The sequence below is a fragment of the Micromys minutus genome (assembly GCF_963924665.1).
Source record: "Micromys minutus genome assembly, chromosome: 13".
NCBI classification, from domain to species: Eukaryota; Metazoa; Chordata; class Mammalia; order Rodentia; family Muridae; genus Micromys; species Micromys minutus.
The window spans coordinates 10,730,562-10,874,394 of NC_137982.1; the positions used below are offsets into that span (position 1 = coordinate 10,730,562).

At 45.0% G+C, this 143,833-nt stretch overlaps 3 protein-coding genes and 1 pseudogene across 7 annotated transcripts in view; all 4 read right to left on the reverse strand.

Annotated features, from left to right (window-relative positions):
* Positions 1–13,627: 13,627 nt before the first annotated feature.
* TRAF1 (TNF receptor associated factor 1) lies at positions 13,628–31,992 on the reverse strand. 4 transcript variants are annotated; one of them, XM_080927416.1, is made up of 10 exons: positions 31,815–31,992; positions 29,931–30,072; positions 28,968–29,053; positions 28,404–28,551; positions 26,649–26,733; positions 19,111–19,176; positions 18,249–18,659; positions 16,884–17,061; positions 15,481–15,629; positions 13,628–14,438 (listed from the first exon to the last, which is right to left on the reverse strand). In XM_080927416.1, exons 4-10 carry the CDS (start codon positions 28,523–28,525, stop codon positions 14,220–14,222), a joined length of 1,230 nt encoding a protein of 409 aa, XP_080783542.1. In that variant the 5' UTR covers positions 28,526–28,551; positions 28,968–29,053; positions 29,931–30,072; positions 31,815–31,992; the 3' UTR covers positions 13,628–14,219. The 4 variants fall into 4 exon arrangements, with proteins under 4 accessions (XP_080783542.1, XP_080783541.1, XP_080783540.1 ...); XM_080927415.1 differs by adding an exon at positions 30,583–30,672 and having other exon boundaries at positions 28,968–30,072; XM_080927414.1 differs by having other exon boundaries at positions 28,968–30,072.
* Positions 31,993–49,054: 17,062 nt separating this feature from the next.
* On the reverse strand, positions 49,055–118,707 carry C5 (complement C5; the record flags this gene model as incomplete). Its single annotated transcript, XM_080927142.1, has 41 exons — positions 49,055–49,193; positions 50,180–50,318; positions 51,666–51,749; positions 54,330–54,419; positions 55,046–55,129; positions 56,192–56,297; positions 56,394–56,468; positions 56,780–56,882; positions 61,377–61,434; positions 62,350–62,431; positions 63,935–63,997; positions 65,556–65,708; positions 67,963–68,168; positions 69,149–69,320; positions 70,481–70,576; positions 72,042–72,201; positions 74,917–74,992; positions 75,319–75,531; positions 77,249–77,338; positions 80,573–80,633; positions 81,898–82,125; positions 86,603–86,742; positions 87,314–87,387; positions 89,028–89,118; positions 90,464–90,661; positions 91,922–91,993; positions 92,809–92,938; positions 93,919–94,068; positions 94,189–94,398; positions 95,733–95,936; positions 97,149–97,334; positions 97,440–97,555; positions 99,662–99,788; positions 100,066–100,180; positions 100,512–100,602; positions 102,543–102,625; positions 104,560–104,651; positions 105,182–105,252; positions 108,503–108,665; positions 114,499–114,691; positions 118,643–118,707. 41 exons carry the CDS (start codon positions 118,705–118,707, stop codon positions 49,055–49,057), a joined length of 5,049 nt encoding a protein of 1,682 aa, XP_080783268.1.
* An 18,278-nt stretch (positions 118,708–136,985) lies between these two features.
* On the reverse strand, positions 136,986–137,536 carry LOC308429397 (proline-rich nuclear receptor coactivator 2-like; annotated as a pseudogene). The gene has a single exon. The product of its transcript is annotated as a proline-rich nuclear receptor coactivator 2-like (transcript).
* A 2,128-nt stretch (positions 137,537–139,664) lies between these two features.
* Positions 139,665–143,833, reverse strand: part of LOC308428818 (complement C5-like) — a gene marked incomplete at both ends in the record, with an annotated part of 12,849 nt that continues 8,680 nt past the window's right edge. The window contains 6 exons of the mRNA XM_080927386.1: positions 139,665–139,906; positions 140,264–140,326; positions 140,655–140,717; positions 140,975–141,057; positions 143,332–143,423; positions 143,748–143,818. Of these exons, the coding sequence (XP_080783512.1) occupies positions 139,665–139,906; positions 140,264–140,326; positions 140,655–140,717; positions 140,975–141,057; positions 143,332–143,423; positions 143,748–143,818 (614 nt within the window). The remainder of the gene's footprint in view (positions 139,907–140,263; positions 140,327–140,654; positions 140,718–140,974; positions 141,058–143,331; positions 143,424–143,747; positions 143,819–143,833) is intronic.

Consider the following 143,833-nt stretch of genomic DNA (forward strand, 5'->3'; position numbering starts at 1 on the left):
TCTCTCCCTGATCGTCACAGCAGGTCTCAGGCAGTCCCCTGGAGTCCCTTTTTAAATTTTTTTTTTTTAAAAATATTTTTAATTAAAACATAATTATCTCCCTTCTCCCTTCCCTTCCCAACTTCCCTCCTTTCTACTCCTCCCATATTCTCCCCACTTTTTTTTACAACTTTGTTTAAAAAAAAAACAGAGATACATATACAGATTATTAAAAACATTTTAGCGTAAATATATATGAATATGTTTTTCACAGTACTTGATTTTTTTTAAAGGTTTGATAATATGCATTGATATCTTAGTATTTACAAAGATCATAAAGTATATGTAAAACAAAACATAACATGGAAATAGTCAAACTTTTTGGTATGTAAAGATTAAACATAATGATTTTTAACTACCAAAAATTGCCACAAGGCTATCTTCTTAGGTCTTGAGTTATTAATGGTTTAAGATCTAGATTTACCCCACTCTGAGAGGGTGCTATACACTTATTATTATTATTATTTTTTCTAATAAGGACTGAGATTTTCACTTTTTGGCCTTTGGGTTTTTTTTTTTTTTTTTGAGCTTCATATGGTCTGAGTTGTTTTCTTCATTATTCAGAGCTTTCTGAGGTTAGTATCCAATTATCAATGATTGCATATTGTGTCTGTTCTTTTGTGACTGGGTTACCTCACTCAGGATGATATTCTCTAGATACATCCATTTTCCTAGGAATTTCATAAAGTCATTGTTTCATTGTAGCTGAGTAGTACTCCACTGTGTATATATACCACAATTTTTGTATTCATTCATCTGCTGAAGGACATCTGGGTTCTTTCCAGCTTCTGGCTATTATAAATAAAGGTGCTATGAATATAGTGGGTTCCCCCCACTCTTAAGGCAATACCTTCTTCTCTAATCATTGTTAAATGTGTGTGTAAATACACATATAAGTATAACCCGCTGAGTGTGTTTCTGTTGTTTGTGTGAGGACCTGAAATCACCACCACCATGCTCACCCAGCCTTCCAAGCCAATCAAGCCCTGGGCACACAGCTCCTGGCTGCCTTTGACCATCACGGGAGATGTAATCTCTGTTGGTTGTTCCCAGCTTCGGTGTCAGTTTGGCTAGACTGCGGGGCCCTGGTCTGGGTTTTGTTGTGAAGATAACCCTAAGTCAGATCATACCAGTTAAGCTCAAGGAAGGGACCCTCCCGGTGTGAGTGGGACCTGGTTAATCAGTCGATGGCCTGCAAAGTAAAAATGAGGCTTCCAGAGAAAAAATTCCTCTCAAGTGCAGCATGCCTGAGTCACAAGCCTGTTAGTCCGCCCTACAGATTCCAAGCTTGCTGGCCTGACACAGCCTTACCAGCTTATTCCACAAACAGATTCTTTATAAGTATTACCTACGGATGTGAATCTGTCTCATACTGGCTCTGTTTCTCTCTAAACGGACTGAAACACACTCATTCGGAGTCTGTGAGGGCAGAGCCTGCTCAGCCCCCTCGAGCCTCATCTGCACCCAGCAACAGGTGGGGCTCCTTCCCTGACTGCCAGCCTCATCTTCTGGTCAAAACCCCTCCACCTTTCTTCTTTAGCTCACCACACTCATGGTTTTCCTGTATCCACCTTCTGCACACTTGTGACCATTCTAACGCCAGGAGGGTTCATGTGGGAACAGAAGTACTTTAGAAAGACCTGGAAACTCATAGATACAGGTGAGAAACTCTGCCTGGTCTTTTAAGACATTGGTAGACTCAGACTTGTTAGGACTGTCTTATGGGCACACCTGTTGGGCCTGTCTTATGGGCACACCTGTTGGGCCTGTCTTACGGTATTCCCGAGATCTTGGCAAGAGAGGTCACACCAGCATTTTTTGCAGCGTCCAGAGGTATCCACGACACTACAGGAAATGGTCATTTCCTTCAGCTCTGTAACAGGACAGAGCGCTGTGAGCAGAGTTCTAGCCATGGAGACTCTTGCCTGCCAGCAACCAGGCTAAACTTTTGGTTTTAGGCAAAGTGGAGGCTAGTGAGGGCCTGAAGGACCAGCAAGAGAGCAGAGAATCATCCTAGGCCACAGTCAGGAAGCTGCAGGAACTCTACCCAAGGTAAGGCTGCAGGCTCCAGCTGACCCAGCTTCCTCTCCAAGGGTCATCCTGAGAATGCGATCTGATGTCATTCCAAGCTGTGTTTCAAGCATCCTGTCTACTCTCCCAGGAGGGAGAAAGGTAGTTCTGTCCATTTATCATGATGCTGGCCTTCCTCAAAATGGGGAATTCTCCCTAAAAGAGTATTAACGTGGAACTAGATGCTTGGAAGATTCCAAGTGACAGCTAAACCTCCTGGAGCAGTAGCCCACCTTAAGCCAGCAACACAGAACCTAGACTTAGATCCAGCTTAACTCAAGGTCAAGTTTTGCCATCTACTAGATCAAAACTTTGGTTAAGATAGCTGATCTCGAAGGACCATAATTCCCTCCTCTGAGGAATGAGAGGATCAAACCCACACACACTGTAGATGGAAAACTGTGAACCCGAGGGTAATGGGTATAGGGCTGATGGCCAACGTAGCTTCTTGTGTTCCACTCAAGCTGTTCAGTTTGATGAGTAACTTGATAAACAAGCAATCTTCCTTGTCCCAATTTGACCGCTGTGTTTGCAAAATCAAACAAGTAATAGCACAACAAAACTCAAGAAAGTTTTGTAGCTCCTGGGACTGTAGCTCAATCACTTGCCTAGCATGCAGGAAATCCTGGGCTCCAGCTTTAGCAGTTCACAGCGCTGGGCATGGAGTTGCACCTCTGTAATCTTGCAGGAAGTCAAGACATGAAGAGTAGAAGTTCAAGGTCCCCTTCATCTACAAAGTTTTGAGGCCAGCCTGGGTTACGTGAGACCCTATCCTAAACAAACAAACACTGAGCAAGCAAACAATCCAGCACTGTCACCAGCTAACACAGTGGGCAGATGCCTCTGTACCACATTTGTGAGCTACAGCCTCATAAACGAGCCCACAACGTTGTCTTTTTAGCAGCCCTTTTGACATTTCCATTTTAATCTGCGAAACCTGGCTACTTGTCTCTGGGAGAGTTTATGGAAAAAGTGCTTCCAGCTGGCTTTGGGGCAGCCCATAAAAATGTCCTGAAAACTTTGCCCAGTTAGAAATGAGAAACGGCTGGCAGCCGAGCCAGTGACGCCACAGGCCGTGCTGAGGCCCACTGCGCTCATTATCAAGAGGGTTCTACTTCATTCCTTCTTGGTGCCTGGTCAAAGGATGGGACCCAGGAGCTGTTAAAGAGAAACCGCAGTCTTCAAATAGCAGATAACTACAGCCTTTATACAAGGTCTCTGATTCGCATGTTTAAGAAGGTGTGGATGGAAGAGGGAATGTTTCCATAGCTTTAGCTAGGGAGGATGATGAAGCCCTTTGTTTTCTGATTCTATCTCTTCCTGATCTCAGGCTTGAGTCCTATCTGGAAGTCTTCTTTGGTAACTTTGCCTCAGCAAATACCCGTGTGTCTATGGAACTTAAAGCCCTCCATTGGAACCTTCTAGAATCAGAGTCAAGTTTAACCTTAGCTGGCTTCAGATTCACAACCCTGCCTTCATCGCTCCAGTGTTGTGAGTATAGGTATGTGCTAGGATACCCAGCCACAAGGCTTTATGGAACACATACCAGCCCTGGTCTGCACCTTCTCTATTCCAACCTGGTCTTCTGATACACACAGCCTCCTAAGACTGGCTGCAGACTGTATCCTGCAGTTTCCACTCAGAATCTTAGACTATTACCCACCTGGGCTGGGTTCCTCATGGCTGGATATTTACTTCTAACACAGTCCCTGCCTCTCCCATGGGGGAGTGGTTAGGAGCCCACAGGCAGGGTACCATACAGGGTACTCCACTTCTCTGCTCATCATGGGTTTTTTTTTTTTTTTTTTTTTTTTTGGGGGGGGGTGCCTGGTACAAGGTACAGCAGCACAGGTTTCTGCTGAGCTGGTCAAGGGTTGGAGAATGTGGGTGGAAGAGCTTTTTCTATATGGTTCTCTGACACAGTCATTCATCGGAGACACCCACTTGCTAGGGAGCAAGATCTTCGCCTCATAACCTCTGAAGCCCAATGATATGTTGAAAGAACATTTGTCTGGGTGGGCAGTGCTATGTGGCTGTAGAGCACCTCTCATGGCCAGCCACAGGAAAGCCTGTGTACCCTCTTCCTGCTTCAGTCTCAGGTGCCTGCCCTGGGACACTGGGTGACCTGGCATTCTGATACACAAACCGTCCTAAGACTGGCTGCAGACTCCAGGTTGGGGAGGGGCATTAGAGGCCAATAGGACATTCACAGAACCATAGAGGGATGGAAAAGGAAGCTATAACCAATTTTTGCCCTTTGAGAATATGGACTCCTTGTCCAATTTCTTTTCTTTTAAAAGAGATTGGCAAAAATCTGGGTTTGCGTATGTATGAGTGTGAAAAATTCTAATTTTCTTTTGAGACAGGGTTTCTCTGTAGGTCAGAGCTGGCTTTGAACTCATAGAGCTCCTTCAGATTCTGCCTCCTGGGTGTGGGGATTAAAGGCACACTGCTCCTCACCACCACCAGGCCAAATTCTAGCTTCTGAAAGCTGACAATTCAAACAATTTAAAAGAAAGCTCAGGTGCTTTCAGCCCCCAGGAGAGAGTAGCTTTTGCTACAGGGGTGTGCTCTGACCTTCATGGATTAAACTAGAAGGAAACAGGCCTGTTCTAGCCTCTTTTCCTCTGCAGGTGGTAGGTCGGCATGGAGCAAGGCTCAGGAATCAGCCCAGCAGAAGGCTGTTTGGGGACCTCACTCAGGAGCAGCAGTGTTCTCTTAGACTCCTGGTCTGAGGGCCTTGGAGAGTTTTATTTGCCTCGGTAACCATGTGTGGGAAGTTGACACCAGGAGCTGTGTTGTGTGGGACCGAGCTTTGTCAGTTAGAAAGCTCTGAGAACAGTTTGGGACCTCCGTCCAGAGAATGTAGGACTTCAGGCCTGTCTTTTGTGTCTGTGTCTCAGGTTAGGCTTTTTTTGATCCTTCCACATGGTCATAGCTGTGACTGTAAAAATATGTTCTTTCACCCCTCCCCCAAAGACATGAAGTGTTTTCTGGAATGAGGCATGCTCTAAACAATGAAGCCCGAGTAAACAGCAAGTGCTCCAGAAGAGAAAAGATGACCGATAAGCAATGCTCCACAATGAGTCACCACTAGAGCGAACCATCCAGGACTTCACACTGGGCAGGTGTTCTGGACAGAGCGGGGTGGGGGTGGGGTGGGGCGGGGGCGGGGCTTACAGATGGGAGACAAGAGCCTGCTTGGTTTCCTCAGCTATGCAATGGTGATAACCCCAGAACCTACCTTATGGCCCTGAGCTGAGTTCCCTGGCGTCATTTTTTTTTTAAAGTTACTTCTTAAATATTCATTTTACTTTTAGTTACATGTCTCTGTATGGTTATGTATGCATTCATGCCGATGAACCAGATACCAGAGATGTCAGATCCCCTTGAAGCTGGAGTTATAGGCGCTGTGAGCTGTTCTCCAGGTTGGGGGGAGGTGCTTAGAACCAAATGGGGCCTCTCCAAGAACAACAACACTCTTCATAGTTGACCATCTCCCCAGCTCCCATCTTTATTTTTATGTAGATGTGTGCATGCATATTTGTGAGTGTTTATGTTGTATGCATGCAGGTATATGATGTGTGTGCGTAGACATGGAGGTCAGAGGCCAATCCCGGATGTCATCCTCAGAATGCTATTAGTCTCTCACTGAACCTGGAGTTCCCTAAGTAGCTAGGCTGGCTGGCCAGTGAGCCTCAGAAGTTCTCCTGTCTCCAGGTCCCCAGGGCTGAGATTACAATCACACACAGCATAGCAGTCCGAGGGGACTAAGGATTGAACTCAGACTGTCATGTATGAGAGGCAAATATTTTCCAGTTCCCCCCTGGTCCCTCCAGTGTCATCATGGTCAGTAACTTGGCTTTCCAGCTTCACAGATGTGCATGTGTCACATGGTATCCTGGAGGGGTCTTGGACATGATGAAGTGCAGTCCCTGAGGGTAGGATGGTTAGAAAATCCAACTCCTCAGCACTGCTAAGTGGCCTGTGGTGAACTCAGGGTCTAAGTGTCATCTACAGAGAAGCAGTGTTGTGTAGGCCATTCCTGGTTAAGAGCATCTGCACCAACCTGGAGCCTGCCTCAAACCACTGAAGGGAGGGCCTGTACTCTGTGGGAGAGCAGGTTCCCAGCCAGTTTTGTGACCTTTGGACATATCAGTGGATTTCAGTTGGTACAGCAGCAGTCTCTAGAAATCTGGTGAAGCTCTCATGAACCCTGCCTGGCAGATGGTGGGTGCTAAGCATTGCCTTCCTCAGACTGGCTTCCACCGGTACTGTCATGTGAGAGCCCCATCCCAACCCCACGATAAGACCTCAGCTACAGGGAAGAGGACAGAGGGCCCCTGTCCCACGAGCTTCTGAGTGTCAGCCTGTAGTAATATTGCTCTTCTACGTCCATCCCACTTCCGGAGACAGGCTACCATCTTCATACAATGTTCTTCAATATTGGAATTGGGAATCATTTTAACATAGTTCACGCCTTTAAATTTTAGGTTTGCGCCTGTCCTGGATACCATCTTATAATTGGAAGTATAAATCTGGAAGCCACGAGTTTCCTTACAGAATTTCAGGTACTAAGCGGGGAAGATGGAGGAGTAGAAAACCACCCATAGAACTGCAGGCTTCTCTGTCCAGCTGGCCTCCAGCAGAGGCTCAGGTTACAGTCCTTCAACAAAGCCACAGATCCTTGGGATTTGCTGTCTCTGGGGCCACCTGGCCCCTTGTGTCCAGATCATCTCCCAAGAGGTGGCCTGACCTAGAGGCAAGCTGGGCCCTGGCCTGGCTGGGTGGGGGAAGGTGCAGACCACCAGAATCAATCAGTGCCCCACCCCAGGGGGCCTTGCAGGAGCCTGGGGTTCAGAGTTCATTTGAAACTGCTTTTCCTATTGTAGGGGGCAGGGGCACTGGCCAATGTCTGTGGACTAAGGTCTCCTACCCCTTAGCTACTGGCACACCTCTGGCTGCCAGAAAGGCCCCCCTGAGCACTGCACCCAAGCACTGGCATTAGCCTTGAGCAGGGCTCAGAGAAGGCATGGAAATAAAGTCTTAAGGCTCCATGAGGAGGGAGGAAGTACTCCCACTCCTTCCCCTGACCTTCTGAATGACTTTCCTCCCGGGAACCCTCATAGTAACAAAGATTGATAAGGTTAGGGACTGGCCCCTTTAAGGAAACAAAGCACAGAAGCCAGCATTAAGCCTTCCCCTGCTGCCAGCATCCAGGGCTTTAGGGAACACGATTGCTGCACCTGTTTATGTAATGGCTAAATGGCAACTTAGTATAATTATTCCAATGGCTTTTTGACGGCTTATTTACTTAAAGTAAGACGCATCCTTACTTTAAGCTATGATTTATTCTGTACACCTAAAAAACAAACTCACATTTAGAGATCATATTCTGTGGAGATAAAATAGGTCTTCTAGACTAAATTATTTGGGTTGGCTTCATTGTGGGATCCGCTGAGGCCAGTAGACACCCCCTCAACCTGTCCCAGGGCAGGCAATGGGCAAGACTAGCTGCCCTTCCTGTACACGAAAGGTGACTGGTCTTCAGACAAGCCCCAGTTTGGTTCCAAGCACCTGCTAACAGATCCGGCTGGGATACTCCTTTCATTAAAACTGACCAATTATAAATGGTAACCACGCCCACAAAATTCCTTTCCAGTCACACCTAGGTGATTCCTGAACAATTAGAGGCCATAAAGAAGCCGGGGCATTGACGAAATTGCTACCTCCTCAGGCTACTGCCATACAGAGAGGAGGCAGTCCAAGGACATCCGTGGAAGTTGAGGCTTAAAGTAGGAGCCAGCAGGACTATGCAGAGGGAGGCACTGAGTGAGCCTGGCCTGGGCAGAGAAAGGTGCAGTAGCAATGGGAGTCTGTTTAATAGCTTCCGGATACAATAACTTACTCCTGTGCGTGTTTCATAAGCATCCTGGGTTTCAGTCTGCAAGTTATGAAAGCAGGTACCACATGCTTACAGAGAGCCTCGGGATGTATGTAGTTCAGCGGTGGAGCATGTATTTAGCACACACGAGATTCTGGATTCAATCCCCAGCATAAAACCATACCTGAATTTTCTGCATGGGTTCTGTTCTACACACTGGTGTTGGAGAAGGTCCAGTGCGGGTATTGATCAGCATCGGTTATAATGAATTGTTTCCTGAACCTGGCTTGGGGTAAAAGTTTAGGCAGATTACTTTCTTCATTTCACATTGAGCCTCTACAGGAGTACATTTCTGGTGCCATTTTACCGGAAAAGGAACACTCACAAGCACTCTTGCCCCTGGGCCCACCGGTGGAATGGCTCAACAAGAAAAAAGTTTGCATGCCAGCCTCTTTCTTGGTGCTGGCTAGCTCTTGTCTTAATTAGAACACTTTCCTAGGGCTTAGTACACCAGTGTGGCTTTGGGGTTAAGCCCATCACTGGAAAAAAAAAAAAATCAAAGCAAGAAGTCTTTTCGAGGTACAAAGTGCCACTCCTTTGCTCCAGAGAAGCTTGTGTGAGGCCCCAAAGCAGCTGGCACTGGCTGGACAGACTCACAGCTCCAGCCTTGCCAAGCACCGTAGTGCCAGAGGACGGTTTCCTCCTAAGAGTCAGTGCGGCCACCTCTAAGTCTTGCGGGAACCTCAGTTTTATTTTCCAGACAACTTGGACTATGCTTATCCTTTCCAGGGAGGTTGGGAGCTTGCTCACAGGCCCGGAAAGGCCCCAGAAACATTGAACTGACCTCTCCTGAGACCCTCCTTGGCAAGGAGGTGGCAGTTGGGGCTGGCTTACACCCAGCAAGGTTTCAGAACCAGCTGTGCTGAGCCAGCAAGAGCTAAAAATAACCAGCAGGACTTACAGGGACCCTAGGGGCGGGGTAGGGAGTGGGGGAGGTGGTGGCGGACACTCACCCCCCCCACCAGTCCTCCCCACCTGAAGGAATGTGTGGGTAGAGGGATCCCCATCTCCAGCTCTGCAGAGTTGGCCACAGGGTAGGGCCTGTTTCTTCTGGCCGAGGCATTGGAAAGAGTCCTCTCCTGTGGTTGGATGTCAAGCTCACGTGGCCCTATGGCTGTGTTTCTAAGTTTCCTAGAAATCTAATATCCAGAATGTTGAAATCACTTTAGCATGTCAGCCACATGAAACGCTAGTGAGACAGGCAGAATTCTCTCTTGCCTATCAAGTCTGTGTTGTAGGTTTCAGCACGTCTCAACTGGGTACAGCTTCAATCCAAGGGCTGTGCTCACTTCCTGTGACTGCTGGAACACATTACCACAAACTCAGTGGCCCTGGAGGTTAGTAGCTTGAATAGAGGTTTCCAGGGTCAGATCAAGTTGTCAGACTCTGGTAAAGGTGCCCCTTGGGCCGCACACGGGCCTCAAGGTCCGCCCCATACTGAAGTTTCTGTTGCTATCTCTTGTCTCTTTATTTTTGCTTCTCTGCCTTGGGCTCTTATGATTCTTTCTATAATCTCTCTGGTGACGACCTTGTCCCCCAACCCCGGCCCCAGGAATCCAAGATGCTCTCTCAAATAAAAATATGTAACTTAATCGGAACACATTTCCCATGTCCAAGTGGGCGCAAATGAGGGGCTGTCCTGAGCCTACCTTACTGCCGATCGCTCACGTGCATTAGTGATCTCTAAGCTGGATAGCGGACTCCAAGGGGCAAAGAGAGTACAGTCAGGCTCCTGCTGAAGCCAAAGCTCAGTGACAAGTAACATATGATATGTTACTTCATATCCCAAGATAAGGCCACACTTGCCTTACCTGTGAGAGTGATAACGCTTGAAGATTAGGACAACATAATTAGAAGGTGAAGTGCTTGTTATCCATAAAGGGAGCTTGTCCAGCAGAAATGTGTGTGTGTGTGTGTGTGTGTGTTGTGTATGTGTGTGTGTGTGTTGTGTATGTGTTTGTGTGTGTGTGTGTAGTGTTTTGTTTGTGTTGTATGTGTGTGGTGTGTATGTGTATGGTGTGTGGTATATGTGTGTATATGTGTGTATGTGATATGGTGTGTGTGTGGTATGTGCTGTGTAGTGTGGTGTGTGTATGTGTGTGGGGTGTATAGTGTGTGTGTGTGATATAGTGTGTGTGTGATATAGTGTTGTATGTATGTATGTTTATATATGTGTGTGTGGTGTGTAGTGGTGTGTGGGGGAGTGTTTAGTGTGTGATATAGTGTGTGTATATGTATGTTTATATATGTGTGTGTGGTGTGTAGTGGTGTGGGGGGTGTTTAGTGTGTGATATAGTGTGTGTGTGTGTGTTTGTATATGTGTGTGTGGTGTGTAGTGGTGTGTGTGTGTGTGTGTGTGTTTGTGGTATATGGTCCCATGCAGTAGGAGGCCTGAGTTCTGGCCGTGTGTAGTGGTGTGCTGAGAGGGTTTAGTGGCCTCATTTGATAGATAGGAAGACTGAGGCCGGGTGAAATTGGGCCTATGTCTATCACCACCCTCCTGCCCCTGGTGCGAACTTAGACAGCAATGCTCTGAGGGCCTTGGGGTACCCTCATCACCCCACAGTGCAAATTATATATGGGACATCAATGTCCCAGGGAAGACAGACGCAGCAGGGAGGAGCTGTGTCTCAAATGGGCTCCGTCCCTATGGGGATGGGCACTACGGCATAGATGGGTCTGTGCTTGGGGTGAAAGGATGGAATGAGATCAGTTTTGTGTACAAGGGGATCTTCCACAGAGTGACCCAGCAGACTCCTGGCTGGACCAGTAAGGCAGGCTATGAGCCATGGTCTTAGGACTTAGGCCCACGGTGGCTTGGCTCTTCTGAAGGAGTTGATCCCCCGGATGCCCCCCTCTAAGCTCTTTCCCTAAAAGCTCTACAGAGGGGTCTGTCTGGGGAGATGGCTCCGTCTGTAAAACTCCTGCTGCACAAGAGTGCCGACCTGCGTTCAGCCCCCAGCAGCTACACAAAAAGTCACCTACAAACACCTTCACACATATACATGTGTGTACACACACTCACATTGAGAGGAGGCGTGGGGGAGGGAGAACCGTTGCTAAGTCTGAAAAGGAGTGCAGTCCCTGTTGCTGGGGCTGGGGTGGGGAATGGATCCAACTTCTCCACTGGCTTGTGGGAGGCTGACAGGTTAGGTATTGGGGAAGGGGGAGCTCCCAGCTTGGTAGATGGCCGGCCTGGTGGATCTGCCCTACTCTGGATCTTCCTGTTGTTCTTCAGTGGTTCCTGTTAGCACTGTGCCTCTCGGGCTTTTCCAGGAGGAAGTCACGTGAGACAGGTAGGGCTAGAGGAAAGGTCCTAGCAGAGCCAAGGGTCCAGGTGACTATAATACCCAGCTCCCTCTGGTATGCTCCCTAAATCCCATCTGCACCACATGCATGCACTCTGCTTAAACATATGCATGTGTGTGCATGCACGCCCCAGATGCAGGGGCAAATGAAATCCAGCTTCTGCCACAGGGTCATTCGGGGATCCCACCCAAGAAGCGTCCCCGCCAAGGCAAGTGCTTCGAGCAAAAGGCGCCTCTGTTGGACAGGGAGCCTGAAGGGCTAGCAGCTGTTCCCCAGGACATGCCACTTCTCATGTGACATTCCACCACTCACCCAAGTCCCTGGGGAGGATACCACTGTGAGTAGTAAGCCTCAGACTCTGGAGGCAGAGATTTGCCTATAGCCTGTTTACCCTTAAGGAAACTGCCTGACCTCTCTGAGCTGGTTTCTTTTCTTTTTTTTCTTTTTAATAAAATTTTTTAATTAATTAAATATAAGTATATTTTTTATTAATTAAATATAATTAGCTGTCTTCAGACACACCAGAAGAGGGCATCAGATCCCATTACAGATGGTTGAGAGCCACCATGTGGTTGCTGGGAATTGAACTCAGGACCTCTGGAAGTGCTCTTAACCGCTGAGCCATCTCTCCAGTCCCTGAGCTGGTTTCTTTACCCATAAAGTACTGTTTTCAAAAGACAGGAGAAGCTACTAAAACATCCCCAGCAGTGCTCTCTATGGGATCATGGTGACTTTTCTTCCTGTCCGGTGCTTCTTTTATGGCCTTTCTACACGGGCTTCTCATCTACAGAGAACCTCACAGTTAAAGGCACAAATCAGTTCTTCCCACTTTTTTATCATTGTCTGTGGGTCACCCGTGGACTTGACAATGTGGCCTCTGAGCAAAGGCAGGGTTGTCAAAATCTAGCAGAGTTGGCCTTCAGGCTGGGTGAAGGACCCCTTGCCTTCCAGCCCTGCCATGGCTGGAGGCATCACTGGAGGAAAACCTAGAGGAAGGGAGGGAAAGGGACACCGAGGATGGGGCTTGCAATGCCAATGTCCCTGCCATGGTTGCTCTGGCCTTAGCTTTCCCATCTGAGAATGGGTGCAAGCCTGTGCACCTCAGTGGGTGACTGGGAGGATGCAGGGGAATGAGGTTGGTCAGCAGCTTGCCTCCCTGACCCCCCCACCCCCCGCTCACCCGAAGAGAACAGTGCAGGGCTTCCTTGGGAGATAAATCATCTGTCTGTTTAGACTACCATCTCACCCTTCTGTTAGCAGGCCGAGGGTCCTGCAGGTGTGCAAAGCTCATATATGATGATTTGTGTGTTCTGGCCAGTTGGCCTATCTACATTTTGGCTGGTTCAGCCTTCCTCTCCAGCCTTTGGTCACTCAACCCCTGCTTGCAGCCAAGACACGTCCCATCCCTCCCAAGGCTGTTTTCTCCCCTGCACCCAGATCTGCATTTCAACGTATCTCAGGCTGGTTTGAGGTTTACTTCTTCCATGCAGCCTTCCCTCATTGTCCAATGAACTCTGTGCTTTCCCAACATTCTGCTTTCAGTGATAATGATCATGCTGGCTTCCCGATGAACTAGAAGATTCAGGAGAGTGGGTTGCCTCTCTCCCTATTTCCCCTGCAGTGTCTAGGCATAGACAGCACACATGGCTGTACATGACGCTTCACTCAAAGCACACACAGTGCCTCTCACACTGTGTGAAGACAGCATTCTTCTCCCAGCAGAAGGGCACCATTACAGCTGTGGGGATGTAGCTAAGCGGAGAACTTGCCCACCATGCAGGAAGCCCTGGGCTTGATTCCCCAGAACCTCAGGTAACAGGCAGGGTGACACACACCTATGATCCCAGCACTTGGGAACTAGGGGCAGGAGAATCAGGAATTCAGCGTCATCCTTGACTATAGACTGAGTTTGAAACCTGTCTGGGCTACATGAAACTTTTTCTAGAAGATGTGGGGAAGGAGGGAGAGAAAAGAGGAGGAGGAAGAGAGAGGAAGGGAAGTGTGGGAGGGAGGAAGGAAGATTCATGACTGGAGAAATGGCTGACCCTAATAGTGTATGTAGTCTCCCTTTGGTTGGGTGCTCTGTGAGCAGTCATGAAGGTGCTGTGTGTTGGACACCAGCCTCACACTTGCTGGTAAGATGCTGGGTGTGCGTCTGTCTGTTGGGTAACCGAGCTGCTAGGTTCAGAGGTTTAGGTGAATGAGGAGCTGCAGGGGGGTGAGGGATCCTGGGTATTTCTCCAGGATCCTCTGTGAGTGTAGACTCGCCAGCAACAGGAAGCTTGAAATTCAAGGCTTTCCTTGTTGTTTGTCTTATCTGTAAAAACATCAAAGGTTTTCAAATCCAGCGGGCAAACATTTCCCAGGACAGCTTCTGGGTTTATCTGTTTGCATGCCTGTTAACGTAGGAACTCAGTCCAGGACGGGTTAAATTCACATGAATGTCTGACCCATCTGCCCTGTGGTCCTGGTTTTGAGTCTGAACAGAAAAATGGGGTATTTTCCCAGTTACACCCTGACCTCCAGAGAACGTCCTAGTAGCAGCGCCCCTCCACTTAGGCTCCTCAGCCTTGGCTCAGTGTCCATGACTCAGGTCCTGACCTAAGCAGGTCTCAGCCTTCAGGGCTTGCTGGCCTCCTGGTGTGTGGTCTGTGCTCTCCCCCTCCACACCGTCTCTGTACACACAGCTCAAGTCCCTTCAGTCTCACAGCAGCCACAGCCAACATGCTGTGGCACTCAAGTCCTGCCAGCCTCGCCCCATCCTTGTCCTGGACTGTGGGCTCCAAGGGCAGGGCCTGCCCGTCTAGCTAAGTCCTCCAGTCTAAGCTGGTTCCCTCCGGGAGACACTCCCCCGCGCCTAAGCACTGGTGTCCACGATGCATTTGAGGAACATTGTGTCATCTTTTACGTAGGCATGCTTGGGTGACTGCAGCTTGCTGAGGGGGAAGAAGAGCGGGCAGCCGCTGGCCACGTTCGTCTCACTCTGCGGCCGCTGGAAGGAGGCCGAGCTCAGGTCAGGCCGGAAGGCATCAATGGCGTGCTCGCGGTTGTTCTGGTCGAGTAGCATAAAGGTGACCTGTAGAGTAGGGGCAGGTGGAGGAGCAGGCTTCAGAAGACTATTCCTCATGGAAGCCCAGTGTTTGGGGTCAGAGGGGCGGCTGCGTGCTCCCGGCCCGGCTGTGCCTCTGACCCTTAGTTCACACCGAGTGGAGGGCTCCACATCTGTGCTAGGAAACATCTGGTACTGTGGCAGTTTCAGGCTTTGTCCTTCACTGGCCCACACAGCAAGTGGCAATGGAAATTCTGTGTGTGTGTTTGTGTGTGTGTGTGTAAATCAGAGGATCACCATCAGGCGTCTTCCTTAATTGCTTTTCACCTTTATTTGTTTGTTTGTTTTTCAGACTTAGAGATAACTGGGTAAGGTATCTCTGGCTGGCCAGTAAGCCCCAGGGCTCCTCATGTCCCCTCCTTCTCAGTTCTGGGATGACAGGTGCCTGTGCCTAGCTGTGGGTTCTGGGGAATTGGATTCACCATCTGAGCCCTCTTCCTAGGCCAACAGCAGTGGGGATTCTGATGTCGTAGTTACAGTGGCGGCTGAGACTCAGATGTCCTGGCAAGAAGGCTGGACACAGGCACCTAGCCTTGGCTCCTGACTCAGAAAACTCTAGCTTGGACCTCCCTCGATCGGGCAGAGAAGCAGACTTCCTTTGGGGGCGGGGCTTGAGACTTCCGTGGAACAGAGCATCTGCCGTACCCATAGCTGTAACCTCCTGAGAAGTGGGTCACCTAAGCATGATGCAAACTCTGCCCAGGCACAAGCCCTTGAATTTACCCCCAGGAAAACTGCTTCTCGTTACCCACTGAAACTGTTCTTAAACTTGTTGGCACCGGAATTCCTGGGTCCTCGCGCTCCGCAGGGTGCTCTGATACAAACACTACAGCTCCTGCGGAGGGCTGGGGGAGACTTAGCTGTGAGATTTGCATTGGGCTTCATTTTACGAAAGGAAACTGATTATAGCAACCCCAGGAGGCTTGCCCAGGTCTCAGGTCAATGGCTAAAGTCAGCAGGACCCAGGTTACCATGGCCACCCACAAGCCACCCTCTCTGGGGCCCATACCTTGTTCCGGAAAGGCCAGGGCAATAGAGCATCATATTCTCCTCTCATGATCACGATGAACAGGGACAGGTGGGTCTTCTTGCCTGAACCATCCCCATTCAGGTACAAGCGCAGGCACAACTTGTAACCGTACTTGGCAGTATAGAAAGCTGCAAGATGAAGCCACTGTCAGTAGAGGGCAGCACTGGGCAGTGTGGATGAGGGCTTGGGGTCCAGCAGGCACGGATCTGAGGTAACTGGGGTTTGGGGCCCAGCTCTTTTCTCTAGGAGTGTGTTGAGGAAGGCCATGTTCTTGTTGCCTCGCCCTGGGGCTGGCACCTGGCCTTCTGATTACAGGGAAGGCCCCATACTTGACAGTGCTGACTCAGCAGTGGGTTGAGCTAGCATTCCTGTTTTTAATACTGCCCTGGGGTCCCTTGCTGTTTGCCTCCCAGTTACACATGGGAGCTACCATTTTAACCAACCATCAAATAACTAGAGACTAAGCCCAGGAAGGAGTGGCTGGGCATTGTTTTATGTCCTGAACAGAATTAGGGTTGAGGCCCAAGTCTCCCAAATCTTGGCATTGAGTTTTCTCTGTTGCTCAAAGGTTGGGCCCTCCCTGGAGGCTGGTGTGAGAAGTGCACTTCTTGCTTCAGCTAATAACCCCTGGGAATGACCCCCAAGAGGCAAGTCATCATCAGTGAGCAAGCATGGGGCCCTATGGGGGCTCTCCCTGGTGGCACATCCTTGGGCAGAGCTCTGCACAACTCTAAGCAACCCCTGCTAGGGACCCTACCTCCTTGGCTTCAGTTTATTTTTCTGTAAAACAAGGGTGTGAGGACAAGCACTTGACAAGGCTCTCAAATGTCACATCCAGGAATAGCCTGATCCTGGCAAGATGGGTATGACTTAAATAGACCCAGAGCTGTGTGTAAATATTATATGTATGCCATTCATAGGCAAACACACACACACACACACACACACACACAGGAGCATTTTATTATCTGTGAATAACAGAAGCTACCAAGTCACTTCTCTGTTAAATCATTGTTCTGAGCAAGGGACCCAGAAACAAAGAGTCACTGACTTACTAATGCCATGGTCTTCCCCTTGTGCACACAGCTCCCAGTGCCTCCTACTGCCCAGAGAGTTCTTCTGTCTGCTCCACTCTCAACATTAAATTTAGGCTCCCAGAACCTGACTTTTCTTCCTCTTTACAGAGTGCAGGTGAGACTCAGGAGGAGAGAGAGCTGCTGCCATGCTCCTAAGAGCCATGGGTCAGAGCACCGTCTCTGTCTCCCTCAAATCACTGGCAGGGACCCTAGCCTGACCCAGCATGGCTGTTCTTACTCCATGCCTCCCAGGTCCCCTAGGGCCTGTCTCCTCTACCAGTCTCTGTGCCCACAAGGAGGAGTCACCTGGAGAGAAGAGGCTGACAGTCCTGCCACACACTGACTCGCGGCATCGCTTGGTGACATTGGTGATCTTCCATAGGAAAGTGCCATCAAAGGACGCCTCCTCCATGAGCCGCAGACTGTGCTCAAGCTTGCCCAGGACCTGGTCTTTTTGAGCCAGGGTCTGCTGTAACTCCATTACCTGCGGGGAAGACTGGTCAGCCAGAGGTACCAGCACCAAGCTTGGGGGACTGTTGGGGGTAGTGGGTCATGGGAATACAGTCACCCCAAAGAGGTTTTCCTGACCAAGCATCATCCAGAGTCCCTTTCTTTTCTTATTCTCCTGTGCACCAACTTCTGGTCATCCAGCAGGAGCCTAGCCTACATATCCCTTCCGGTAAAGCCTCCAGCCATTGCCCTAGCTGGCTGGCCCCCCTCACTGTGTCTTACAGCTCCTCCTGTCCAGGTTGACACCCTCGCCCCCTGGTGGGCTCCCTTCCTCTCTGTCCATATCTTGCATAGTACCCAGCTGCTGGAGTGGAGCCGGAGGTCTGGTGAGATGGAAACCCTCTTTGCCCTCAGGGATGTACTTTTCAACTGGGCAGAGGGTATTAATGCTATAGAAGGAGGCTTTGCCTGCCTATTTGGGTCCAATGCCTGGACCTTGTAATAGGTTACTCAAAGAAATTTGAAAGAATAAGCTTCAGTCCTGGGAGAGAAGGTGAAGGGGGTAGAACTTAAAGGCAGGCACTGATAAGTGGGAGACAATGATACAATGTTGCTGTTTGTTTGTTTTAGATAACAGGAGCCCGGTGGCCGCTAAATTGCAGGAAATATAGTCTCTGGAATATAGGAGGGGAACTGAAAACTACGGGCTCAAGTCAGTCTGGGACTACCATCTGCATGTGGAACATTCTATAGTCTGAAGCAGAGTGTAAGAGAACATCACAGCCCATCATGCTCTGAAGAGCAGGCGAAGGCACAGAAGGAAACAGTCGGCTAGGAGGTGAGCATCGACTGTCTAGAGCAGCTGTGGGGAAGAGGATGCAGGTTGTTCCTTGGGCCCTGAAGAGTACAACCAGGAACAAATACTGGGAAGACACGGCTTAGTGGAAAGAATTACGTAGCAGTGACAACTAGTCAACAATGGAACAAGCAGCCTGGGAGGGGGGCCGTGGAGGCAGAGTTCCCAGTGAATTCTAAGCAGAAGACCAGATTCGCCTTGAATAGTGGGGCTTTTGTTTTTAACACAGGGTCTTAAGAGTAGGTCCCGGTACACAGGGGGATTCTCTTGGATGGCCACAACTGCTTTGAGAGGGATGAGTGGCGAGAAGGCTGAATGGCACAGGGGCTTCCTGAGCTGACTGAAAATGTGCCCATCCCACTTACCTTCTGCTCCAAGCTCAGGATGTGCTCTCGGTCCAACTGACTCTGGTGGATGGAGGCGGCCAGGGCCAGGTGGGATGCCTCCACTTCCTTGTTGAGGACCGAAACGATGTTTGCAAACACACGTAGCTTCTCCTCCAGCTGTGCCAGCAGCTTCTCTGTCAGGACGTGCTGCAGGGCCAGTTCTTCCTGGCTCTCACAGCACGGTGCCCGGTAGCAGTCAACCTCCAGGTCCCCCGTCACTTCCACAGCTGCCTGAAGCTGCAGCGCTGACAGGTTCCGCTCCAGTGCCATGGGCGCAGAGCCCAGGTAGGAGCCTGGGGAGGATTTCCACTCCTTTAGGACCCCTAGCAACAGGTACAGGTGGGAGGACTGTGAGGTGGCCTCATGCTCCTGCACGGATTGTGGGCTCCCCTGACAAGAGAGTGAGGGTCTTTATGAAACAGTGGAGTAAGAAAGAGACCCTGGGTACCAGCAAGAAAACATGGCACTAAAAGCCACCAAGCAAAGCCAGATCCAGCAAAGGGGAATTAGATGTCTGTATATGGTAGAGGTGGAGTGGAGCCATGTGCAGGAATGTAGCCCTTAGATATGCCTACAGGGAGCATCATGCATCCCAGTCTCTAGTGGGACCATTCTGCCCTACCCTTGATATAATGACAATTCAGGACCATGGAGAGGGGTGCGAGTGAGTGAGTGATGCTTCAACTTTCCTAGAGCAATAGTGACATAATGGTGGAATTTGTTGCTTGGTAGCTCATTAGCATAGGAGCCACCCAGAGGAGTAGCTTGTGTTTTGGGAAGCGTTGGAGAGTGAGAAACACAGGGTCTGGGACTATGGACAGATTTGACACTGTCACCTTACCTTGAAGGAACAGCCAACACCTGCAAAGGGACACATGATTCCAGCCTCAGCTACAGCAGGGTGGACCTGGAAATGATAACTGTGTCACTGGAGGTTGGGAGGCATCCCCAGGGATCACTCAAAAGCAACAGAAACTGACAAGGCCAGAGCTGGCAGGCACATGACTTGACCCACCCACTCTGTTCCTTCTGCCTAGCCTACTTTGTTCTACTTTAGGCGTCTCAGCCCTTCTATAATTGTCCTGCAGAAAAAGGACCAGCGTGCTACTGTACACAGACACACAGAAAAGTGGAGCTAAGCCTCACTCTCCAGTCTCAGAATGCTGAGTAGATACATCACAAAAAGAGGTAGGTGAGATTGGACTGTGCTGCGGGTGGTCCTTTGGCTACTTTGTGGCTTCTTCTTTCTCCCACCCTTCCAACCCCCTAACACTAGATAGGAGAGAAGAAAGGAATAGAGAGAACAGGAAAGAGATCCCTGAATAAAGTCGGGGGCCGGAGGTGACGATGCTATCATTCGACTACTTCCTGCTGATTACGGAGGGTTGAGTTCTTTGAGGCAAGTTTTATCTTTGCCACCAGGATATCTAATTCCTTCTTGTTTCTTCTTTGCACATGAGTACTTAAATCATGACCATTAGCAACTGCCAACCAATCAAACAACAACCCACCATGTCTCTCAGGGCCCTAGCATTTGTATACTGTCTAAAGAGTCCCCAGATTTCCCAATGTCACACAGAAATTATTCACAGCTGGCAAAATCACACCCCCATGAGAGCATTAGGCAAACCACAGATAACTTCTGGCAACAATCTTAAGCGGCCCCATATCTCACATATAGGATTATAATGAAAACACATTCTTATAGTATTTCTGTGTTTTTCAAAGAAACAAAAACTCCAAAATTGTCACTGCAATGTGGTGCTGTATGTAACCACAATGATAACACTCTACAATTGTCAGGATGGCCGAGAAAAAAAGACAGCAATGTTGGTCCTGCAAAGATGGGGGTGGGGTAACAAAACAGGACAAACATCTTGGAAAACTCATGGAAGTAATTCATCATCATCATCATCATCATCATCATCATCATCATCATCATCATCATCCAGGGCCTTACTATTTAACCCTTGCTGGCCTAGAACCCACTATGTAGCCCGAGACTCACAGAAATCTTCATGTCTCTGTAATCAAATCCTCTCCCAAGTGCTGGGACTAAGCCATGCGCCATCATACTCAGCCAGCTTTGAACTTCTGATTGTCCAGCCTCCACTTGCTGCATGCTGAGTGTAAGCCTGTCCCACAGTCTTGGTGAATGAGATTAGGGGATTGAACCCAGGGTCTTGGGTGCCACAGTAGCCTTCTACTAACTGGGCTATGTTTCCAGCCCTATGGAAGTATTTTACAAAAAGCCAAATCCTACTTACTTAAATCACTTGCTGACAAGTCATAATTGACCATACTTCACTCCCAGGAATTTACTCAGGAGAAACAGAAACTCTCGTCTATACAAAGGTGTGTGTGAATGCATGTAGCAACTTAATTCACAACAGTCCTAATGTCCTGACAATGTTGGCATTTTTATTTTTTTTAAAACAAAAGGAATATTATAAGAGTATGTTTTCATTTTAATCCCAGGTGTGGGGATACATCTACACAGATTGTCAGATTGTCTACGCAGCTGACTATAATTTGCCTCATGCTCTAGCAGAGGTGTGATTTTGCCATCTTCAGATAGTTTCTGATATTGTGGGACATTTGGAATTCTGGGGACTTTTCAGAGGGTATATAAGTGCTAGGGCCCTGAGAGGTGAGGTGGGTTGTTGGTTGGTTGCTGTTGGTTATAGTTTGTTAAGTAGTCATGCACAGAAAAGATAAAAGGAGAAAAAGAAATTAGATATCCTGCTGGCAAGATCAAACTTGCTCTAAAGAACTCAACACTCCTAATAAGCAGGAGGTAGTCTAACAATAATGGCTCCCCTTTCTGACCTCTGACCTTGTTAGGAATCTCCTTCGTTTCCTCTCTATCCTTTTTTTCCTCTCCTATCTAGTGTTAGGGGGTTGGAAGGATTGAAGAAAGGGAGTAGAGAAGGGTGGGAGAAAGTAGTAAAAGACAGGTGTACCCCAACTTGAAAACCACCTTGAAACAGCTAGAGGGTCACAAAATGGATCACAAAAAGTATCTTCTCCCTCCAGAACTCTATCCAGACATCAAACAGAGTTGACACTAACATTGGGTATAACATGGAGGAACTCTGAAGCTACGGCATTAAACGAAAAAAGTCAGATGTTAAAAGGCCTGCTCCAGAATATCCTTCTGAAAAAGTCTAGAGAATCAAGGTGACCCTGACTGACATCAGACAGGCTGCCTGATGCTAGGCTAGAGGGACTGTGTGTGCTGGGAGTGACCGGTTCTGTGTAGGATAGAGGCCTTTGTCATTTTGGCAGTGGGGTCTCACCTGATTTTGTACATTAACCAGGACATCATCAAAATGTACCCTTAAAATGAGCACATTTTTCTACATGTAAGTAATAGCTTGAGTCTCTAAGAACATGCTTTGTCAGAATGACCAAAGGGGATTAGGATGAAAGGAGGAGAGCCAGAGAGCTTCAGGACTGAGCCACAGGACTTACTTTTCTCACAGCTGGTTCATGCAGTTGGTTTGAGATGCAGAGCCTAGCCTAAGCAAAGCCCCACCCACCTGCCCCACTGCCCTCTGTTTGCAGGGACAAGCTGTTCCCAAGCAAGAATAAGAAACAGTTGTACAATAGGAGCAAGCAGAGCGTGGCCACGTCAGGGAGACACACTGGCTCTGTGAATCCATCTCAATGAAGCCTCTCCGACAGATCACTGCTGTTGATGTGTGGCTCAGGGACACCAGGTGCAGGCATTTCTGACCTAGGGCTCTCTAGACAAAGGTCTGTGACTCCTTCATGTCCACAGTTGCCGCCCTTTGTGGCCTGAAGTTGACAGTCCTCAGAAGGATAAGGAGAAAAGTGGTTCAGCTAACACTGGAGTTTGGATAGTGTCTATGCAGTGGGATATACCCACAGGTAAGCAGGGCTTGTGGGCAAGACAGCCTGCTGTGGGCCTTGTGGATGTCTGGCTCATCCTAACGATGAGGAATTCACAGGAGTTTACTGTGACTAGCTGAAACGATGGCCAGGGTTGACTCAAAAGATCTTCTAAGGCTCTAGGATCAGCCAGGCTGCCGGCTTTGGACATCAATCACCCATTCCTTATGGGTGTGTGAGCTCCAGAGGCAACTTGTATATATGTGAGTGTGTATGTGCATATGTATTTATGTATGAGTGTGTGCTTGTGTGTGTGCACACATGTGTATATATGCATGCGTATGTGCTCATGTGTGTTCGCGAATGTGTATCTGTATATATGTATGAGTGTATGCTGTGTTGCTGTCATATTACTTCTTAGTGTCATGGCATTGGGAGAGTTACTAAGTTGCCATGAGATGACCCTAATCCTTCTTACAGTTATCATATATACGTGAGTGAGAGGCAATATACGTGAGTGCTCATATGGTTGCTTCTCGGTGTGAAAACACACCTCACATGTAATGGTTTAACACAATGCATACGTCCAGTCTTGTGGTTGTGAAGGCTAGAAACCTACCAGGACACACTGGCAGTAGTACACTCCTCTGGAGGCTGCCTGCAGCCCTGGCCTGTGGGCCCTCTCTTTATCTTAAAAGTCAGCACCGCCTTCCTATGTCCTGAGGATGCTTGTCTCCTTCCCACAAGGCCCCTGTGGTTATACTGTGTGTGCCCAGGTAGTCTAGGACACTCTCTCCACCTTGTGTCTTCAGAGTCTTTGTCTCCCATGATGGTTCCTGCCAGGTTTGGGGCTGATTATTTTCTATTTGAAGTTGAAATGAAGAAAATGCCACCAGTCTATGAAGCAGAGCATTGGAGAACAGCTTTGACATATAATTTAGGTTCAGATACCAGCAGCTTCGTTGCCTTGGGCCTTAATATAATGCCTACCAATAAATCAACAGGACTATCAGGATGCCACTTGATTGCCTACACTATAGATGTGAACTGCCCGGTTTAGGAGTGTAAGGATGGGGAGTTCACACTGGTTATCACACTTCAGAGAACACAGATGCAGAGACAGGGAGAGATGCAGGAGACACATGATTAGAGTCTACCCACACAGAGTGACCCTGGGAACAGAAGGCTGACTGGCCTTCCTCAAACGAAGCCTGCTTCAGCTCAGTACAAATGAAAGAGAAGTCGGTGCTGTGGCCAGAGCCCAATATATGAGTGTGTGTGTGTGTGGGGGGGGGTCACTTTATAGTGCCACACATGTCCTAGATATAACCCCATCTGGCAGGAGCCCACTATATAGACACACTGGAAGTTAGACTCGACTGCTTAAACTCCTGTCATTTGGGGCTCGAGAAAAAGCCACGGCATTATTGTGGTCCACCCATCAATCTTGCCTGAGCCTCAGAGGGAAGAAAGTGAGGAAAACAGTTTTCTGTTTGGGGGTGGTGAGGGGTGAGGGATGGGGGTCTCAGCAAACAGAATCAAATGTTATTTTCTAGTTGTTGATGTGTGTGTGTGTGTGTGTGTGTGTGTGTGTGCGCGTGCGCGCACGCACGCGCATTCACTCACATGCGTGCACCCAAGGGCACATGGGGAGCAGAAGAGGACATCAGATACCCACACTATCACTCTCCACCTTGAGACTCCGTCCCTTGAGACAGGGTCTCTCACTGAACCTAGAGCTATGCTCTTAGACAAGTCCCAGTGAGCCTCCTGCCCCCACCCTTTACAGTGCTGGTGTGGCAGGTATTCATGGATGAGCCCAGCTTTTTTTTTTTTTTTTAAGCACAGGTGCTGCGGTCTGAACATGGGTTCACAGAGCACACTCACAGAGCAGGCACCCTCATCTGTCCCGCCCTTCCCCAGCCCCAAGCTCTTGGTTTCTCTTCTACCCTACTCTTGATCGTTCGGGATCCTTCCAGGCAAGAATGGCCCCTCTTCACTAAGTTATCCTTGACCTTCTAATCTTTGCTTGCTGTGTTGGTAACTGGGCCCTTAGTAAGGACACGCTGACCTATCATGGATTCTGGATGATGGTGACAGGCGGGGAGGGCACGCAAGATGGACACCTGGGACTGAACTCATCTGTTCTCCAGCCTGGCCTCTCTGCCCAGTTTCTATCCCCTACGTACTCTCAGTCACACAGACAAATGTGGGAGTGACCACATGCAAAGGACTGGCTTAGTATTAGTCATTTTCCTTAGGTCAAAAGTCCCCCAAAGTTCCCATCATGGAAAAGGGCAGTCATCCCTGCTGTAACTCTCCTGTGGTCCATGAAGCCTAACCACTGAGCCATCTCTCCAGCCTTTGACTTTGTCCTAAGGCAGCAAATTTCAACCTGTGCTCTTGCAGATTCCTGGATGTCCCTCAAGTCTCTCAGAGACGGGGGCAGGAGAAAAAAATGGGTTAAGTAAGAGACCTGGCTCCGGGTGCTTCTTCCATCCAAACCTCCTGCGTGTATTGAGTTTTATCTTGATGAAAATAATTAAAGCGGCCAGATTAAATGACATTAAAGTATCTCTGGCCAGTGTTACCTAACATTTATATAAGTGGTGTGTTTTAATTTTCCTGAGAGGAAAAGACAAAACAAGCCTTGGAAAATACACAGCCTATCCCCAAGCTGTACACATGAGACACAGAGGCCCACGGTAAGGCATCTGTATTTGTTCCCATGTGTAGCTAGGACAGCCAAACAGGGAGGCTCAGAAACTCTTCCGTGGAAATGAACTCGATCCTTATTATTGTCTGAGAGTTCGCCAGAGGTGTGAGGGGGATGCCGAGAAATAGAAGAAAAAGCCCCTCAGCCAGCTTTGGGCAGGGAAGTCCCTGCACTCTCTGAATGACCTGTGCAAAGGAGGGGGGATAGGTGTGGAGCCCCCACTACATCTGGACCAATGGGCAGGAGGAAGGGGAGCCCTCGCAGCTGTTGGCCTATGACTCAGATATCATAGATCCTGGGAAGAACCTTCTAGAACCAATTTAGCATCTCCAAGCATTTTACAAAGAGAGAAACTTTGTCTCTAGCCACACACTGGGGGACATAAAACCATCCTTGCATGCCAAGGTCACAGTAGAGAAGCTTTGGCTGAAAGCAGCCTGTATTTTCTCTCTGTGGGGACAGAAAGGGTGACCAAGCAGAAGTTCTGGCCACTGAAGAGTTCTGGCATTGAAAGTTGCTGTGTGTCTTCCTCACATGTTAACCAAGAGGCTGGGTTTTATGCAGTGGCTTCTGTGTGGTTGGACTTTTGGGATTTGAGTTGTGAACACAAAGATTGCCATCCTTTTTCTGTACCTAGTAAAAGATTTGCTGCAAGCTCCCAGCTACCTTTACGTCATTTCCGCAAAAAAAAAAAAAAAAAAAAAAAAAAAAAAAAGAAGGAAGGAAACATTCAGAGTAAAGATTGACTCTCTAAACGGAGATAATTGAACTTCACAAAACTGAACATGTTTCTATACTTTTGTCATTTGGTCATGAGCTGGTGAGATCTGAAAACCTCTGTGCTACATGGGCCCCCCATGAAGGACCTTTCAGCTTGGGGGAGGAGCAGATTTCAAGGCTGTGTTGAGTAAGTCTGTCTCTCTGGCCCCTTCCAAAGGTCCTTTTACTCCAGGACTCACAGCTTGGCTCACACAAGAGGTGGTCTGAAAATGACTTTTCTCTGTAATCAGGAACTGGCTGACTTTCTCAAGTCAAGGGCCAGAGATATTTTGAGGTTTTGAAGTTCCTACTGTAAGTGCTCATCTCTGCCGCTGTAGGGAGGAAGCAGCCACAGATAACAGGTCAGTGAAGATGGCTAGATACCAACAAAACTTTATTTGTGGCCATGGACTTTGCATCTTACAGAGGTTTCATGAGTTCCTAAACATGATTTCTTCCATCAATTAGAAGCATATAAACCATTCTTATCCTGTGGGCTGAATATAAAGCCAGGAGATGGGCTGGATTTGGTCCAGGAGCCAGTTTACAGACCCCTGCTCTAGTCTATTTAGTCTGTAACTGGTGGTTCCAATTGCAAATGGATCAGAACCTGCCAGGTGGCTTAGGACGATGGGCTGCTGTCGCTGTGAGCCCCTTACCTTGTTCATAAAGCAGATTCACTGTAGGGTCCGGACAAAGGAGAGATGCACCTGCCAGGGGCCACATGGGCATTGCCTGCTTTGCGTCTACCTGGCTGAGTCTCCCCCCAACCCACCCATCCCTTACTTTCTCAGGAGTTGATCCTCAGGGCCTGCCACCCCACTATTTCTTTTTCATTTTCTTTAGAGAGGAGGTTCTGCTTAGCTTAGAAGTTACAATGTAGGGTAGACCAGCTGGCCAGTGGGCTCCAGGGATCCAAGTGTCTCCTCACACACACACAGCTTTTATAACATGGGTTCTAGTGTGTAAACTTAGGCCCACACAGATGGAAACAACTCATCAGTCTCCAAAAGATGGACAGACCTTCTTCCTTGTCTATGCTAACCTACCTTCTCCTGAGTCTGAAGGCTTCCTGGGCTCACAGGTTGGAGGTTGTCTGCTCCGCATTTAGGACAGATCCGCTCCTCCTCATCTCTGGGGAAACACGAACAAGTCTCTCAAATAAGACATCGCACCTTGTTGCCTTCTGACATCCGTCACTTGCACCTTCTGACAGACTTAAAGCCCGGGCCTTGACTCCTGCAATAATCCCACCATCCTAGAGAGGCCCATGCCAAGGCCTTTGAGACCCTGGGCACTCACTGTTTCCTGATGTTTTCTGTGAACTGTTTTTAGTTAGCTCCACATGCCTTCACCTGATAGTCTTGTCCTCATCCATGTGGTGTGGTTATGGTTGGCCCACTATAGAGATACCCGTGCAAGCGCCTGCTTACAGAGTCTCTTCTGAAAGTATTATCTCATGCACTGACTTGCCTTTTCCAAATTAGTGAAAATTTTGAATTCCCCCTAATATGTCTAATCCCCAGGGATTAAGCAAGGGATTCTGGGCTCGGAATTCCATGTTTTTCTCAGTACCCTGTATGTGATTCTGGCCTCTCCTTTTTTGGCCATGGCAGGAGATCTTGGCCTATTAGAACAAGAAAAGACCTCAGAGTCTGTCTACTGGGAATAGGCATCAGATTCAGACCGGGGTGCTACGTGGGACACCTGTGTCCGTAGCTCTGACTGACAGTGAGTATCCAAACTGCTCTCTAGGGGAAACTGAGGCCATAGGAGAGTGAGGCAAATCCAGAGCAGGGCACCTCAGGCTGGGTCCTGCCTGCATTTTTCATTCAGCTTCTGTTCACTCTTCTGCCAGGTTTTCAGTGGGATGGGGACTGGGGGGAGCCCCCCTCCCCGGATACGAGCTCAGAGCATCAGCTGGCCAGGAAACCCATCACTTGTGGCTTCCACCCCTGCCTGGCCTTTCCACAGCCACAACCTCTGGCCGTGTTCCTGCAGCCTCCTCCCCTTAGTCACCCGAATGTGGACTTCTCATTTGACTGACTCAGTTTCCCTACATCCTTACGCTGTAACGTCCCAAAGAAAAGATTGTGCTCATGGTCCAAGGCCTTTTAGGAGTGGCTTCACCTGGAAACTCACAGGAGTCAAGGCGACTTGATCTTTCTGGAGACTTTGCAGTTCTCATCTATGCCATAGGGCATTGATTATACTAATTTCTGCTGGTCTGAGGGCACACACAGGGGACGTGGCACACAAAGGATGCATAGCAATTGCTCAAGGCAATTAATGCTGCTATTGGTACATTTATTTACTCTTTAAACATAAATGGATACACGCCTGTATCTTTGCCCCCCTTTAACTGTGTCTAATAAAACAAAATTGTATCTCTTATTACAATTTGATATTTGCAGGGGGGGTGGTAAGGGGAGGCAAACATGATTTTAAGAAGTTCTGGGAATGTTATTGATAGAGTCTCATAACAATTCTGGGAGGCAGATGACAGCTCCACAGACAAGGAACTGGGGCTTGGAAACATCCAGGTCATACAGTAAGAGATGGTTGAGTGATGCTTAAGGTTCTACCTTAAAAGTAGTTGGACTGACTGACGGCTTTCTGTGGCTACTGACCCATCCACCCACAGCCGGGGGAGGGGCAGTATTCAGAAAAAAAAGGTGTGTGGAAATTTAGGCCCAGAGAGGTGAAGTTACCTGCTCACAGTTACCAGTTCCCTCAGTCCCACATCCCATTGGGTTCCTCCCTAGCAGTCTTTCTCACAGGCCCTTGGCTCTTTGACCCCTCACCTCAGGTTCGCAGAGAGACAGGCTGTGCAGCAGAGAGCTCTGGGCTCCGATGGGTCCTGGCAGGGAGCAGGGTGGCAACCAAATTGAAACTCATTTTCATCAGGGGCTGAGCTGGAGGCCATCTTGGGCTTTCAGGTGGCCAGAAGGTCTGTCAAGTAGAGCAGAGGACCAGACTTGTGGAGTCTGTAGAGAGAGGTGGGTTCTGGCCCTGGGCCACCCTTTCTGGTGACTTTATCTTCTCCTCTCTGGCTTGTGTGGTACTACGACATAGCTGAGTCACAGCAGGGGTGGAGTAGGAATTACCCTTTGTGGTTAGAAAAATCCCCAGGACAGATGCTAAAACTTTAACGAGTGTTCAGATATTTTTCAGAGTGAGAAAGAGCAAGGGACAGAGTCAGAGGAAGAGAGAACTGGCTTGGCTCTCCAGAGTCACGGTTCCTCTGCCTGAGAACCACAGGCTGCCGCTGGCTTCCTCTATCTCCTCTCAGGGCCCTCGGTGGAGAGGCCAAGGTTAGCCACTTGTCTACTCCCCTCCCCTGGTACCTCTGGGACAATGGAGCTCACCTTTATGATGGGAATCCCCAGGGTCCAAAATTCAAGTTCTGGGTTCTCCAGGGTATCTGGGTGTCCTCAGGTAAACGTCACTTGGTCTGAAAAAAGGGGGGATTGTAGCAGATGGTCTTTAGGGTTTATTACTGAGGCAACCAGAGGCAGCAGAAAGGCCTCCGATGACCCCACTGTGCCTGTGGCATTGTGCATGAGTCATGATGGTGACAAATGAGCAGGGTCCTCTCTCACTTAAGCCCAAGACCGCCACACCTCAGACTCAGCAGTGCTTTCCTCCCAAGTCCCACTCAGGAAGTCATAGGTGGCTGTGGATCTGGTCAGGAGCCACCACTTCCCTGTTGAGAACAAGCACTTGGTCCAGGTGCATGGGGATCTTCTCTCAGCAGCCTGGAGGTCCGTGTGTGCATGGAACCAGAACATGGAGAAAACACAATCGACTGTGTGTTGGACAGACGGACTTTCTCCTGAGATCCTTACAAACCTTAGACGTGTACAGCTCAATAGAGCAAGCGGGGAGGCTCAAAGAGGCACAGCCGGTGGTGGGGCGGTGGGAGCCGAACTAGGGCTGTGCTGTTCCAACATGGAAGAGATAAGGAGGCAGTATGGTGAGGTTTCAGAGCCTGGGATGTGCGTCAGAGCATTGGGGTGTCTCAGGCTGTCAAATGACAAAATGACCCCTGGAAATCTTTCTGTCTAACCAAAGTGCCATAGAACTTATAGACAGACATACACACTGCTTCCAAACCATGGGCTGTGAGCCCAGACAGGTCTAGAATGGGATCGTGGATTTCTTTATTTTGAGATAGGGTCTCACTATGCAGTCCTGGCTGGCTTAGAACTTGCTGTGAACAAGGCTGGCCTTAAACTCACAGAGATCTGCCTGCCTCTGTTCCCAAGTGCTGGGAATAAAGTTGAGCACCACCATGTGCTACCAGGCCAGACTCACCACCCCCAACTTACCACACAGTCTTCAGTGTGTCTGAGCTTCACTTTCTGTATCTGTAAAATGGGGGCTTAAAACGTCAGTTTTTTTTACCCAGTTGCTGAGATGATCAAATGAGGCGGTGTTATAGCTTCATTTCTTCTGCTGTGGTAGAACACCCTGACAAAAAGCAGCGTGAGAGAAAATTTATTTGACTTACGATTCCAGGTAAAGTCTGTCATAGATAGGGTGGGTTGGGGAGTCAAGGTAAGACTCTAAACAGCTAGTCAAACCACATCCACAGTCAGGGACAGAGGGAAACCAATGCATGAATGCTTCCTCCTTTGCCTTCAGCTCATCAGTTTCCCCACTCTTACACAGTTTAAAATGCCCTGCCTAGAGCATGATGCCACCCACAGTGGGCTGGATGTTCCTACATCAGTTAAGTCAATTATGATAATCTCCCACGTTGTGCTCAAAGACCAACCCAATGTAGATAATCTCTCATTGAGACTCTCTTCCCAGGTCATATCAAGTTGACATAGCTAGCTGGCACAGTGGGTGAAGGTGTGGGAGGGGCCTTGGCCCAAGTGCTAAGGCTCCAACAACTTTGGTAATTTACTCAGGTGATGGCCACACCTTTCTTGTTTCTCACAGTGAAAGAGGTTTCAAATGGCAGATTACACTTACACAGTGTTCTTGCATCTGTCAGTTTCCTAGGTAGTCAGGTCAAGTTAGAACTCTGATATGACTCTCGATAAACTCAATGGTCCACCAACCCTGGAATGATGCCAGGACATCTAGTGGCTGTTGGCAAAGATGTTACTCCATCCTATGGACTTCATTCTCAACTGAACCCCGCCCAGCCTGCTCAGCGAATGACCTCCATTCTCCTTCCCTACTCTCAGGAAGGCATTCCCTTAACTCCTGTCCTCAGTCTGAGCAACCCCTGCACCCCAACGTGTCTTTTTCTTCTCCATTTGAAAGGGAGAAGAAAAAGAGGAGGCACCCAGCCTCCTGCTCCATCTAGCTTCTGGGTCTTTTTCTCTTGTCCTAGTCGCCCCCCCTTCACTGTCTCCACATCTCCCAGCTCCTGCGATCAGCATTAGAATACTCCCACAGGTTGTGAGGTAAGACACTGCTGTTTACTGCAGCCAGCTAAGTAGTTTGTTTTTCTCCGTACTGGGATCAAACCCAAGGCGGTGGTGCCCAAGCTTACTTACCGAGCCACATTTTCAGCCTCGTTTTAAGTACTTTTACAAACATCTCATCAATATTTCCCTCCAATCTTTGGAGACCCCCTGCTCTATCGCCGAGGGGTCCAAGGTCCAGGTAAGTTGAGTGCCTTGCTCAAGACCTTACCGCTAGCGAGGCAGGAAGGACTGAGCCCAGACCTGCGCTTTACAATGAGCTTGGCTCTTATCCCAAATTCCTCTTTCATATCTACTCCTTCCTCTCACGCTGCAGTAAAAAGTTTAAAGATTGTCCACACAGCTGCTGAAACTCCCGGGAATCTACTCGACCCTGTTAAAGGCCCACACGCTTTCAAATGCTCTGGGCTTGTTCTAGTTTCAGTCCTATCAGAAGCAGGCCAGTGGGCGTCTAGCCTTTCCTTTTATGACAGCACCTTCCTTTGCATCCTTCAGAGTTACGTTTTACACCTCTGTGGCTCTTTGTGGGTCTCTTTCACCTCCTTCCCAGCTCCATCTCCTTTGGTCCCATCTCCATGGCTCCCAGAATGAGGAATCTACCTGCTGAGCAGAGGTGAACCAGCCGCCTTCTAGTCTTTGAGGGCGCACCTGGGTCACACTCCACACGTAGGAACGTCTCTGTGACAGTGCCCAGATTGGGATCCCATGGCGCACATGCTGCCCCTAGCCTGATTATGCTGTCCAGTCGCCTGCCTATGACCCCCTACTTACCCGCCCCTTTTCCTTCAGCAAGTGATGTCTCCTGCCATATCAGGACGAGCTCAGAGCTGAGGGCCAGAGCAACGCTCCAAAAGGGCGAGGGGCCGAGTACCCTGTCCAGTTCCACAGCGCGAACTCGCATCCAGATGCATGTGGGGACCTGCGGGTGCCTGGCAACCAACTTGCGCGCTTCCTCTTGCTCGCACCGGGTGGGAGCGTCCTTGGGGTAGAGAACCGTGCTGGAGGAAACGGAGGAAAGCAGGGCCTGGGCAGGCGGATGGGACTGGGCTGGGCTGGCTTTGGAGGCTGGCCGGGGGCGGGCTGAGCGATCCTCCCTCAAGGAAACTGAGAGCCAGATTGCATGTGCTGGGGTCCTGGCACTAGCTGAGTCCTAACACTCCTTCAGTGGCTGCACACGTGAGAAACTCAGCACACACACACACACACACACACACACACACACACACACACACCCTGAAATCCCGCAGAGCATGAGTGGAAAAGCAGCAAGCCTTACTACAGTGAATTCTTGTAAAGAGCCCAGCATCCTGCAAGCTGCTTATCTCTGTGAGCGGTGCGGACGGCGGTGAGATAGTGCAGTTCTCTTGGCATTGGGCGCTAAAAAGTAACTGGGTGAAGCAGGGAAGTGGTTGTGCTTTTTAAACTAAACACACACAGCATTTCATAACACACACACACACACACACACACACACACACACACACACACACACGATCCTAACTAAAGAGTTAGGGAATTTAGTGTCAAGATACAAGACAAAAACAAACAGAACTGTGTAGTTTTTGCCAACCAGCAAGCTCACAAGGGCACCTGCACGCACATGCCCACCAGCTCCTGGTCTGACAGTCGGTGGTTCCTTATCTGGTTCATTTGGTTTGGGCCCTCACTTGATTTCTAACTGGATTTGTTTGTTTGTTTGTTTGTTTGTTTTGAGACAAGGTCTTCCGGTGTAGTCCTGCAGACTCTAAACGTTAAGCCATGCTCCTGCCTCAGCTTCCCAAGAGCTGATATCACAGGCTGGGCTTTTGTTTTGGACACGAGAGGTGCGTACACTCTTTGCCCATAGCAGGTGATGCTAAGCAGCATCTGTCTGTCCGTCTGTCTGTCTGTCTGGTGGAATAAAGACTTTTGGGGGTTTGGCTTGGAAGGGGATGTCTGCCTGAAGACAGGTATTATGTCTCAGGAACCCCCAAACACAACCTCTGTGATTTGTGCAAGCATGGTCAGAGGTGAGCTCTAAGGGTCTTCCATCCGTCTGCTTTTATTTTATTTTTTTAATTTTTAAAAATTTTTTAGGCAGAATCTTGCTGTGTAGTCATGGCTGCCTTAGAATTTGTGATCCTCCTGCCTCAGTTTCCCAAGTGCTGGGATCACTGGCATATGCCACTTAGCCCACTGTGGGCCTTTGAATTCTAACAGTTTAAAGGGTTCTATGAGCTCCCTGTGTCCTTGACATTAAAAACCACTGGTGTTCTCATTGTTTTGGTTGTGACCTTAGCCTTCAACAGCTGATCTACCTCCTGCACACAAAAGTCACTGATTCTCAAAAGCAATTGGTAAAGTGACATTTCTCAAGTGTGGGCGCTGTAAGATCCCCTCTCTGGTCCTACCTCTCTCCCACCCCTCCTTCTTCTCTGCCCTAGGGTAAAGAAAAAAAGAGCAGGCAGTCTGATCTCACACTTTGTGTGCCACATCCTGTTTTCAGATGAGTGAGTTCATATACTGGAAATTTACCAAGGGAAATAGTTTAATTTCGGAAAGTACCAAAAACTCATCTGTATCACCCGGCTTAATTTTGGGGGCTCTTGAAACAGAGGGGGCATCACTGGAGGACTACTAAGTGCTCAGGGATATCAGCCAGGCAGCAGAAATCGAAAGCTGAGCATAAGTAAAGCTTTCGAATCAGAAAGAAAATAAACCTTTTGGAGACCGTTCACCTCTACCCAGGGCACTTGCTTTACTTTTCTAAAAAAAGAAGTTTCAAAAGAGAAATTGTCTCCCCGGCTAAGGCCTCGTATCTGGTAGCCTAAGACTGGGGCTGCAGTGGAGGGTCAGGAAAGCAGGCATTGGCTGAGGGGCATAGCTTAGCTGATCAAGTATTTGCTTGGTACTTTTAAGAATCTGGGTTCGCTCCCCAGCATCGTGTGAAGCTGAGCGTGGAGTTAAACACCTGTAATTCTAGCGCCTCAAGACAGGCGAAGGGGTGTCAGGAGCTCAAGGTCAGCCATGATGATACAGAGAAGCATGTGATCATGTGATCATGTATGCCTCTGCCCATTTCCTTCTCACCCAAACCTGTTCCTTTGGATCTCGGAGGCCCTGACCACAGAGGTTTCAGTCCCAAGTTCTGTCTCAGTTCCTCAGCGTTCAGACTTTTGATGTTGAAGGGGACTGCCTGGCTTTCTACGGTTTCTCTAGAATTCCATAGCAGTTGGGGGCTGCACGACAAGGGGATGCTGGGTCGTTAACAGGTTGTGAGTCTCTCCGCACTAAAGAGCACCGTAGGACACAGATGAGCGCCCTAGAACTGCTTCCGAGTGTCTGGCCCTGTTTCCTGGAGGAACATGTACCGTCCAATTCTAGGACACCGAGCAGAAAACTGACAAAAACTGAGGTGGTTCTGATGGCTCAAGGCTGGGTTGGATGGCTTTGTGCCCCATCCCTATAGAGACTCCAGAGTGAGCCCTGGGTGAGAGCTAAGTAAACGTCTCTTTTGTTTTATATTTCTCAGTCACACAAACAGTTGTAAATGAACTAAGTAGAAAATGCAAGACATAATGTTTTATAGATATTTTTGGTCTCTCCCTCTCTCCCTCTGTGTATGTGTGTGTGGAGGTCAGAGGTCAGCCTTGGGTTTCCTACCTCCCCCAGCACCCCACTCCCCTGGAGCTATTTATTTTGCTTTATAGAGACAGGATTTCTTACTGGGAGCTGGGACTGGAAGATTAACCCAGGCCAGCGAGCTCTAGAGGTCAGCAGATCTCTCCATCTCCATCACCATGAGTGCTCAGGACCATGCTGAGTACTATTTTTGTGTGGCTCCAGCATGTGGGCTTAGGTATGTGTGGAAGGTGCATTCCTGAACGAACTGTTCCCAATCCAGTCTAGAGAATTTTGTTTTGTTTCATTTTTTGTTTGTTTATTTTACGAGACAGGGTTTCTCTATGTAGTCCCGGCTGTCTTGGAACTCACTCTGTAGACCAGGCTGGCCTTGAACTCGGGGAATCTGCCTGCCTCTGCTTCCCGAGATCGCAGCCATGTGCCACCACTGTCGGGTTAGATTATTATTTTTAAAGGCAGAAAATGAGCTTAATGATCATAAAACACACTGGGTTTTTCAAACTTTGTCTACAAGATCTTATTTTTATATACTCTCTAAAGGACCCCAAATACACAGAGATGGGAGGAGAGAAGCGGAAATGTAAGCAGGACAGGCGGCCAGGAGCCTGTGCACGGGCTGCTCCCTCTGCTGACGCCCGGATCTTGGGCTCTAGGCCCCCACTGAAACCCAATCTGTAAATAATGCATGGAATTAGATGTTCTCAGGACCCAGATATGGGAAGGGGATTCTCTCTGTGGCTGGCCTGCTTCTGCAGTCCCCACCCATTCGCTCCTCCCCTTTCCCCGACACGCCCACCTTTACTTCCTGAGTTGCTACAGAAGACTACACTGGCCTGGGTCACCAGCCTTCCGCTCCAGCCTGGAACACTGGGGTCTGTGCTCGAGATAAAAGTATAGCATTGAGAGTTAGTGGCTCCCTTTAATTTGATGTCAGTCTTGGCTCTGCACATATCTCGTTCACTTCTTTAGAAAACGGAGGCCTCGAGGTCCATAATTAGGCTCGGGTCAAACAGCCAGTGATTGGCAGCCTTGGGAAAGGGTACATGTGCTTTTCTACCATGATCGAACGCCGAAATCGAATCTGACAGAATTCTCCCGCGAGGCGCCTCAGTTTCCTCCCTTGTTGAGGGGCAAAGCTACAGGATGGAAATTGTGTTTCCTATGACACTTTGCACGCTGACATCGTTAGGGGAATAGTTGGCAGCTGGGGCTACCTGACTCCGTATCCCTGTCTAAAACTCTAGTCTGTTCTTCAGTTTCTTTAACTCTTGGCATTTCCTTATCAGGCTGCAGACCCTGAATCACCGTGATCCACATTTCCACTTTTAAGGGTGCTTTTGAGAGCCCAGCCCCGGGGAAGACACAGCTCCACTGGGTCGAGGATGAAGGCCACACAGGCATGGTCCTGGTGCCCCGGTTGGTGGCTGTCTCCAAGATCAGGACAATGTGCAGGAGGAAGTGAATGAATCCAAAGCAGCCATCTGATGCGGTCCTGCATCCTCCCCAGGTGCCCCAGTCCCTTCCGGCGCATTCTTCTCATTCTTCCCAAGGTCCACGTCAGGAAAGGCACATGCGGGACGGCTTTCCAGTAACTACCAGCTTAACCTCTGCTGCCGTCTGACTCACGAGCCAGATGACTGGGGGGGGGGGGGGGGGGAGTCAGCAACAGCAAGTTAGGAGAGCAAGCTCTGGGTTCTGCCATGCTGGGGCAGGATCTCAGGAGTTTACACAACTTCGTAGCAGATCAGAAAAACTCAACAGTCAGAAAAACTGAGAAATCTAGAGCTTATTCTCTCTCTCTCTCTCTCTCTCTCTCTCTCTCTCTCTCTCTCTCTCTCTCTGTGTGTGTGTGTGTGTGTGTGTGTGTGTGTGTGTGTGTTTGCTTAAGTGGTAGCTAAGGGCATTCTTGCTCTATATCACTAGCTTTTTTTAAAAAAAATTCCATTTTGCATTTTTTCCCCTTCTCTGTCTCAGCAGAATCTAAGGGCATATCAGATAAGAAACAAGGCTAATGGTTACTGACTGGGCAGTAAGCAAAGTTCGGCCTGGCAGGGAAGCTGCATTGCTTTAATGCTGTTTCTCAGTTTGCCCAGCTTAGCTTCCTGTGGGCTTAGCTTCCATCAGTGAGTACTAACAAGGCCGCTTGTACAAAGTTTATGTTAGGACCGGTGAGACGGCTTTCTGGGCGAAGGTGCTTGCCACCAAGTCTGAAAAACTGAGTTAGATCCCTGGGATCTCCATAGTGGAAGAAGAGAACCAGTTTGAATAGGATGTTTTCTGGCCTCACATGTTCGCTACTGTGATTGTGTGTGTATGCATGCGAGTACCATAGCTCACACAGACACAAGTGAATAAATGTTTTACTTTGGAGGGGAAAAATAGTTAAGGATGATGTAATCATCAGAAAACATTGTCTTTGACATTACCCTTTGGGTATTGGAGAGTTAGAAATGATGTGCTAAAAAAAAAAAAAGAAAAAAAAAAAAAGAAGTCTGGGAAAGTAGAGACTATCTATGTCTGGTGGTTTTTTTCCTATCTCAATAGATCCAGATTCTAAATTAAAAATGCCTAAGCCCTGTGGAAGTTCTCTGCACTCTAAGCGCTGCCTCCCTAAGGTTTCTCAGATAACTGTTGACCAGGCACTTTGCAGGTGATATAGATATCATAGAAAGACCAGGACCCTCAGGAGCAGGTTGTAAAGAGACTCTTTTGTGTAATGTGTGGAAGATTCACCTGTCAATAAAATGTTGTTGACCTATTAGCTTAGCCAGGAAATAGGGAGGCGGGAGTTCCAGTACACAGAGAGGATTCTGGGAGAGTTGGAGGCGCGGGAAATTCACCAGAACTCAAATGGAGAGAGACACATGAAACTGAAGGAGGGATTATTGGGGTAGGAGCTAATTGGGAAACAGAGCCAAAGCTATTGGCCTAGGCACTTATTCATAAAAATTCAGTCTCGGGGCTGGAGAGATGGCCCAGTGGTTAAGAGCACTGACTGCTCTTCCAGAGGTCCTGAGTTCAAATCCCAGCAACCACATGGTGGCTTACAACCATCTCTAATGGGTTCCGATGCTCCCTTCTGGTGTGTCTGAAAACAGCTATAAATATGTAAATACTCACATATATAAAATAAATAAGACAATTAAAAGAATTCAGTCTCAGAGTTGGTACTTTGGGGAACTTAGGTATAGGTAGCAAAGCCGGAGGTTACAGCAGGTGGCAAGGTTCAGGGGAAGAGCTTGACAGATGAAAACAACCCTGAGATGTCCACACCTGGGAAGGCCTTAACCCTAACCTGCTCCTCTTTGTCTTTTCGGGCTAAGGCCCCATGTTCTGTGACGGTTTTTGCCATGTATCAACTCCTGTCATGGACTTTTCCCTAGCCATGGGAACATCAGCAGGGCCTCCAAATTCCTACTCCACACAGTGTGAGTCATGTTTTTGCTGGCTGTTGGCTAGTGCAGAAGAATGGGGCCCGTGTTCTAAAGCAGGGGCATTTGGTGTCTGGTGGTCCTCCGACACACCATCCTGCAGACTCAGACTCAGGGAGAAAAACAAGCTGTATTGGTCAGGGTTCTCAACCTCTGGGTTGCCACCACTTTGGGGTTGAACAACCCTCTTACAATAGTTGTCTAAGACCTTCAGAAAACACAGATATTTACAATTCACAACAGTGACAAAATTATATTTATGAAGGTGCAATGGAAATAATTTTATGGTCAGGGGTCACTACAAAACGAGGAACTGTATTAAAGGGCTGCAGCGTTAGGAGGGGTGAGAACCTCTGTTCCAGAGGAACAGACCTTATAGAACACATCTCTGTAAAGAGAAGGTGTTTATTAGAGTAGCTCACAGGCTGCGGACCAGCTAGTCCACCAGTCGCTTCCACCGATAGTAAGTCCATGAAGCTGGTTGTCTCAGCTGCTCTTCAGTGCACACCAGACTCCTGAAAACGTGGGCTCTGATGCTGGTGAACGAATGGATTTACTAGCTAAGGGGAGAATGAGCACACACACACACACACACACACACACATACACACACACACACCACTAACACATACACACCAACTAACACTCACACACACACCAAACTAACACACACATACACACACACACACACCACTAACACATACACACCACTAACATATACACACCAACTAACACACACATACACCACTAACCCACACACACCAAACTAACACACACACACACCAACTAACACACACATACACCAACTAACACACACACACACACATACACCAACTAACACACACACACACACACACACATACACACACACACAGAATGCCGAGTGAGTTTCCTTCTTCCACGTCCTTTATGTAGGCTGCCACTAGAAGGTGTGGTCCAGATGAAAAGTGTGTTTTCTAACCTCAAGAGATAATGAATTTAAGAAGAGTCTTTCAGCTTCAAATATCCTCTAAACTAAAAATTCCTCCCGGGTGTGCCTACCAGCCTAGGGTTTTAGCTAACTCTAGATGTGGTCTACTTGACGACCAAGAATAGCCACCACACGAGGTGTGAAAGGCGCTCTCTTGGAAACCCTGCTTCTGCGCCCCTTGAGCAGCGGGGAAATGCTCTCCAGTCCTCATTCTTGTATCATATGTCCCCCTAAAGAGTGTGAGAAGTTTCTCATTGTATCCTTTGTTATTCAAACCCTGACACTGGGGAAGGGATACAGCCCACCTGCTGTAGGGGTTGCTTTTCATATTTGGGTTTACAGTGATACCAGGAACCATGGTAAGAAAATGCTGGGAGGTCCTACTAGAGGCCTAGCCCTTTTGAACTATGGGCTTAATTTTTTTTTTAAGGGAAACTATGTGCAACCACTCCTCTTAAACCTCAAGCTAGATGAATTCCCAGCACAAGCCAGGACTTGGGAGCAGGAATGCAGGTTGGGAGTAAAAGACTAAGAATCAGGGCCTTTGCTCCTCAAAGAATTCAAAACTGGGAGCCAGGTGGGCTTCAAAGTGAGGTTATTGCTTGTGTATCATGTCTGACCTCTTCCTTACACAGGGGGTGGTGAACCAGAGAGAGAACCCAGCTTGCACAGTCTGTCCAAGGGCTGGACACATCTTCTGCCCTGCCTTTTGTTCTAGAACAGCTCAGTAATACCTTCTATTTTTGGTGCTGCATTCATTTTTGCTCAGATGGTGATCTCTCTTCAAGATAAGATCCTGAGGGTCAAGGAGGCAGGACAGAGATGTCTCTGAAGGCCCCTGTTCACCCAGGCCTATCTTTTGCATGTAGTGGGAGCCCAGTTAATATTTGTTAGAATAGATTTGTCATCCTAAGAGGACCCAACAACACCAGGAACCCATCCTTCCTGGGCTTCCCATCTGTGGGTTTCCAAAAAAATGTATTTAATGACTCATTTTTTAAAAAGACCTCTAAATATTTTCTGGGGAGGCCATTGTTTACTGTGTTTCAGACATATTCTTGCAATATCTGTGTGTGCGTGCATACTCACTTGGATATGCATACATGTGCATATGTGTGTGGGACTGTGTAACAGGCCTGAGGCTGGTCCTGGGGTGAGGCCGTCATCACCCTCTGCCTCATTTATTTTGAGACAAGTCTTTCACTGAACTTGTCACCAATTTGGCTTCGTGGCCAGTGCACCCCAGGGATCTCCCTGGTGCCAGCATTACAGGTGCATGCCGCTGTGCTCAACTCATTATTCAGGTCCTAGGGATCCAAAGGTCCTCAGGCAACCATGGCAAGTATTTTACCAACTGTTTTCTGTTTGGCTCACAGCTACCGATTTCCACAGAGGGCAGACAAGCACTCTCTGTCCTCCGAGGAGCCCAGAGTGGATTGGGCAGGCCAGCTCTCCAGCATCATCTCCTGGCCCTGTCCTCCTCCTTCCCAGAGAACATGTCTCTGCACATAAGCACCCCTGAGCTGCCTTGGAGCCCCTCCAAACACTGTCCTGGAAACCAACCAGCAAGAGAAGCTAGGCTGCCCCTGGGAAGGACATGTCTATTGAGAGCAACAGCTGAGACTTGCAAACACACATGCTCACGGTGCAGAAGCCTCCAAATGAATGTGGAAATCTGAACTTTTTTTTCCTGTGATAGCGTGATTTTTAAGAGCACACCACGAACAAAAGTCAAAACCAACCAACCAATCAACTGCCACCAAAATCCCCTCAAACCACATGAGATTCCTCACACTTGCTGTCTGTGGGCCATTGCCCTCTGGTCAAACCTGGCATTTCATAAACACCGTGGGTGAAGGTGTGAACGAGATGCTACTCACCCAGGCTACACACGTTCTAAGTGTTTATCCAGATGTGGATTTATGATCGGGGCCATCACTGAAAATGGACACAAGCATGCTCTCTCCCAGGACATGATCTTAATACATTTCTCATCTAAGAAGAGCTAATGGTGAGGAAGTTGCCAAGTGTCGCGCAGCTTGTGGGTGGCCGGATTGGAACGTCAGTTGTCTGATTACAAATCTAATGTCTGTCAGTATAAATCAAGCTGCCTCTTAGAGGCCCAAAATGAAATTGCCTGTTAGTTTGCTAAGACCCATGAGTTTAGCGATTGTACCTTTTAAAATCACGGTTGTAAAAAGAGCAGTAGAAATCACGCAATAAATAACCAGTGAGATTATACTTCCTGTTCCACACAAATATGCATCCAGACATGGTACACATACATAACGCATCATGCCCAAGAGTGCCCGCATAGCCACGCTCCTTATCTCTCGTTTCCTAGGGCATCAAAGTCCAAGTTGGGCTACCCCAGATTCTCTCTGCAGGCTCTGTGCCAGCCTCACCCAGTCTTCACCAAGAGTTTCCTGGAAATCTGACTGCGGCTCTGACGTTCTTTTCTCCCTAACCCAGGTGACAAATCAGCAGTTTTGGTTCCCAAAGTCTGGGTTTCGTAAACCTGGAATCCTTCCTTTATTTTTCCACTAGAAATTTCCTTGGCCTATTGCTTTTCTCCTGGACCTTGGCCAGGAGGTTATACTTGGAGCGCCCTCTGCTGGGCATCGTTCTTTCAACCTAGTGGGCACTTGCAGAGGGGAAGTGGTTGTTTCTTATGTCATCAAATGGGGAAACCAAGGGTGGCTAAGAGGGGGTGATGCTGGGATGTGTGTGTTCATCCTAAGTATGTGCTAATGTGTGTGTTACTAGTGGGTGGACTTATGTGTGTGTTTTCATTATTGAAAATAAAAGAAAAACTAATTCTGAGTTCTAACAAAGTTCACCCAATGACAGGAATTTGAGGACATCGCCTAGCTCAGTCTTGTTCCTCAATGCCCATCACATTTAACAGGTGAGGCTCTTGGATTTTCCCTCATTGGGCCCAGAGCGGAGACAAGACACAGAGCATCCCCCAGCTCAGAGATGAAGGTTCTTTCCTGTGACTCTTCCTAGGGTGCTGTTCCCAGTCCCGAAGGGGGTCCCCCACATCAGCTTTCGGAGTCGTGGGCTTCAGCAGGGATTAGGGTCCTAGAGACAGAGCAGTAATGTCAGGACTATATCTAGACTACATCTTCTCCAGATGCTCAGTTCCACTTTGCAGCTATCCTGAAAAGAAAGCAGGTCCTGGAAGGTGGTGGGTTTACTTTTCATTTGAAGGGGTCCTGGTTAATAGTGGAAAGAAATGCAGAACACACATTTCTGCAGGAGACTCTTCTCTTGGCTCTTGGTCCCACCTGGCTTTCTTTCCCACTAGTCTCATTTACATAAAAGACAGCCTGTCCTCATCTCCTTTTATGACCCTTGTCCGAAATCCAAATCCTGGCCATTATTTTTAATCGGCTGACTAATTAATTGTTTTCCTTCCTGTCTGTTCAGGTCAGATGTCAGCCTTTTGTTCCTCAGCAGCCGTGCACCTTGTGTTTTGGGACTAGGCTAGCTGGCCAGCTAGCTCCAGGGATCCAGTCTCCTACCTCTGCCTTGCTAGAGCTGGGATTGCAAACACATACCAGCACGCTCAGCTCTAGAGCATGAGTGCTGGGATTGGACTCAGTTTCTCAACCTTACATGACAAGCATCTTCACCAACAGAGCCATCTCCTCAGCCCAATCCTGGTCAGTCTATAAAACCTCCCTCAGAGGCCACCTCTGTGGAGCCTCTGCTCTCCAGACCTCAGCCAGAACTACCCTGCCCTGTCCTTTTCTCACAGGCCCTGTCGTGAATGGAATATCTTGAGAAACTAGCGGGTTCACCTTTGATTCCCCCCACCCCCAGCCAGACCTTAGCCACAGGCAGGTGCCCTCTCTGAGAAACAGGGTCCTCAGCAGACAAGTCCCAGACAGTAAACCATATTAGTTTGGGAGAAGATGGAGGTAGAAAGGGATGACAGTAAGCCGGCTGAGGGGGTGCCGGGATGGGATGACTCCAAAGGCAAAGCCCACGACAAGCAGGAAGAACCGAGGGCTTCAGGGGAAGGCTAGGGGAGCACAGTGGGGCCCCTGCTTGGTCCATTTCAGGGTCCACATGGCACCGGCTAAGCCTCGGCAAAGGAGAGAAAGCTGCAGAGAGCCACAGTGTGTGGGGAACAGGAGACAGAGGCCCTGTCCCGGCCCCTGGGCAGCTTCACTTCTAGACACCAAGCCCTTTGGTTGAGGTCCCTACTCAGGGTAGAATGTTGTCCCCAGGGAGAGGAGAGGGTGCTTCTCTAGAGTCAGGGACCACAGGCTACCCCTGGAGCCCTACAGGAGGTTACAGTCAGGCCCTAGGCAAGGGCTCACCTCCTGAAGGATCTGGCTGATGGCTTTGTTCTGATCCATCTGCTGCCATGACAGAATCTGCTGGAACCGCTTGTCCATTTCAGCCATGCTGCCAGAAAAACAGCACAGTTACTCACTGCGGATTTCCTGAGCACCTACTGTGTGCTGGGCACCTTGGAAGAGAAAGAAGCGTGCAGGGTCTCATGGACGTCAAGGAGGGTGGCAGAACTTCCATTTGGCAGAGTCACCGGGCCTTGGGTCCAACCTCTCAGGCACCTTGTTTGCCTGTATGCTGCCATGTTTCCCGCCTTCATGATAAACCTTTGAACTGTGAGTCGGCCCCATTAACTACTTCCCTTTATAAGAGTTGCTGTGGTCATGGTATCTCTGCATGGCAGTTAAAAACCCTAACGAAGATGCTATTTCTCTAGCCCTATAAAGTGTTAAAAGCACAGTACAAAGCCTCTGCAATATCTCAGCACAAAGATACAGTGGCTGTTAGTTAGTACTGCCCATCGTGGTTTGAATGTGAAGAGTCCCTCACAGGCTCAGGTCTCTGAGTCTCTGTGGTTCCCAGGCAGTGCTGTTTGGGAAGTTTGTGGGATCTCTAAGAAGTAGAGTCTTATAGGGAGAAGTATATGACTGGGGGTGGGCCTTGAGGTTTGGTAGCTCAGTCCTACTTCCTGTTCTCTCTCCGCTTCCTTACTGCACACACAGTGTGACTATCGCACCTCACATGCCTGCTCTCCCCACACTGATGGACAGTAAGCCATTGGAACTGTAAGCCAGGATACACCCCTCCTCCCTTAAGTTGCTTTGATCAGATTATTTTGCTGTAGCAATGAGCAAAGAAACTAGGAGTGTAAGACTGGCCATTTTTGTTCTATACTTGTTCTTTACTCTTTCCTTTTTTAAAAAAAGATTTATTTATTCTGTGTTTAAGTGTTTCTTTGGCATGTATGTGTGTGTTCTATGTGCATGCCTGTTGCCCATGGAGACTAGAGAGGGCATCAGATCCCTAGGAACTGGAGTTACAGATGGTTGTGAATCACCATGTAGGTGCTGGAATCAAACAAAGGGCCTTTGAAGAGCAGGCAGTACTTGCTGACCCGTCCCTTTGATCTGTTCTTGCAGCACATCTGTAAGCTGTGCCTGGGGAGAGCTGTCACCTCTTTGTCGAGAGAAGGGAGGCACAGAGAGGAGGTGAATCCCCACAGCCAGCAGTGACCATCGCCGGCTGGTTCATAGCAGTATCAAATCTTTGCAGCCCTCAGGGTTAAGAATGTCACTTTCACTTTATGGGCGAGGTTAGTTCCCCACATATAAGCAGAAGTTACACAGCAGTAGAGCTGGGTTTCCTTTGTACCGGGCTTTTAGGGACAGCTCTCTGACTCTTGGTTCAGTATCTCACTTCTTCTATCATTTCTGCAGAGGGACACCTCCTTTCTCTGGTGCTATTTCTGTCCCGGAGCTGGGGGGAGTGGCTCAGGCCACCAACAGAGGCCTGTAGAACCCGGAGCTGTGATTCTAACTCTGTTGTGGAATCCTGGGCTCCTTGTTCTACCTGTGAAAGGAGGAAATCATCGGGGAAAAGCTGGAATGTTAATGATTTCTAATTTTAACTAGAATGTTCACTAGGAAGGGGTTTTTTCTTTTTCTTATTTATTTATTTATTTTTTATTTTTTAAAGATTTATTTATTATATATAAGTACACTGTAAGTATCATCAGACACACCAGAAGAGAGCATCAGATCTCATTACAGATGGTTGTGAGTCACCATGTGGTTGCTGGGATTTGAACTCAGGACCTCTGGAAGAGCAGTCAGCGCTCTTAACCACTGAGCCATCTTTCCAGCCCTCTTTCTTTCTTTCTTTCTTTCTTTTTTTTTTAAATGAATGTTACCACCTGTTACGGTATACCAGAAAATGTGTTACTAGTGAGTTTTGTGTGCACCGGTTACCTTTTTACTGCTGTGAAAACCTACTTGACAGAAGTCATATAAGGAAGGGACATAGCCCAACTCATGTCAGCACCCAGGTAGATGGATGATTAGCTTACCTTTTCCTTTGCATTCAGTTCAGGATCCTATAGGATGGTCCCACCTACATTTAAGGTGACTCTTCCCTCTTCAATGAACCCAATAGAGGAGATCCTTCAAGGCATGTTCAGAGGTGTGTAGGTGATTCCAGATGTCTATCGAGTTGACATGCAATACTAATCCTAACACTGACTGTGCCTGTCATTTTGTGAGTTATCTGTGGTCTCATTCAAGCCTTACAAAAGTTCTCCGACTCGGGGAATTATTAGCACTTCTGGTAGTCAGATGTGAGGCCTGAGACCTAAGGAGGTAAAATGTTCTTTATTATTGTTCTGCCTCAAAGGACAAGGACACTGGGCCATCCCCAAGGCCTGCTTCTGCCTGCCCATGCAAGATTCCCCGGATGTGATGTCTGGACTTTGCTTGGCTGTTCCCAGTGCTGGAAGCTCAGTTCCTCCTACATGTTGCGGTGTTATCTTTGAACAGTGCTGGCCAGAAGGATATACTTTTCCCCGGGGAGGATTGATTGCTCCATACTTTCTGGTCATCTTTGTTGTAGAAAGAACTGTGGGTCCAGTCAGAAGCCTTGAACTTGTGTCCTGGCCCAGTGAATATCCAGTCATGGTTCAGTGGTTAAGAGCGCTGACTGCTCTTCCAGAGGTCCTGAGTTCAAATCTCAGCAACCACATGGTGGCTCACAGCCATCTGTAATGAGATCAGATGCCCTCTTCTGGTGTGTCTGAAGACAGCTACAGTGTACTCACATAAATAAATCTTTAAACAACAACAAAACCCAACCGTTTCAATTCCCTTCCTCCTCTACCTCCTCCTTCAACATGGTCCAAGACTCATCGAAACAAGGATGGTTGGCCAGAGAGCTCTTTAACCCACCAGTGCCCACCTGCCCAGCACTAGGGTTACAAGCGTATGGCACCACGCCTGGCTCTTTACAGAGTCTGGGAATTACGTTTTCCTCACTCAGCCATCTGCCCAGCCTAAGGCGAACTTCCCACATTTCAATTCTGTATGCGTCAAGTTGGCTTTTCCTTAAGAAAAATCTAGACTTTTACCCAACACTCTTCCTCAGAGTTACTTTTGCACACACTGTAAACGAAGATTTTTAACCAGGACTTGGACGAGCTGCCTCTGTGTTTCTCAGCATATGTGATCACTGAGCTCTTCTGTGGAAACTGCTGATAGTCTGGCAACTTCTGGGGTGACTTGCTTATTGCTCCCCTCTGCTTTGAAGACCCCCGTGCCTCCTTACCTCCCTTGTTCCCCACATCCGTCTCTCAGAAGCTATGCCTTCAGCTCTTAGGGACAGAAATACATTTCCCAGCATGCACACCTTTGCTTTTGTTTCCTGTTTCTCACCATAAGATTATTAGATGATTTTAGCTCTCAGTCTATTGGAGAGATTAAACAAGTTAGGGACAAAGCTAAAGTCTAGAAGGTGGATCCTCACATTCTTCAACATTTGTCAGTAGGACAGGCTACACGCAAGGGCTTCCTGGAGCCCTGTCAGGTTCTTGGCATTGTGCCAGACACTGGAATACGGTGAAGAGAGAACTCTCGGACCTTGCCTATTTCGAGCTGTTCTGCCACTTTTCTGAAGCAGAGGAAAAAGACAGAAAACGTCTGTGTGCCGGGCAGAGTCAAGGCAGGTCAGGACTGTTGGCAGATTTCCCGGCTGGCTGAGACATAAAGTGATAAGAGAGGTGCACTTGGGACTCCAGGCTAGGGGCTGAAGATCCTCTTCACCTTGGTGGAAAGAAAGGGCAGAGGCCTTTGGGATGGGGACGAATATCCTGTCTACATTTAAGCAAATTGTTCCTGTCAGCTTGTGGATTTGTTTCCCCGGATGCTGTAAAGTCTGTAAAGCCTAAGAGAATTAAACTCGAGGTGGCCTCAGTACTGACTGAACAGTCCTCCTGATCTCTAACGTTGGTCTCTGAGTCTTCTTTTCCATCTTTGCTATACTCATCCTCACTCCCCGCTCAGAGGACTGTTCAACTTCCTACTGACCAGACGGGTACACTCGCCCATGCGTCACTCATAGTGGATTCAGGGTGGCACATGCCACACAATTCTATATGATTTAATCACGATCACTGTGCAAGAGCCTTGGAGGGGAAGTGCAGGCTGAGTCAGGATTTGGCTCAGTCTGGAGTGTCACAAAAATGTGACTAAAGGAAGTGTGCTCAGAAGGCGTATGGGTAGAGGAGGAACTGACACACGCTGCCAACAGTTCAACTGCATTTATGACTTCATCTGGTGACTGTGGTCTGGCCTATTTGCCACCACACTTGGGGACAGAAGCCAAACACACTTGGAGGCCTGTGCCCTGGAAGCAGGGCTTTTCTACTCTCAGCGAGTAGAGTCAGGAGCCACGAGAAGGCATGCTGCTTGGCACCGTGGTCATATGCCGTGCAGTGTGGGCTGTGACACCAAAAGTTCCCGGAAGTAGAAAAGTCTCTGCCAATTAATGAGACATACTGTGAATCCTGGCCAGTTTCACAGATGTGGCAATGAAAGGCAGATTCCTTTTGTCCTTGTCACCCAGTCAGCTGACCTAGATACACATTTCTATGTTAATTCAGTGGGACTAGCTAGCCTGTGCTTAAGACAGTCTGGTTGTATTTGCTTTCATCTTTGAAGATCAAGCAGTGCAAGCAGCCGGCTGTGCGGGAGGGTGGGCCTGGGATACCCCGAGGTTTTGATCTGTTTATGCCTCTCAGGGAGGCTGGGGAATTGCTTTATGTTTTGCAGCCTCCATTTTGGCAACTCTAGAATGGTGATTACGAGCATCCCTGTACTTTGTGAGACTCCCAAGCCACTGAATGGGGAAATCTATTCTAACTCCTGGGACCTGAAGTGCTGCACACAATGTCACTTGAAATCTAACCTCTGTATAAGTCATTTATACACAGCACAGACTGAGGATCCAAGAGAGACTAGGTCCGGGCCAGAAGGACAGTCTCGGGAGTCTTGGTTTCCTTTCACTGGGCTTTTGCAGTGGGGTCTGCCTTTTGGTAGAGCAATTACTGGCAAGAGTAAGTTCCAGGGGAAATGGATACTGAGAGGGAGAGGCAGCTGGGAGGCAGAAAGCTTTCCTGTCAGGGGAACAACTCCTCTGCCTGCTCAGGAGGTCAGGGCACTGGAGGTGGCTTAACAGGGTCAAGGTTCTCGACTGACAGGTCCCTCCCAGCCCTCGGGTGTGCCTGAAGCCGAGTCAGCATAAAATAACACCATTTTCAACACAGTTGAGTGCAAAGTCAAGCTTTTATGGCATTTTCTGTCCTTGATATTTTTTCTTTCAAGCAAGGTCATGTTTTTATGAGGGGCTACAATTTCAGTGGGTCTCTTCTTTCGGCCTCAACAAACACCCCTGACTACTAACTTTACAGACTTGTTCCAGTTTATTGGTGTTGATGTCCAATAGCTTTGGGGACCCGTCTTCAATCCCCCACAAGGCTGTATCATTCCACAAAGTCATAACTCTTCAGCTTGTGCTTTACCATAAAGAAAGTATATCAGATTCTAGGATAAGTTTCTAAGCCAGCCTGGCTCCTAGGAGACGGGGGAGGGGGGGCGCACCACCAACAGGAGTACCCTGGAAGGCTTCGCAGTGGAACTTGCTCAGGCATTTTCACAGCCATTTAAAAAGATGTCTTCAGCAAACTGGTCCAAATTAGCTACAAATGCTTGACAGGATGGACACGTTGTGTCTGTGGGCCAATATTCAATCCAGGTGGAGGAATCTAGAGGGTAGATATACCTAGCAAGGCAAAATGGAAACAGTGTTGGTGCAGAAGTGTTCCATACTTAATGGTAACCTGTGTGTGTGTGTGTGTGTGTGTGTGTGTGTGTGTGTGTGTGGTGTGTGTGTGTGGTGTGTGCTCATGTGCACACGCGCACACACACGTGCAAGCCAGAGGTCAACCTTGGGTGCTGTTCCTCATTCACTGTCTACATTTTTTTCTTTTTTGGGACAAAGCCTCTTACTGGCCTAGAACTTGCCAGCAGGTGAGATGGCCTGACATGTAAGCCCCAGGGATCCACCTGTCTGTCTCTTCAGCACTGAGATTACAAGTGTGCACCCCTAAGCCTGTTTGCTTTTAAAAACCAATGACTTACCACTTATTTAATGTGTGTGGCTGTTTTGTCTACCTGGATGTCTGTGCGGCACACATAATGTCTGGTTCCTGTGAAGCCCAGAAGAGAGCATACAATCCCCTGGAATTGGAGTTCCAGGTTATTGTAAGCGAGTCACCGTATGCGGGCTGAGAGTCGAACCTGGAACCTTTAGAACAGCCTGTGCTTTTAATCACAGAGCCATCTCTACAGACTCACATGCCTGCTTTTGTTTTTGTTTTTTGTTTTGATGTAGGTTCTGGCCATTGATGTCAGTCTGTCATGCTTGTGCAGCAAGCACTTTACTGATGAAGCTGTCATCTCGGCTCACAAGGCCAGCTCTCTATAGTTATTAAGGTGCATGTTTAAACATCCTTCTATTTACAGTTAGAACTCTTTGCATATGAAGGAGCAGGCTTGTAGCCAGAGGATGTGGCCGTGTATTCTTAATTCCCCATTGGGCCTTGGATGGTTGATCCCTCAGTCAAAGCTTTAGGTACTGTGATGGTGGCCAATAATCCTTCATCCTAATGATTTGTTGGTTGAAATTAAGGTACCAATATGGAATACAAATGTAGTTAAGAGTAAAGGATGGTCAAGCCAGAGAGGAGATCAACACTGGTGACTTACTTGAAACTGAAATTGTGTTTGATCTGCAAAGCCTCTTTGCCCATGATTAAATACTGCTTGCCTTTCACCAGGCTGGCGTTGGCACAGCTCATCTTTTTAATGAAGATGACTTCAGAGTCCCTCTCAGCAGCGGCTTCCCCTGAGACACACACAAGACAGGTCATCACCATCGCATTAAGGTTAGTTGTTGAAAATTGCTGAAGATGTTCTACTCCTGTGGTTATCTGAGACTCTGGAGGCAGGTTGTCCAGGTTAAAGTCCAGAAATGCCAGTTCCCACTGTGTGGCTCTGGACACTGACTCCCTGTAGTCAGGCCTCAGCCCCTTCTCTGAACGCTGACTCGGAATTACTGCAGAAATGCTATGGAGGTTGAATGGGCATACCACAGTAGAAATGCTATGGAGGCTGAATGGGCATACCACAGGAAAAGTGCCGAGAGCAAAGCAAGAGCCACTGAGTGGTGTTGCTTCTCAGAGACCCGGGACCAGTGTCCAACGGCTATGCTTTACTTATCTCTATGTGTCATGCACCTGATTAACAGAGTATTTGGTAGCTAGCAGTGGTCAGCTCTCTAGAAAGGCATGTAGCGTGAAGGGATCAAGAATTCAAGGGAAGATAACTTTGGGATTCCTAAGGGACTCAGAAGTAGCCATGACTTGATACTTCTGCCCATAATGTAGTTTTCCCCATGAAACCTGTAGAGTTTCACATGTGTTTAAGCCTACCTTCACTTCTCAGAGTATCAGCTAAGCCCTTCCTATTCACTTCAGTTGTAATAGTCACAGAGACTGAATTTGGGATCTTGAACAGGTTAGGTAAGCAATCTAGCACTGAGCTATATCTCAGACCTTCCCCTCTTCTTTTATATCTTTATACCTCAATCTAATCTCCCCTTCCCTTTCCTCCCTTTCCCCTCTGTCTCTGTCCAAGATTAAAGTGTTTTCTGACTTGAAATTCTTAAAAGAATTTGCCAAGAAGATACATGTCAATAAAAATGCATTGCAATTTAGACTTGCAATCCCACCTATTGGAGAATCCATATCCACCGAAATGAGAGATTGGTTGTTTGGGCAATAAACTTAAATTATTTGATAAATCACTTATTCAATTTTAAACGTGTTTTAAGGGCCAGCGAGATGGCTCATCAGGGAAAGGTACTTGGTTCCAAGCATGATGAGCTGAGCTCAATGCCCAGGTGCCACATTGCGGACAGAGAAAGCCAGTGCCTGCACGTTGCCCACCGACCCCCACATGTACCGTAACTACGCGCACATGCACGCACACAGGAATAAATGTGATTTAAAAGGGTGCTTTAAGTAACTTAAAGTAAAATGCTGAAGGCGAAAGTTGGTCATGGCTTTTGCTGACATATGAAACATTTGCTGCTGTCAGTGATAAGAGAATTCAATGAGAAAAAGCGGCTGTTCCCATACAACACCTGGTTCGTATGGCTCACTAAGCGTTCAAAGGAAGGAGGGGTTCTCACCTGCTTTGTAAATATCCAGGAGAGTCGCAGTGTACTTGACAAAGATGTTTTCTTCGGTGGCTGACGTGATTCTGACCTTATAAGCTGGCAAAAACAGACCAGGATGAAAGGGACACAACCAGTGGACACCAGTGGAAGCCCGGGCTTGCCATCGGGTGAGGGATGAGGATGGCAGCTGTCAGGGGTGCCCTGAAGTAGCTCTCATTCGTTCCAAGGATCTTCCCAACCCCCCTCAGCCAAATCGCTAGAAAATGACAAGGACTCAAAGGAAAGATGCACAGAAAGAGTCCCAATTCTATTCTGATGTCAGTAACTATGCTGAGAAGATTCTGTCGAGAGCGATGGCACCAACATCAGGACCAGGGTCACTTAAGTTATTTCATGAATATCTTCCTGTTCCTTATGTCCCTCATGGCCTTGAACAAACAATTAATGTCCTGGATGTGATAAGGTACGTTGATCAAGACAGCTCATAGCAGAAAGAACAGCCTATGGCTTCAGAAAGTTAGAGCTTATGACAGCAGAGCTCCAGATGACAGAACTGCTGAGAGCTTATATCGTGACCCTCCGGGGGGAGGGAGGAAGGGGGGAAGAGGGAGGGAGAGGGAGAGAGTGAGAGGGAGAGGGAGAGGGAGAGGGAGAGGGAGAGGGTGAGCACCGTTGAGTAACTTGGATGTTTGAAACTAAACTTCAAAGCCCACCCCCAGTGACATATCTCCATCCCAAACAGGTCTACCAAGTGTGGATCAAGTGTTTGAATGTATGAACCTATGGAAACCATCCTCATTCAAGACAACACAAGGAATTAATTCTCTCAGGGACTTGAGACTACCTACCACTGTACATGGAAACAGGTCTGAGCTCTGGACAATGGGAAATAAGGAGAGTCTCAAACACAGATAGCAACTCTACACACATCAAAAGTCATTTAGTAGTCTTCTTTGCTTTAGGAAGAAGCTCAAAGTAGTAACCTCCTTTTCCTCCTCTGCTCTATTCACTAAGAATACACAGCTGAAATCTCAAAACTCTGTGGCTTTTTTTTCCCTATCTCTGTCTATCTCATTCTTATTCTTTAAAAAATTATTTTAAATTATCTGTTTGTCTGTGTTGGGTTTGCGTTGGGGTCTACATAAAATATTAAGATCTAGATGGAGTGTTAAGGCCTAGGTAACTGTCACCTGGCTAGCCTGCCATTTTCTGCTGTTACTAATATCATAGGGAAACTTTCTCATGTGCTGTTTCTGCTGTTACTAGGAAACTTTCTCATGCACAAGTTGATTACACATCCTGTTATGTTCTGTGCCCTTGGAAACCAATCACGATAGAAGTCAGTAGAACTCCTTTGTTTAGTTACCCACAATAAGCTTGGATCTGAATCACTGTTGTACTCACTGTACCTGAGTATAAGCTTTCATGGTAGTTACTTTTACAACCTTCCCCTGGGAGAGACCCCAACAAGAGAGACACCTGAACTATTTAGAATAAGACTTCCATATTGAGCAAGGGTCAAGTAAAGTTTAAGTTCCCAGGTCCTAGAAACTGACATCCTACTTGGCAGAAAGTGACATGTATGTGGGTAACTGGCATCCTGGTTGACAAGTTAAGAAATGAATGTTAGACAAGCCTCATCCTGGTGAACAAGACATGAATGTTAGACAAGGTAAGTCCCCTACCACAGTTGGAAACCCCAACCAATGGGAGCAGGATAAGTGTACAACAAAGGATATAACAGACATGTTCCCAATCCCTAAATTGTGATTCGTGGGATAACCTGGCAGATGTTTGTAGAGCTCATGCTTAACTCCAGGTCATGGCCTAGCTTTCGAGTTACAAAGCCCTATAGAAGCTTGACTAGGTCAAGCTTCGGCTCCTGAGCCTGGAACATGGCCCTGATCAATTGATCAGTCTTGGGGTGTGGTGGTCAATAAGCCATCTCTATTAGACTGAGATGGTGTTTGAGCGGTTTGTGCAGTGATTCTCAGACCCGGGAAGTTTGTGCACATGTATGTAGGTGCTCATGGAGGCCAGAGGCCAGATCTCTGAGATGGAGCTACAGGCAGCTGCAAGGCTCAGCATGGGTGCTGGGAACTAAACACTGTAGGGACAATCCCCTGTGTACTATGTGGAAGCATCAACAAAAATCTGACAGCCTATAAGCACAAGGTAGGAAGCAGAAGGTGGGAGTTCCTGCAGAGAGATTGGAACCCTGGGAGATAGTCAGAGGTGGGAGATTCATCACAGACTCTGAGGAAATTGGACCAATGAAGAAGGAGAGGTAACTAGCCATGTGGAAGACATATAACCATGGTTTAGAAGTTTCTAGCTGGTCAGGGAACGAGCCAAAGATTATGGTCTAGGCATTTCTTCATAAACCTCTAAATTGTTATTCGGGAACTGGGGGTGCGTGGGAACCTTGAGGTTATAAAACTCAGCTCCCAGGGAAGAGCCTAACACATGCCTAACCACTGAGCAATCCCTTCAGTCCCAACTTCTGTGGTTTTTCCAAAGCTTTCTTGGGATAAGTGCAGAAACTCTATTCAAACAAGGGACCAGAGGAAGGTGACATTCACAGTGCCACCAGTGTGCAATGTCTCATCTCTTTAACTGAGCACACACTGGTGACATTTCATGTTTGAGAGAGCTCTGTTGAACGTCAGCACTCACCATAGGCAATCTCTGGCTGACATGCCGTTTCTCTCCTGGTGTCTGCAGAGACGGCCAGGTCCAGTTCTGCCTGCAGTTGCCCACAGTCAGCTGGATCATGTGGAGAAGGGTGACAGTTAGGTTAGTCTACAGAGGCAGCCATTCTCTGTGGGAGTGAACAGTCTCTAATGAGCCCTGAGACTCTCTGGGATCATTTATACAAATGTCACGTTCCTAAGACCTGTCCATTGTTCCCTCTTGGATGAAATGAAACATTGTAAAATGAAACTTAAACTGGCTGACCAAAGTCTTGAACTTATTATTACAGGACTATTTGTTCCACAGCCAGCTCTTCAGAAATGCACGTCTTTCCCTGGGGGGAAGGGAGTGGGGAGTTAACTTTCCATTTTCAGAGTCTAATGAAACATAAAACCATCCCCTGGAAATTAAGAGAGGAAAACACTCGGTGGCACCTCTGTTGTCCTTGGCTTAAAAAACAAACAAAACAGTAGGTGAAAAGGAAAGCACATTGTGTCCCCTGGACACCCAACGGTCATCTGAGTGGCCTTTCTCTGTTCTTAAGCAGTGTCCCACGTGGGGGGGGGGGCGTTTGGGAGCTGTAAGGAATTGTTTAGTCAGGAGAGATTATGTATCTACTTCAGAGAAAGGATTGTCTGGCTGAACAGCTTTCCAAGATGACCTTGGGACAGGCAGAGGCAGACGGAGCAGGCACTTACCTTCAACACATTTGCAAGCTGTTCCTTCACAGACTCTCTGAAGCCTGGTGTCTGCAGTGCTGTAAATCATGGTACACTGCTTATCTGTGAGGACAGACATGGTTGCAGGAAGTGGGCCTCAGAGATAGTCTATCTCAGTTTCTTTTAACTTAGGGCTCCAGGCCCAAGGAGGTTAAATTATGAATTAGCTATCCCGAAGAAGACCCCCCCCCCCAACTTTGCTATTTTGGCTCTGTGCTCAGAATTTTACTGTTCAATAGTCATTTCTTAGAATGAAAGTATTTTATGCTCCAAAGAATGAGAAGAAAGTAAGCTATATTACTCCAGGGTCTTTAGAAGGAATTACAATTATTCAGGTTTGTTGCATGTGCATGGGCACGCACGCGTGTACACACACACACACACACACACACACATGAACACATGCACACAGGCACGCATGTGCACACGCACGAGAGAAGGATGTGTGGTATATACACACACATATATGCATATATGTGAAAAGAGGTACTTTACATGTATGATTTCTATGTGATTTCAGAGGATAAAACCAAGGTCAGCATTTGCTCCGCTTAAGGGTTTTCTAATAAACAGAACTGCCCCAAGTGGATAAAAATCTGTGTCTCACCTCCCCAGAGGGAGCTGAATTGAGTTCACATGTACCTGATGCTACACTACAGAGCAGGGGCATGAACTTGAACATGTATCAGGGACTGGTGGGAATGGCACAAAACCATGTAATTTCAGTGCAAGATGTCAACCGTTGATTTGTGCCAACTGTGAGAATGCAGAAAGGGTAGGGGGTCGGTCTTTCTGGGAAGATGAAAAAATTGGAATAGTAATCGCGCTCCTCTACAAAGGAGAGAGTCAAGGGGCACAGGCAGAGACAAAGGAACCTAGGGCAAAGCATTTTAACGCTGAGGGTGACCCTTGTTATGTAAAAGAGGAAGAAGCTGAAATGCAAAGGACTTGATTACAAAGTCCTTTGGATGCAGCACTTAAAAATGAGTGTACAGGTTGGACTTTGTGAATTACGCACTAAGAAATGCAGTCTGTAAGACGCGCAGGCCTCCTCGGATTTCTAAGTTACAGGAAGGCGGCAGCAATGTCTTCTGGGAAACCGCAGAGGCGATCCGAGCCAGTTACCTGGTCTATGGTACTCGTACACCGTGAAGGTAGCAGGATTCAGAAACCCAACTTGGAAAAGTTCAAATATCCGGAACCGGACACAAAGAAAATCTCTGGAGGGGATCTGTTTGACAAAGTCAAGGTTGTAAGGACGGCGTGGGAAGAGGTATTCCCGATGCTTCAGCCTGTGAAGATGCAGGTTCCGGGAGGTGGAGCTTACCGAATTCAGTTGCAGAATAACATGGCCATCTTTGATCTGGTAATCAGTTAGGAGTTGGTCCACTCCTTCCACAAGCTAAGGAAGAAAGGGGAGGGGAGTGTGAATGTACTTTTCTTATATTTGTGTTTCATTTCATTTCCCTGTTGATGGAATATTAAGCCCCACTACTCTGAGCGGAAGGACGAGTCCTTTCTGGCCTGAGCACACCACTGCGCATGCTCGTGCTTCATTTTCATACGTCAAATCACAGTTCCGTATTTGTTTTAAAAAGAAGATTTTGAGTGGTTGTACGAGAGTGAGGCATTGAAGTAAAAGAAATAAAGTTTGCCCATAAAGTAACAGGAAAGAAAGCCAAGCATTCACAACATGTCAAAGAGAACACTTGCGGCACGTAAATCTTCTTGGTTTGCTCCAATTCCCGTCGGCAGCGATATATCCATTACTGCATGGGAGGACCCGGATGCTGACTCCTCTTTGCTGGGCTTGTAGCTAAAATAAATCAGAGATTGAAGGATGGATCAGATAAATGATAAGGTTCTTTAAGAAAAGGCCTGGTTACTTAGCAGCCTTTATTATATTTTCTGAGACAGGTCTCACTGTGTAGCCATTGGCTGTCCTGAAGCTGCTTATGTAGACCAGGCTAGCCTCAAACTCACCGAGATCTTCCTGCCTCTGCCTTCCCAAGTGCTGAGATTAAAGGCGTGCACCTTCCATCGGCTTTAAAAATTGACATTTAAAAATTAACATTTGGCTCTCTGTACCAAAGTGTATGGGTCAGAACCCGAGCGATTTAGATCTCAAGAACAGAGATCTTGAAGCTGTCTAACCTAATGCTTTCCGCGAGGAGCAATCCCAGCACGCTGCTGACCTGGCACATAGAAATCACCCACTCCATGACAAGTGACGAAAAAACTAGAGCCAGGGTTCAACACCTATACCACTGGTGCATGCACAGCAGGTTTCTTGATTTCTTTTTAATTCTAGTTTTTTAAATAAACTACTTCTAAGGTAAAATATGAGTTGTATATCAGAGAGACTTGAAACCCCTTACACTAACCCTAACCCTAGCCCCAACACCATCCCTAACCCTAGCCCCAATGCTAACCCTAACCCTAGCCCCAATGCTAACCCTAACCCTAGCCCCAATGCTAAACCTAACCCTAGCCCCAACACCATCCCTAACCCTAGCCCCAACACCATCCCTAACACTAGCCCCAACACCATCCCTAACCCTAACCCCAACACCATCCCTAACCCTAGCCCCAATGCCAACCCTAACCCTAGCTCCAATGCTAACCCTAACCCCGAGAATAGAGAGGAAGAAAACACACGAACACGTCAGCGGTTTCTTCTTGTGTATGTCAGATTGTGCTTAGTTATATTTCTTCTTTCCTTTACTTTTGTCTGCTTTTATAAGTTCTAGTGCATGGGTACTCCACCAAACAACAAAACAAACAAACAAACAAACAGGCTCCAAAGACTCTTGTCTGGGAATTTGCCTAGTTTGAAGTTAAGAAGCACAGTGGGTGAATCGTAATTCATTCTCTCGCTGTCTCTTTTTCTCTGTCTCTCTCCTTCTGGCTCTCTGTCTCTGACTCTCTGTCTCCCCCCCCCTCTCTCGCCCCCCCCCCCAGAGGATCAGGAAATGTGGGCCTTGTCCAGTCTCACTGAGCAATTTCCACAAACCACTTTCTTATTTTTGAGAAATATGAACACATGTTTTAAACCATCTTTGTGACTCTTGGGCTTGGAGGGCAGACGCTCAGTACTACCAGCAGGCTGAGTCAGAGAACTGAGGAGACAGGGGCTGGGGCGGAGGCAGGGGAAGCAGGGGGAGAGCCTGGCTCCCAGCCTCATCTCAAGAGAGTCAAAAGCATCATCTGCACGCTGGAGCTCAGGCTCCAGATGAAGAGATAGTTCACAACTGATCTCACCCTAAGGTGAAAAACCCTCAGGAAGTGGGTGGTTAGGGAGCAGTAGAGGTTGGAAAGTGCATCTTTTCCTCAGCCTTCCCAAGCAGAGCATGCAAAACAGCTCTTATTAGGAATTAAAAAAAAATCTTACTTATCACCATAAGTAAAAAAAAAATAAAATAAAATCCCTGACTCATAAAAATGTAACTCCAACCCCACCAAAGGAGCCATTTAGAAGGGATGTCTCAGCATCCCCTTAACTGGGGAGAGAGAAGCAGGGATTTCTGGCTCACAGATGCAAACACTACTTCTGCAGGATGCAAAAGGACTCCAGGAGAGTATCTATGAAAAGGTCAGTGGAGCTGGATGACTGGTTGCCATGGGGACTGTTTCAATCACAGAACAGAAATCCTTCCTTCTAGAAGCCGGTTGCCTGCTGCCAAATCCAGCAGTCTTCCCCAGAGGCATTTTGTTGTAGAAATGAAATCCTTCCAGCTCTCTCCGCTTTTCTTATGAGTCTAACAAGAGGTTGAAAAGGAAGAAAGGAAGAAAGGAAGCTACATGGAAGAGGCCTCTGAACACGAGGCTGTGCTGGCATTTTTTAATCAGGAGAGAATATTGAAGGCAAAGAATGTCTTTAATGAATAAGGACTGCTTAGCTACTTTGGAATCTACCCAATCTAACACCAGTGTCACAGAGCCAAAAGCAACTTCTGCTGGCCTTTTTTAGAACCCTCTGTCCCCAATCCATAAAATAAATAAATAAACAAATAATAAAACAAGACCTTTCAAACCAAACAAAGGCAACCCAGGAGAGACATGCTGTGTTGTATCCCTTTATGTTGACCATTGGCATTAGGCATCTTTCGGAGGATGTCACAGAGATGACTTTTGAAAAGTGCTTTTTTTGTATACAGCAGGGTCAGGGACAATCGAAGCTGGCAGAATCTCGGAGGGAAGACAGTCCAATATGCTTTATAGGAAATGTCCAGAGAAGAAACTGCTCTGCTCTGCTGAGGGTTATTTCCGTGTGTTTGTCCTGGGGACTACCCTCAAGTGTATCACCCCTTACCGTAGAGTGCTTCTCCAGTCAGCCCCACAGGTCCCCGTCAGATCCTGTCTATTGATTCTAGTTCTCCCTAGATGTTTGCTCAGACCACACTGTGACTTGTGTTATAGGTTTCAAAGAGCTGAGACATCTCCCCATCTCTGGCACTGAGAGGAGGGGTGGCAGTTAGTGGGAATAAAGCTGCTGGAAGAGGACCTGGGAGGAGGGGCAATGGGGGGAGAAAGGGGTAAGAAACAGAGGGCAAGACTGCCAAGGGAAGAAGTAAAGAAGCTGGAAGGAAGAAAGGGAAGGAGGAAGTTAGGAAAGAAGGAAGGAGGTGGGAAGGAAGAAAGAGAAGGAGGAAATTAGAAAAGAAGGAAGAAGGAAGGAAGATAGGAAGGAAAGGAGGGTGGGAGAAAGGAAGGAAAGAAGTTAAAAAGGAAAGAGGGAGGAAGGAAGGGAGGGTGGGAGGGAGGAAGGCATTAAGGAGGGAAGAAGGGCTTCCTGCCAGGGAATGAAGCCTAGGTGGTAACAAAATTCAGGCAAGTGAGAGAGGCTTGGGTGGTGGGGGGGAGGAGAGGGTATTTCTTGGGACTAATCCTCTTACACATATAGACAGAGAGGTGGATTAGATACCGAATTGAGTGGGCACCAGAGGCCTTCCCTCTGCCTCTAATGGAGGCTGTGTCAGTCACTTCACCTCCTTGGGTGTCAGCTCTTCTGTTTCTAAAATAGGAATTCCTACATCAGCATCAAAGTTCCTTCACTTAGGATCTATCCTGTGGTATGTGCTCTGTGTATGTGTGCATGTATGTGCTTGTGCGTGCGTGCCTATATGCGTGTGTGTGTGTGTGTGTGTGTGTGTGTGTGTGTGCGTGTGTGTTATTTTGAGGCATCCACTGAACTCACAAGGCACTTTATAGAGGTAGGATAAAGGAGAGCAGAGAAGTTGTAGCGACTAAAAGGATCTAATTCAGACTGAGCCGGGAGGCTGCCTAGCAGCCGTAGGAAACTAATGGAGTAACCAGCATAGGGTTTTGTATCTAGTCAGCAGGTGGTTTGACATGAACAGTTCTCAATGCTAGCAGCATCAGATGGGGCCTGAGCTTTGGGTATTTCTCAAGTTTCTGACCTGACTGTGCGGCCTGAGCTGAGAGCAGCTGGCTGTAAGGACCAAGGTTTTGGGGGTGAATGAGATATTCCCCCCACCCCCAGGACATGACCCACATGTGCAAAACCATTTGTATTTTCCTTTCCTAATAATTATATCAGATCTCTACCATTCTGACAGATCGACAAAAGTTATTGTACTATTTGAATGAGAAGAAGAGAAGAAGAAGAAGAAGAAGAAGAAGAAGAAGAAGAAGAAGAAGAAGAAGAAGAAGAAGAAGAAGAAGAAGAAGAAGAAGAAAAAGAAGACAAGAAGAAGAAGAAGAAGACAAGAAGAAGAAGACAAGAAGAAGAAGAAGACAAGAAGAAGAAGAAGAAGAAGAAGAAGAAGAAGAAGAAGAAGAAGAAGAAGAAGAAGAAGAAGAAAAAGAAGAAGAAGAAGAAGAAGAAGAAGAAGAAGAAGAAGAAGAAGAAGAAGAAGAAGAAGAAGAAGAAGAAGAAGAAGAAGAAGAAGATAACCCAGGAGAGATGACATTCAAGCAAACCTGGGGCTGCCTTCTAGAATAAGCACCTATTTAATTCCTGCTGTATTCTACACTTACAAACAAGCACTGGCCAGGCGGTGGTGGCACACAGCTTTAATCCCAACATTTGGGAGGCAGAGGCAGGCAGATCTCTGCATCTGAGGCCGGCCTGGTCTAGAGTGAGTTCCAGGATAGCCAGAGAAACCTTGTCTTGAAAAACCAACAAAACAACAACTCTCCCAAAACCAACCAACCATCCACCACTGCCGCCACCAACGAAAATGGACAATCGAGTATGCTTGGATGTGTTTTTAAAAAAAGCGTTGGGGGTATTGCAGCAAAAGCAAGACCTCAGAACCTCTACTCCACGTGGTAGAACTGGACTCACCTGGCACATGCTATTATACGCTTGTGTCCGGAGTTACCGTAGCTGGAGTAGCTGGATGCTGGTAGACAGAGAAATACACAAACACATTACAAAGTAGGACGCAAATTTTTGTTATTGTTGCTTTGGAGCATACTCTGACAGCATTGTTAACAGGGAAGTCTCTAAATGCACTTAAGCATGATTCGTGATCTGGAAGTTAGCATTTGTGGAGATTTTAAACCTCCTGATCACAGCAGAACCAGTCCATTGCTGAAGAAGTGCTCTACTCTGAAACATCTCCCCGCCCCCAGGAGGTAAGCATGTGTGGGTAATGTTTTTGAGGAATCTGGAAAGAGGAGGGAGTAGAGTATCTGCTGGTGTAGACGTTTCCTGAAGGACCAGGCCTGAGTTACTGACCCCGAGTTGCTAATGAGAAAGGTATCATCTGGCATTGTGACCCTGGAACAAAGGTCGGAGAAGAGGAGGGCAGGAGCCAGTGTTGACTGTGGAAGTGTGGACCGATTAGCAGAGGCACAGAGAGGTCGTATATTTGAAGAAAGCTGGGGGAGGCACATTTTTACAAAGGAACAGAAATACTAGAGAAACTGAAATGAGGTTATAAAGAAACCAGGGGAAGAAGGAGGTTTCTGGAAATAGAGTCCTCACACAAGGTAATAGCAATCCAAAGTAAGAGCAACCAGAGTCTCACAACCTGCTACATTCTTTAAACACACCAATTAAAAACAGTAGCACCAGATACATTCAGTTTAGCTGCTCTATCATTTGATATTCATCTGTAATGATAATTAAAATGGTTTGTAAAATTATTCCATCTGTTGTAATAAATGGCAGTAAGTTTACTTGGATGCCAAGCCTACTTAATAACTAGATGAAGATTTTTTTTTACACAGACACATGTTTCCTAATTCGGGACACTCTCTACTTGACATTTTTAATGCATAGCTAAAACACTGTACACAGCAGGCTGTCTTACCTTCAACATCTTGGGTATCAATTTTCAAGTAAAAGCTGCAAAATTCCTCAGAGACACTAGTTTTGTGAACCACAGTTTTTACCTGTGTTGGGATATGGAAAAAAGAAGGGTCCATGTAAAAATGGGAAAATGGAAAGGCAGTTAACAGGACTATGGTAGAGACAGGAAGGCCGGCAGCTTTGGTGTCTGGCACATGTGTGTGAGTCAGTGACTCCACAGTTCAAACAAACATGAAGAACCAGAAAAACCCAAATGATGACTCTTGGCCAAACACAGTCTAATACTAAGACCCTATTTCACAGGCATACTCCTGGGCTAACTCTCCATTCCTCAGGCTAGCTCCCTGGGGTTAACACACCTCACTCCGTGCAGGTTAGCTCCCCGGGCCTGCAGATTCACTTCTTACTCTAGTCTCAGCCTAAGAAGAACTGGCTCCTTGTTATGGTTTGCATATGCTTGGCCTAGGGAGTGGCACTATTAGAAGGTGTGGCCTTGTTAGAGGTAGTGTGTCACTCTGGGGGTGGGCTTGGAGACACTCCTCCTAGCTGCCTGAGGATGTTCAGTCTGTTCCTGGCTTCCTTTGGATGAAGATGTAGAACTCTCAGCTCCTCCTGCACCATGCCTGCCTGGATGCTGCCATGCTCTCACTTTGATGACAATGGACTGAACATCTGAACCTGTAAGCCAGCCCCAGTTAAATGTTGTCCTTATAAGACTTGCCTTGATCATGGTGTCTGTTCACAGCAATAAAACCCTAACTAAGACACTTCTCTACACACTTTCAAGGCAACAAGTCCCTGTAAATGTTTGGATGGTTAGGAAACTGTCAGAAGTAGATACATTGACAGCAACCAGAAATGAGGGAAAACCAGATGACTCACATCCCTCAGAGCCATCTCATAGACAGTCCTTTAAGCAAAATATGGGAAAGGTGAAACATAATCAGAAACATCGATGTGACTTCTGCTCAGAGAGTGCAACTCTAGGCTGTGTGGACACACACAAAGAACAAAGAACATCAACCCCAAAGACACCCAGTAAGTAAATGAGACAAAGTATGTTACAAACATACAACACACATGCCATACCCCTCATGAACACATACACACACACACACACACACACACAAATTTACAGATCTTATCTTATAATGCCTAACAATGTGGATATTTTCTAAGTTGCCTTATGTATACATACATCTTTGTTAGGCAACTTTTTCATTGTGCAAACATCATAGACTATATTTATGCAGAGTAAGATAGTATGACATCATTAGCTGTTGTAGTTTTATGAGACTATAATATATGTAGCCATTTGTTGGGAGAAATATTATGATGCTGTGCATGATATATGCAAAATATAAAAACTTTCACAAATGCACAGAGGGTATGCATACAAGGACCAGTTATTATCTAAAAGAAAACCATGAGAATGGTCAAGACATTAAAAAAAAAGAATTAGAGGAATGAATCTTACTTTAGTCATGGTGATCTAAGACATATTTCTGCGACCTTGAATAAAGCAAAGTATTTTTTTCCATGTTACCTAGACACACAGTTTTCCTCGGCACCAGTCAAATACTCACATATACGGTAGCCAAGCCACTGCTGTGGCCTGTGGTGACAATGAGGTCATCATTGAGGGGTACCTGGAGGGATGGATAGAGAAACCATGCTTTCATTCTTTGATAGAGCCAAGAGAAGAGTTCCACACACAGCAGGCTCTAAAAGATGCTATGACCTCCCACCCCTGCCTTCCACCTGTAACAGAATGCTCCTCTCCTTAGCAAGACAACTAAAGCAACAAATCAGTTGGATATATATAATATATGTATTCTATGTAAAAACCAGATCTTCATTAACTATAGATGTATATATATATATATATATATATATATATATATATATATATATATATATATATGTATACACACATAGAAATTCACTGTGAAGTGAGATATTTATTTCCTTTCCTAAGGGAACAAATTCCTTTTGAAGCCTAGTTCATGACTCAGCATCTCATGTGCCAGTGGGGGCTGTTTCCATCAGCACTGAGATGCAGGGTACAAGGCTCTGACGTGGCCTCAGTATGTCTGGTCCTCTACTGTCCCCCATCTGCACTTCTTTTCCATATTTTATTATTTTATCTTATTTTATGAATGCGAGTGCACCATAGCTGAGCTCAGTTTCCAGCACCCACATGGCAGCTCACAACTGCCTGTAACTTCAGTTTTAGGGGGTCCGATACCTCCTTCACACAACTATACAGACAGGCAAAATACCAATTCACATGAGATAAAAAAAAATCATTTAAGAGAAGAAAAGGCCATGCCTAATGTTGTCAGAACTGACTTTTTTTTTCCCAAAGGAAGTTGGAAATCAGATCTGTATTTGAAATGTTTGAACCGTTAGTTATTGGCATAGATTTTTGTCTATGGCCACAACCTTATTATTGTTACAATATGATGATATTTATTTTGCTATGAGCCATAAATATGGTTTATGATTTTTGCTTAATTTTGATTTCTCATATCTATTTACTTTGACAAGCATGGATTTGTAGGGCATGTAGTCAGTGAGGACTATTGCTGCTTGCTTACATATGTACTGAATTCGCACATGATAACTAGAAAAGCGTGCCTTAGACTGTTGACTATAGACTGTCAACAATAATCATATAGAATATACTTTGCCCTAATGTATCTTTTTCTTTGGGAAACTTTCATAACCCCACTAGAGTTTTCCCTTTAAAAATAATCTAGCTTTGGGAACAGTCTGTGTGCCAGAGCAAGGGTAGAAGGGACCAGTAGCAGGTGCCTGACGTGTTTCATGTCTCCTCGACGGTACTTTTGTGTGTGCTGTTACATTTGAGAGTTGTTCTTTACCTGACTACCCCTTTCTGATTCTTCCAGATACAGCACAGGATATAGTCAACCCTCCCCTACATAGAGCATGTCAGCCTGGATTGGGAGGTCCCCTCCGCCCTTCCGCAGAGGTGTTTCAGGACTCTTGCTTACTTAAATGACTGTCCCTTCCTAGGACTTGAATTCTTTGTATCCCCAGTGATGATGATCTAATAGGATCCCTGATTAGGAGTCGGGAGGTACTCATTTAAACACAGAATAAAAAGCACACACACAGTAAGGGTGGAAGGGATGACTTAAATGCTCCCATCTGATTGTAAAATATTATGAAAATGTCATTTACCTCCACTGGCCTCCCGAGGAAATTTTTGTCTGTCACCTTGTACTGGTAGAAATCACCTTTGTGTTTGTAGGAGACATTTATGGTCATATCCAAATGCAGTTGTTTAACCAGGAGTGAATATTCTGTCAGGCCCTCGATGGCATTAATCGTATCCTAGCAATAATCCACAAGGCACAAAAGCACATTTAGTTTATTTATTCATGCTCAGTTTACAGATAGACCCATCTTCTTTTTCAGAATGGGATTCTGCTAACATTGTCTTGAAATGTTTTTGCTTCAGCCTCCCAAATGCTTATGTGCACCCAGCTCTCTAACTCCCTTCTCGGGAGGTGGTAGGCAGCACTTTTTGGAGATGAAACTCTAGCTGACCCGGTGAAGCAGATTGAGGGGCTATTGGGGATATATAAGGAAGGACATTGTTTTCAGCAGGAACAGGAAGGAAGTATGGCCTCAGGTCTGGGTTTGCTATATAATCAGCACACATATCTTCAGGCAAGTCACTCTGAAAATTGCCTTTGACTCTTTCTCACCCTGTAGTCTCAGCTTAACCACCCCAACGGTGAGGCCAAAAACTATCCCTTCCTACTGGTTTTAATGTTCATTTCATGCCCCTCATTTAGAATGCTGTCATTTACAGTTATTTGATTGCTGTCTATAATGTAAGATTCATGGAGCACACAGGTATCCATGTCTTCCTTGGTGTGTGCAGTAGATGACTGTGTCCTTCAAAGTCCACATATTGGAAACTTAATGTCCGACGTAGCAATAATGGGAGTGGGGGAGGAGGCAGTATCTAATGGGAGGTGTGCAGGTCATGGTGGCATTACCGCAATAAGTAGGTAAATGTCCTTATCCTTATAAAAGAATGAATCTATCCCCCCTCTCTCCTCTCCCCTCCCATCTCCCCTCTCTCTGTTTCTCTTCCTCCTTCTCTTTGTCCTTCATGGGATGACACAGCAAAGATGGATTTGCCAATTATGGCCCCTCAGTCTTGGTCTTTCCATCCTTGAGAAACATGAGCTAATACACATTTATTAATTATAAAGGACTCAGCTGTGTTATCCCACTACAACCATGACTGAGACAGTGTCCACTGCACTTAGTAGGGACACATGGTTGCTCTTCAAACAGTATCTGAGGAAGGAATACTTGAACAAAGCGTTTCCTTCTGGATCATCTTCCATGATGTAACTGTGACCAGGTATTAAATGTCTGGCCACTCCTGTGTCTATAGCAGCAATTCTGATCAATAGAGAACATTTTCCTGCTAAGTCTGGCTGTCTCCGCAAAAAAAAAAAAAAAAAAAAAAACAAACAAACAAACAAAAAAAAAACCATTAAACAATCACTAGATTCATCTAGAGAAACCCTTGTGCTTCGTACACAGACATACCACCCTTATGTAAACATCTAGAGGGCAAAGATGCTAACATCTGAGCTCAACTTTAAACACACATGCACAGTCATGAACCACTTCAAGACAGAGCATTTCTGGGAAATTTCTTGATTGTGTAAGCATCGCTGAGTGTGCTCACACAAACTTGGACAGTACAAGTCAAACAAACAAACAAGAGACATAGTGAACACGGCACCTGAATGCATTGCTTGGGAAACATGCATGTATTACTAAGGCTCCCTTTCAGAAGCAGAAGGAATGCATTCTCAGCATGACAAGGTATGTGTAGGGATGGGGATGCCATATGGATGTAGAACATGTCCTTAGCTGAGAGCTCCTGTGTTCAGTCCATAGAAACCACAGATAAGCACCAGTAACGTAGTCTGTCATCTTTACAAAGCACTACTGTGCCTAGTTTAGGTGTCACATGTGTATGTGATTGGTAGCACAGTGAGTTTGCTCACAACAGCATCAGCACAAACAGGTAATGTGCTATATATAATATTAGACTAGCCACAAATCTAGTCGTAGGCAATAGAAAGTTTTTAGCTCTGTTATAATTTTATGAGTCATCATATTAGCGCAATAGTGTTATATTTTTGCTATAGTGTTAGTCATGCAGGAGAGGAATCAGTGGTACCTTTGCTTCCATGGCAACCACTACTCATTAAACAGGATATGATGTAATTTCTGATAACCTACTAGCCTTCCATGGTCTTTAAAGACAGTGAAGGACCACATCAGCAAACATCGGTGCTGCTTTGAAGCCTTGAATAAACCTCCTTAGACTCATGTCCTCTTCCGAATAATGAAGTTACTAATATAGATAACCTCCAAGGTCTAGACTTGATCTATATCCACAGCAGCTCATTTGTTAGAAAGAGTCATGGAGGCCAGAAAGAGTGTAAAAGGTGTATGTGGGACACAAGAACATGGGTCAGGCTAAGAACATGTTAAAGACACACTAAGAACACACTAAGTACATACCAAGGACGCACTAGTGACATGTTACCTGGGTGGAATAAAAGCCGCCTCCATACCTCTGCTCCTCAGATAGCCACTTGATGATCGGGTTGGCATAATTCATCTCCTTCAGTTTCAGGCTGGTGAGCAAAGCATAGGCTGTGGTTTCCACCATACCTGCCGTGCCGCTGTTGGGTCCAGAGCTGTCTGGACGTTGGAGAGTGTCTCTCCAGAACCGGTAAATGGGCGGGTCACCTGAGGTCAACACAGGACATTCCTCAGTGGACGAAAAGATGAGAACCTAATGCAATCCTAGTACTTGGTGACTGCTCTCTCACTTCTAGAAGGTTCTCTTCTCTGTAAGAACTTCATCAAGGGGGCCAAGAAAGGTTGAGGTCCCATATTACATGCCCCTCATCCCCATTGTAGAAGATGGCCACAACCAAGGAGGAGTACATCCGCTCTGACCGTGGAGCAGCAAGCCTGATCCGCGGGGACTGAGCAGACCCAGCCAACTGTACTGTGGGAAATGCGGAAGAGAGGAAGATATGGGTACTTTCTGTGGAGAAGAGAGAAGACCAACCTCACACATTCCAGGCTGAGATAATTTTCCTCTAAGGGGGAAGATATTATGTCAAGTTTATTCTACTGGTGTGGATAATGATAATCCTTCATCTACGGATGGTGTTTGCTGGCCTAGAAATTCTTTCCCCTGTGTATTTTTCGTGCCTTTCACCAAATGGAAGTGAATATTACATATGTACGGTATTAGGAGACAGAGTCTCACAGAACTAATGAACTTCTGGGACTGATCCGGTCAGTGAACTGAGTCATCTAGTTAGCCCTGGACGTTTTGTTTCTTTTTGTTTCGTCTGGTCTGGAACTCTTGATCCCCCTGCCTCAGTTTCTCAAGTGCTGGGATTACAGGAGTACACCACCACACCCAGCCAGCTTAGACTTATTCTGCTTTGGTTATGTTTGTTGATTTGTCCCTTGAGTGCACAACGTGCCCAGACACAGGAAAAACCCACAGGATACTTGATACCTCTGTGTTGGATGAACGAGTCAGCATTTTCTGAGTGAATAATGACTCGCGTAACAGGCTTCATCACCCTGTGGCATGATGGTTAGTTTCATGTCGGCAAGAATGGCAGCTTCCTCTGTTTTTACTGTCTACTTCCCAGGAGTGCAGGCCCCCGGGTGCTTGGTCAATGCCTGCTCTGGAGGAGTCCTACCTTTAACCAAAGCCTCCCTCTTCAGGGCTGTCACAATGGAGCGAAACTGTGGGTGGGTTCTGTCTCCTAGGGAGAGAGCATAGGCTACAATGGCCAGTGTGAAGGTGCTCTTGGACGGCAGGGCGTTTTCAAGCAGGAAGGAGTCAGCCTTATCTAGCGCTGTGTGGATTTTCTGGAAGCAAAAGAAGAAGACAATTAACTTCCCTTTCCCAACATCAGCCTATAAATCTTTAAGGTTTCTGGCATAGGACTGGGTGGGGGAGTGGGGAGGTGGGGGAGTGGGGAGGTGTGGGGTATAAAGACCTTGAAGACCTGTGGATACAATCAACAAAGCAACTCCTTTAGAGAGAAGGTATCTCAGAAGAAACCACAGGGGTATCCAGTTTGGCCTGTGCTTTGCCATTGAATTCCCCTTCCCCTTGAGAAGTTTGTCCCTTGAGTTCCTGAGTCATCACTGGCCCAGCCCCTGGGGAGAAGCACCAGAACAAACAGGACAGAATGGATCCAGAGCTGCAGGAGCTCTCTGGCCCTCGACATGCCTAGGAAGAGTTCTTGTCATGTCCTGAGATTTCCAGAGCTGCTGTGGATGAGGGACCTGGGGAAGTTGGCTAGCGTCCTGCCTGGTTCCTTCCCCAGATCAACCTGTGCATCCTGTGGGCATGAGTGTCAACCAGCGTCTATCCGCTGGGACCTGGTTCTCATTGATTAGTTTCTCATAATGCTTATGTATCTTCCCAAATAGGATGCTTTTGTTTCTGTGGCTCCCATTCAGCAAATCCCATGGGGATCTGGGATTTCAGCTCAGTTGTGAGGCCTGATTTACAGGACATGTCTGCTTGTCTTCGACTTTGCAGGAAGGAGTCCTTTGGTTCCTAGCATCCATATCATGTGGCTCACAGCTACCTGCAACTCCAGACCCAGGGGACCTGATGCCCTCTTCTGTCCTCTAAGGTGGATGAACAGGCACACATGCACACACGCATGCATGCACAAAGATAAAATTTAGCATTTAAAAAGAGAGGGGAGCGAGACACATTGACTCATTCTCCCATTCCAGGCCTAGGTAACCATCCCTCGATGACTTAGTGATCAGTAACGAGGACAACGGTGCTCTCCTACTCACGGCGTCAGCACTGTCAACTCATGGTGAGCCTACAGTCGGACTGCGTCCTAGACTCTATCCCAGTTAGGGAGACCCTTTGATTCGGGTCTTAAGGTTATTTCCAATAATGTGCAAAGCAGTGTGAAATGAAGTGTACTCTGGTGAGCCCTACCCGCCCCCAAGTTTGCGGTAGGCTGAGTCAGGCTAGGGGAAAGCAAACTAGTACTTACCGCCAGGGGGCATATGTCAATAGCTTTTCTAATACCAATCACAGAAAAGGCTGTAAGATACAAAGCGCTCTCTTGGGCTTCAACAGGCAGAGTACCCTAGAACAAACAGCGTGTTAAAAGAAATGATCTGGTTCAAATCTCTTTTGGGGCTGACTCTGTTTCTACGTCATGCACTGCAGCTGGATGCTTACTCTTGACCAAGAACCCTGGGGTTCTGTCAAGCCTGCCTTAGTCTGACTCCCCATCGTCACCTGTCAGCTCCATCTTATGATTCTTCACCACATCCACCCCCCCTTCAAGATCCTACTAATATGTCTCATCTGCTCTGAGGCTCTATGTAGGCCTTTCAGGGTGAGCCAATGCCAGGCTTACAGGACCTCCAGCAAAGGTGCGTTACCTCTCCAGACACCAGATGCCTCTCACATTCTATTTCTCTTGGCCATAGTTCTTTGAATAAATTCTACTTTATCTCTTCTCCTTTCTCCCTTCCCTTTCCATTTCTACCCTCTCCTCCACTGTGGAATTTCCAGATATAATAGGTACATGAAGTGTTCCACATTCCTAGTCATCAGAGAAATTCAAACTAGAAGCATCAACTCATGCTGTTGCCATAGATACAACAGACCGCTAAGATGTAAGGTTGTGGAGGAAAGAGAACTGTTGTGTACCATTGTTGGGGAATTAGCACAGCCACCATAAAACACAGGATCGAGGTCTCCAAAAAGTTAAAAATAAAACTACTGGTATACCAGCTCTACTCCAGGAGGGTATATATCCAGGGAGGGAATTAGGATCTCAAAGGCACATTTCACTCCCTTGTTTGCACCGTTCCTGATCACAAGAGTTGGGACACACACACCACACATTTTAAAACAGGTTTTATATCACAGATACAAACAGCTTTGGTCAAAAGGACAAATAAGTTAACTTTGAAGAAAGATTCAGATATGTGGTTGACTCAGGGTCTTGTTTCTGTCCCTCCTATATTTCCCAAGAGTCACATGTGCAACAATGTAGACTTGATTCCCTGCTGTCAACAAAGGGGCCTCCCTTTCACTAAACAAGTGTAACACCCTTGAAAACCCTTCATGTCTGATTTATATGCTAATTGTCATCCTGACCCTGTCTAAAGTCACTTGGAAAGGGAGTGTCAACAATGCATTGTCTAGATCAAGTCTGCCTGTAGGCATCTCTGTGGGTATTTGATGGTGAGAAGATAAGCCCTCTGTGGGCAGCATCATTCCCTAGGTTGGGGTCCTAGACTACAGGAGAGTGGTTACAGTGAGCTGAGCACCTGAGAGCATCCTCTCTTCCTGGTCTGACTAGCCTGGTTCCTGCTGCCATGACTACCTAGGTACAGTGAGCTGTGGCCTACACCTGTGAGCTGAGGTAAGGTCTTCCTCACAGAACTTCCTCTTGTCGGGGCATTTTATCACAGTGACACTAGGACAATTGCATATTTTCCTCTCTTCCTTAACCACCCCCCCTCCATAATAGGATGGGAATAAAATGAGAGACTGGAAATAAAACTAATGTTAATTTATATATTGGATGTCCTCACCTGTAATTTTATTGGTAGATATTGGGAATTTTCCTTGAAAGATCCATTTCCCAGCTGACACTTCTCAATCAGCCATAACAGAGAGTTACAAATTGAGTTTTCATCCTGTTTCACATACTTAGCCACCTGTCCAAGTACTCTCAAAGCAAAAGCTGTCAGCCTTCAAGACAAAACCACACACAGATTTTAGGACACTGAATCTCTTCTGGCTTTCTATGTGGAGACTTTCTTCAGACATATAATTCTAGAGTAAGTCATCATTTTACAGGGTGACAAGGGGAGATATTTGAAAAATCTACAAAACATTCAGTCAACAGATATAAACGGTACACCTTTGCTTATGACACTGTTAGCTAGTACTTGAGCTGAAAGTTGATTTCTGATTTAAAAAAAAATGTCCATGTTACAGTTAAAGGTCACAAAGGGAAGCAGACAGCTTAGAGTCAAAGTACTGATCCATAAAAGTAAGATGTACAAGAGGAAAATCATTGGCATCTGAGCCTCACTGAGGTCCGGCTTCTTTCCACAGCCTGCTTCCCTGTTAAGCTCTGTAGTGGAAGCAGAACCCCCACCTCACAAGGAAGTGCTACCGATCTCACCTACTTGAACAGCAAGTGGCTCCTGCTCACTAACAGCCACACCAGACTAACACTAAGGACAGAATTCACGACCCCTCTAGCTGCCCAAGAACATGCTCTTGGAACCCCTCTCATGTCCTTTGGGATGCTGACTCTTCTCTCTCCTAATTTAAAAACTTTGTTTTAGCCAGGTGTGGTGACACACATCTTTAATCCAGTACATGGGAGTCAGAGGCAGGCAGATCTCTGTGAATTTGAGGCCAGCCTGGTCTACAAAGCATGTTCCAGAACAGCCAGAGTAGTTATAGAGAAATACCCTGTCTCGAAAAAAAAATTGTTATAACTTGTATTTTTAAAATATATTTTAAGGAAAAAAGTTCCAAGAGCAAAACTTTTCAAAAATCTCAAAGCACAAAGGAATAGTTAAACAACAAAACCCTCTCTTCTCTGAGTCTTCTACCATCTTTCAATGGGCATCTACTGCTTCCAAGATCCAGCCAACACGCTGCTCAATCATGACGGCTGCACTGTTAGCTAGCACACAAGCTAAGCACGGTTCCAAATGGCCAACGGACGTCTAGAAGCTTCTTTGTCCACCTGTCAGTTCTACCGAATTAAAACATCAATATAATATTTACATCTTCCTGTCGTTGGGGCTTTTCTTGTTAATATCGTTTTGTGTTTTACTTTGAGGCAGGGTCTTGCTGGGTAGCCCTGGATGCCCTGTAGCTGAGGCTGGACACAGATCTCAAGGGGAGGGTAAAACCAGCTGATGATTCTGACTGACTGAAAGACAGAGGGTTCAGTGAAGGACCGGAAAGTATGAGAAAGAAAGCAATGACTTCGGGATGCATTGTATCTGGTGCTCTCTGTAACTAGACATCCAGAGATGTGGATCTGGGGCCAGAAGAGAAGTCCATTCGAGACGCTGGTCAGAGTGACATTTACACAGAAGTGATGGAGGTCTGGCAAAGACCATTCAAGAGAGATTACAAAAAACAAGAGGCCAAGGATGAAATTTTTGAAAACATCTAAAATTTACTTACTGTACCTTGCTGGGAATGGTGGCACATATACACAATCCTAGCACTCTGAAGGCAGAGGCAGGAGGATAGCTGCAATTCAAGCCCGGTCTAAATAGTAAGTTTCAGATCAGCCAGGGCTGCATGAAAAGCCTGTAAAAATTCTCACCTACTGCAGACGGTCAGCGTATTTGCCTATGGAGTACCGAACACATAGCAAGTCTTGTTTTTTCTCTTGCTGTTTGCGAACATGGTGTTGGGATGCAGCCTAGCTTTGAGCTTATGCTCTTCCTACTTCTTCCTCCCAGCTGCTGGGATTGTAAGTCCCATGCTCAGCTACTGGTTTCAATTTTGTTGGATAAAACTAAGTATCTTCTAAAGGGAGGGAAAAAACCAATAAAATAAAGTAAATAAAATAAAAAAAAAATCTGTCTAAGCACGAGAGCGTGTTTAAAAACAGACTGCTGTATACACCCGCTTATACTGACTTTCCCTAAATTATAAGGATCACAGAAACTATCCCTCGCTGAATGGGATTTATTGAAGACGTGAGTGAGGTTCTAGGAACTCATGGAGCATCCTAATGGGGGCACATAGAAAGAGAGGAAGGAGCGCTGGGTGCTGTGGGGTACGGTTTTTACAAATTGAGACAGCAGAGGCCACCTTAAGAAGGTAACTTTCCATCAGCCCCTGAGGGAAATGAAGCATCTAGTCTTGCTGTGAGAGGAGCATCCGATCCACTCTCCGGTGTGTTAAAGGAGCCGGCTAAGTGGAGCACAGAGCAGCACGCACAGTGAGGGAGAAATAAGGAACCCGTGGTTTTCACCTGAGTGGGTCCGGGCCCTGAGGCCACTGGGGCTTCCGTGCTCAGTGTCAACGGGAGCGGTGGGGAAGGGCAGTCAGATCCAGAATCTACTTGAGGGTGCATCCACACCCCTTACCTAGATCAGATGTGGTTGTAAGAGAGAGAGAGGTGTGTGGAAGGACTGGGGTGTCAGTCTGAACAAACGGAAGGGAGCTTCACGATGGAAGTCATTCATTCATTCATTCCTTCATTCCTTCATTGATTAATCAATTATTTAATGTGTGCATGCACGACAAAAGGACGATTTGTGGAAGTCAGTTCTCTCCTTATGCCGTGTGGGTCTTGGTGATGGAATTCAGGCCTGCCTGGTGCCTTTCCGTCACGGGATCATCTCCACGACCCCGTGGTTGTTATTCTTAACGGGTGGGTCAAACTGCTGCATGGAACAATGAGATAAATCTGTCACTCACCAGGTACTCGCGCTTGCCCCCTGCCACATGCTGTAGGAATAGTCAGCGTTCCTGAATGACATGATGCTCACCATCCCTAAGAGGAACCGGAAGAAGAGAACACAGCCCGTCACCTCCTGGGCCTGCATCAGCCACAGGGAGGTTGAACTCTCTGTGGTGCGAGCAACACTGAACTTCTCACAGGAGCTGTGCGAGTTACTTGGGTTGTCTTCCCTCTCATCCAAGCATTTTAGCAAGTTAAGCCAAAACGCTTCAGAAAGAGAGCATGCCATTTTTTTTTCTTGCTAAATTTTTAGTAAGTAATCATATATGCGTAATCCTCAGCAACTTGCATATTATATTCAATAAGATATTTGCTCAAAATTCTTTAAGATGGTGTACAAAGTAACCGTTGAGTTTTACCTTCTTTCATTTTTCTCTGCAGGCTCTGTTTTCTAGTTAGTGTATCAGGATGAAAAATATTCCAGTGGTTTCCTGCTTCCAGGTAGTGGAACACGTAGAACACCGGAACTATGCTCATGAGTTCCGCCTCAGCACTGCCCCTGGGGAGGTGGGTTAGGATGTCGATGCCTTCCTTACTCAGAACCGTGGACAAGAATTCCCCTATAAGCAGTCCTGAAACAAAAAGAGACTCAGATGGACACAACCATCCGCCGTTCGTTCCCAACGGTGTCTTCTGAAGAGGAAACGACCAATGTCTCTTCCCTTTGTTAATATAAGCAGTTTACCTGTGTCTCAGAAATTAGGGCAGAAAGCTGGATTTTATTAGAAGCATGAGGTCTTGGTGGCAGACAAGGTAATGTGGTAGGCAGATGGCTGCATAATTAGGTGCCAGCGTCATAAGCCACACTGACTAATCCTCAGGTGAAGCAGAGCAAAAGAGCCTGAACAGAGAGGGTGCTGGCCCCTCAATCCAGAGAGACACTGTGCAAAAGGCAAAGCCAACATCAACATCGCATGTGCTCAGAAAGGCCCTTTCTAGGTCTGAAACTCTGATTCTGACATTTGATCTGAGATGAAATGTAGTCAGGACATCTCTCCTGTTGGTGATGTGTTACCTCACTCCAAGGGATGGGTAACGGGTCGGTGACGCCCCTCCTGCAATCACCCTGGAGGGCAGAGAATCCATGCTCAGGTTTGAGTGCCTCTGTCCCTCCATATACTATAACCTAATCCCCACAGGTGATGGTGTTAGAAGGCGAGCTTTTCTGGAGGGCGTTGGAGTCATCTACTCTTTGACTTGCTCTTCTACCTTCAGTTATGCGAGGGTGACCCACCAAGACAGTAGGGACAACCCACACCAGGTACTCCACTACCTTGATCTTGGACTTGGAAAACTCCAGAATATGAGCCTGTTATTTATAAACTTCCCAGACTCTGGTGTTCTATTATAGCTGCACAGATGGGCTAAGCAAGCCCAGGACTGAAGCTCAGAAGCAAAGAGCTGGTGCCTTAAGGCCATTGGCAAGTCTTTAGTGGAGACAGGACTGGCTGCTGGGGCCATGAGGAGTTAACTCTGAAGCAGCTGCATCCATTCTAGAGAAGTCACTGGGCTAACAACAGATACCCTATCCTCACAGGATAGTTTCCAAGGACATTAGGGGAAGGGGGTTGGAAAAGTAATCAAGTATTTGAAGATGAGGAAAATGGAAGACAGAGTTCTGGCAGAAGCCAAACTATGTGTGGGGATGAAGAAAAACAAAGAGTAATCATGAATACATTAGATTTAGGTTTGAAGTGCAGAGTGAAAAAGAATGGGGTTGATTTATCTATTTATTTGTTTTTGAGACAGGGTTACTCACTATGTAGTTATGGATGACTTTCGATTTCTGATCTTCCTGCTTCTATCTCCACAGCTGAAATTATGGGCAGATACCACCGTACCCAGGCTGGGATTACAGACAGATACCACCATACCCAGGGCTGGGATTACAGGCAGGCACCACTGTACCCAGGGCTGGGATTACAGGCAGGCACCACTGTACCCAGGGCTGGGATTACAGGCAGGCACCACTGTACCCAGGGCTGGGATTACAGGCAGGCACCACCGTACCCAGGCTGGGATTACAGGCAGGCACCACTGTACCCAGGGCTGGGATTACAGGCAGGCACCACTGTACCCAGGGCTGGGATTACAGGCAGGCACCACCGTACCCAGGGCTGGGATTACAGGCAGGCACCACTGTACCCAGGGCTGGGATTACAGGCAGGCACCACCGTACCCAGGGCTGGGATTACAGGCAGGCACCACCGTACCCAGGGCTTCATGCTAGTCAGCCACTTTACCAACTGAGCTTTCTTCCTGGCCTATAAATTGGATTTATTAATTTACCTTTTACACTCAAGATCCTTTTGATGTTGGTTTTGGGGACCAAATCTAATGGTACTCGGTAGGGGAACTCCTTCCGTCTGTTAACAATACCTGTAATAATAATACAGATACCATATTTTCCCACAGTTCTTTAAAAATTTAATTTAATTCAATTTACTTTTTTACTTATTTACTTTACATCCTGCTCAGTGCCTCCCTCCCAGTTACCCCCTCCCACAGTCCTTCCCCATTCCCCTCCCCCCCCTTCTTCTGGGCATTCCCCAACTCTGGCATGAGAAAAGTTTTTAACAGAAAAGATTATTTTTAGATCATATATCTACTAACAAATACTTTTTTTTCACAATAAAGCACATTTATAATAACATTGAAGTCTACAAAAAGAGAAAAATAGTCAAGGATTTTAATCAAACCCCAGGCTTGTATCATTTTCTTAAACAAAACACTAAATTTGGTGTAAGATTCCTGTTCTCTATAAGGCATGAGATAAATGACTTATATATCAACGATACCCACTAGGAAGAGGTATCATGTCCCAAATCACTGACATGTAATCTCTGGGTTGTCTGACCATCAGCTCCACAGAGAAGCATGACCAAACATTATTCCTACCTCTCCCCTGCCCTGTCTGACTTAGGCAGTTTTCTCTGTGCACACAGCTCCACAGCCTCAGAAGGCCAGTGTCAGAGAATTTTAAATTATAGCCCACTCCCTATTTTATGTCACAAACAGTACCATTTTAGTGATTAGCACAGTGGTTAGCACAGTGGTTAGCACACAGAGCAACTGGCTGTGAACACTAGAGACTCCTAGGCTCAGGCAACGTCTTAGAAGATGGGGCATAAGAGTGTAAGAACCAGAAGAGGGGGACAGCTCTGTGAACCCCTGTCTTCTGGCTGTGACAGGACTGCTGTGTTCACGAACTCAGCTGGTTTTATGTGCTCAGGGTCAAGCCAGTTAGGTAAAAGGTCCTGAAGCGATGAGGGAGGGGCCCTGAGGCCGGAGGTGTAAGTTTCCCTCTGAAATGGAAACATTCCACCCTACAGGAAGCTCCTTAAGCAGAAAGGCAAACAACTCAAAAGTAGCTCCAGGAAGTTCCAGGAAGACCAGAATTCACTGGGTCCCTCCCTGCCAGACTGAGTGATAAAACCTCCAGCCTCCTAGACAAGCCAAGAAGCAAAGAAAGTCTGCACCTAGAGCAGCTGCCCGGAAGAAGCAGAAACCAGCTGAGCTGCCTGGAAGACGTTTAGATCAACCGAGGTAACTGGAAATCACACCCTCCAGGCTGCTGAGCTGCCTACAGGCTGTGCAGTGTGCTCCAGGTGTGAACTGTCACTTATCCTAAGGTGACCTTTGATGATGCATCTGTCTGTGAATCATGTCTGCTTCTGTAAGTAACCTGTCACCCACATTTTGGTAAGTAATCCCTGTATAATTCGTTGGTTCACCAAGCTGAACTTTCTGACTTTGGTCTGTTGGGGGTTCCCTATGGTGGGCGAGGAGATGTATGCTGAGTCACCCCAGGGAAAGTACTGTCACACAATAGACACTGTCCCTCCCTGAGGGAGGTACTGGCAATTGATAGCTACCAAGGAAGGGAAAGTCAGTTTTCTTTAGGGAGGTAAACGCTAGGAAGTTGCCTATACCCTGCTGGATGACCTCCTATCCATGAATATATGGGCAATACTAATTGGACCCAGTAGGCTAAAAACATTAAAAATAATGAAATTAATTAATTAATTAATTAAAAGAAGGCATGAAATTGGGAGGGAGATAAGCTAAGAGAAGTCGGGGTGGGTAGTGGAGATTAGCTATGATTAAAATTGTATCCATGTATGAAAAAATCTAAAGAATAAACTAAAATATTATTAAAATATCCTACCACCCTCCAAAACATACTATTTGTTGCTGTACTGACAGAGAACCAAGCTTTAACTAAGCTAGCCAAGTCTTATATATAAGGTCTGTTTTTCTTATATATAAAAATGTATATGTATGTATTGTATATGTATATGTTATGATGTATGCGTATATGATATATATGTATATGATGTATATGTATATGTATATGATGTATATGTATATGATGTATGTGTATATAATGTATATGTATATGATATATATGCATATGATGTATATGTATATGATGTATATATATATGGTGTATATGTATATGATGTATATGTATATGATGTGTATGTATATGATATATATGTATATGTATATATGTATATGTATATATATATATATATATATGTATTTTAACAAGATTTTTCTGTGTAGCAAAGTCCTGGACTTGCTTTTTAGACCAGGTTGGCCTCAAACTCACAGATATCTTGCTTCCTCTGCCTCCCGAGGGCTGAGATTAAAGGCGTGCACCACCATGCCTGGCTGTTTTTATTGTTTTAATGTTGTACAGGGTTAGTACAGGTGGTGCCAAGATCCAGGGCTTAACTGTAGGGCTCATCAAAGTCACCGTCACGAAAACCCAGCTATAGTACTTAGCACAGTGCCTGGCAAGAGGAAGATGTTAGCCATAAGTTCTGAGATCTCTGGGTGAGCTAAGTGGCTTTGGCAAAGAAGCAAGAACGTTCCTTTGATAAACCCTGAAGATACTGTGTTAAAATGAGCCAGTGAAAGTGTTTAGGAGGTTTGAACTGAGGATGACAGGGGTTGGAGTTTAAGGAGCTTAGTTGTTGCACGTGGCAAAGCAGGGCACAGCTTCCCTGTTGCATTTACTCCTTAGTTGGTTTTAAAGGATTTTTTGAGGGTAAAAGCATTGCAGACAAAGAACAGTTATAGTGATGTAACTGGCTGAAAACAGTTGGTTAGCTGAGCCCATCCTAGCTTTCAAAATCAGCCTGTACTTAGCCCAGGATTCAGTTCAAACGTGTGAAAAGCTCTTGGGTTGGGAAGATTGGCAGCAGATCAGCTGAAGGAGGGATGGAGCAGTTGAGAGGACTTTCTGTGTGACTCATCTGGCTGTGGTGTCCCTAACTGCTGTTTAGTTGTAGACTTGTTTTCAGGTGCTCTTTATTCAGAGGCTTTTATAATAAAACACCCTGTTTCTGTCGTTTATATCGGGTGCAGGGGAGGAGTTGTATTGCACTGTGTTCTCACTGTAATACCCACTGAGGTCTGTTAATAGAGTTATGTTTGGTCCCGCTCACACAGACCCCAGCTAGTGAGGGGCAGTGCTGTAAGGAACAAATGTTACTGACTTTACTCACTGAGCATTCTGAAAAGTGGCATTTTCTTACATTTTAGTTACATTTTAATTTTGTGGCTGGAAGATGGCACATAAAAATTGAAATCATTTTTTCCTACCATAAATTCCCTTCGGGTCCAGAGTCACACCGGCATAGCTTTCCCTTTTGACCCCTTCCGGCTAAAGAGAAACCAAAAAACATTTCGTTAAGGGCATGAGCACATTCATAAGACATAAACTGCTTTGGATCAAGTTTCTCCAGTCCACTTTGCCAGTTTAAAAAAGAAAACAAAACAAAACCCTCCTTTTCTAAAAAGTCAAACTTGCTATAAATATTTAAATGTATACGTGCAATGAAAAGATTCTGGCTATTTGAATATTGATCAGAGCGATGTTCTTACAGGGCAGGTTATTGAGCTGAATGCTCTGTATATATGAACTCAGTCAGCTTCTGAGAGCCTCTTCGAGGTAGATACTACAATAACAGACAAGGAAGCCAATGTAATTAGTAATTCATCCCATGTAATGCTACTAGGAGGATCGGAGCAAGGACTGAAAGCAAAGCAGCCTGCTCCATGTCCTAGCGTGGGACAGACACACGGGCATGATCACAGCACTGAAGATTCGGCACAGCTTTTTCGGTAAGTTGCCCGCTGTGGCTTCCAACTTGCCTCTGGCTCCTGAGTAGTTAGGATGACAGACATTAGTCACTGTGCTGGCTGATATCCATTTACTGACGTTAATGGCATAACCCAAAATAACCCAAAGAGTGAAGGCTTGGGGCGACCTGAGAGCTCGTTAACTAGCCAAACTAGCCGTTTAACACATGGCAGGAACAATATTTCATTTTAAATTAGAAAGCCATAATTAGGGAATGTTAGTGTCAGGAGAACACTCAGCAAATGGCCAGGCCAACAGTACTTAAAGTATTGTTGCTTTCCCCTTTGGCCTGCTTAGTACCTATTTATAAAGTAGGGAGTCTATACTGCGAGGTCTTGAAATGTTTGTTACTTCTTCATATGCAGTGTTTAGCCTGATGTCTTGCACATAGATTTCAGGATACACTTCCTGAATAGGGCAGCAGGGATGGCCCTTCTAGAAGGTGCATATCAAATAGCAAAACTTGGAACTCTCGGGGTTTGGGCTTTATTGGTGATTTTCTTTTCCTTTGTGGCTTTTGGGTTTTTATTTTCTGCAGTAAGCAGGTATCATTTTTTTTAATTTAATAATTTTATGCATAAATTCAGATTAATGTAAAAGTTGCTAGAAAGCACCACAAATGTGTGTGAGTTTCCGTGGGATTCCTCAACTGTTACCATGTTTTATTTTACACCATCATTTCTCTCCCTTGCTTTCGGCCCCAAACATCATTCTCGACACAAATTGTTGATAGCATTTTCCCCAGAAACAGATTGTTTTTTTTAAGAACCACATTTTTTCTTACCACTACCCGTAATGTCTTTACTAAGATTTCTCTCCCAAATGAAGTCTCTAGCGAGAAGTTTATGGAGTGAAGGCCAATTTCCAGAGGAAGCAGGCTGAAGGTCACCAGGTGACTGGAGGAGCCCTCTACTTTCTGGCGCACACATCTGGAGTATCTGGAGGTCTGGTGACTATCAGCCAAGCTTCCTGAAGTGCAGATCCCCTCCACAGCAGACATCCTTACACAGAACTGAAACACAATAGATAGAGAACTGTGTAAGAACAGCTCATCATGCGAGCCACATTTGATGAAAGAGTGTGTGTGTGTTTGTGTGAGTGTGTGTGTGTGTATGTACCTACATTCACCCTCAATTATGTTGGCATGGACACAAACTCTCCCCTGGTTTGTTAGTGATGTCAAAGAAACCTGTCTGGTTCTAAGGCCTGGTAGAAGGCTCGTTTCTGATTTCCTACAGGTATACAAACTGATGTGGGTCATGGCAATGTCACGGGGTATCTAAAAACTCCATACTTAGCTTAGCAGGGTGCTGCTCATCTGATTATGTTGCAGATACCAGCATTCTCTGATCATGCTATTGAGATGTGGTGGTTTTGTTCTCTCTTCATTCTGAATTTTGGGTAGCAGGAGCCTTCCGTGTCTTACCTGTGCCTTTACCTCAGCCTTTGACTTATAATAAATGGCTGAGCAATAAACGGTTGAAAACTCTGTATCTTGGCTCATTCAAAGGCTTACCTAATATATACCCAAGTGAAGACCCTAACCTTATTAACTTCCCACTTGTGCCCCATTCTATAATAAAACCCATTCTGGAAAGATGTAGATTTAAAGTTGGGCCCTCTTCATTTGAACTGGGCTATGAAAACGGACTGTGTGAGCTCTCTCATTTTCTGTGGTCACTGATTTCTGGCTCAAAGAGTGAATACATTTCCATCTTCAGTGTGATGGACTGACAGAGTCCAGGGCTATGCCCAAGGAATAAAATCCATAAAATCCAGAATAAAGCAGATAAGCCCAAGAGAATGCAGACATTCAATTGCTAATCTTGAGGGATTTCCCCCCAAATGTAAAGTGCTTTCTGCCTCTTGGCCATGTTTTTGGGCCAATGCTAACCATGATGGGTATAGAAGGAGATGGAGGAAACAATGGGCCAAGGATTTCCCAGTGTTGTAGATGTGCAACAGGGGAAGGAAGACACAGAAGAGTCATTTGATAGCATGCGACATAAGTTCATTATAAAAACCCATAACTGCTGGGCATGGTGTCATAAGGTTTTGATGCCAGCACTTGAGAGGCTGGCCCAGAAGACCATAACTTTGAGACCAGTCTAGGCTATGCAGGAAGTTCCAGGCTAACCTCAACTGCATGGTGAGAGCCCATCTCAAACGAAACAACCAAACTAAACCCAAAAGCCCTAATCCAAACAACAACACTTGCAATAAGTCTTTAAAGTAAGTTGCAATTAAGAAACAAGTTTTGAAACTCAGTGACTGCCAAGAGGCCAAGACCACTTGTGAACCATAGACAACACATTTAGCAAACAACAGTCTTTTTTTTTTTTTTTTTTTTTTTTAAGCTGAGGGTGTCTCCATTACTGGTACCCCAGTAGAAACCTCCCAGCCAGCTGGCTTGAGGAACCGAAGGACAGAGCTGGAGGTCACCACAGCTGAAAACTGAAGACCCTCTGAGCACTGAGGATACTCAAACCCTGCTGAACGGTGAACGGCACCCTGTACAGACTCTAAGTATCCTGGCTCAGGCTAAAAGACCTGAACAGAGATTTTGGAGTTTGGGATGATATCTAGCTAATTGCCTGCTAAAATGTGTAAACAAACCTCTACAGAGGAACACAATAGAACCTAGAATCTCTATATAACTTCAGTTAATGAGGTCACTGGGTATGGGACAGCATGATTTATACTTCAAAGGAGAGGGAACTAACAGGGCTGGCCCTGAGCTATTATGATGACTTGTCCTGATGTAATGCAAGTGAGCTTGTGAGCCAAAGGTTAGATTTAACCGGTGACACCATAACCTTCCAGTTTCAACTGAGTCACCCTATATACGGTGGCTGTGGTTGATTACTGTGACAGTACAAACTAGAACCAGGCAGCTAGGATTCAGGGACAGCATATAAAATAAATAAACTGAGTTCAAATTTTAGTGTTTAAAGTAGAAATGATTCTACAAAATATGTTGATATGAGGATTATAAAATCCACCATATTCTAGTTTCCCGATTTCTTGATTTATAAAAACGATTGTGATTTATTTAGAGTGAAATTTCTGCTGAACTTACCTATTATTTCTAAGAATATATATATATACCCATAGTTATTAGACTAACAGAAAATGTTTACTTTTCATGATTTTATTGGTTGTTTGGGAATTTCATACCATGAACTCTAAGTATACTTTTTCTCAGTCCTTTCCAGTCCACATTCCCACCTATTGTGACCCCCACCCCTCAAAAAAAAAAAAAAAAAAAAAGAAAGAAAAAGAGAAAGAGAAAAGGTATAATTTGTGTTGCCTATGTATTCGCTGGAGCAGAGTCAAACTCCTGGTGATCAGCCCCTTAAATAAAACCGAGTCCTTCCCTACCTGCACCCACGTGGGAAGCCATCTCTGTGGAGAGGTCTACTTCAGCATCCTTATCGAAATTTAAAGAATTCTCTTCGGTGGCTTTCTGTTTAGGCTGTTGCTTTTTTTTGGGGGGGGGAATGGGATAGGGCTGTCAATAGAAGTTTTTTTATGTCCCTTTTCCTCAACTGTGAGTCTGCAGTCATCAAGACCATGACAAAAGTCGCTTCCCTGTCCTTTTCAGTCTGTGAGATCATGGATCGTGGATTTGCACATGGTTTCTGGACACGGCACAGACCACAGACCCACACATGGCCCTTGAAGGCAACATGGAACTGGACCTTACCATGGCCTCAGGTGGCAGCACAGGCTACTCGGATCAGTATGTCCCCTGTGGCAGCACGGCCCATGGATGTCAACGTGCTTCAGGTGGTAGCACAGACTATTGACATCTACTTGGCCTTTGGTGGCAACACGGGCCACAGACAGACATAGACCCCAGCTGCAGGAGGACCCCACACCTAGACATGGCCCTCGGTGGCAGAATTGACTTGGATATCACCATGGCCTCAGGCAGCAGACTGGACCAAGGACATCCATATGGCCTTCAGTAGTAGCTTGGGCCAGGGACATAAACATGCTTCCCAAGTACTGTAGGATCATGGGCATAGGGGACCATGGATACCAAAGTGGCTTCCGGGGGTAGCACGGACCATAGAGATCCTTTGAGGAAGTCCAATAGCAAAAATGAACCATTCTTCATCTCGAACATCCTGTCATTGCTCAGAGCCAGGGCGATTGATCACGTGCTTGTGTAGCATGTTTGAGGGCTGAGTCTGGGTGTTAGCTCCAGGCTGCTGCACATCACCCTGTCATCCCTCCTCAGCAGCACGTGTTCCCCGTCCACCGCAGCATCCACTGCAGCCTTCTCTCCCATCTGTCAACAGCGCCTTGTCTCCAGTTCCACCTCTCTCCCACTCACCACTCCACCTCATCTTTCCTCCTCTCCACTGAACATCTGTCCACCGAGAGGTGTAGGAACGGTAAGGTCAACCCCCTTGTCTCTTCTGCAGTCCCCTTAGCAACGGGTTCCCAGAAAATGCCTTTCTTGTTTGCTGCAGTCTGTGCTGGTAGCTTTGGTTTCATCTATAAATGCCGTCTTCTCCAGAAAAGGGTTCCTTTGCTAGTTAGATTTCCACTATACACATTTAGATGATGTACCAGTCTTATTTCAACTACTGATGTAATTTTTAAATATTTAAAAGTGTTTGAAAAGTTACAGATAGGCATCTTAAAAACCTTAAGATGAAAAATTTTAGAAGCTGATTTGAAAGTGTGCCAATGGGATACAGAGTTTCTTAAAAAATATGTATATATATAATATACATACATATTTTTATACATGCTATACATATGTAAAATATGTATATATACAAAATTTGGGTAAGGAACCACTAAAATACTCAGTTCTAAGAATAAAATTAGAAATTTAAAAATATACTTAGATTTGTGAACCATGTTGGGTTTCTGTTTAACATCTTTTGACTGTGATAAAACCTGTATATAATTAGCTGCAGGGATGCTCTATGAACAAAAGAAAAGCGATGAGGTTCTCCATGGTTGGAGTTTATTCCTGTCCAGACCATGGGGTGAGGGAAGTTGATGAGGTTCGATGTAATTTTAAACGGCGTGGTTAAATGATGATCCGTGAACGCTAGTTTGTACAGAGTAAAATGTCAGCAGGATGGAGGATGATGGGAAGGGCTGAGTCAGTGAGCGGCTTGGGGGTTTCTTTGGTGTTCAGACTTGCTCTGGGGGTATTAACAGTGATGAGTGAGGAAAATGGGAAGGAGGCTGTGGCTGAGACTGGGGAGTGGAATTCTGATGGCCGAGGAACTGAAGTGAGGCAGACGAGAGCTCCCCTTTCTCTGAACATTCACAGCAACATCCTTACCTACTGCACATTGACCTTCAGACTGACGTCACATGACCCTTCATGTGCCAAAGTGTACTGCCAGGACAACACTCAATGCATGTGCTTATTAGAGTTGAATTTTGTGCTTGCACGTGTGTGGTTATTCTAACAACATTTTTCTCTTTATCCTACTATATCAAAAAGCATTACTCACTGTTGTCCCAGAGGTCCTATAATTGTAAACGGTTCCTTTCAACTGGATCTGTTCCCCTCGTACGACAGAATATGGTATGTTCATCTCCAGGAAGACATCTTTGAACACCTTTGCCTTGCGTGTATCAGCAACACATATACCTTCGACCCAAAGGGAAAGCAAGGTAGGACCATATTAAGGAATTCTTGTCACATTTTGTTGGTACTAATATGTAACATTTGCTTTCTTAAAAAATATTTTGTGGATTGACAAATATTTGATTCTATTCAAAACACGAGTGCTTGTTAATTAGAATGCCAAATCTTTAAAGATATTTATTGTTGGCTCTATCTAATGAGTATAAAATTTTGATTGTGGTGACCAAGATTTTGTAAACAGCAAACATAGTAAACAAGTGAAAGTAATCCAGAAGTTATTCATAAAGGATCTGCATTCGTCACTTCTCAGGAATGTCAGCCCAAAGGGGAAAACAGTTGTTTCTAACTCTCCGAAGCCTTTCCCACTCACTGCCAAAAGTGAAAGAAAGTACGGATTTGGTTGTAGCTTTATTGTTGGCAGCTAGTAGACGAGCAAAAAAAAAAAAAAAAAAAAAAAAACCTCAGTCTTTTGAAAAGGAAAATTAAATGGGTGAATTAAATGCACAGTGACAGAGAACTACATGTTGCCGAATCAAATCCTGCTGAAGCGAGCATGTGACTTACAGTTTCTTACCATTGTCTGAAATGCCAATGCCTTGAATTTCCCAGGTCGTTAGTGAGTCAGGCAGTGACACCTGCAGCTGTTTTCTGGAAATTCAGACATTGATATTTGTGATGGTTCATATCACCAACTTGATAAGATCGGGACTACCCACAAGAGGTTTCTGGCTGTGCCCGTGGAGGGCTGTCGTGATTAAGTTAGCCTGTGAACTAGTTTCTTGACTGGATCAACTGAGGAGAAAAGATCCCCCTTAAATGTGGGCAGTGCCATTCCCCTATACGTGGGTCCTTGCAAATAGAGAAGAGGCTAGCTGAACAGGAACATTTGTTATATTTACTTCTTAATTGTTGATATCCCAGGTTCCTGCAACCAAGACTTCCTGACACCAATGGCCCGAATCTTAGAACTGAGAGACACAACCAACCCACCCTCCCTTAAATTGCTTTGGCCAGGTATTTTATCACAGAAACAGGAGGAGAAACAAATACAATATTCAATTACAGTGAAATATTAAAGTTGCTAGAAAGGAAAAACTCATCCTGACAAATACATTCAGCATCTGCCCACCCATCTCACATGTGCAGACACTGTATCTGTGGCATGAACACAGGGTAAGAATACTTTGGACGCTGCCCCATCAAAGCATATAATACACAGAAAGATACATTCCCTATGCTATGTGCCAAAATACAGAAGGAAAGTAGCGAATTGTAACAATACTTGTAACAAATCAGTATAACTAAAACCTGAGGGCTACGGCTAAGCCTGTGTATTTATTGTAGCTATGACTTACTGATTCTTTATCAGACATAGTATCAATAATGTACCAAGTACACAGAGTTTGTAAGCTGTGATCCCTGATCGCCACTGTTTCCTGATTAAAGGAAGAAAGTTACTAAAAAGAGTAGTATGTCAGTGTAACTACTATATCAAGATGGCGTTGAGAGGGTCCCTTCAACACATTTGAATCGGTGTCTCTACAAGCAGGACTATAGGCCAAGTCCTGGATCAAAAATAGAGATCTGTAGTCAGGCTTTGCTTTGGAGGTATTGACTTTTTTTTTTTTTTAATGAAGAAGACAGGGAAAGAGACGGGACACCTACAATACCACGTGATTCCTGCAACACGGGTAATCAATCTAGTCATGTTCTGGTGCAGGATAGCACTGGGGCATTTTACTAGTGTTGAACGGAATGGGCAACAATGTAGACGAAGGATTTCCAGTGGGAAGGGTAAGGAGAAACACAGGGAGAGTGCTGCAGCTAATCACTAGTGTGGAGCTGGTGGAGAATCAGGAGGCGGGGTTCTGTGTTTTCAACATCACTTCCAATACCTGCTACAGAGAGGCTTCCCGCTATAATTAAAACTCTAACCAAGAGCTTAACAAAATACAACTCCATCTTTGTTTAATCTCTTTGCTTTATATACAGATACCTTTTGGCTGAAAATAGCTGTCCGATACCGTAGTTAGCACATAGCTGTGTGCAGCGAATGCTTATTAAATATACATTAAATAGAGTAGTATTCTTCTTCACTAATAATTAATGTTGCCCTGTACTCAATTTCCAGGCAAAAGTATACTAAGCAAAATTAAAACAGAAAACAAAATCTACCCTGTTAGTGGAGCTATCTTAACTAGAGGGAAATAGTAATGCCCAGATTTTTGGCAATGATACAGATTTTTGGTGACTTCCCACACTCTTCTCCAGAGTAACATCAAAGATACCTTTTGGGAACATGATGAACTTCCCACAGCCAGCTCTCTGGAAAGTAGCTTCGGATTTCTGCCTTCATCACTGGTAACAGGGTCTTTATGTCTGGGGAAAATATACTTCGTTAAAGAAACCAGCATGAGTTGTGCTCACAGGTGAGTTTTTAAGTAAAACCGTCCATCTATGACCTACATGCCTTCAGAAAAGTTCAGTAAGGCATTGCTTCCGGAATGGTTTTAGAACTGAGCCTTTAGACCTTAGCATGCTCCTGTATTGACGAAACAGCAAAGGAATATCTGGGCATTTGTTTCCCGTTGAATGTTTTGTCTTTCTGGGATTTTTACAAAACATCAGTGAGTCTATAAAATTATTTATAATTCTGGGATTTTTTTTGACAGGTTCATATTGGAACATGTGGAAGTTTTCTTCGATTTCTGGCTTCATTGGTAATTTCTATTTCTATTAATGAGGTCAATGAACCCTGTGCTCCTTCCAAGATGTACTGATAGGAACTGTGGATTTACCAGAGTCTCAGAAACCTAAAAACCAGATACACCTGGGAAACAGCGACTCCCAGATAACAACATAGACCTGGATCCCTGAGCAAAGCAAGCTGGCTCTGACCTGTCCTGTCTCCCACCAGTGCCATTCACAAGCCAGGGCAGGCAGGGAGCCACACACAGCCCTGAAGGCTGATGGGTGCACAGATCAGACTGCAGGGAGGCCACGCTGTCTAGAATGGAATAGACTCAGCAGGGAGGAAGGGCCGCTGAGGATGGGTAGGTACCATGTAGTTAAAGCCAACCTGATGATGCCAGTTGAAAAAATGGGCAGTGAAGTAATTTTTTAAATTGTAATACCATTTATGTCTGTAGAATGCATCTGTTGAGATAGACAACACTTAAGATACACAGCTAAGCAAAACAGAGTGGGAAAGGGGAGATGCCATTTTGCTCTCCCTTCTTTTCCTAAAAATGATGTACAAATAAATGAAGGTCCTAAAAGTTTCGAACACATAAAAGTTTTATAGATTCTGAAGATCACGTTGTTGGCCAACATTGAAATAAGCCTTCTGGTCATAAATAAACATAACGTTTTGCTCACTTTAGAAGTCTTTGGCAGTTATTTGGTCAGCGTAAACACAAATTTCCTTTGCAATGGATACAATGCAACGGAAAGATAGAATTTTAGAGTTCAAGCACATAATGCAGTTATCCAAGCAAAGGTTCCTGCTTGAGGCTCACAGGATAAACCATCACTCAAGCTCTGGGCTTTAGAGTTACAGCAGATCTGGATCCGAGCCTGACCAGGCACCGTATTATTCCAAATCCCCAAGAATAATGGGAGCATACGTGCGTTCTCTTTTCCACTCTTAGTTTTTAACTGGAGCATCAGGGTTACCTTTCTCAGCAGCCTCAGACAGAATTCTGGTAGAAAAACTCAGACTTACGGATCCTTCCCAACTGCATGTTTTTATGGTTGCTCTCTTTCCGGATCTTGTTCGCAATAGTACAACACTCGTTGAAGGCCCTGACGCAGTTTGGGCCTATGGTAACCCGGGCAACTCGCTGCTCACAGGTTTCGTAGTTGTTTTCCCGGGCTCCGTCATAACAGCATCTTTTTGGCACGCGGTGTTTGTATTTGGCAGCTGAAATGGTGGTAACAATTCAAATTCTTATCTTGCACAGCTGAGGCATCTCAGGTTTAGAACTTTCAAGCGATATTTGGTCCCTGTCATCAGATAAACACCCCCATCCTCCCATTAGCCCCAGCTGGCCTGCTGACCAGCTTCTCCCTGGAGCTTCTTCAAAGGCGGGGATACCGTGTCCTCAGCAGGTAGTTTGTTCAACTTATACTGAGTGGTCAAAGGGTCCCCCAGCAACTAAGCTAAGTACTAACTTTCAAAAGACTTCAACCTCTTTTGAACAAATAAAATATTCAGGAGACTTTGACATATTTGAAGATGGCTTTTGCTATTATAACTGGATATTGTGCTTTTTCTAACATTTTTTTTTTTCTGACACGGTTTATAGACTTTCGGTGAGGGATCGTCCTGTTTCCTAAGCACTCTCCTAGTAACAGCATCAAATCTGATGAACTTGTCTAGATGGCCCTTCTCGGTTCGTAGTCTTTACATGTTAACATGTAAATTAATAGTAAGTAAAATTAAACTTTATTACAAAAAGATGGTTAATTATCTTATTACCATGTAAATAATTTTCATTAGTTGTATTTTATAAAGAATAATCTAGGTCAGTGGTTCTCAACTTTCCTAATGCTATGACCCTTTGGTACAGTTTGTGTGGAAACCTCCAACCATAAGGTTATTTTTGTTGCTACTCCTTAACTGTAATTTTGCTATTGTTATGAATCACAATGTAAATATCTGTGTTTTCTAGTGGTCTTAGGCAGCTAGTGTGAAACCTGACCCACAGGTTGAGAAAGCTGATCTGAGCACTGTTAACTGTTACACATATAAAAGAAATCAGTTTCTTGTTAATCATGGACTTAGCCAGAGTGAAGTCAAAGGACATGATTTTAATTTCTAGGTGAAGTTTATAGAAAGGAAACACTTGTGATGAATAAAAGTCAGTACCTTTTAGTCTTTAGAGATAGAAATGCTTTCTTTTTACTCCAAGAAGGAAACTGAACCCAGGTCCTGAGCGTGCTGTGTGAGCTGGATCCTGAACTGTATATCCAGCCATAATCAAACAAACAGAAAGGCAGGGAGTTCCCAAGTCAAGATTAAGGTGTTTGGATTACGTTTCTGGAAAGGGGTGACCTAGACCTCCACACATCTCCGTTTTTACCTATTCTTCTGGAATTGTGGGAGGTCCTACAGTGTCTCATTTCTATAGCTTTCAACATGATCATAATGTTTTATAGTCACAAGAAACTTCCCACGTACCTTGTTCTTCTATTTTCTGCTGCAGGAGCTGCAGGTCTCTCTTTGGCCTGAGAATTTCTTTACAGGAGTCGTCTGTTTAGAAGAAGGCAGAGACTTAGAACATGGGGCAAAGGACATAAAAATCTGAAAATAAAAATGAGTTTCATGAAAAGTTAAGTGTTTGAAACAGCCCCAGCGTGGGTGCGACAAGCCTGCGCTGAGGCTGATTTGGATGAGGCTCTGCTGCATGGGTCTGCGCCGGCTCCTCTGCACACATGCTGTGGTTGGTAGAGCTTGGGGTTTTGTGGGACTCCTGACAGCGTGACAGGGGGTGTCTCTGACTCTTCCGTCTGCTCTTAGCATCCTTTTTCTCCTACTGGGTTACCTCATCCAGCCTTGCTATGAGGGTTTGCTGGCCTAGTTGCATTTTGTTAGGTAGTGGTCAGGCAATATCACCAGGAGGCCTGCTCTTTTCTGAAGGAAAATGGAGGAGGATTAGATCTGGGGGAGAGGGGAGGTGGTGGAAATCTGGGAGAGGAAGGGGGAGGTGACACTATAGTTGGAATGTATTGTAGGAGAGGAATAAAAGGAAAAACCAGACTAGGCTCTATGGACCTTTGAATGTGATGTGTTCATCAGACAGGGACCCCTGATCTCGAGTTTCGTCACCTGGCCTGTCGCCTGGTTGGTTTTATGATCTTGGTTTTAAGTATGGCTGCTTTTTGGATCCGCTGATTACAATGAACTACCTACACATTTAGAAGGAGCAAACTTTTTATTGAGTTGTCTTTTTCTTTTCTAATTTTTGTTGAATATTTATTTACATATTTACATATTTGTGTGTGTGTGTGTGTGTGTGTGTGTGTGTGTGTGTGTGTGTGTGTTACGTCAGTAACGAAGTGGCTTACCGTGGTATTGGGAGTCATCTGCATTTGCATTGGTGAGGAAGGTGAGCCCAGCCAGATGGAACACGTCTGCATTGTCACGGCCACCACCTGCTCCACATCCCAGATCACTCTTATCGAAAGTTTGAAACACCTGTCCAGGAAGGCGAGACACTGAGCTTATTCCTCCAAAGAACTAAAGGAATTAGTCGTCACACTGTATCAACAAATCTGTGAAATACATGGGCATTCACACAGCTAATGCCCAAAGACCACACTTCCCAACTTCATCCCTTCCATTGCTTATATATAAAAGCCTTCCTATCTAAAATCAACCAAGAATGGAGCTTTACGAAAATAGCGTTGAGGAGGACAATCTTAGGAATTGTCCCAGAGCATCTACTTTATAGAATACATGTTTATATATGTTATATATAACATAATACTTGCACATACTATAGAATATATATTGGATGTATGTATAAATTAATGTGATAAATGATAAAGGCATAAACTAACAGATGTTAGGCTTTGTTTTATGGAAACGATCTAGATTCTACATGGGAAAGCACTGTAATTGGTTTATTTTGGCTTTAATTTTGACTCAAAAAATACCCTTTCTTCTCTAAGTGTTTTTAACTTTATAATTTCTTGGTTCTTTCTGCTTCTCCAAAAGAAACTCAAGCCTAGAAATAATTGCTGACTCTCATGGAAATAGATGGGAACACATGGACTCTGGCCATCTCCAAAGTCTTTTTTCTAAATTCACACTTAAGCCAGAATTCAGGCAAACACGGTGATTTCCTAGTTTCCTCTCCAGGTTCTTTGTGATGCTTCTGTGCCTCCCACCACCCCGACCCAAATCCTCCATCTCCCTCAGCTGGGGAGCTCCACAGTCCCATCTGCTTTTGATGCTGGTGTCCACTCTTAGAAGAGCCAAAAATGATGGCTGACCCGTGCTTTAGGGACAGAAGAAACTCTCTGTTGACTGTACTTAGAAAAGCAGACCAGAGTGCCCTTACTTCCTCTCCCGTGGCCTGCCCCAGCGGCCATATTTCGTGAAGCTACCCCACTCAACCTTACCGTACCCCTACCCTACCACCCCCCCATGGTCACCATGGAAGTGCACTTAACTCTTTCCATGGCCCTTTTGGTTCTTCCCCGGACTCCATACACAGCTTTGTCTACCACAGACAGTGCCACCCACGAGTCTTCTTCAGCCACCATGTCAAGGGACACGGTCTGGCCCGGAGAATACTCGGCTTCGTCTGGAGACAGATGAACCTAAGAGGTCATTCAAAAAAGGAGACATTGCTTGCATGTGACAAAACTAGTCCCAGGCCAGTGCTTTGGCCCATGTCCCCCAGCCATGAGGACTCCCACTGTGCTACAAACGTGTCTCACCTGGAGCTGGTTGCCACACTTCTCCTCAATATTTATCCAGACTGCGTCGGCCACTAATTCTGCTGTCTCCTCCCCTGTGACTATGTAATAGACCAGGAGTCGAGCTGAAGGAACCATGTTCTGTGTCACTTGAATGTTTATATTTTGATAAGACGAATAGAGAAGTTTCTCTTTTGTGCCATACTGTACAATTTTGCCTTTGGATACAATCTGGAATTAAACAGCAGCAACAGCAATCAACAAACCAGAAATGGAACCTGTTTGCTAGGATGCTGTCTGGAGCTGAAGCAATTATGTTGAAAAAGGGGAAAATGGCCTCTATGTTTCCACTGTGTGCTGGACGATTTATGTTTACTAACGTTCTTTAATTCTCACAACATACCAGCCAGACAGGAATATTTATCTCCACCAAAGGAACTGAAGCTCAGGTAGGTACAGCTCTTGGCACGAAATTGGGAGGACAAGAGTTCAAGTCCAGAATCCACATAGATGCAGGGGCAGCAGCTGCCAGTAATTCTAGCATCCAGGAGGCAGGGGCAGGATCCCCAAGGGCAAGCTGGGTAGCAAGATCAGTAAGTTCTGGATTCAGGGAGACACTGCCCCCATAAACAGAGAAGAGTGATCAAGGAAGGCACTGATGTCAGCTCAGGTTTCTGTATGTGTAGGTACACACATACATATGTGCCTACACACATGCTATCATTTACACATGGTCATACACACAGGCATGCATAACACACACATACAAAGAAAAAAGGACATGGAGGCTCGGGAGTCATCTATAAATGGCATAAAGGTGTTTGTTCAAAACCACATAATAGATATTAGAGAGCTGCATTTCAAACTAAACTTTTGAAATCTCACGCTTACTAAGGCCTCCATTGAATTGACTTAAATAAATGCAACAGATGAATAAGTAGCTCATAGTAAATAATCCTTATCTGGAGATCAGGTTTTAAAGTTCTGGATTAGATTCTAAATGGGGGGAGACACTTAGAGTTAAAAAGAAATAATGTGAAACCAGAATGTCTTCAAGGGTCCTTTGACTCGTCCCTAAATAGCAAGACTGCATTCCTCTAAGCAGCTTGGAAACAGTTCCCTGAATTCTTTAGTGGGTTAATATTTTTTATGATTCTTGTCTTTCACTGTCTCCTAAATAACATTGAAAGGTCCCCTGTTACACCAGTGGAATGCACATAAATGAGTTAGGTGTAGATAAGTAGCTGTTGACTGTGGGATAGAATGAGACGAGGACACAGGAGATGGACCAGCTTGGATGAAATCATGGGATGGGAAACCTGGAGTTGCCAGTTCAAATCACAACCTTCCCTTTCTCAACTCTGAGGAGGTGTGGTCCCTTAACCTCTCATCCCCCCTCCGAAATCAGCTCGAGACTCATGCCTGCCTCAGTAGTTTGAAAAAGTTGTAGGTGATGTGCTTGAACGCACTTGGAAATGGAGGTAAAGGTCTCGATGATGCTTCCCTATTGAAAGAACAGTGTCCTGGGTGGGGGAAGGGAAGGGCTCTCTTGTGGCTGTACTTACCAAGTAATTATAGTGAGTTATTTTGTCAATATATGGACTCTTGGGGGTAACGATAATATTCAGATATTCTCCCACTAGCACGGGCTTGTAGTTTTCAGTCCAAGCGATATAAATGTAACTTTGGCTGAGAGATGAGTATGTAATTGCTTCATACTCTTTGCTGGCTTGATTTTCTTCCGGAAGTTCTGCAGCATCAGTTTTGACCTGGAAAGGAAAATTGCAAAAGCCCATGTGGTCTGTGTGTAATGGATTCTGTAAAACATATCTTTTAAGTCCTTTGTCTCTTCAGATGCCTTAATTTCACAATGCTGGTTGCTAAAGAGGAAACACCCTTGTCAGTCATTCCAGTCTTTGTATGGGTGAAGTGTGAAGTAACCCTAGAAAGTAGATGGAAAATACTGTGGAGAAGCCTGATGAAGCTAAGAGAAGGATGTTTTGAGGCAGGAATTTGGGCACCTGAGATATCCTGATGCACTGGAGACTTCTAGGGGATGAGATGTTTCGAAGGTAAGAGAAAAGACAGGGAGGCAGCCATAACCGCTCAGGACTGGAACATAGGAGTGACAGATGCACAGCATGGTGGCAGTCTGACTCAGTTTCCATGGGGAGATGTGACACAAAATTGCTAGTCATCCCAGCAGGCAGTGATGCCTGCTTTCAGGCAGTGGGAGGGGCCCTAGCTCATGACCCATGCAACTGCCATCACTTACAAATTCCAGATCCACGATCTAGTCAAGAGAGGTTCGAAACATTCCCTTTGTAGCTACAGATCAGCAAGATAATAATAGTTTCAGTTCATCGCACTCACTGATGAAATGCATCTTTCATAAGGCCCTCAGCACAGTGTTCTTAACAAGGGCTCTGTAGATGCCAGTGAGTAAGGCTCAGCCAGTGGCCTGGGTTATTCTCATAGGGCTCTGTAAGCACCAGTGGAAGCCAGCTTCTGCCAGTGACCCACGTTATTAGCTCCCTGGGATTTTATCTGAGAACCTAAACACATTTTCTGGGAGATGAACCGTGAAAGGATAGCTTATGCCATCAGGAAAGGGGGTGGGGCTTGCACATCTGACTCTGGAAAAGATAAAATACACAAGTGTGGAAAAAGGCTATTTCTCCCACGGATCTACACTGTTTTGCAACGCTGACACGCCTGAATTCCGATACAATCTTTTTTTTTTTTTTTTTTTTTTTTTTTTTTTTTTTTTTTTGGTATAAAAGGAAATAGTTAATTTCCAATCTCACCTACCTCCAAATTTTGACAGTCCCCCCCCCCCCCCACTACATTGGGCACAAACCTATGGAACTACTCTCGGGACTTGAGGATGAAATCAGCTACATCTGTCTGCACACCAGGCAGAACACACAACCAAAAGCTCACGCTGTTGCAGGAAACGCAGCAGGAAGATATTAGCTCACCTCAAACTTCAGCGCTGTCACTTCTAACGGGAGGTTCACCACAAACGAGGCTACTCCGTCAGTCTCGTGAGTGATGCTCTTCTTGGGTTCCAAGTCAGCTGTCTCTTGATTGACATCGACTGTTTGTGCGGTCAGAGTCACTGGGACCCCTCCTACCAACTGCTCCAGTGAATCCTTAACCTGTACCTGTTTGTCAGAACAGTTCAGATTTATTCCGGTTCGTCATCTTCTCATATCATACCCGATCTGAAACGGCTTTCTTTACTCTCCGCCTCCTACTGCCTTACCTACCTTAATGGAAAACGGAATCCCGGGCTTCAAGAAAAGAGGAGTAGCGACCAAATTCAGCGTGTAGGGAGAGAGGACGTATTTGATGCCGGGGATTTCCGCCTCTTCTGAAAATCCACCTACAAGGGCAGTACGCACTGAGTTAATGTTTCTGGAAAGATGGCGGTGGTCTTTAGGACGTCTGTCCTGTCTCTGTGCTTACTCGTCCCTTTGACCCGCCTTCATTCATTGGCTGACTAAGGGAAAGTGCAGTCAAGGATCGGGAACTTCCACAGCCCCTGTAGAAAGATGGCCTCTGGAAGTCAGGCTACATACAGCACAGACACCGCCCTTCAGCAGCGGCTCAGTTGAATGTATTCAAAGGATCGAGGGGGAGAGGCAGGGATCCCAGAGGCTGAGCCTCAACGGGTGCCCAAGTTAGACCGCTGAGACCCGGAAACAACTGAACAACAATCAGCTTGACCCAGAGAAAAGTCCAGACGGACGTCTTTAAAAAGCTGGAGAGATGGCTCAGTGGTCAAGAGCACTTCCAGAGGTCCTGAGTTCAATTCCCAGCAACCTTATGGTGACTCACAACCATCTGTAATGGGGTCTGATGCCCCCTTCTGGTGTGTCTGAAGACAGTTACAGTATACTCATATGCATAAAATAAATAAGGTTAAATAACATTAAGGACAATATGAAAGCCTCCTGGTCCTTCAACCCCCTTTCTAGCATAGCAGCCCCATTTCCCCATGCACTCAGACCAGACAAATGCTGTCTTGGAAGACAGGACTTTGCCCCCTGCCCTCCTTTTTCTGGCCATCCTGTGGATGAAAGCCTGCTCTGCTCCATTCCCACCTCCTCCTGCCTCCACCTTTTCTCCAGGACTGATTGTCTTTATGACACCACTCTTGGCGACTCTACAGCCCTCTCGAAGCCTGCCTCCTCTTACAGGCTGACAGCATTGAGCTCTTTGCTTGGAGCACACATGGGGTTTTTAGAACAGGTTCCTGTTAACTGCCTTACACATGTGATACTACTCTGTAAGCTACTTGAGTGTGTCGTTTGCACTTAAATGTGTAAGCGGGTACATTTATAAACACTTTTTGAGTGTCTCGTACATATCGCTCAAGTTGCATTTGTTTGAAGCGAATCGAGGAACACATACGTGTGAGGGAGACGTGGTCCTCTAACGTTGGAAAGCAAAGCCAGTGGTGACTAATGTCACTGTCACTCTCTGGCAGCTGGAGGGTGGCTGGCAGTGCACGGTGCTAATAATGTAATCGCCTCCATGTTCTGCTCTGCCACTGGAGGGGACAAATGTCACTGGGTGAATGGAACCTCAGGAGTTAGACTTATGGTGGCTGAATTACTTATTCAAGGTTGGCTGGGGGTTTGATATGAACCTGAAATATAAAGCCATTACAGCTATAAATACACGCTAGAAGATAATTTGGCTCAGCTGGGAGTATTAACTGAAAGTTATTAAAAAACCATGCAAGCCGGGTGTAGGGGACACATGCTCATCATCCCAGCATTTCAGAGGCTGAAGGTTTGAGGCTAGCCTGTGCTACGTAGTGAGATTTTTGTCTCAAAAGAACAACCATAGGAGGGGATCTGGGAACCACAGGCATGATGCAAGCTAAACACACTGAGGACAGAGCAGGCTGACCGGGTGAAGCGCACGGAAGTGTGTGACGGGCACCTTTGCGTGCTCCGCAGGTGCTCAGCGTTTGAGCCTCAGCATAACCGTATGAGATCAACACTGTGGTTGTACAGGCAACACAGGGAAGGAGACCGGGGTGATGGTGACTGACAACCGGAGCTTTCATTTATATCAGGCCTTGACTGACAGTTTTACACACACAACCTCATTTTATTTTGGCTCTCGTCAGGTGAGGACGTTGCCTATAGAGGTACTGCAAGGGTTAATGCACGTGTGGTTCTGGTGAGAGGGAGTCAGGGCTGCTGAGCCAGAGCTCTACTCAGATCCATTTTTAACAGCATAAAAAAGCAGGGAAAACTTAACTATGGGAGAAAAGAAAATGTGACGGAACAGCAGAAGTCACTCACACCATTGATCGGGTGTCTAAATCTATACCAAAGGAGTGCTATATACACACAGACACATATTCACATATACACAATACACAGACACACATATACATACAATACACACAGACACAGAGACATATACACACATGCACACACATACAACACACATACACACACACACAACTTACCTGAAGATTCTGTGACTGTTACAGCAATGTAAAGGTACTTGTTGTCTAAATCTTCAAGACCTTCATATGACAGCTCTTTAACTGCTGTTTCAGAGTCGAAAGAGAGCTGAGCAACTCCGTTGAGCAACTTTTTTGAAGGGAGCAAACAGAAGGAGTCAGGTTAGAGGACACGTAAGGAGAGATCGGAGTCTGCCCTTACTAGCCTCTAGAGAACAAGCAACAGGAGCCAAGCGTTACTGTCACAGTGAGTGACTGAGCCCACTGCGAAGGCCACATATAGCTAGCTTGCTCCAGGGCGGTGCTTATCTGAAGGACAGCAGATGCCGGCTGGGAAGGTTAAGCTGCACTGTGCTGGTACCCAGAATGTGGGATTAGACTGGAGGGTCGGGGTTGGAGCATCTTACGGTTGTGACTCGCATGGCTTTATGCATCATCTGCTTCTCATCCTCTTTTATGTCCTCTCTCAATCCAAAAAAGACATACACCTCAGCATCGGGGACCACTTTATTATAAAAATACCTGCCGAGCAATACCAGAAAGCAGTGAGCCCAACACTGTCACAGCAGGTGACTCAGATAAGATCTAACCGTCTCAAGTTAGATAAGGCACCTGATATGCTGCCCCCCCCCCACTGTATCTCATCCTTAGAATGCCATAGTAAGAAAAACGTGACTTTTAATCCCAGCACTGAGTTCAAGGTCGGCCTGGTCAGTGTAGTCACCGTGAGACCTATCTAAAGAGGGCATAAGGCTTCTTGACCACCCCCAAAGTCACGGAGCACGGCTAGTTCCAGGCGGACTTTGAACTCCCAGAACCGAACATAGCTAGCCCAAGGAAGCCACGCCCTTACCTTGCTTTCACGGTGATTTCAAAGTTTTTAAAGTTCTTATAGCTAATGAAGTTACTTTCTGGCTCTATTGAAACAGAGAATCGTGGCAAGACTGGAAACAGAAATGAAGATACAGTGTTACCATTAACTAGAGTGGCCTCTGAAGCACAGCAGGCTGCTAGACTTTCTAGTTGGACAAGAGGTAACATCATCATCCCCATCATCATCATCATCATCATCATAATCATCATCATCATCATCATCATCATCACCATCATTATCATCATCATCATCATTACCATCATCACCATTGTCATCATCATCATCATCATCATCATCACCACCACCACCATCATCATCATCATCATCATTATCGTCCAATATCTCTGATAAGCTTTCCCTCTCTCCAAATCAGAGTGAATCCAGACTTGATATACCCAAATGACTTCTTCATATTTTGTTTATAGTGATTATAATGGACAGTAGATTATTTCCTCCGATAGAATAGAAATTCCTTAAAAACAGAGAAAGGACTTTTCCCCCTCTCTCTCTGTCTCTCACTGTCTCTGTGTGTTTATCTCCTCCTCTCATCCTTGTAAGCCTTACATATTTATTCAATAAGTTTATTAAATTGAAATCAGGAAAGGAAAATGTGGGTTTACTTAGCATCTCTCATTGGCAGATAAAAATCTACCCAGTATGTGAGTGCTGTTGTAGTCTCTGCTCTAACATGTCTGTGGAGAGTTGTCTTGACTGCTAGTTGATATTGGAGCTCACTGTGGGAGGCACCATTCCCTGGGCAGGAGTCCTGGGCTGTGGAAATCTAGCTAAACATGACCTTGTAAGCAAGCCAGCAGGAAGTGTCCTTCCACGCTAGTTGGTGGTGGAGGACCCCTTTATCCCCAGTTGCTCTGGAGGTGCTTGTTTTCCTGGTGTCCTCCATCCCCTCTGGCCTTACTCTCAGCTTCCTCCTCTGCAGGGTTCCCTGAGCTCCGAGGGGAGGCATTGGATGGAAACATCTCATGTAGAGCTCTGTGTTCCAAGGTCTCTCCCTCTCTGCGTAATGTCCGGCTGTGAGCGAGTCTCCATTATTTGGCCCTATCTGCTGCAGGCAGAGGAAGCGGCTAATTTTACGTTAACTTGATACAAGCTATAGTCACCTGCAAGGCGGGACACTCAACTGACAAAACGCCTCCATAAGATTGGGATGTAGGCAAGGCTGTAGAGCTTTCATTGATTAGTGACCAACAGGGGAGGGGCCAGAGGTACCCCGCCCCCCATCTGATGGTCCTGGGTTCTATCAGAAAGCAGGCTGAATTGGCATGAGGAATGAGCCAGTCAACTGCACCCTCCAAGGCCTCTGCATCAGGTTCCTGCCTCCAGGTTCCTGGCCTGTTTGAGTTCCTGTCCTGACTTCCCCCAGTGATAAACTGTGATGTAGAAATGTAAGCCTAGTAACCCCCCCCCCACACACACACACATTGCTGTGGCCGTGGTGTGTCACCACCTTGACCGTAACCCTAATACAGTTTGTTATCACACAAGTCAAGCTACAGCAGGGTAAGTCATCTCAGACTCCACTGAGTGCGGAGATGCTACCTAGGAAGGGTCTAAAGAGAGATTCTCCAAATAAATGAATGTCGGGCTAAGACATGAGACGTGAGCGTATCAACTGGGCCACTACAGGAAATGGGAAAATTAAGCTACTTATAGTTACTTCATGATCCAGTAATATGACCGATCTCAAAATATGAATATGTCCAAGTTCTAAGCGAGCCTTATCAGGCTCCACTCACTTTACCTAATTACTTGTTTATCTTAAGACTATTATTCCAGAAAGGACTTAACAAGCCAAGCTCCCCAGGGGACCACATTTCTTCTGGCTCTGTCAGGAGGATGCAGCCAGACGGACTGGTTGTCTTCCTCAAGGCTGACAGACTAGAACTAAGCACTAGCTACTCAAACCCTCGCCCTCTTCTGGTACTTCCAGCCACACCAAAGGTACTGCAAACTCCCTCTTAGATATAATGATATAATAATATTAGAGATTACCATATTCTTTAATTTCAAAGTATGCAATTCCAGTTGTTGTAAAATCCTTCTTATATTTAGCTTTAATTGTCCACACGCCATACCTGTGGAAGCAAAATATTAAAAAGCATAAATGTCATTAAATAGTTCTAATTTCGCCATAGGCAATTTAACTAATTTCTATTTAAAGATGTTAGAATATACATAGACATGTAAATATTTTGTGGGAGATTCTAGAACAATAAACAGAAAGACTTGACTATTTTTCTTTCGATAATACAAATTATTTATTAATTAGATTTTCACATATTGCATTATTTTTTCTAACTATTTTATCTTAATACAGTTATTGTGTTTGATTTGAAGGGCTGATGATAACTTCAGAATTTACTTAATTCTTGGATTTAAGAGTGCTAACATGCTATTACAATCTCTAATATATCAGAAGATTCATAGTGATGTTTCCAGAAACGTGTAATGCACAGGTCATGCTTACATGGATGAGAAAGTTTACACCTTACATACATAGAATTGGAGACAAGGTATGACTTACCCAAAAAGGAAATGACCTATTTAGTTAAAAAAATTTCATCCCAACATATTCACTGAGTACGAGAGTAAGCAATAAATAATAATAATAATAATAATAGTAATAATAATAAATGTCCATGTGTGCCGGAGTCCTAGTGTTTCTGTACAGAGCAATTGCGACGAGACCAAGTCGCTTAGCCCCGCCTGTGAAGTGAGAACGTGCTGTCCTTGACTGTACTGCCATACTGCAGTATCCTCAGCAATAATGAAAGCATCTCTATCAGGTACCTCATCCGGTAGCTGCCGAGACGCAGCAAGCAGCCCAGAGGCTGCCCTCTGGGAGTTTCCGGTCAACTGGAGACTTCAGAGGCAGATGGCAGCAGGCACCCTGCCTGTAATCCTGGCGCTGCCGCTACAGAGGCTTGGGGTCGGTTTCTCATGAAGAATGAATTCCAGGCCACCCTGAGCTAGAGTGAGATCGGTCCCCAAAGCCAAGCAAGCAGCAAAACTCAAGAGAAACGGGACAATAAATAAAGAGACTCCATGGTAAGCATCTCAAAGAAAATACGAAGGGGCGGGGGTGGGGGTAGACCACACCCAGAAAGAGTGTCGGCAAAGGCAAACTGTTGCCCCGAGGATGGGGTGAAGCTCTGCACGGAAGACAGTGAAGCAAGCTCCAAATGAGGTGACTAGTGCAAAGGTACTGGGGAGGGACAGCACCAGCCAACAGTCTCATACTGCCGCACAACCTGCCATGGGATAAGATGAAGTTTGAGGTAATGACAGTAATGGCAGGAAGATGAATTCTGGGCTACAGGGTACACAGTATTTTCAAGAAAGTGCACAACTTAAAAATTACCCGGTTTACTGAAGCACCCCAGTTTCAATACCTATATTTAAAATAATTCAGCTACACTGATTTCCCTCTTAGAGAGCACAGGGAAATGATCGTAGCATGGCTGACTGAGGTTCTGTAGCAGTTGTGTGCAGACGCCCCGTCTAATACACTCTGGCTGCTCTCCCGTAGGAGCAGGGCAGGGTCTCCATCCCTACTTTGTTGCATTCAGTCCTCTAGATTACGTTGTAGCTGTATTCAAGTGTACAGAATCATGGCAGGTAAATAAATAGGCATCGCACGGAAAGTGTGTGCCTGTGTGTTTCAGACAGAGCTCTGCTTCCCAGGCTGGGGAGGAAGCCCCGGGCTCCTCCAGCCCCAGTCTCCGGAATATCCGGGGCAGTGGTGGGCTCTGCTGGATTCCAACACTGAGAACCAGGAAGCTGGCTCACATTTCCGTCTATGGCGCTCTGCTAACACTAGGTGGCTCCACTCGATTGTGTCGGTCCTTACCAGCCTGAAGTTCCAGAAGGGCTTTTTAGAGAAAAATAGCTTAGTTAGTAAATGCGTGCGTGCGTGCGTGTGCGTGTGCGTGTGCGTTTGTGTGTGTGTGTGTGTGTGTGTGTGTATGTGTGTGTGTGTGTGTGTGTGTGTGTGTGTGTGTGTACTTACTTGGGATTATATGGAATCTTGAAGTCAGGAAAAGAGATAATTCCAGTATAATCATTTTCTTCTATGATGTCAACTTCTGCCCCTTCGGGATCCTGTGAATAGAAACAGAAACAGGTTGTCCACACCTTAGCTCCTCTTCTGTTACCATCGAAGAATATCCGAGATGGATAATTTACAAGCGATGGAGGTTTGCCATTACTGTATGTGCATATATGTTTTGCCTGTGTGTACATCTGTGCACCACTGTCTGTCTGGCGTCTGAGGAGGGGGTGAGCCTTTGTGTGGGTGCTAGGAATTGAACCTGGGTCCTTTGCAAGAACAAAAAAAGCTCTTGAGCGATGAGCCAAGTCTCTGGCCCTGTTGATACGTTTTGACTGGCATGCTTTTGAAAAGTAAGTAGACCAAGGGTGGGGGTTGATGGTTCAGATCAGCATCCTCCTCTTGCTAATTTAGCTTGTATGGGCATCCTATGTGTCTGTCGTAGAGGTGTGAATCTATAATGCTTCATTCACATTAAGTGTTCAGTGACGTCAGATGATTTACTGTAGCTCGGAGGATAGGGTCATGGAGGAAGTCCTCAGTAAACAAGTTAAAGTATTATTTACAGAAAGAAAATACTTACTATGAAAGTTAAGACAGTCTCCCGCTTGGCAGGCTTCAGGTCGTCACTCAGAGAGTAGACTCTAATCTTTACTGCAAACACATGTGGCATCGTGAGAAAGGGAAGACGTCTTTCATTTACTCTATCTTTCCACCTTAACTTTTCAGTCAGGGTTTCATTTAATTCGTCGGCCTGGTCTTGAACTCACCCCGAAGCCCAGGCTGGCCTTGAACTCACAATTCTCCTCCATAGCTGAGATTATAGGCTTATGCCACCAGGCCCAGTAGATTTTTTTTTTCATGTTTTACTAATGTTACATAGAACTAACTCTCATTTGAAAGGCCGGATTCACAATCCATCAATGAAAATGCATATTAAAAAGTAGATCCTAGGATTCATTAAAGGGACTACCTGTATTGAATTTAACATACAGTTCAATGTGTTAAACACATTTGTAAATAGATTTTGGGAACACATCCTTGTTGTAAAATAACTTGGGTCTGTGACTGCTTACCAAGTAACAGTTTTATCAGAGTTACTAGAAAATTGGCAGTTTGATTCCGACAGTATGTATTTTTCTACTTATGAAATCCAGCGGGGCCAAAAGCAACTTGGGGAGGAAAGGATTTGCTTCAGCTCATAACTCTAAGGTGATACTCCATCCCTGATGGGAGTCAGGGAAGGAACTCAAGGTAGGAGCCTGGAGGCAAAGACGGAGGAGCACTGTTTACTGGCTTGTTCTTTCTGGCTCGCTTACCCTGCTTTTATAAAGTCAAGGCCATTTGCCCAGGGGTGTCACTCCCCCATTATAGGCAGGACCTCCCTACGTCTATAATCGGCACAACTCCATGAAGCACATTGTATTATTATCTGTTTCTTTTCCAGATGAGGGAGATGTCTGTGAGAGGATAATTCACGCGCTACCACATAGTCAATAAAAGCTCATGTTTGGGTCTGACCCGGGTTAAAATGGCACCAGAATCTGCCTTTTAACTCATGTCGATATCTGTTATCAAAGGGAAAATATTTATAAGAAGTCATCTTGCCATCTAGAGCAAGTGAAGACACCGGATTTTCTTATCAGTCAAGTGATGATGGGAAAACACGAGGCCATTCCCAAAGGAAGACTTAAAAACCAAGAAAGGTCCTGGGGTCTGGGATCCAGACTGCATGCTTACAAGAGTGATGACCCTAAGTGGTGGATAGTATGTGGATGGTACCCATTCCAAGAAGTATCCTCTATGATAGGAGAGCAAGGAGATGTTATGCTTAATTTTATGTATAGTTAGGCTGAAAGAGACTGCAGATTTTCTTTTTTAAAAAAATTATCATTTTTTTTTCTACCTTAAAAAAAATAATTGTGTGTATGGGGGAGGGGTTTGTTTGTATACTATGTGCATGCAATGCCTTCAGAGGCCAGAAGAGGGCGATAGATTCCCCTGGAACCAGACTTACAAATATTGTGAGCCACGTGTGGGTGCTGGGAATCAAACCTGGTTTATTAACACCAGTACACTTAACTGCTGAGCCATTGCTCTGTGCCTCCAGACATCTTTTGCCAGACAAGAGCTCATACTATTCTGGTAATGACATTTCCGTCCTCTCCAGACCTTTTCTGCCTGAGCCAATCATTCAGGTGCCGTATTCGCGTCACGGCTGAGGGCATCCACAAGCACTAACATCGGAACATTGCAAGGAGCTTTACAATGGAGCACCCTGGTCCTTCCTCTCTTTCTCTATCCTTCTCCAACAACAATATTATTAACGAAATCTCATTGCTTCCCCTTCCATATGTGCATCTCTTATAGATCATCCTTGGTGTGTGTACCGGCCGGTTTTGTGTCAACTTGACACAAGCTGGAGTTATCACAGAGAAAGGAGCCTCAGCTGAGGAAATGCCTCCATGAGATCCAGCTGTAAGGTATTTTCTCAACTAGTGATCAAGGGGGGAGGGCCCAGCCCATTGTGGGTGGTGCCATCCCTGGGCTGGTAGACCTGGGTTCTATAAGAAAGCAGGCTCAGCAAGACAGTAAGTAACATCCCTCCATGGCCTCTGCATCAGCTCCTGCTTTCCTGACCTGCTTGAGTTCCATTCCTGACTTCCATTGGTGATGAACAGCAATGTGGAAGTGTAAGCTGAATAAACCCCTTCCTACCCAACTTGCTTCTTGGTCATGATGTTTTGTGCAGAAATAGAAACCCTGACTAAGACAGTGTGCTTTAAAGTCGGTGCTGGCAAAAAAAAAAAAAAAAAAAAAAAAGAAAGAAAGAAAAAAAAAAAGAATTGATTTTGCAAACCATGAATTTGAAGAAAAGCGTCCATATTTTCTGTGTAAATCAGGGGGTTTAGGCTGACAAATCCCTTTCCTTCTGTAACAGAAGAATCAGGACTGTAGCACTGTTTTAACAAACATTCTCTGTGATGGTTTGTATAAACTTGGCCCAGGGGGGGCACTATTAGGAGGTGTGGCCCTGTTGGAATAGGTGTGTTGCTATAGCTGTGGGCTTTATTCTTGCTGCCTGGAAGTCAGTCTTCCACTAGCAGTCTTTAGATGAAGATGTAGAGCTCTCAGCTCCTCCCTGCCCCATGCCTGCCTGGATGCTACCATGTTCTTGTGTAGATGATAATAGACTGAACCTCTGAACTTGTAGGCCAGCCCCAGTCAAATGTTGTCCTTATGAGAGTTGCTTTGGTCATGGTGTCTGTTCACAGCAGTAAAACCCTTACAAAGACACTCTCATTGATAAATAACCTTTCGATATTAGCATCCACATATTCTCATGATCTTGCCTATCGATTTTGAAACATCTAGTTTCCCCAGGTTGGGTGTTTCTTTCCATTTTTTATGAGCATAACTTTATAGTAAACTTTTTTCTTTTGTCAAAATTTTGTTCAGAATAAAATCTATTTGTTAATTAGCAAGTTCTAACAGCATTTTGCAATGTTTAGAAAGTGTTCCCCACCCCTAACACTATTTCTTTGGTAGCCCTGGCTGTCCTAGAACTAGCTCTGTAGATGAGGCTGGCCTTGAACTCAGAGAGATCCACCTGCCTCTGTCTCCCCAGTGCAACCACCGACTGGCAAGGAGGCCTTTTATCTACTCAGAAATAACTGATCATGCAGCAAATGTATTTGTTGGGTTTTCACTCTATTTAGAAATTTCTCTATAAATAAAAACTCAAAATGCTATTTTAAAATATAAAAGCCATTAGGAGTTAAGGGCTATTTTTGATTGGAGATAGGAGAGAGGCAGGGTAGAAACCTTTCTCCACTCAATTTCATGTGTCCGTAAGGTCTAAGAATACGTGTCAATTTTCCCACAAAAATGATTTATACTCTACCTGACTGGTCTGGAGTGTAAACAGGTTTGTCTGTATGAATGAAGAGAAATCCATTGTTGTAGGTGATCGGCATTTTCTTGGATTTTGAGAAGTGTTTTGACACTACATCCAGATACACATGAGAGACTGGGCTTTCTTCCCTGGGAAACTGTTTGGACTGTAGCTGTAAAGATAATAATACAAGAGCACAACTCCCAGCGTGCACCAGCCCACAGCCATCTTGTTAGGATCAAAACACAATGCTGCATGTTACATCATTTAGAAAGTGGGATAGCCTAGCACCAAAGCCTAGTGACGTCAGGGTCACTGTGTGCTACACAGTAAAACCCAGTCCCCCAAACCAACCAATCCAGCCAACGAACAGAAGCAACCAAACGGCACAAGGTCTACAAGAGCAAATTAGTTTTGCCAAAGCCCCTTCATGGTCTAGTATCACGCTGAGGATTTTCCTTTGAGCAATTACAAATCTTTTGTTTACTGCAGGAACCCCAAAGGAAGGCAGGGAAGATGGCTCAACTGGTGAAGTTCTAATCTTACAAGTATGAGGTTCAGAGTTCAAGGCCCCAAAGCCATGTTACAAAAACCATCTGGGTATTTTGGGTCAGCACTCGTAATCTCAGAACCTGGGAGGCACAGACAGACAGATCCCTAGAACTTGCAGTCTGGCTAGCCTAGTCTACCTGGTGAGCTCCAGGCCAGTGCGAGTGAACCTGTCATAAAAGCAAGGCTGAGGAGCCATAGCTGATGATGTTGTCCGGCATGGTCACCTGCACATGCCCCCGTGTTTACACACACACACACACACACACACACACACACACACACACACACACACACGCACACATGCACACACATGCACACACATGCACACACGCACACACACGCACACAAGACTTGAGGTGGGGCAATAGAGGGAAACCAGAGTCTAATAGAAAAAAAAAGAGACGCAACAAACAATACCAGAATGGCAGAGCAGAATTGCAGGCAAGCCAGGCAGAAATCTGGGGTCTAAATACCGTGCCATATCCCACTGACTGCTAGGATCTCTTCTTTGGGATTGATGGGAGCAGAGCTGGGTGGTTGTATAGGCAAAGCTCTCTCCTACGTAGCCCACTCTAGAATCCAGGGCATGAGGACTGCTCTGGCTCTGGCAGATAACCCCGGGATACAGTGTTGAAATGTCTGAGCCATAGATGGTAAGACTCATTAGCTCTGCAGAACAGGGATGGGTGTGACAAGCGCTTACAGCTGCTGGAGGGTGTGCCATCGCCCTTTCTAGCACCAGAGACCTCAAGACTGCTCTCACTACTGTTTTCCTGCCTGGCCTAAAGCCACACCTTCTGGCTCTGGGACATATGACACAATGATCAACCTGGGAAATCTAATACCACAAAGGTTCGGCTCTCTCGAGAAGTGACCAAGCCAAATAATCAAAGGAAAACCAAGATGATGCAGAGTTAGTGTCCAAACCGGAGAGGGATGGCTCCTGTGCCAAGGTATGTGACCACAGAAAACAGTGCACCCTTGTGATGACCACATAATGACAGTCTGTATGCCTGAACACACGTGATAACCATATGAAGACAGGTCTGTGCCTGAACACATACACATGTTGACTATAGAAAGAGATGGTCTGTGCCTGAACACGTATGTGGTTTTATCAAGAGAGTCTGTACTGAGACAAGTGACCACGGGAACAGATGCTATTTAATACCTAAATGTAATGCTGTAGATAACTTCATACCGAGTTACTCTCCCAGAATGCACAGGGGCTTCCCATGCCTCTTCCTGGTGTTCTGACTGTTTTAGTTGTGTGGTTACATTTTTTAACCCTTTCTGTTTTCATTCCACCTTTAGCTGGAGGTGCCTCACTCCTCTCTTCGTCTTCATTGATCCCATTTACCTTTCTCCCCATCTTTCCTTGTTTAAATGTTAACGGCTCACTTGATAACTTAAAGCTACTAGAACACTTACTGTATTTTCATAGCAGGCCTGCTTATCAGTTGTGGTTGCTTGTGCAATTAGAATTCTACTCTCAGAGTAGCAACAGAGATTGTGTTTGGTCCCTTGAGCATGTGGGCTGAGAATGTAACCACTGAGTTATGATTTAGATTATGATTAACCTAGAGCTGGAGGAATGACAACTCAGCCCTACTACAACTTAGTCCCCCTTGAAGGGGGAAATATTTTAAATAAAAAAATATGCAGGTGATTTAAAAAATATTTAACCAGTGACCCCATCCCAGTTGTTCAAGTCCAATAACAGAAACAAAAGAAATATAAAATCACCACATGACTCATCCCCAAATTGCCACCCCACAGAAATGGGTACCAGTGAATGTGAATTAGATAAAGACTCAAAGAATTTAAATAACTATTATAAAAATGTTCAATGAACTCAAAAAGTATATAAATAAATTCCTGAATGATTTAAAAAACAAGACAAAAATATGAATTGAAATAAGAAAGCCAATAGAAAATATAAAAGAGAAATTCAGTAAAAAGAAACATAAAAAAATCAAATTGAAATTTGAAATTCATAAGTTGAATTTAAAAATTCAAGGTGAACCATTTCCAATAGAGTATATCAAGTGTAAGGTGTGGGTTTAAGGTAATGCAGATAACTTAGTACAGCCAGGTAATGAATATAATAAATAATAACATAAACTGAAATACACCATTTATGGGACACCATGAAAAAACAACTAAGTTATTGTTCATGGGCATAGTAGAGTTCAAACGAAAGGTCTAGAAATCATATTCGATAAAGTCAGAAGGGAACAGCTTCCAAATCCAGGGAAAGAGTTGGGCTTCTGAGCACAGGAGGCAGAATATCTATAAAAACAAAATACACAGAATAACAGCAAAATTGAAACTCCAAATGCCAAGAGAGCATGAAATGATGTATTTTTTAACCGTGAAAGACAACTATCAAATCAGATTACTATATCCAGCAAAGGTATTCCTCATGACTCAAGTGTAAAGTGTTACTCCTTCAGGCAGTAATCACTGGCTAAAGGAGTTTATGAGATTCCTAGATTCCACTTGAAAGTCTCATTCAGCATGAAGAGAGAGATAAAGCATTAAGCCACAGGAAAGAGTAAGGCACACTAGAACAGGAATTCTCAAATGAGGACCAGAGAGCATCAAACACAACAAGACATGGTGATAGGATTTAATAATACACCTTTCGATCATAACTCTGAATGTCAATAGTCTCAATTCTCCTATCAAAAAGCACGGTGTAGCAGACTGATCTTAAACATGGAACCTGTTTGTTGACGGCAAGAAACACACCTTACTGGCAAAGACAAACTGCCTTAGAGTGGAAGGGTTGAAAAGAAATTCCAAGCAGATGGACTAGCAAGTGTAGCTACCATGACACCTGATTAAAAAAAAAAAGAAGAAACTTAAAAACTAGCCAAAACGATAAGAAGGTTACTTAATATTAGTTAAGGCAACAATGTATTAGGAAGACATTGTCATCCTAGACATATGTGCTCTGGACATAAGCACATCCAGAACATAAGACAAACACCCCTGCATGAAAGGCATAGACCCACATAAACGCAGTAATAATGGCTGTCTTCAGTATCATACTCTCACTAGCGCCCCCCCCAATCAACCAAGAAACATCAGCTTTAAATGGTATTTTATGTCAAACGGACTTAACAAAACATCTGTAAAATGTTTTACTCAAGCCCCGAAGAAAACATTTTTTTTTTCAGTAACCTCCAGAACTTTATCTAAAACATACCACTTTTAGGACATGAAACATATCTAGCTAAGTAAAAAGGCTGAAATGATTTCTTTTAGTCTGTTCAGTGACAGTGGACTCAAAGGAGAAGTCGTTAGCAGGAGAAATGATAGAAAACACGTGGTCATGGAGATAGAAGAACACATCACTGAATGATGGACAAGTCATCAAAGACCAGGAGAGAAATTGAAACGCCCAAGAAAGACAGAGGAATGAAACATAAATAAACTGGAAGATATGGTGGAGGTGGTTCTCAGGGGGAACTGTATAGCTATAAACGCCTAAATTAAAAAACACCAGAAATCGCAAGCAATGGTGCACTTCATCTTAAAGAACTCGAAGAGGCCCGGCATCAAACAGATTGCTTCTCTGAGAAGATGAGCCTGGGCTGGAGCCGTTGCTCAGTGGGAAAGAGCAGGTGGTGCTCTTTTGCAAGAGGACCCAAGAGCCACACCTGTGTCAGGTGGCTCATAACCATCTGCGACTCCAGCCCCTGGGGATCTGACACTTCTGACCTCCATGGGCACCAGCATTCTTGCCACATACGTGCACACTCCCAAAGACACAGTCATGCAGTTGAAATTAGAATTAATGTAAAAACAAGATTCATAAGGTCATAGTTATACGAAATGAGGCATAGAGAGGATAGATTCCGTACATATAAATAGATGATAGATAACGTATGTATAGATGGGTAAGTGGTAGATGATGGATAAATGATAGATGGCAGAAAGATGTGATGGATAGACAATAGATAGATGATTGACAGATGATTGGTAATGATGGATAGATGATGGATAGACGATAGAGAATTAACATCTGTGATGAAGAACTTCCAAAACCAAGTACTAAAACAAGACAAAATACTACAGACAACCCAAGCAACAAACTGGCTAGTGACATGACCACACAGCTTGTATCCAACAGGCCTATGGAAATCCGTTCAGCATCCTTGGCCATCTGGAGATGCCAATGAGATTGAGAATCTGTCTCACTCCGGTCGATATATCAGTCCAAATTACAACAAAAATGATCAATGCTGGTGACAGAAAGCAGAAATGGATAATTTACTATATATTACATTATATATTGCTAGTGGGGACATGAATAGGTGCAGTCCCTAGGAAAGGCAGGGTGGAAAGTCCCAAAAACAGAGGGATGGGGGGGGGGATAACTGGAGCAGCGCTCGGGTATATACCAGGAGGGGTACATGCCACAGAGGTGCCTTCACATCCATCTTTATCATTGCACCAACAACAGGACCCCAGCTTCAGAGCCAGTGTGAAACAGGTACAGCTGGGGGTCTTCAGAGTACATGAAATAAGCCACACTCAGAAACAAATATTGCATGTTTGCATGTCATTGTGGATCCTAGATTGTACATCTGTACACACACACACACACACACACACACACACACACACACATACATATACATACACACATGCATACTCTCTCACATGCCCCCCCCCACATGCACACACACACACATTCTCACACACACATGCACATGTGTACACACACTGACACATACACAGGGACACATACACACTGACATAAATAGAAGGGAGACTTGACAAACTAGCTGGGGGGGGGTGGGTAAAAGGCAGGGGGAAGAGGGGAAAGAGGAGAGGCTGGGGGAGGTCACTGTGGTCAAAGCACATGACATACTTCGAAGACATTGTTTATATTAACCCATCAGTATCCAAAGTGAGCACGCCCCTGCTAAAAAGTTGAAATCTTGCTTCTAGCCAATCAGAACTAAAATGTCTCAACGAAAAGCTATTTGATTGGTTTGTTCTTTTTATTCTTTGTGTTCTCCGTGAGAGTTGTTGGTTACAAGAGTCAATAACGCATAGCGTGGGGAGGTATATGTACAATTTGGAATCGCAAAAATATTCAACAAATATTCAGCAAGCGTTCAGCAGTGTACCACAGATCATATGCATGTCCAATTCATATTTCCCACTTCCAATTTTCATTTTAAAGGTATTTTCAGTTCATCTCCAAATGTTCTCATAGAGGATGTTTTGTTTTTAAGAATGTGAGCATGGGTCATATCACAAAACCAAATATGATTTTTCTGTTCAGAGCCTTACATTTCATTTATCTTTAATGACTGTTAACCATCTTGTCACCCCACAGCTGTGGAACAGTGCTAATGAATATAATTTACCAGTGCTTGAACTTTACATACATTTTTACCAAAAATACATAAACACGGGGAATAAATACATACTGTTAACACTGCCGAGTTTTGGAATTTGTTTTCTGGGGTCAAATTAACATAGCCCGAAGAGTAGGTCACTTTTTTGTCAGGATAGCTTTTTATAGAGATTGTTGCATCAAATGCTTCCGTATAGCCATGGGCTTGAATTACAACATTTTCGGATGATCCGACCCGGAAGAGTTTGGGTGCTGAAATGACGTAGCTGTCAAAATAGGAAATGAGAAAGCTCACTTTTTCTGCTTGAAGGCTTTCTTACATTCTGATATTTTCCTTTTACTCACGATTAATTTTTAAAAAAGTCAAGTCACATGGTTGGTGTGCCTGCCTTTAACTCCAGCAAGAGGTCTACATAGTGAGTTCCAGGACAGTCTGGCTACACAGAGAAACCCTGTATTAAAAAATTTTTTAATTAAAATAATATTTTGAAAGTCAAATTTTACCATACAGGAAAATCAAGTTTTTCAGGAAGTAACAGGGTATAATTAAACCTAAGCAACAGCTGAGAAGTTGGTTTATGTTTAGAAAGACAGTAATAAACCCTGTCTGGGATGCTGTACCCAAGGAAGCTTTAATGATTCTGACTAAAACACTTGGTCATTTTTATTTCTAAGCCAGGACAATTTTAGCATAGGCATTGGATGGTAGATTTGCCATCTATGAGCGGAACAACCACAGTAAAGTCTGAGACGTGAATCACAAATCAGTTAACAGGAGGGAATCTTAGAAATATATTATGCTGATAGGTAACTACAAAGATTGAATGCAAGGCCACTGTGGAAATTTGTAAATGAAGTAGTAATAAAGGTTTCTGAGGGCTAGAATGATAATGACATTAATAACACACACTAATGATAACAGTAACAGCAGACTCGGGGTGTCGTCAGGTGCTAGAGAATCTGTTAACACGTTATATAGAATTCTTAACCTCTACAAGAAGTAAATGATTTAGACGGTATAGCCATCCTCATTTTATACATAATCAGAGGTTAATTTGCTCAAGGTCACGTGGCTTATAAACGAATGAGATGGGACTTTACATCCAGGTCTGTTTCAGCTGCTGTGCATCTCTGAGGGCAACTGGGCAAGTGTCCACCATAGATGGTTCTCTTGTTTTCCCATGCAGTTGCTACAGGAAGGGAACTCCCTCTGTGCAAGCTTTTGGATCATGGTTTTAAAGAGTGTTTTGTCAACTTAGAAGTATACGTGATGCTATTAGAAACTCATCCCGAGAATGTCTAGTTTGAATCTGAAAGCTGCATGTGTAATTACATAGGAAAAAAAATGTGTTAACCCCAATAGTTAAATGTCTAAGCAGACTCAGGGCACACCAGCCCTATCTTCACCACCTAAGATTTATTGCAAGCTTCTACTAACACTAGGACATTTTTAAAGTCTTAAAAATCACTAGATTTTAGTAATGAAGATGTTAGTTTGTTACGGATTAGGATCTTTAAATAAATCTAGCCTGAACTTGAATGGTCCTAACCTGATCAAGAGTTTTGAAATCGGGCTGGAGAGCTGGCTCGGTGGTTAAGAGCACAGGTTGCTCTTCCAAAGGTCATGAGTTCAATTCTCAGCACCCACATGGTGGCTCACAACCATCTGTAATGGGATCTGATGCCCTCTTCTGGTGTGTTAAGGACAGTGCGATCATAGACGTGTGTCATATACATAAAAATAAATAAATCGTTAAAAAAAGTTTTGAAATCAGGAAAATTTCAAACCCAACATCTTCCAGCTTACACACACACACACACACACACACACACATTCATACACACAAAATCTTTTAAGCTGGCTGCAAGCTCTCGAGAAGGCTCAGATGGTAATAAGGGTGGTCAACAACTGATAGGCTGAGTTTGATCCCAGGGGCCCGCATGGTGGAAGGAGAGACTCTTAGGTGTCCTCTGAGTTCCACACGTCTGCTGTGTAACGTGCATGCCTACACCTCCCCCGTACACACATACACAATTAAGTACATAAATGTGTTGAAGCCCTGGCTGCAGAACTTTCCACATCAGCTGGTCTATAAGGATGCAGCAGCCTGTGCACAGGGAGAAAGTCCATCTTGCACACTTTTTTCAAACTCCCAGAAGCTCAGGCCCTTGAGCTCGCATAGACAGGGATCTTACTTGGGTTGTTTCTATTTTTCTGCACTCATCTGCACAGCATCCCCCCATTTCTATTTGCAGACGACCTTTGTAAGAGAGCCTTTCCTGGATTTGCTTTAAAACAGTGGCCCCTTGGCTACTGTTCACTTTTTCTTCATAATACTAAAGCTACCTAGCTTTACTTATTCATTCTTTCATTGGATCATTCATTCATTCTTTCTTTGCTTCTTCATCTAGAATGCAAGCTCTTCTCCCGCCTAAAAAGTCTATTACAAGGAAGTTGTTCAAGGAGTCATCTTTCTTGGACTGAAAAATGTCTCAAGGCTGAATAAAGCACATCTGGCCAGTTGTGTCTACGGAGATTGTTTTCAGGGAGAATTAATTAACTAGGGACTGACATCCACATACCTTCAATGTGGATAATGACAACAGCCCATCGGCCAAGGGATCACATGCAAAGGAGGGGGGTGGTCTCTTGAGTGCAAGCATCCTTTCTCTACCTCTGAGCTGCCCTAGCAGGAACTACCCTGTCTGTCACACCCTTCCAGTAAGTGACGGCTAAAACCTCTGAAATCTTTGTGAACTAAAATATTCTTTTAAATTGCTTATGTCCAGTATTTTGTCTCAATTGTAAGAAAGCTAGCCAGAATGAGGTTGAAAATTTTTGCTGAATCACCAAGCGAAATGGCGTGCTCACTAACCACTGTGCTGTAAATGGCGTGCTCTCTCGTGTTCTCAGGGAAAGAGGAGATACTTTGTGCAAGGACAATGCAGTAGAGTAGGAAGATTCACTCAGGACACAAATCACAAGGGCCTGAGTTCTGGTGTTTAATCTTGATCTCCTAGAGCTTGTCTGTCAAAAATGAATAAATAAAATGGGCTAAGGTAATGGGGCGACTGTGGCCTTGCAATAAAATCTCAGAGCAGACATGGTGCAGCTTGCTTGTGGCTTCCGCTTAGGTTGTCTTTACTTTTGCCTTTCTACAGATGCATTTCTGCTGAAGTAAAGGAGGAACTGAAGCAGTAACAGGAGATTTCGTAAAAATCCTCTCTCTGTGTCAGGATAACCTTTGACCAGTCACTTTCCCTGTCTGGGTCTGTCATCATATGTGGACTGAGCGGGCTCAGCAGATTAGCAAACTCCCGTCATACCAGCTAGCCAGGGGACTGTGTCAGAGACTTATGAGGGCATATGATTTGAGACCAGCTTGGACAGCACAACAAAACCTCATCTTTAGATAGATTAGATACATAGATAAATCAATAGATAGATAGATAGATAGATAGATAGATAGATAGATAGATAGATACATAGATAAATCAATAGATAGATAGATAGATAGATACATACATACATACATAGATAAATATATGGATAGATAGATGATAGATACATAGATACATAAATAGATACACATATAGATACATAGATAGATACATAAATATATAGATAGATAGATTCAGTAAGATAATGTTCATTTAACTTCCAATACTAAGATATTTGTACATACGACAATCACTATTTAAAAGGACAATTTTGGTAACAAGGACAAGTTGGGTCATGAATGTAGAAGTAATTGCCACCACAGTTTTGAATTTGATCCCTTAGATGAGAACGCTGCAGAACCCACTGTAAAGTGATCTGAGGCATCATTAATCAAATGTCTGGTCATTAACAATTTGATTTATAAGCCTGCCAGATTCAAGTTAGTCTGGCTTAACTGCACTTAGACCCAGAACAGCACAAACTGAGCATCAAGGACAGGTCAGTAATGAATGCCAAGAAATTTGATTATCTTGTTTTCACTTTCTGATGAATAGGAAAACGAATAGCCCTTTCTGTCATTTTTACAGGTGGCTGTCCCACAGGAACGGTCACACCGCTACCCCTCAGCAAGTCAGTCCACTTCCACAACTTTCCCATGTGAGGCCCTTCATTTCCTACCTACGGTGATTTTCACGTTCGCACAACCTGCTGAGCCTCCTTTACACTCACCACAGCTAAGGTGCCCAGGAAAGTGAAGATGGCTCGTTTTACTTACGTTTGTTCCTGTCCCCAAGTCTTGCCCAGGAAAATTAAAAGGCAAAGTATTCCCCAAACACCCATGGCTGGAAGCGGCATAAACCCATGGGCATGACCTTCCTGTCGCCACCTTTCTTTTAAATAAACGGAGTTTGAAGAATTTGGGTAAATTAGTTCTCCGGTTAATTATTAATGTCAGAGAAAAAGAACTTTAAGTGGGAAAAACTAAACTCAGAAATGAGCAAGAGAGGGTGTGTTAATGAACATAAAATGGGTCTTAACATCCTATTGTGCCCACTAACAAAGACAGGGGCGCTTAGCGCTAATGTAAACCCGAGGACTTATCTTTATGGGTTAAAGGACTTTAACCTGGGTGCTTGCTCTGGGAAGACAGGCTCAGTGCCAGGAGCCAGGAATCGCTTTGCCTCTGCCTTTCTTATGCCACCTTCAAGGTGGTTCATGCCACCTTCAGAATTGCTTCTGGTACCTTCCATTTGCTCCTGAGATTGACGGGAGACCCACTTAGATTTCATTTTAAATGGATGGTTTTGGAACGAATGAGTCTGACTTAGAGAAATGATAGTAACATCCCCCATAATAGTCAAAGGGTGACTTGGTCTGCAGAGGGGTCCACACTAATCTAGAGAAGAACCGGGACCCTGGATGGGCAAAGGTCGTGGGTGGATGGAAACCCTGGGGGGATGCTCACGTCATGTCCTAAGCAGACACTTGGTGCTTAAGAGGGGATGTGTGTCTGTCTGTAAATTCACATGTCACTCATCCAAAGTTCTCATGCAATCAGTAACAGAATGTTTTATTTGAAGTATTTATACTTTTCAGTGAGGGTTTCAACAGCTTAAATACAAGAACTCAATATGAATAAAACTCAATCATATTTCCCACGGCAGTTTGTTTTCTTTCTTTCTTTTTAAAAATTTTGGTGTTCAGAGACAGGGTTTCTCTACGCAGCCCTGGCTGTCCTTGGATTTACTGTATAGACCAGGAGGGCCTCAAACTCCTAGATATCTGCCTCCTCTGCTTTCCAAGTGCTGGAATTAGGAGCATGCACTTTTAGACCTCACAACATCTGATCTTCATAAATCATTGATAATGAAGTAAAATTAAGCAAAAAGTAACTTATATATTTTTAATTAAATTTATTTTTATGTTTTATGCTCATTAGAAATTGTATTTATATCTTCCTTTTGTTAGTGTTCATTTGCACATTGGTATATAGTCTATGTTGTATTTTAAGGTAACAAAAGAAATGTCCAGGGCCAGAGGTGTATTCCCTTGGTAGAGGGCCTGTATGGCATGCTCAGCCCTGGATGGCTCCCTGGCCTTGCATGAATATCAGGTATGGTAGTGTGCACCTGTGAGCACAGCACTCAGGAGGTAGAGGCAGGAAGATCAGAAGTTCTAGGTCACCCTTGCCAATATAGTGGGTCTGAGGCCAAGCTGGGCAACATGAGACCTGTCTTTGACAATGACAATGATGATGATGATGATGATGATGATAATAATAATAATAATAATAGCAATAAGGAGATGTTTAAACATAGTCCTAGAAGCCAGGTGTTTTGGGTAACTTTTCAATAACATTCTTTCCTTTAAATTAATAAGTTTTTATTTACCAGCACTTTAATACTAAGTTTATTAAAAGAAAAAGGAGTAGCAAGAAAAATTGCATACACTGTTTCACAGTGGTATTCTTTTATACCTATCACTGAAGTGGAAAAAGAAACCTGCCTCTATTATTTGACTATCTGGCTCATTTATTTCAAAAGAAAACCTGTAAAATGATTAAGCTGGGTTGCAAAAGATGGGTCAAGTTAAAACAAACAGGACATTTGTGGTCATTTTCGGGAAACAAAACTTGAGTGAAGGAATGCCCAGTTAATGTACTTAATAGTGATACTTCCAGTGAAAGGAAAGGTGAGCCTTTTGTACTTCAAGGGCAAGTACTAGTGAGCAGTACTTTCAAAACACCTGGAGAAATTAACAAGTGACGGTTCTCAACAATTCATAACTTCTCAACTGTTTAACCCAAACTGCTTAAACCTAGCTGTCTTCTTAAACAGAGTTCAAAGACAGGCGCCCATCGTATTTTAATATGTGACCTTTGCACAGGTATTTGAGAGTGGGTGGCTGACTCTTATTTCGTACAAATATTGCAGCAGGCAGATGCTCAACTCTGCCAGAACCCCCTTTCCTCTCCAAGTTGTTTGAGTCATGATGCTTGTCACAGCAATAGCAACCCCAAATAAGACAACCTAGTCCTCAAAGCCCCCCTCAGTCTGGGTCCTTCTTGGGTCCCCTGTATCCATGTTCCCGTTCTTCATTGCTTATTAAGTGACTGTGATGTGAAGGGTCTGCTGTTGGGTCAGGATTTTGTGTGAACACTCTTTAAGCAGTGACTTCACAACTGTTTAGCCAAAAGAAAAGGTCTAGAACACAATTATTAACACGAATCACAATCTTCCTTTCCACCAATGAGAAAAGGCCTTACTCTATGAGTTTCAAAACCAAGTAACTTTCAGTGGACCATTCTGACCTAGGCTGCCTGCTGCCTGACTAGTGTGGAAGAGCCGGCAAGGTCTGCATGTGCCCCACAGAGTGCATACTCCGGAGCCCGAGGACAACCAGAGAAAGAGAAACGGAATACTTACTTTAAATGGAGACCAGACAATGTTGTAAGATTAATTTACCAGTGGTAGGCTAGCACAAAGGGTCATCCCTCAGCCTGATTTGGTCTCAAATCTAGTCCCATGCCTCAATACTTTTATCCTTAACTGATTTGTTGTAGGGAGCCGTTTGTGCTGCACCCAAACATGGCGCCGGCTTCCCGCCGAGAACTCAGCAAACAGAGCTGTTGCCCAGCCAAGAGACTTAATGCGCATGCGCCACATGTCATAGCCCGCTCTCGGGGCATACTATTGAGTTACTGGAGGGCGCACCAATCAGGTAGCGACACGAGTCTCCTAGGCATATATAGCAGTGCATTTCTCCCCCACGGGGGAGGAAGATAGTGGAGAGATTGCGGGAGACCCCACGTGGAGGGATGGCGGAGAGGTACCACGTGGAGAGAGACCCGATAGGAGAGATTGCGGGAGGTCCCACGTGGAGAGAGAGTGGACAGAGAGATCGCACGTGGGAGACTGCACGTGAGAGGTCGCCTAGACAGTAGAACCCGGTAGGGAGTCCCCGGCTCAGAGAGAAGTTTCCTGCTCAAGAAGTCCCCTGCTCAGAGTGCTGTACAATAAAGGTTATCCGCAGAAGAATCTGTTTGTTTGTTGCACGCCTGTTCCTACCGGCGGGAAGCGTGGGCGCGTGACAATTTGTGCCCAAATGTATGTCTTCAGAAATACATGAATTCCCTCTCTCTACAAGCACGGAAGAGCCCAGCACAATCACGGTCTTGAGTGCTTTCCCCAAACAACAATATTGTAAACCATTTTGTACCTCTTCTTACGCAGTTGCCTTGGTGTGGGGTGCATGATTATTTAAGTTGAATTAAAAGACATTTGGTTTTGAAAAAAACGTTCACTAAAACAACTCTGGGTAAACAAGATTGGGGCAGCCCCACTATCTGCCTATTCCCCTTCATATGCATCTCAGCATCCCATGGAGAAGGCTGCATGGGACCTCTGGGACCCCGGCACATGGCGTTTAAGCCAATGCTGTAAACCACTAAGCAATTCCTTTCAAGTGCTCTTTATTCATTGTATTCCTGTTACTCAAGCCAACACCAGGTTAAGGTTTTTGGATTGTTCAGACTAAGACAAACTCATTTGTTATAGTTTTAATCTAAAAACTCCATGCAAGGTCTATTACTAAAACCTTCTTCCAGAGGGTCCTGGCTAAACAAAATGGGTCACAAAACAAACCCAAAGTCAGGTAGGGATGAACAAGAGAGAGACACGAGACAGTGAGAGAAGGGTAATCAGAATACGATGTATAAATGTATAATGTCAAATAATGTGGGGCGCTGCCTGCACATTCTCCATTACAAGGTGGCGCTGACATCCGGCTGGAGTTAGCAGTAAACAAGTCATGTGCGCACATGCTGGGTAACTTTCCACTCCTTGAGCTCTGCCTCTCCGGTGGCGTCATAGGGCCTGATGAGTTTCAACCAATCAGGGGGCTCCACGTCCAAGGCGAGGACTGATCCCTTTATAAGGGGATGGGCTAGATAGTTCGAGGTCTTCGTCTAAACGTGTTGCAAGCTTATGCTCTGCCTCTCGAGAGCATTAAAGATTACTGCAGAAGAATCCTATTTCGTGTGCCGCGTCGTTCTTGCTGGCGAGACGGTTGCGCAGGACAAAATAACAAAATTAATAATGAATAAAAGGAAATATCTTGTAGGACTAAGGAAACTAAAATATCATATTCCTCAGAGCGGTGCTTCTGGGAGGCCGGGGGACCACTGCTCACTCAACTGCTGTTTTGTAAGACATAATTATCCTATGGAGCGACAGAGGCAGCTCCTGAGAATTGAATTATTCTAAATTGAGACTTGAGAATCATGCTATGTTCACGGCCATCCTGGAAGTTTTGACTCTGTTACCTTGCCTCAGCTTCCCCAGTGCTGGGATTGCAGACAGGTGATACCACGTGTGCCTGCCATGAAACCCTTACAATGTTAGGTTTAGCTGGACTTTCCAGATGCTTGGGTTATGCCCTTAAGGAAGACCGTATTTCTTCATTTCTCCTCTCTGTCACGAGTAGTCTGGCTCTTCTCCATCTCTGTTTTCCATCATGATAAGCTAAGTCCTCTTCATACCCAAGCCGGAAAGCCATGTGTCTGCCTCAAAGATCCCTCAAACTATGGGTCCATTCAACCCTTTTCTGTTTATGAATTGATTAGGTCAGTGATTTGTTCTAGTGATGGAAGCAGAGACACTGATTTCTTTCCTCCTTGTGCACAAGACACACTAACTTTATGGCAAGTTAAAACCCCTCTTCCATAAACAAATAAAACAAGACAGCATGAAAGTTCCCTCTCCCAGATGCCTTGGACTGTCAATACCAACCCCCAACACCACTTGTTCCTTACAATATACATCACTATCCACACCCAAGACGTCAGTAGCCCAGCATCTTACCCAGAGTTTAGCACGTAGCAAAACAATGAAGAGAGGATGCTGTGTAGGCAAACTCTCTAAAGCACACACCTGAAAACCTTCACACACTTTCTAAAGAGAAGGGCATAGGAATATTCCCTAAGACATTATTTGTAATTTCAAAGATAAGGTTGTAACCCCAGAATAGAATGATAAGAAGTCACTAGAACATCCACGAAACAGTATGCAGTGTTGCATGGACCGTGCTTCGAAATGACACAAAAACCATGATAACATTCTGTATGTTTGATAGCACACAAAGGTAATGGCGTTGCCTGCCAGCATGTTGTTGGCAGTTATGTAAATACATGGTACAAATCCACTGCAGATGAGCCTATAGTTCAACGCCACACGGTAATTCAAGATTGATATAAAAAAAACCTACTTGCTGGAGTTCAGATCCAGCAGGTCAGGGATCTGAGGAGAAAACATGGAATTTGCAAGATGAAGATTCACAGACATCTCAGTGATGGAAAAAAAAAAAAAAACTCTAATTCTTATAGTGTATTGATGTTTTTATCCCTTATAAACGAGTCAAAACAAAAGTCAACATAGAAAAAGAAAAATTGCCTCATAGTCAAAACACACATTTTCAACCACACGTGGGCTTCTGAGGAACTTTGTTAAAAACAAAAGGAGAGAATTAGAGCTTGCTGCATCCACAAGACATCTGTGTGTCTTCACACCACAAACTGGACATTTCTTCCTTGGACCCCTGACCTGTTGGAACCAGACTCCTACAGCTGTTGCTCATGGTACCGGAAGTCACTGGGTTTGTGGGTATGGGTAGAACACAGAGCTGAGAAGAGGTGGAAAATAAGCCCCCAAGAGAGAACCAAGTGTTGATGACCTCAGTTGATATGGTTTTTAATAAGAAACAAGGGTCTCCAGTGGAGGGAGAGAAAAAGGCTCTGCCCACACTTTCTCTGTCTCCTATGGGCTTACTAACTCACCAGGACTATTCTGAGTGCTTTTGATTTCCTAATGACTCACGCCTCACCCGTTAACCTCTTTGGTTCCATGGATATACTTTTTATCCTCACAGTCTTACTTCTTGCTCAGTGTTAGCTCTTTGATCTAAATTGTATGGCTGGTTACTCATCTATTGGCTTGATGTAGTGGCCAGTCTCAGAGATAGCTCTTCCTGGACCCTACCTCCCAAGTATCTGTAGACTTGTGCCCCTCCCAAGATACCAGACTTGGGTCCATTTGACTGTGACAAAAGTAAAGATGTGTGACCTGTGACCTTGGTTCTAATTACATTCCTTCTCTGCATTGTCCATTCATGAACTAACTGCCTGTTCTAGGACGAGCCAGAAGCCATGTCATGAGGACACACAGGAGCCCTAGGAAGTCTCCTCAGATAGCTCAGTTGATAGAGCAATATCTAAAAAAGCCATGGAGTTGGAGGGTTTTCCTCCAAGCTAACCTTCTAATTCCCTGAGGTAAGATGTGACAGTCCCCCTTTAAGGCAATAAGAAATGATTCAATCTTCCAAAAATATGCACAATAGTTTGATCAAATATGATTTTAATACTGTTTTACTCAAAATCAACCCAAATTGTTGTTTCTTAATCAACAATATGCTTTTAATTCTGTATGCTAGCTTACAGAAGGCACACTAGGGATGAGATTTCCAAGCAAACAAGTAACTTTGATCAGCTGCACACTGGGAATGTTTAATAGAGTTCTCTAGAAATTCAAACCATGATCACATTTCTGCCTTTCCAAGACTCCATTTTGAAACAAAATCCCAACCAGGAAGCTGCTCCTCTAGTGTTGCTTTTCCAGTGTCACTCTTCCGGTGTCGCTCTTCCGGGGAGAGGGCTGGTGAAGAAGTGGGGAACGGTAATAGCCTGGGAAAACTCCAAGGCATTCAGAATATGAATTCTGGCTACACAAACACTCCCATGGTAGCAACCATTAGATGCTAGAGAAGGAAGAAATTCCCCTGCAGGGCTCAGAAGTCAAATTTAATATCATATGTCCCTCCTCCAGTTCTGGGCTCTGAAAAATTACAGTCATATAGCTTTCAAATGCAAATGGAAGTTTGGGTTTGCTTCTCCCACACTTCTCCCCCCCCCCCCCCCCCGATTATGCTTAAAATCTGGCCAGAGTAGAATGAGCTCTCGTCACCACAATCTTTCTCCAGACTGCCCTCTTCTGGTGTGAGCGCATCTTGAATCTGGTGGAATTTGTCCTCCAGTTACTAATTGGGGACAGTTTATGGGACCGCTAAGAAGGGGAGACTCAGTGTTCACTCTGGAACCCTTTACCCTCAACAGTTCACTTTGGAATTCCAAGCCGAGACGCTTGACTTTGTCGTGTGGAACGGGACACCCACATAGTCTCCAGAAAAGGTTAAGAGGCTAGTGTAACTAAGAAGCGCCGGAGGCTGTTCGAGGCTGCCGGAGCTGGTGCGGTGACTCCCACAGCCAGGCCTCAGCCTGCAGACACGGCTGGAGTCGCCCATGTAACCCTCCTCCATGTAATTCAACTCAGCCATGGAAGACAGGCCGTAGGATGCTCTTGAAATCACATCTTCTCTCTGCGTTTGTTGTTCTACTGATTCTTGAGTTATTCTGAGGATATAGCTGGTTCGCTTCCTTGCCCCGAGTAGGGCACCCATGGTACTTTAATGCCCCAGACACCCCCACAAGAGCAGTGTGAGGGTAAGTTTCAGTTTATCACATGGCCATTGCTTAGCCTAATGGATTTCTCCTGAGAATGGATCCCTGCTTCAGGCTTCCCTTCCAAAGAAGCAACCCAGACTTAAAAGATACAGACTATCCCAGGTCTGGTGGAAGCGATGTGGCTGCTCTGGAGATGATCTGGTTCAAACTGGGTCAGATGATGCCTGTACTAATCCTTCTTAGAGCAGATCTGAGATCCACCTGTAGACTAGAAATAAGCCACATGGGTCAGGACACTGTGAGGATATCCTGTCTTAGGCAAGGAAGCCATAAGGGTATCCCGTCTTAGGTGCCCTGCAGCCTGACTTAACTGCATATGTGGCTTCTGTTCAAGTTCAAGTTTTTAGATATATTAATGCTGTGGGTGGTAGGTGACTGCTCTCCTAGGGTCGTCTTGTCTTGTTTGTTTTCCCTCCTGACTCCAGTTCCAGGAGTACAGATAGGCACAGGCCTCACATAAATAATGGAGAACAAAACTGAAGCTTATCAGAGTGCCTAAATGGCACTGGACACTCAGAGGATTGCTGCCGGGTGACTGAGTCAGAGGACACACTGAAAGGCAGGCTTGAGGCAAGCTGCGTGCAGCCTGGAATTCTATGTAAGGAGTCTGGACTTCCTCTGTACGAATCAGGAAATGGAGCCAGACATTGGCCCTTGGAGATGCTACTATCTCTGTAGGACCAACTTATCTTTCTTGATCCATCCAGCCAGGGCACGCTATGCAAGTGACTAGAGGAATAGCCCTCTAGGGTAGAAGCATGTGCAATGTTAGATCAAACACTGACCCACAACAGCAACTTTTAAGGATGCTTGACTATGGCAGCCTTAGGTTTTCAGTGTGTGGAGTAGGGGTCTCACACTTTTGGAGTAACACAAGGCAGATGAATGGAATGGCCTGAGCTGGTGGCCATTCTGATGCAAGCAACACTGGACGTTTGTGCATATCTGACTGGGAACTGGAGAACAAGAATTAAACCGATGTTTGAGTTGTGAATCAAATCAAACAGGCTATCGCTGACCCCGACACGGGAAAATTCCTAACCAACAGTTAGGAATGTGGGAAAGGATCTACGTGACAGTTGGAAGAGCCGGTCAGTCCAGACAGGTTTCTGACCAATGGCGACAGGCAATCACCTGTGAGAACAGTGATATCCCTGCTTCAGCAGAGGACCAGCTGCTTTAGTTACTGAGGCCATTTAAGCTCCATTTCACAGGCACATGGGCCATAGATCAGCCCCTCTCCAGTGGGTCTCAGACTCCCAGCCACAGAAAGACAATTTATGCTCATGAACTTAAATTGTCAACGAGAAAAAGCCAACAAAGTGACTGAGGGGAGGAGCCTGACAAACCCTGTGGTTTAAAGTTCATCCTGTTACCAGAACCTGCGTGACTTAGGCCCCAAGTGTTGACATTTCTAAAAATGGCAGTTTTCAGAATCTGATTTCCTAGTCTTAGGCATGGTGTGGTTAGGTGGATGTGGTTGGCCACAGCATAATGTTCCAGTGCTGGCCTTGCATGCCTTTCCTTACAGTGTGCTAGGCAAGTGCTCAGCCGGAGAACCTCATTCCAACTTTTACTTTCATTTTCAGACAGTCTTACAGGTGATGCTATTTAAGGATGCTTCTATGGAATCGCTTCCATAAATCTTGGAGAATCCAGGAGGAACCTCGCCATATGAAACTGGAAATATCAGGGTCTCCTCTTAGGGATTTTAGTCTCACCGATAGAAGAATTTAAAAACACACTCCAGTGGGACCTTGACAGCAATGTGTTGCACTTAAGACAAAACAGAGCAGGCAAACTGGACATTCCACAGCTGTCTAGAGGAGACAGAGAAAAACTGCCATGCTGTTTCTGATAAGCAGGTAGCAGGCAGGCAGTGGTGGGAGGGTGTTTGAGCAAGGAAGCCCAGGGTTGGCGCCAGGGTCTGTCTGGCATCCACAAGAAAAGATAGAAGAGAAGGAAAGAAAAGAATAATTGTTTCTGAAGTGGGACTCAGAAGGGCAAACAGACTCAGCTAGACCTCATGACCACTTGTAAGGACTGCATTTGTAGTTGAGAGTAGGGCAGGAATTCTGGGAAGGAGAGAACATTACTTTAAAGTGGATCCCATTTCCTAAGAATGTCCACTTAAGCAAGGCCTGACCTGCCCAGTTGGATTAACTCTTAAGGGAAAAGACATGACTCTCTCCACCTAGGGATAAAATCTGTTCTTTACTATAGCCCCAAACTCTCCGTGTCAGCCTTGAACTGTCTATGTAATCCAAGCAGACCTTGAACTTGGGATCCCCTGCCTCAGCTTCCTGAGACGTTAGGATTACAGAGTTACACTGCTATACCCAGCACCATAAGATTGTTTTCTAAATTTTATATTGTGCATGTGAGTATCCTGTGTTTCCTACATATCTGTAAGTGCGGTGCTCACAGGGGTACAAACTGAAGTTGTGAGCTGCCACATGAGCACTAGGAACTAAACTAAGGTCCTTTGCAAGAGCAGTAGGTGCTCTTAGCCACTAAACCATTTCTCCAGTACCCACAGGATTGTTTTAAAAGACTTTTTTTTTAAACCAATGTAGTATTAATTGAACAAGATAATAGATTTCATTGTGATTTTCATATACCATTTGATTACATATTCTCCATCACTTCTCTTGTGGGAATTCCCTTTCCTGCAGAGCACCTTTTTCTTCCCAGACTATTCTCTTTTACCTTTATGTCTTTTTAATATTTCTGAATGTGTTGTTTTGAAGAAAAATGCCTCCCCATCAGATTATATATTTGAATGCTTGGTTCCAAGTTGGTGGAACTCTTTGGAAAGGATTAGGAGGTGTGGCCTTGTTGGAAAGAGGTATGTTATTAGGGGTGGCCTTGAGGTTTCAAAAGCTCATACCCTTCCCAGGTAGCTCTCTTTCTCTTTCTGGATTATGTTTGTGAATCAGAAAGCCCTGGAAGTTACCATTCACCATCACTACTGGATTTTTTGTTAGGAACATATATATTTTCTAGAGTATAAGAGATTGATAGTAGAGTTGCCTGGAGATTTGGCCAGAAATTCTAAGGATGCAGCTTTCCTGATTTTTTCACCCACATTAGGGTGGATCTTTATTAATTTATAACCCCAAAGAACTCTGCGGCTTGCCAAGCTAAACTTGAGTAGAATTGTTTCTTTGATCTGTCATGGATATTAAATCTGGGCGAGTAGATGTTTGTCCATGACTCTTTAGAAAGTCACACAATGGTGATGAACATGTTTTCAAGTACTTTTTGGTATTTGATTTTCTTTGGAAAGCAGCATCCGGCTGGGTAGTGGTGGTACATGCCTTTAATCCAGCACTCAGAAAACAGAGTCAGTTACATCTCTCAGTTTGATGCCAGCTTGGACTACAGAGTGAGTTCCAGGACAGCCAGGGTTACACAGAGAAACCCTGTCTTGAAAACCCAAAACAAAATAACAATAACAACAACAATAATAATAATAATAATAAAGCAACTAACTCATTTGCTCCTTTATTAGTTGGATTGTTTGGCATTTAATTTTTTAGCTCTTTATACATTCTGACCATAAATATTTTGTGAGATTAATGGATGACAAGGATTTTTCTCCTTTCTATATGCTGCCTCCTCAGCTTCTTTTTGGTGCATGTATATGTGTGTGATGTGTGTATGCATAGTGTGAACTATGCATTGAGTGTGGGAGTACACCTGCTTATGAACACACACACACACACACACACAAGCAGGACAGAGTAGAATGTTGGCTGCCTTCTATTGTGTTCTGCCTTGAGGCAGAAGCTCTCACTGAACTGGAAGCTGTTGGAATAATCTCCTTGGGTCCTGTGTAAAGGTTGTCTTTGTATTATCCAAATGTTGGTTTTTGTACCAGCAGAGTGCTGAACACTGACCAGACTTTGGTATTGTTATTTTTATGAAGCATCACCTGTCTCAGTATTTTGTAAGCATTCTTCTTCATCACCTTCTGATTGGCTTTAAAAAGAGTTGATGGCCTATAGCAGGAAATGAAAGGCAGGACTTCAGGGCAGAGACAGGAACCCAGAGAGAATCAGGCGGATGAAATTTGCCAGTTAGACACAGAGGAAGTCGGAAGTATGGGGACTGATTTGAAGGTAACAGGCCACATTGCAAAGATAGCTTAGTATAAACAGGTTATTAAGTTATTCAGGCTAGTTGGAGTCGAGACCTGTGTCATTATTGGGAAGCTGGCAGGTCCAGACAGTCTGTCAATAGTAAGGTTGACTTTTCCATGAGAGAGGATGGACAGTGGGATCCGCCACAGCTCCTAATGCTGGCATCTCAGGCATGTGTAACACACCTGGCTTTAAAAAAGGAAAAAAACAAAACAAAACAGAAACTACCTGTACCGGCTGGGTTTGTGTGTCAACTTGACACAGCTTGAATTATCACAGAGAAAGGAGCCTCAGTTGAGGAAATGCCTCCATGAGATCCAGCTGTAAGGCATTTTCTCAACTAGTGATCAAGGGGGGAGGGCCCAGTTCATTGTGGGTGGTGCCATCCCTGGGCTAGTGGTCCTGGGTTCTATAAGAAAGCAAGCTGAGCAAGCCATGAGAAGCAAGTCAGTAAGTGACATCCCTCCATGGCCTCTGCATCAGCTCCTGCTTCCTGACCTGCTTGAGTTCCAATCCTGACTTCCTTTGGTGATGAACAGCAATGTGGACGTGTAAGCTGAATAAACAAACCCTTTCCTCCCCATTTTGCTTCTTGGTTGTGATGTTTTGTGCAGGAATAGAAACCCTGACTAAGACACCACCCAAACTTGAGCACTAGAGATTTAGACCTAGGTCCTCATGCTTACAAAGTACATGCTTTTGCCCCTCACTGTCTCTCAAGCCTGCTGTGCAGCCTTTTCGTTTCTTGCAGGTTCATTGGCCAATGCTTGCTCTTGTTTTTTATTCAGAGAGTCCTTGCCTTTATCTAGACCTTAGAGTGTTTCCCCTACATTGTTCACTGGGGTTTCAAACGTTCAAGTCTGACTTGATTTCTGTACCATGTGAGAGACAGATCTAGTTTCATTCTTCTCCATGGCAAACTTCTTTTCCCATAGTGTTTGTCAAAGAGGCTGTCTTCTTCCAAGTATCGGTTGGAGCCTCTGTCTAGAGGTTGTAGCTTCGTGTGTCTATTTCTTTGTCCTCTATTTGATAGATCTACTGTATATCTGGCTTTGTACCAGTATCATGGTATTTGTGTTTGCTGTGACTCTGTAGTATAACTAAAAGTAAAGCCTTAAGATCTATGCAAAATAAATATAAGTCTCCATGATGTAGGTTAAATGTGTCTAATTCTCTTCTTTAGTTCCATTGCTTTCTGCTTCACTTTGGAGGTGGTAATTGTATGGATGTCAAATAAAGTGACTGCCTTTAACTTGAAGACAATGATTAATAAGAAAGGGAGAGGCTGAGTGCTTTAGACATGGGAACAAGGGTAAGATAGAATAGCACCCAGTTTTAAAGGATAATTCTATCTCTTAAAAGAGAGAAGAAAAGGCATGGGAATATTGGGGTAGGCAGAACAACAAGGGGATTAATGTTGGATAATTTGAGTTTCTTAGTATGAAGTATCACCTTCCACTAGGGATCACCAGGAGAGTGTAACTCTAGGAGACTTACCTTGGTCTAGTACGGTATACCAGGATGTATATGTGCAGGATGACGCCATCCACGAAAGGTCCTCCTGTTTTCTGATGGATCACAACAGTCCCTGGTGCACATACATGTGTGTTGTGTGCTTTATGCCAACCAATATGTAAAGTATTCACTCATTTGTCTTCAACTAATACATAGAGAATGTAAGACTCAAAGTGAGCCTTAGCTACCAGGAGACCTCCAAATGAGACTCGAGAATGGAGTTTGTTACAAAAGCAAGAAGTTTATTGTTCCAGTGTGCTGGGGTTATCCTGTACCCAGAGGAAAGGTGACTCCTTCTCTTTCTTTCATAAGTTTTTAATACAATTTTTGAGGGCAGATTATAGAAACAGAAACTAGGCACGTAATGATTGGTGGCCCTGGTGATCTTTACATTAATTGGCTGGGCAGAAAGGGGTGCTCAAGAATCTTCCATATCTCCAAATGGCCAGATAATTGGCTGCCCTTAAGGATCTTCCCTAAGGTCTGGTGAGAAGCTCCAAATTTGGGCTCTCTCTCTCTCTCTCTCTCTCTCTCTCTCTCTCTCTCTCTCTCTCTCTCTCTCTCATTGGAGGAAACAGCAATTAAAATTGTGGTATTTTATTGCTGTTAGACTCCAGAAGGGAAGCTTGAGAAAGTGGAAAAGTTATTAAAATTATATGAATTCAGCTTATTATGCAACAAAAGTCAGGTAACTACTTCTTTAAATAGTTTAGCAGGGTCTTCCTTATTACAGAGGCACATAGATGCTACCCATTTTATTGAAACACTTAAAGCAACAGATATTTATATACTTATGCATTGACAGGCTAGCATTTTACATATGATAACTGGCCTTATGTTTCATGATTATTTACATGTGAAATTATACCTACCATTATTAGGAAGCAAAAGCATTTTACAAAATCAAATTTTAGTAGAAACCTTTCCAAGATGTTGTATACAGTGCATTGCTTCATTCCACAAAGGATTTCAATACGAAAACAAATTTAACTCAGCACATGCCTTTAATCCCAGTACCAAGGAGGCAGAACTGAGTAGATCTCTGAGTTTGAAGCCAGTCTTCCAGAAAGCCAGAATGAGTTCCAGGGCAGCCAGGGAGAGTTACACAGAGGAATCCTGTCTCAGAACAAAGAAAAAAGGGAGAGAGAGAGGTGGGGAGGGAGAGAGAGAGAGGAAGGAAACAAAAAAGAAAAGAAAAGAAAAAATGTCAACTCAATTGATTGCATTTATTATCATGTTCTTGCTGCTACAGGAAATATGCTTTGAGTGTTGGTTCTAATTCAGCATGAGTGCTCTATGAGAAATAAACAGCAAAACACACAATGGGGGAGACTACACATAGAAAACATGTTATAGTAAAAATATCACTGGAATTAAATCTTGAATTTATTTATTGGTGCTAGAGATTAAGTGAGGGGCTTTGGTCAGCTAAGCATCTTTTCTTACCACCATCCCATCAAATCCTAAAAATCTATATACTATCTATACACCTTTGGGATATATTTATTCAATTATTCTACGGCAGATAAATCTAAACAACTAATAAATGAAGTCCCCCAAAGGCAAAAAAATTAAATGAAAGGACAAACACATAAAATAGACTTTAAAAGTTATATATGATAAGATGATGAAAATAATTGCAGAGAAAATAAAAATGAAAATGGGGAAGGAAACAAGTTTCCTAGGATGCAGAATTGGCCAAGGAGTATAAATTGGTAGCTAAGATCCAAGCAACATGGGAAATAATTTATCAATGAAAATTTCTCAGCACGGGTAACACTGTCTTATTGATTTAAATATCCTGATTACGATGCATATTTTTGCACAAGCACAGTATCAGTTTGGAGGCGCCCATACTCAGCTGGCACATTCACGATGATGTGGTGTAGTAGTTCCCGGTGTAGTGATGTGGTGTAGTTCCCGGTGTAGTTCCGGACATCTGGAGAGCGTGGCGGTGGCACACGGGAGTGTGTGCTGCTGTGTCCACAGCGCTCACAGGTTGGATGTCAGTGTTCCTGGTGGCAGCGAGAGGCCTGTGAGCAGCGCCTGCTGTGTTCTGGCACCTAGAGATGTGACGGAGAAATGCAGGAACAGTAGGCAGGACAATGAAGTTGTTCTGGTGAATTTATTTTTACAACTTGCTCTCACTTAGGAGACCAGTTGATTAATTACAGTTATGAAAGTGACCTCCATACAGCCAAGACTAGTTACTGTAAGGTTACACCTGTTTCATCAACTTCACAAGTGCACTTGCATACTAACACTTATATACATACACATATACCTATAGGCATACATATAGACAGACATATACATATATACATTTGATGGGTGGAGCAGAGCCCCAAAAGCCGTACTTTATTTCTTCTCCCTGGCAATTTATACCTTCTTAGACACCAAATAAATCCAAGGTTAGACTTAAGCCTCCTCTGCAGAAGCCAATAAAAATAATATTTATTCAATGTCATATTTGTTTTTAAATTAAATTTATTTATTTACTTTACATTCCAATATCAACCCTCCTCTCCTCCCAGTACCTCTTCATGCAGATCTCCCACCCTCTCCTTCGTTGTGAAACAGGATCCCCACTCTGGGTGTTACCCCCACACACATCAAGTCCTGCAGAACTAGGTGCATCCTCTCCCACTGAGGCCAGACGGTGGACCATTCAGAGGAAGAGGATCCACGGGCAGACAAGCAACAGATCCAGTCATTGGGGGACCCAAGTAAGCACCAAGCTGTTCCTATGGTACAGTATGTGCGGGGGGGCCTAGGTCCAGCCCACGCTTGTTCTTTGGTTGGCTCTGGGAACCCCAAGGGTCCAGGTTAGTTGGCTCTGTTGGTCTTCCCGTGGAGTTCTTGTCCTCTTCGGGTCCCTCAGTGCTTCTCCCAACTCTTCCATAAGACTCCCTGAGCTCCATCTAATGTTTGGCTGTGGGTCTCTGCATCTCTTTCTGTTGGCTGCTGGGTGGAGCCTCTCAGAGGACAGTTTATGCTAGGCTCAGTCTGCAAGCATAACAGAGTGTCATTAATAGTGGCGATTTGGGGGCAGTCATTTATTGTCCATACCCTCCTCTGTCTCTGCTTCATCTTTGTCCCGCACTTCTTATAGGCAGGACACATTTGGGGTCAAAGGTTTTGTGGGTGGGTTACTGTCTTTATCACTCCACTGAGAGTCCTGCCTGGCTAGGATCCATGATTCTCACTGCCAGGAGTCTCAGCTAGAGTCGTCCCCATTTGCCCCCTGGTCAAAGCCATCTTCCTAAGTATGCTCATTGGTTTTAATTTAAGAGCATCTGAGACATGTCCCAATGCTTTGTTTCCTAGAATCACCTTGAAGCTCTTGAAGTCCATTGGATGATAGGAAGAGGTTACTGTGAATACAGTTTGTTCCAAATATTCCCTAAAAATAGTTGATCCTTAGGTGGTATTTAGTGTCAGCTGAGCACCCAGGTAAGTCATCTAGTAAATATCTATTATTCTCAATTTTCCATGATAGTTTCACCTGGTTTGCTTGTATTGATACCAGTACCTTTAAGGGTTATGCCCACTCAGCTAGAAGAAAAGACTCAATTGTTTTAGTCATTTGGAGTGTTGTTCCTCGGCCTTTCAAAACACCTCTTAAACCTAAGAGCTGTACTTTGAATATGTGTGTGTGTCTATATTGCCTGAGCCTTAAAGGTATCAGTTACAATTCAATTACCTGAAAATTTACTTAAGTCTTTTTTTTTTTAAACTGGGGAGAAAAGGTTTATTCTCAAAGTCAACTCATAATTTTATGAACTTTTCCTTTAGGATGGATACTCAATGTTTAATTTGGGCAATATGCTCTGAACTTAATTGAAAAAAAACACAAATTAGCTCTTTTGTTTATAAAGATTGAAAAGTAATTTGCTATTTGGTCTAATCACACAATTTTTTTCTTTTGCATAAGTCAGGGGTTTGCACATAATCAGGGGTTACTTAGGACTGAAAGCTAATTGGGCTTAAAAGGGTTAGGGAATAAGTCTTGTACTTCATCTTAATATCTCTTTAGAAAAGAAAAAACAAGGAGATTAGTAGCTTAAATCTTCAGCTATAAAAACCTAATACAACAGATTTGCTTTGTGTAGTTCACAAGTTACATTGATTCACTGGCACTTAAGACTTAAGCACAAGGGCAACCTTTTAAAACCTGGAGACCTTGAAAATTAGGCCATAAGATAAAAAACAGTTCATGATCTACATTCAGCAAATTCACCTAAAAATAGTCTTATTTTGTAGAATAAAGACCAAGAAAACATTACATATATTACAAGCTTATTACATGTATTTACATGGCTTTAAGTGTCACAAACATAACTCCCGACTTCAAGCAAGCTATGCATAGGTGAGGCCAGGTCACTTTAGCAGCTTTGTAGGACGCTCTTCTATAAATGTTCTCAGAAAGTTAGTCACCATTATCTGTTTTTGGAGATTTGGTACATCTCTGGGTAAATGCTTATCCACTACATTTAAGAAATGACAGGGCCACATACTTTGCCTCTACACATTTTACCCATGTGTAACTTAAGAAGCAGCTATTTTCTTTTTAAAAATGGCTAAATGGTTATTGTCTGATTTCTTTAGAAATTGTGTAGTATCCCATAAATCTTAGTTTTCCCATTAAACAATAAAAAAGCTATAGTTACTGTTCCCCAAATCTAATTTAGTTAGCAACACTACCAAGTAGAATTGATTAGTCACTTACTGTTTAAATTGCACTGACACTCTTAAGAATATAGTGTATATAACACATAAATCAAATGTCTGCTTATACTTATAAATTATCAGTTTTTCACAAAATGTCAAACTACTTTTGGCTATATGTAAACATTACAAAATTTAAAATTAGTACGTATCCAATTTTATACCTGTACTTTAAGTAAGGTTTTAAGTTGAAATGTCATGGTTTTCTTATCTGAAGGGTTCAAGGAAATGTGAACTCAGTGGCTTGGTGGCTTGGGGAGAACACTTGGTGATGGTGGCTCACTAAATTTGGCTCCAGCATAGTTCTGACTGGCTTGAGACTTAAAAAGCAAGCTAGGACTTGATAAGTTAGCATTCCAGTTGGGGCTGTTTTCCTCCATTTTGCATGGACTGCCATGCTGCTGCTGGATTGTACCCATGTCCTCTTTCCTTTGTCTTAGGAACAATCTTTATCTGGGAATTCTGATCCTCTGTCTTCTGTCTCTTGTGCTGTTGTTGGTTCTTACTAGCATTTCTAGATTGAGGGTCTGGAATGTTATGCCTCTGTCCGCCACCCATCTTCAGCTTCTTTGTCACCTTTCAGTCTGCTTTTCAGATTGCAGGACTTCCACTACTTGTCCTCTTCCTTGCTGACAGGCCCAGGATAAGAGACGTTGCTTTCTGCTAGATCCTTTCCTTTGTCTCAATTCACAAGTTTTCATGAGCCAATCTGCTGATTACAGCCTAGGAGCTGAGGCCCACATCGAGTCTCCTCAGCACACAAGTTTGAGAGAAGTCCTAGCGACTTCGAGTTCGGGCGGTGGTGGTGCCTCCCTATCGACCTGCAAGCCTCCTTCCCTCTCTAGGGAGAAACAATGCGCGGATCAAACAGCCCATGAACAAGTCACGGGTCACAACTCCATCTTGGACCAACCTCCTACTACCTTTACCGACCTAAGTCTTTTTTTTTTTATAACAATTTGGTTTCGCTCTGTTCCACCCATAGAGCAAGCACACAGTAGGTCAGGAGAGAACAGGTTAGATAGGCCACCTGTTTCTTCAATTTCCAACCTCTGTCTCCTCACCTGTGCTCCTGAGATCATACTTTACACAGCAGGTTATATGAAAAGTCAATAATGAAGCTCTAGATGGAAAACACTATTCCCCATACTCCAAGTGCTTATATGCACCATTTACTTCCTGCTTTAAAGATTTACTTTACACCAGTCATGTATGTATGTGGGCATGTGCACAGGAACAGAAGAGGGTTTGATCTTATGGAGTCATAGGCAGTTGTGAGTCAGAGGATCAGGGGGGTTTCTGTGAGACTGTCTCCTGGTAATGTCAGAAGCTGTATCATACAGTCTCACCAGCATGACCACCGAAATGTGAGCTGAACATGGATACAGCAGTAGACCCGCTAGAGTGGAGGAGAAACGACCCTGGGCCTCAACTCTGCACAAAGAGGAATGCTGTAGCAGGAGCAACAGTCTTCCCCGGGAAAGAACACATCAGTTGGCTATCCAATGCCAAGTGATCAGCCCTGAAAATAATACATAAGTATACAGACTAAGCAGGTTATATTTAGGAATATATATGCGTCTACATATATATATATACATACATGAATATAATAACAACAGAAAAATGCATTTGAAAGAGAGCAAAGGGATATACAGGCAGTTTGGGAGAGAGCAGAGAAAAGGGGAAATGATGTGATTATATTACACATTATATTATATATTATATAACATTATTCACAATATATATTATACAATATACACATAAATAATGTATGATGTAGACATAATACACATATACACAATATATACATATGCAATATACAACATATAACATATAATAAATATAGAATTATATATAATATATATTGTTTAATATATATAATATTGTCTAATATTATATATTACAAATAAAAGAAATAATTAAAAAATAAGAGTAAAGTCAGAATGTGTCATTCCCCTTGTTTGTTTTCTCAAGCAATGATATAAATGAGAGACCTTAAAGTTTTGGGAATATTAAGAAAGTCTTAATTCTGAAACATCTATCTATTAAGGCTGACACAGAAGATTTCGCCTTTTAGTGACTGTGACAGAATCAGACTGTGTCATCCGGAGGCCAACCGCAGACACTCAATCTCAGGTTATTGTCTGAGACTTCGGGTAAACACTCTTTTGAGTCTGCATAATGAGCTGCCTGTGGTTTCACGGAGCCTGGGCTCTGGACTAGTGTTCTCTGCTGGGTGCTATATTGTTTCCAGTTCCCAAGAAAAACAAGACACTTCTCTTCTGGGCATTACAAGTTATCTGTCTTTCAACTCTTAGTAGCAACTAGGACATGAAAAGTGCTTTTCGTCCTATGGGGTTGCAAACCCCTTCAGCTCCTTCAGTCCTTCCCCTAACTCCTCCACTGGGGGGGTCCCTGTGCTCAGTCTGATGATTGGCTGGAAGATCCCATAGGAAGAACAACAATATCAACCAGCCAGACCCCCGAGAGCGCCCAGGGACTAAACCACCAACTAAAGAGTACACATGGAGGGACGCAGGGCTCCAGCTGCATATATAGCAGAGGATGGCCTTGTCTGGTATCAATGGGAGGGGAACCCCTTGGCCTGTGGAGGCTCAACGACCCAGTGTACGGAATGCCAGGGTAGTGAGGTGGGAGTGGGTGCGTGGGGTAGTGGAGCACCCTCATAGAAGCAGGGAGGGGGTAAACGGGAGATGGAGGGGAAACTGGAAAAGGGGGATACCATTTGAAATGTAAATAAATAACCGATAAGAAATAATTTAGAGATAGCCGGGACGGGGGTGGGGGAGGGAGAAAACTGATTTTCTTAGAAATTACCCATATTTGGCAAGGTTCTGATAGAAAATGTCATACTTACGGTGATGTAACACGTGGATATGCTTAAAGGTGCCGTTAGCGAGGATCTGGTGTGCCGTGGTGCAGCAGAGAGTGAAGGCTTTGACACAGTTCTGGCCTATTTTCACACGGGCAGCTCGCTGCGCACAGGTCTCAAGTACATTATACCTGGCCCCATCATAACAGCATTTCCTTATCACTGGATGTTTGTATTTAGAAGCTGAAATGGTGGCAGCACACATGTCCTTGTCACTAATATACATGACACCTCGGGCCCGAGAATCTTAACGGCTATTTTCTCCGCCATCCAAGAATTCCTTCCCCAGATGTATTTGTGGGAGTCTTTTAGATAGCTTTAGCCATAAAAGGAATAGAGAACTGTTTCAGGTTAAGGATATAGCCAATAAAATCCTGAATTTACCTCCATGAATGGTTTTTGAGGGGTGAATTAATCCTTTGCACCTGCCTTTTGCCTACCCGCTGCATTTTACCTGGGGAAACCCCGTGTCTTATTTTCCCTGGTCCTCAAATGCTGTAATCGCAGGGGTCTTATGGATTCATTGAACGTGTACAGTACCTTGTTCTTTTATTTTCTGTTCCAGACAGTCTGTTGGCCTGTGACACATGCCGAGGGCTTCACCTGTGAGGGAGGAGAATGAATCCGGGAGGAGCGTTCGGCGTCACGGTGTTGCTATATTGCTTTGAAAATGATCTTGTCCCCGCAGGAGCAACTCAACACTGATCAACTTGGAGTTAATCATCTGTTTGTGTAACTACTTAATTCATCCGTAATTGGTTATTTTTTTCCTAAAACCGTAAGCCTAGAAAGGTCTCAGGAAGGCAGATCCCCCTCCCTTCCCAGGACTATTCAACATCGATCATGGATCTACAAAGGTTGGCTGGCTTCCTCGGGGGAAGCAGGCAAGCTGACTGCAGACTCCTGAACAGCCACCTAAGAGTCAGAGTACCTTGATTTTCCATCCCATGTTGCAGATCAATTGTGGGCATAACAGCTATTTTGTAAGCTTTATCTGTGAGGGAGAGAAGGGAAAACATCAAATCTTTCTAAAACAGTCCCGTGACAGTATTCTATTCTACAACGTGATGACTCTCTAGCAACTTGTAATAACTATTAACTGCCCAGCTCTCTACCCAACCAGCACTTCCCAAAACCCTGGCAGGGTGCACCATCTGCACCTGGGAGTGGTCTAAATCAGCTACACTGCTGAAGCTTTACTGGGGCAAAAGCATAACTCTTTATAAGTAAGTTGAAATGGCCAAGGATTACCATGTTCTTTAACTTCAAAGTGTGTAGTCCCAGTTGTTGAAGCATCTTCTTTATACTTAGCCTTAATTGTCCATCTACCGTGTCTGTGGAAGCCAAATGTTTGAAATCACAGAGGGTACCAGATTGTTGTAGTTATCAAGAGTCAATCTAATAGTTTACACACACACACACACACACACAAAGCCTAAGTAAAAGTTTGGAGGAGAGATTTTTAAACAATAAATAGACATAACCAAGCACTTCAAAAATAAGAGATTGCTTAACAATTAGTTTTTCATGTTGTATTCTTCTCCTACATAATTTATTTTAATATAGCCATTTTGTATTGAGAGCTGATGACAATTTCAGAATTTATTTAATCCAATAATGTTTAAATTCACAATGTAGTAAAAAAATGATAATAAGATGACATGCCAGTGATAAAATCCACACCTCATATGAACAAAATTCTATCTGGAAACCGAGCACAGCTTATTGAAAGAGTAAAGTAACCTGGCCAGCAACTTTCATTCAAAAACATTTAGTGAGCACTTCACTGAGATCAGAAACGCACAAGAAGAACCACAGACTTCAGAGTGGACAGTCCACTCAGTTCACATCTTTTTTCCTACATGTTTGATTCAGACAAGTTATTGCATCTCAGTTGGGAAAGGAGAAGAATAGTATCTGCCGTGCAGACAACAATGTGACCAGTGGAGGCAAACATCGGGTTACCACGACTATCATCAGCAGGTCAACGAGAATTTAACCAAGTCCCTATGATGCTGAGATGTTGTTACTGAGGTAAAATAAAAACACAAACCAGGGCCTTGCCTTTATGGAGTTTACAGTCTAGTCTTGGTGGGGGAGAGGAGCAAGGGGCAGTAAGCAGAGAGAGAGAGAGAGAGAGAGAGAGAGAGAGAGAGAGAGAGAGAGAGAGAGAGAGAGACAGACAGACAGACAGACAGATAGACAGAGACAGACAGAGAGAGAGACAGAGAAACAGAGAATGAGACATAGAAATAAAAAGAACATACACAAGAGAGTAAAGGGGACATTACATCACTTCCAGGGATGGTATTGTGTAAAGTGCTGTCTCCCCATATCCTGGAGAAGGGAGTTGTAAGACATAGTGTAAGAGCGTGCATTTTGTGCAAAAAGGACAACAGGTGCCAAGCTGCTGAGGCAGGAGAGTGTAACCATGGTGGGTTCTGATAATTTGCTATGGGACATCTGGCACGAGGAGAAATCGAGGAAATAAGAGCAGTAATTATGTAATAAACTTAATTCTACACTAGGGAATCTGTGGGAGTTAGAGAAATTCTGTAATCTTAAATTGTCCAGATTATTTTAACCTCCCAACTTCAGTCTACGTATGTAGGAAAAACATTTTCAAAATGAACTCAGTACCAAGTCCCCTAGAGAGGACAGAGGGAAGGTGAGTGCAAAGCGGTTCTGCTGTAAGTTTATGTCATGTGTTTCTCGATGTTCTTGCCTTAGACATCCTGCTCTGTGTTCCCAGAGAACAGAAGCTGTGCACAATTGATTTCTATTTGGGGTCCTGCTCTCTTATTGTGGTTTACACACACCAGGGGTGCTCATTAAATATGCATTTCATTAGTTCCTATGACCATGGTCTTAAATCCTTGCATATGAGTCCAAATAGTACAAAATTACATGCACACACACAGACATGTGCACACATAGACATACATGTGCGCGCGCACACACACACACACACACACACACACACACATACACACACACACACACACACAGAGAGAGAGAGAGAGAGAGAGAGAGAGAGGTGTTTCTATTAAACCAAATCTCTGTACCATCAAGACAAAAATGGCCTTCTTCGAGGCTGTAACCAAACCCCCACTGGCCTATAGATGGATGCTGTTAGGTTCCTTAGAGGCAGCTTTTGATGGTTTTGTTGAAAAATCAAAAAGATTCTTTTCTTTTCTAAACTTTTAGTACTTTTCCTTTAAAAAGAATGGGTGGAAAAATTTGGGGAACTTGGTATGTATGCATGTATGTATGTATGTATGTATGTATGTATGTATGTATGTGTATTCATGTATTAAATAAGGTTTTACTAAGCTTCCCAAACTGACTGGTGATGCCTCCATCCAAGTGGTCCTCTTCCTTCGGTGTCCTGTGTAGCCGAGACTTCGGGTATGTTGGACTGTGTTATAGTATCTGGGATTCATTTTTGTTTTGTCAAGAATTGGCCTAGCTTCAACAATACTTTGGGAGGTTTCACATGTTCACATCTGTACTGTTCTTTGTCAGCAGTAGGTGACCCCACTGAATTACCTCTGCATGTCAACACAAGCTCCAGGTGTGTTTGTCTGAAAATAACCAGTTTTACATACTTAGGATTAGCAGGAATCTCAAAGGCAGGAAAAGAGGCAATTCCAGTGTGATTATTTCCCTCCATTATGTTAACTTCGGATCCTTCGGGGTCCTTTGGGGAAACAAAACAACAACAAGAAAATTCACCCCTGCCTTAGTTCATTTTTTTTTTGTTGTTGTTATAAAAGAATATCTGGTGACAGTTAAGATAAAAGAATAGAGAGCTAGGTTGGCCCACAGTTCTGGAAGCTAGGGTTGGAAGAAGACAACACTAGACCAGAGAGACATACCGCTTCAGCTCTGGGTGGGAATCCAGAACAGCAAGCACGCATTCATTCTTATGGCAGGCCGTCCGAGAGCACACTCCCATGAGAACGGCCCTTCTCAGTCCGTACATCGGGGAGGAAAGCAGCCCCAAGACTAAATAAATACTTACTATGAACGTTAAGACTGTTTCTCTGGTGACTGGCTTTAGGTCATCATCCACCGAGTAGACGCCAACCTTTACTGCAAGAACAAGTG

Excerpts from the sequence above, each read along its gene's own strand:
- TRAF1 (XM_080927416.1), bottom strand. The coding sequence starts at position 28,525 with ATGGCCTCCAGCTCAGCCCCTGATGAAAATGAGTTTCAATTTGGTTGC. Across the intron at positions 26,734-28,403 it reads TGTCTCTCTGCGAACCTGAG|AGATGAGGAGGAGCGGATCT; the intron begins GTGAGGGGTCAA and ends GTGTTTCCCCAG. Across the intron at positions 19,177-26,648 it reads GCCTTCAGACTCAGGAGAAG|GTCCACCCTGCTGTAGCTGA; the intron begins GTAGGTTAGCAT and ends TATCATTTCCAG.